The 105,018-nt window shown below is 39.4% G+C and overlaps 1 protein-coding gene and 1 non-coding gene across 2 annotated transcripts; one reads left to right on the top strand and one right to left on the bottom strand.

Annotated features, from left to right (window-relative positions):
• Window positions 1-13,955: 13,955 nt before the first annotated feature.
• On the bottom strand, window positions 13,956-14,027 carry trnat-ugu. Its single transcript has one exon. It is a non-coding gene; the product is annotated as a tRNA-Thr (tRNA).
• A 20,485-nt stretch (window positions 14,028-34,512) lies between these two features.
• Window positions 34,513-82,098, top strand: mrps9 (mitochondrial ribosomal protein S9). The gene is made up of 11 exons (XM_007885143.2): window positions 34,513-34,660; window positions 43,736-43,912; window positions 52,332-52,394; window positions 52,485-52,515; window positions 56,478-56,557; window positions 67,353-67,438; window positions 73,233-73,308; window positions 75,783-75,951; window positions 80,081-80,189; window positions 80,879-81,048; window positions 81,790-82,098. Exons 1-11 carry the CDS (start codon window positions 34,514-34,516, stop codon window positions 81,879-81,881), a joined length of 1,200 nt encoding a protein of 399 aa, XP_007883334.1. The 5' UTR covers window position 34,513; the 3' UTR covers window positions 81,882-82,098.
• The last annotated feature ends 22,920 nt before the right edge of the window (window positions 82,099-105,018 follow it).

Consider the following 105,018-nt stretch of genomic DNA (forward strand, 5'->3'; position numbering starts at 1 on the left):
GCTGCAATCATTTATTAGCCTTTATATTTGTTAGGGTTTAGGGGTTGTTTTCTTTGTTAAAATTTGTAAATACAATATAAATTCAAGGGCTGTGTGCTACAGGGGACTTGCACACTGTTCTCTGACCTCAGATCTGGGTTCAAATCCAAACCAGATTGATGGAATAAAAGGCTCTTCTTTCTGCCAGCTGTATGGGAGCTACTTAAAAGGTGGACAGTCTTAGTTTGTTTCATCATTGATGTTAAACCAAACCACAGCCAAGTCACAAAGATAGCACATATTGGAAATGGCACCCACAATAAGTAGAGGATGCTCTGCTGAGACTGGGGACACAGTAGGAAAAAATCAGAAAGAGCTTTATTCTGTATCTATACTTCACAAAGATTTCAGGTCCAAAAATAGGAAAATGTTCCACTGGCATCCTTTTCCATAATCTGTACAAAATTTATCTGTCAACAAAAAAGAGTAAATACTATAAAAACCTGAAGGTCTGAGCTGCAATGTCTGATATACACCTACTAGAAGTAAGAATACCTGACCATGGATAAAAGAGTGAGAACATCTGGATATGGTTTATATACTGTAAATATTTATTGTGTTTTTATGTGTCAATTCTATATTAAAATGCTGTAGTGCAGAATCAATGCTAAAAATTCAGGGGGGAAAAATTCCATCTGGGTCCAAATTTACTCTATTTTATTAGTATTTCAGAGCATCCAGAATTCGACAAATTCTTAAAAAATAAATTTTCTCTAAGTTCTATCAAGAAGTACAGAAATCAACTTCGAAGTTAAGACTGAATTCAACAATTTGCCATTCTGCACACCCTGAAATGCCAAGATAATAATAAGAGTAAATCTAGATCCAGGTGTAATTTCTTCCCTCAGTCTGTTTCCAGCGCCTTGCGATGTCTTCCAGACCTGAAAGGGGCTATATAAATGCAATTTGTTGTTGTTGTTTCTGATTTACAACCTAAATCACTTTGCTGTCCACCTACTGATAGCACTTTGTCAAGGTGGTTTTGCTAGGGTATTGATTCACACCACTGTGGTATAAATAGATGGTCCGAATTGATTCAGTCTCTGTTCAAAGTAGTTCTTGTGTGGTCCATTCAACTTTAAGGTGTTATCTTTAATGTTATCAAGGAGCTGTCCACATTCTTACGGTTTTAATAACATTTAAAACCTAAACGGTCTTCAGTGACATGCGCAAATGGTATTTTAGACCAAGAAATATAAATCTTGTTTCTTCCTGCTAATCATTCGACCACTGAAGCATGAGTAAACTGAGACAATGGGATCTACAAAAACTACAACAACTTAACTTATATTGTGCCTTTCATGTCAGGAGGATGTCCCAGATTGCATCACAGAGCTTCAGCTGTGCAGAGGATAGAGTGCGGGAGCTGAGAAGGGTAGGGGAGGGAAAAAATGACCAAAAGTCTGGTCAAAAAGATAGGTCTTAAGGCAGGTGAAGCAGAGGGATTCCAAGACGGTGTTCCAGAGAGCAAGAGCAGGATAGCTAAAATCTTAGTAAAAAATCTCTAAGAAATATCATAAATTATTAATTATACATTCCATATTAAGGGATCTGTTAAGAAATATAATAATAATCCTTGCAATTGACATAACGTCTATAACCTCAAACATTTCAAGTATTACTGTTAAGAGTGACTGTTGATTTCTATGCAAATGCAATAGCCAATACACAGCCAGGAAATTAATGGGAGTTGACCAAAGTGCTGGGAGAAATTCCCTTCTCTTTTCAAATAGTGTCATGGGATTTTTAATGTCCACCTGATCAGGCAGATAATATTTCAGTTTAACATCTCACATGAAGGACAGCAGCTCTAATAATGCAGCACAGTGTCAATCTAGACTTTGCAAATTAGACCCCAATAGCAGCGGTCCACATCAGTTCACCGAGAAAATCATGAATAAAGTAGTTACAAATATAAGGTCCTTACTGATTTTGTATTCAATCTCCTTACTATGCAAATAAAAATCTAACTATTCCCAAGCTGGTTGGTCCATCGTATATTTCCATTAATTGATTCTATGTAATTCTATGTAATTTAATTGGCTTCTACTCAATCACTGAACCAATTTTTGCACTGGACTTACATCCTATGGGTAATCAGCCGAGATTCCCAAATGATTCTCTTCTTACTCTGTACTGGAACAAATCTAGAGCTTCTCTGGAAATGTGCAGTGATGAAGAGTACAAGTTTAGATATGAGCAGAAGAGTCTCAGATTTATTCTGAGTAAAACAAACAGGTGCAACTGAAAGGCAGTCCAATAACAAAAGCAACACAACATTCTTCACGGCTTGAGTCTGAATTATGGTTTAGCACACGTTCAGTCCTTACTACATGAGTCAATCAGAGTTTTTCTTTTGTTTTGTGAATGAACTACATAAATGAGTTTGAATGGTCAGCAAAAGGATAAATATTGTGAACTCAATGGTGGACCTCTGGTCATGCTTGACTTTCCTGGTCAATATTATCCACCCAAAACTTCTATCGTTTTAATATTCTTATATTGAAAGTTGGTTTTATATTTACTTTAGAATATAAATATTTTTAGAAACTCTTTTAAAAATGATTTTCTTCCATTTGATTATGGTCCCCCACCATGCAAACCAAAACTGTCCAGTCCAGAAAGAAAGTAGATTAGCTATGCTTGACCTCTATAAGTGGCAGTTTTACTTTGATCACATGCAAGAGCTTGAAGGGTTAACTTACCTCCCAATCTTTTTAGTTCCTTCTTCCCTCTGGGGAAGCACCTTCCTTGGATAGCCTGACTAACTTTGGAAACTTAAGAAGATTTGTAAAAATCTGCAGGGGAAGCCATGTCATGCCATTCTGTGATGCACCACCACATCACAAAAGCAATATACTTTTAATTCGACCTAGTTATGCCACCACAACAATTTGGATTTATATAGAGCCTTCATACAGCTGGCATCTTAAGAATGCTTTCCTTCCAAATCTTACAAATAGTAAAAGTCCAGTGCATGTATACGAGATCATATACAGGGAGTAGAGTTCAACTGTCTCTTTGTACTACTGTTGTATTTTCTGCAAATGGTTAAGAGCTGACAACACAAAAACAAAAATCATACGAGCCTGGAGACAGTCTTGCTCAAGTCAAAAGAGCTGGTGTAAGATTGCATTTTACATGCTGAACTGAGGAAAATCATGACGCAAATTAGACTAAAAATGTGGTAAACAACAATATTAGTGATTCTAAGAGATTTCATTTAAGAGATTATAAATAATGTATAAACAAGTTTCAAAATATTTCTCTACTGAATTTAAGGGATCTTTAATGATCAATTTTAGTTAAAAAAATGTTTATTTAGCAGCAATTTAAGCAAATGCAAAAACTTGTGGCGTTGGTAAATGCCTTAATGGTATTTATATAAAAGATAAATTTAAACCATGGACTACCAACTCAACCTGTGGAGTTATTACTATTTATTTGTTATTAAATATAACAGATGTGAAAGGTGCTGTAAATGTAATTTTGTTGCTGTTGTATCTTATTGTAATTTTTGTTTGTTGCTTCTGTTAGGAACACATTCAATTAAATATTAATTTGTAAAATTAGTACAGTCATTTACCACACAAAACAATACAGATTTACATTTATACAGCACCCTTCACATTGGGAGGATGTCCCAAGGCGTTTAACAATCTTGACTTGGCACCCGATCTTGGTGGGGAGGGGAAAAGTGACCGAAAGCATACGCAAAGAGGTAGGTCTTGAGATGGACCTTGAACAAGGGAAGGGAGGGAGCAAGTCAGAGACACTCCAGGATAGAGTTCCAGAGAGTGGGGCCAGAAAGGCTGAAGAACATGGCCGCACTTTTATTTTTAGCAAAAACAAGTCTATGCTTTAAAAAAATCATAATGTACTGTAATTGTATTAAGATGTGTAACTCATCCTAAAACAAATGGATTTTGAGTGCAAAGGTAGGGATAATTAAAAATTGCTTGGAATATGACTTGTGCTCACTGTAGGGAGCACACCTTCTGACCTACAAAACACAAACTTAAGAAATACTAACCTACAAAAGCAAATCTCGATCTTTCCATAAATACTGTCTATCTTGCAGGCAATAGGAAGGACTTCCATTGTGTGTTGCCGAGAGAGGCCTATCATTATCAAAATACCTTCTGCATTGAGCTGCGGTAATATATTTCACAATGTTAACAGCTATATTCAGTAACTTTCTTTTTCTCATTTTCCAAAACACACGTTTTAAAAAATGGCAGTCTTCGGCATGAGTAATTCTCCCTGAATAAACATTGTGTTTACCTAGCACTGCTTGTAGTAGTTCAAAAAACAATTCTTAGATAACCCTAATTCTGTATTTGATATATAGAATAAGCTTGTTTGATATCAAGCACATTTTGGGGGGAAAAATAATTAAAAGAAATAAACAACAACATTCGGTAAATAAGCTATTTTATCAGCATCATATTCAGCATTAGAGTAGGGGACAGAGCTTCAGTTGCCTAATTCAATTGGTCAGAAATCTTGCACATTCAATATAGACTGGATGTGGGAAGAGCTCACTAATCTCAAAGCCTTTCTTAATCCTTCCACCTTCCACTTTTGCTTTCTTGACATTTTGTCTACTTTGGAATTAATCTTATCAGCAGTGTCAGCATATTTAGCTCAGCTCCAGGTTACGTAACAGTTCCATTCAGATTTACGGTGGGGTTCAGGAAATTGACCGTTTAAGAAGCTGACTGAAACATTTCACGATGAGATGATGAAGCCAGTGAGCTCTTTTCTCCTTTCCACCCGCTTCTGTTTCCGAAATGTAAAAAGGAAAGTATTCTGATTCTGGTTTAAAGCAAAGAACAAAATAAATAGCTATATGTTGCAAACCTACAGTGGAATATAGAATGTGAATTCCTGTTGGTAAAGATACAATGATGTATTCTATTGATTCATTCATTCATCTGCTTCTGAATGATTGTCTAAAATCTAATTGTGTGACACACACATAAAAATGTTAAACATAGATTTGAGTGGTAATAAGATGTAAGTTTAAACTATTTTCAAAACTGTTCCTATTGCGGGCCAACATTTTCTCTTGCACTTCCTACATGAGACTGCTTCCATTCCCACCTGATTAGAATTAGAATGCCACGCTGAGCCCATCAAAGCAGATGCTGTCACCCTCTGCCTCAGGACACAGTGAGTAAAGAGAAATGCTGACACGTGCAGGATGAGGAGAGCTTCCCTAGGACATAACCTTTAACCCTATGTTCGAACTATCAGCATCACATTAAACATGATGTCAGAAACCATGGTTGCATTGGCACCTGAAGGATGCGACGCTTTAAATGCAGTACAATAATCTCAACACTCTCTACCTACTACAGTACTGCTTGCTTTAAAATAATATTTTTAGATGAAGGATGAAACATTTCTAAGACAAATAGGACACCACGTTTTTGTAAATGTCTTGATGCATTTTTTTTAACAATCTTTAGAAATCATATAAAATAGCTAATGAAATTCAACCCAACTATATGCAGATTCGTGGCTGATAAGGAAATTATAAAATACTCAGGATACTTCATGATTTTTAACAACTTAAGCCAGTCTTCAAATCCTTCTAGTAATTTTGACTACTCCTTGCTTGTCTGCCTCCCCAACTCCTCCCGCATAAGCACCAGATCATCCAGAACTCTGCAGCCCGTGTCCTCGCCCGCACCAGGCTCCGTGACCCTATCATCCATCCTCGCCTGACTCCACTGCCTTCCCATCACACAGAGGATACAGTTCAAGATCCTGGTCCTCACCTTCAACGTCGTCCATGGCCTCGCTCCCCCCTACCTCTGCGACCTCCTAACCCCCCTATCATCCTACCTGCTCTCTCCGCTCAAGGGGTTTGGCCTGTTTCACGTCCCCCGCCTCGCTTGCCCCACCATTGGCGGGCTGGCCTTCTGCCACTCTGCCCCCACCCTCTGGAACTCCATCCTGTAGTCCCTCTGCCTCGCTCCCTCCCTTGCCTCCTTCAAGACCCTCTAAAGACCCTCCTCTTCGACCGTGCTTTCGATCACTCTCCTTCCCCCCCGGCTCTCCACTCTCCCCGATCCTGACCATCAGCTCGCATCCAAAGCACTGACTGTCCAGCGCTTTGGGTCGTCCTCCCGACGTGGAAGGTGCTATACAGATGTCATTTTGTTGTTGTTGTTGTTGATTATCTGTGAGGATATGCTTTTATTCACCCGCTGTTAATTTTCTCTCAAAACAAACTAAGTTAGCCGTAATAGGTGACATTTGATATTAGTATATATTTTACTTTTATATACAAATATATATTGATTTTTGAATGAATCTTTGCATATGCAAGCAAATGCATTTCTGTTTTAAATTATCATTAAGAAAAAATTCAGAATGCCTAACATTAGGAATAAATTCATGGGTAACTCTTGATTATATTCCTGTTGCAGACATGGGTTACTATATTGTGGTAAATATAGCAACAGGAAAATGACATTTGTATAGTGCCTTTCACGTCGGAAGGATGTCCCAAAGTGCTGGATAGTCAGTGTTTCGGACCCAAGCTGGGGATCGGGATTGAGGAAGGTGTAGGGCAGGGGGGAAGCAAAATGATCGAAAGCACGGTCGAAGAGGAGGGTCTTGAGATGGGCCTTGAAGGAGGCAAGTGAGGGCACGAGATGGAGGGACTGCGGGATGGAGTTCCAGAGGGTGGGGGCAGAGTGGCCGAAGGCACGCCCACCAATAGTGAAGGCGGACAATGCAGAGGATGTGAAGCAGGCCAGAGCCCGCTGAGCGGAGGGAGCGGGCAGGTTGGTAGGGAGTTAGGAGGTCGCAGAGGTAGGGGTGAGCGGAGCCATGGAGGGCTTGAAGATGAGGACCAAGATCTTGAACTGTAGATCCTGGTCCTATAGAACTGTAGATAGATTTAAAAAATAGTAGATTGAACACAAACACTTTCCAAATCATAGACGTTAATTCTAAGTATTAATTTGTAGCCTTCAACAAAATAAGTAATACTTAATACACTTAAGACTTAAAATATTCTGCCCTCACGTTATGAATGTGAATTTGAATGTGTATTTCTAATAGATTCACAATTGACTCCTGGATACCTGCATTGCTCTCAGAACGACTGACGTTGGTATTTCAATGTCACATGACAACCTTAAGATTAATGATAAATATTGCTGTTTGGTCAACACTGTTGAAGTGACAAACATTATTTCACAGAATAAATCAATCTTTTAACTTTGGATAAATATTCAACGCTACTACTGTAGAAGAATTCAGGCAATATTTGCTCTGAAGTACTTGTATACTATAATAGCATTATATATTATAACCGAAAACATAAGTTTCAAACTGGTTGATGTACGTTTTTAACTTATTTCTTCTTTTTCCTATGACTTTTCTCTGTCTTTTTTTCTTTTCTCTGTTCTCTTGTCTTGTTCTCTTACTTGCATTTTGCGAGCTATGCCCTGTTGTTTTTTTCAATACCAGCTGCTTAAACATATCATTCCTATTTGACTGCACCACCTGCCCCCACACCCCATAGCTGTAACCTTCACTTGAGAAACAGCAGCTTAAAGCTTGCTAACAATTGACAAACCTCAGGGAAGGTCAATGGAGCCACACAAGCAGCTCAGACCTCAGACATTATGAATGGCCTAAAAGATATAGTTCGAATGGTAGTGGAAAATCCAATTTCTAAATTCCAAAATGGACCGAAAGCTAAAGCAGTTTTGTGCTGTGGCTTTGCTTCTGCTGAAAGTGGATTAAGGCTGCTCAAAGAAATTTCAGCAAAGGCCTTGAAAAGGATGGCTGTTGGTGAGGAGAGATTTTAAGCCCGTCTGTCAACAATCGATTTAAACCTCCATCACAAAGGAGTAGTTTCTTCTTTAACATTTTTTAAAAAAGTATTATATATTTGACTGTAAAATATTTTTAAACAGTTCGAGCTTCAGAAGTTGGTAACATATTACATATGCAATTCAGATTACATTATATGTATCGACACATACAGCAAGGAAACTTGGATGCTGTTTCTCATTGAATGATGTGAAGAGTCGATCTTCACTCAGCAGTGGACTGAGATAGAGCAGGAGGGTGGGTCCAAGGAAAAGGGGCACAAATGTATGGAGTTTGGGTACATTACAGCTGCTGTGAGTATTTGGGTGTTGAGTACTGCATAGATTATGCTTAGAAATGGCAAAATAGAAGGTGTTATAAGATCCTTACCTTAGACCCACCCTTTACAGCCTTTCCTAACCTTCCTCTCTTCTCCCCAAACCCCCACCCCCTCCCAAACCTTATGCACCCTGGATTAATCACTCACTTATAATATCTCAAAGGAGTGTTGTATCATTCCATGTTCACAGAACATTTCAAATGCAGCCACTGCCCGCTGTAAGTGAGTCAGTGACAAAATGTGCTCCGAAAGAGTTTCAAAATTCAACAAAAATCAAGCATTTTATTTTTAATAAACAAAGTGACACTACATGGAGAGATTTTAGGGAATCTGAGCAATTCCTTACCCAATGTATTTTTTTTTGTCTAAGCAACTAACACTTGTGGTAATCTGTGTGGTAAGTCTTTTTTACTTGCAAATTGAATCCCTACATTTTATCAACATAACTACATTTGAGACAATCACAACGGAGATCCTAGCCCAAGGGTGTAACAAATATCCAGTACAGTACACTTTCAATTATCAGGCTCCCAATTATATGAACAGAGGCATTTTGTGAATCACTTTAATGTTAATCAAACAATTTAACTACAGTATTTAATTACCGACTTCTGGATAGCCAAACTCAATTACATGAACTGATTTGTTGTCCCTGAGTAGTTGGGATAACCAGATGTCTATAGCGCTTGATATGCTTCCATAGTCTTAATATTTTCCTTTTTCACCTGACCTTCCTTGAATGAAATTTAAAGTTAGTTTTGTCAAGGATACTGGCTAAAAGCCATTGAATGTCTATTGGAATTTCTCCGACCATCAAGCAAGAATATCTAAGAGCAAGGAAATCTTCTGTAAATTGTAGAAAAACTTCATACTTCTGAGAAAGTGTTTTTGATAATTGCCACAGACATGAGTTCCATTAAGCATGTTTGTTACTTAAAGCTCAAGCATTAAAACAATTACAGTTAGTTAAAGAGGACTCCCAAATAAGCACCTATGAAAGACTTTGTTCCATATAGTGTTAATTAAATAGTAATTTGGGGGCACATTGTTGGCTACTGCTGAAAGGGCAAAATGTGTCTTTGAACAGGATGGTGAAATGATCATTTCTGAAGGTTGCAATGTGTTCATTCATTTTTTATTCACATTTTTGGGATCAGCAAGGTGAATGACACGCACAGAAACCCATCACCAAGGTTAAGAGGATGCAGCCCACACTGAGAGTTCCACATATGCATGGAAATTTCCCTTTACCTGGAATGCAATCCACATTTTCTTCCAAAGGGATGCATGCTGTTTGCCTATCCCTGTAGAGTATCCCTGGAGTCCTGTAGCTCAGTGGTTAGAGCACTCGCTTTGCAGGACGAAACCTTGGGCAAGTTTCCTTACTCCACGCGCCTAATAATAATCCCTCCAAAAAAAACCAAAAACAATAATAAATTGGTCATTTTCAATCTACGACTGTTTGTGGGACATTGCTGTGCGCAATTGGCTGCCGCGTTCGCCCACAAATATACAGTCAATTCACTTTACAGTGTGTTCTGTGAAGTGCTTTGGAACGTCCTCCCGACGTGAAAAGCACTATATCAAATGCAAGGATTATTATTATTATTATTATCAGCCACAGATTGACAAACTTGAAGGCCTACCCTCACTAGGCAAGCCTCCATCCATAAATTAATTACATTCAAGGTTGTAGTCAAGGTTTAATGTATTGCTCATCCAAAGTTTCTGATGTTTTAACTGTGACAGTCGCATGTTGCAGAGCAACACTGATGATACCAGGTCATAATGATAAGGATCGACTCAAAAATTGGGTCTGTTTTCACTAGAAAACATAATAATATAATATAAATAGAATGAATAATAACTTTATTCATCTGATAAGAATTTCAAGATCTGAACGGTCTTTAGAGGATATCAATGAAAGATTACTCCCAATCTTTGGTAAATCAATAGCCAGTTGACAATAAGATCAGAATTGGCACTGGAAAAAGTTAATGTGGAAGATTAAAATAAATTTTCTCACACAAGAGAAGATAAAATGTTTTGCCACCAGCGATCAGTGACCATGAATTCATAACTCTCAAAAGGAAATTAGATTAAATATTTGAAAAGAATGTATGGGCAAAGAGCAGAACATTGGGATTAGAGTAATTAGACCCAATGGATGAACTAGCAACGTTTTAGGCTCAATAGGCCTTTTCCTATGACTTAATTTCTATGATTTAAGTAACTGTTCTCCTAACCTAAATATTGTCAGAACAAAGTGATTCAGCCACTTAATAAATTGGCCAACACTAGTGCCATAAATAAGTGGATTCAGCACCCACCCAAAGGAACATCCAGACTAATGCAAAAAGGAAATTCTTTGCTCAAAGAGTTAATGCGACTCAATGGACAGATTCAATAATTTACTTTCTCTAAGGGGGTCAGGGTAAAATATTACATCTCTTTTTTGATCCCGGTACATAATTCTAGAGCTAGTCTACAAATCTTTCTTAGCCTCCAATTTATATATGAATTTTTGCAGGAAAACTTGAAACGCCTCTGGTAAAGAAGACATTCGTCAGTATACTTTCTGAGGCCTGCATTTAAATCCATTCCAGACTCTCCTTCTGTCAACGGTAAGGTCCTAAGTGAAATAAGCTTGTGAAATAAGCTTCTGTGTTTTTAAACTACATTTTCAGTGGATACATTTCCATCGTCAGCACCAATTTATCTAAACTAGCGGAAAGAGGCTACTGTGTTGGCAATATCAACAACAACAAAAATTGTATTTGTATAGCGCCCTTCACATTGGGAAGGACGCCCCAAGTCACTGCACAGTCAAAGATTTGGAACCAAGCTGGGAGTTGGGATCAGAAAAGTTGGAGGGCAGGGTGGATAGGGGTGTAAGGTGACCAAAGGTGCGGTCGAAGAAGAGGGTCTTGAAGGAAGCAAGGTAGAGGGCAAGGCAAAGGGGCTGTGGGATGGAGTTCCAAAGGTGAGGCAGGAAGGCTGAAGGCCCGATCGCCAATGGTGGGGTGGACAGGGCCAGGGACATGGAGCAAGCCAGAGCCCACTGAACGGAGGGAGCGGACAGGTCGGTGTGGAAATAGAAACATCACAAAACCCAGGGCAAGTGCATTTCTGAGATTGGAATTAAGACATGCTTGTGTTGAAAAATCACTTGTCAAGAAAATGGCACCTTAAATGGCACTAACACCATAAAAAAATGCTTTGGAACATAAAGTGCACTTCCTGCAAGGAAACCTCATCTCTATCACACCAACTTGGAAGAACTCAAGGCCATTCCGTTTCATTGTTTTCAGAGTTTCCAATATCAAAAATGGAAATAGCAGTTGCCTTTTATTGTTCACTATCATAGACTCCACAAGCTGAGAGGTACAGATATCTGTGACAGACACTTCTCTATATCTGTCATCAATTTCATTCTACAACAGGCCACCAGGGGTCGTAAATCAAGTGAGTTGGACAACATCAGTTATTTTTCCTTGCCCTCATGGCATGTTATTTGGTGATCCAGCTAAGTGAATTACCTCAATTAAAAAGAAATCCCATTAAATCTCTATTGCTGCTTGCTTCATTTCTACATAAAAATCTTGAAATTAAACTTTGAATAGAAAATTGCAAAAATATGTTACATCCTAACAAAATCTGAAAGCACGAATGAGTTGCTAGATTTTATCTTAAAGTCGCTTGTCCATAAGTTTCCATTCAGATGAGACACATAATTACTGGAAGGGATGTGGCATTCCTAAATGCATTCTTTTCCTTAACTAATGACATTCTTTAACTAAGGAATGCTTTACCAACTGGACAGAAAGTGCAATAAAAACATATCCTCAGTGTGGTTTTTCTGCTGAGCTCATTCCTCCTGTTTTTTAAAATGGTTCATCTACTTGTGTAGACATTAATGAATGTAAAATATATAGATCACAAAAGAGATTAGGGTGAAGAAGGCCCTTTGGCCTATTTGATCTCCTTCTAGAATATCCACCACACTTTCTTCTCATCACAGCTTCAAGCTGCTTTTCAAATGAGTATAGCATCCTGGCTTCAACCACCCAGTAATCTGTTTCAGTTGTTAATTACGCTCTGGGAAAATAAATACTTCCTGGTGCCTGCCATGAAATTGCCCTTTGCAACCCTAAATCTGTGCCCTCTTCTTATGCTAATCTCAGTGTCTCCAAAAGTATTGTTCTGGGCTTACTTCCTCAAACCCATTTAAAATCTTGTGTATCTCTATAAAGACCCCCCTGAGATGTCTCCTTTCAAGACTGAAGAGATCTAGCCTGTCTGTTCATTTCTCATTCCTCTCACACAAAGCACTGAAGCAAAGGTATGGGGAACAAGCAGGAGCGTAGGCTTAGGCTAGGTGTTTCATGTAGATAAACACTAATGGGCTGAGTGAACTGTTTCTGTGCTGTAGCATTCATTCTGTGATGAACTGTTTCTGTGCTGTAATATACTCTGATTCTTCATACACAAAGCTTAGGGTGTTTTTCTCATTACAGATGAACCTCAACTATCTACCATAATGAAGGAAACTTTGTAGTAGCTAATTGAAATTGGCAGACAAATGAGTTTCCAATATCCTTCTGTGTGATCCAATCCATGTGCAGGTGCAATACTACCTGGAGTCCTGTAGCTCAGTGGTTAGAGCACTCGGCTCGCAAGCGAGAGACCTGGGTTCAATTCCCAGTAGGGCAAAAATCTTGGGCAAGTTTCCTTACTCCACATGCCTGATAATAATCCCTCAAGAAAAAAAACAATAATAAATTGGTCACTCAATCCATGACTGTTTATGAAACACTGCTGTGCGCAATTGGCTAACACGTTTCGACCAGAAGTATACAGTCAATTCACTTTATAGTATATTCTGTGAAGCACTTTGAGACGTCTAGAAGACATGAAAAGACATATATCAAATGCAAGGGTCATTATTATTATCACTTAGTGTCCCAAATGACCAACAGTTTAAGGTAGCTGAAGAAATCTGTGAAACAGATGAAATCCCCACTGTCAGCACTTGTCACTTTTATATAAATATTGTACATGACAATTGGTTTAAATCCTGTGGGATTTAGATGGTCACAAATTGTGAATTTTGTGCAGTTAAATTCAAATTCCTGCATGTGCCACAAGAATTTTTATCAGGTATTAAAATCTAACAAGATTCATTCTTAATCATGAATATGACTGGAAGGTGGCAGTTGAGTTGGGGAGGTGAGCAGATTATCCACCTTCTCAATTATGGTTGTAATTGAGGTTTCACTGAAAAGATGGGTTCTCTCCCCAGTTCATTCCAAATAAACTCATATCGCTACAAAATTTAAACTTTTATAATCATAGAAAGTCTGCAGCGTAAAAGGGAAGTGATTCAGTTCATCAAGTGTTTGCTAGTATTGGCTCCCTCACTGGAGCTATCTACTCCAATACCAATCCCCTGCTCGTTCTTCATACTTTTGAATATTTTTTTGACTCAAATATTTATAATAATAATAATCCTTGCATTTGATATAGCGCTTTTCACGTCAGGAGGACGTCCCAAAGCGCTTCACAGAACACACTGTAAAGTGAATTGACTGTATATTTGTGGGCGAACGCGGCAGCCAATTGCGCACAGCAATGTCCCACAAACAGTCGTAGATTGAAAATGACCAATTTAATTATTGTTTTTAGTTTTGGAGGGATTATTATTAGGCGTGTGGAGTAAGGAAACTTGCCCAAGGTTTCGCCCTGCCTGGAATTGAACTCAGGTCTCTCGCTTACAAAGCGAGTGCTCTAACCACTGAGCTACAGGACTCCACAATTCTCCTTTAAATGCTATTACAAACTCAACTTCAACAACAATTTTGGTTAGGAATTCCAAATTCTATCAACGTCTCTTTCCTCTGCAAATGGAGTACTTGGCTTTATGTCCAGAAGAATAGAAAATAAAAGTAGGGAACTATTGTTAAGGTTATATGAAACCTTGGTACATTTAAAGTACTGTGTACAATTCTGGATCGAATATCAGGAAAAATATTGTAACATTGGATAGAGTGCACCATAGATTTATCAGCCTGTTACCAGGGATGGGTGGATACAACTATCATGAATGATTAGACATATTGCAGCTTTTCTCCCCATTGTATGATGATTGAGAGGAGGCCCGATAGAGGTGGTTAAGATTATGAAAAGGATTTGATAAGGTGCATGTTGATTGGATGTTTCCACTTATTGGTAAGTTCAAATATAAAGAGCTTAAGATAACTTGTTGTAGACCTAATATGGAACTTAGCAGGAACTTCTTCACACAGAAGGTGGTGAGAATGTGGAATGACTGTCGAAAGCTGTGATTGAAGCAAATAGCATTAATGTATTTAAGAGAAAATGTGATGCATGAATGAGGGTGAAGGGAACAGAGGAGTAAATCTAAAAGGAATAAGAGGGGTGGGGGCTTGTGTGGAAAATAAACAGCAGAGTGAACCAGTCTGGCCAAATGTTCTGTTTCCATGCCTTCACATTCTATGTAATTTTATTCATACCTATTTGTTTATATATAATAATCCTTGCATTTGATATAGCACCTTATCACGTCTGCGAGAAGTCTCAAAGCGCTTCACAGAATATACTGTAAAGCGAATTGACTGTATATTTGTGGGCGAAACGCAGCAGCCAATTGCGCACAGCAGTGTCCCACAAACAGTCGTGGATTGAGTGACCAAATTTTTTTTATGAATTATTGTTATTGTTTCTGGTGAAAATCTTAAAATCATGCAATCTTGTTAATGAGTAAACTTCTCCAGCTGTACATTCGAGCCTATACCCTTTAATTTTCTGCCTTGGGTGTGTTATCTCCCCCACTCTTGCCCGACTCCATTGGCTCCCTTTCCTTCAGAGGATCCAGTTCAAGATCCTGGTCTTCACATACAAAGCCCTCCATGGCCTCGCCCCACCCTACTTCTGCGACCTCCTAACCCCCTACCAACCTGCCCGTTCCCTCCGCTCAGCCGGCTCTGGCCTGCTCCATGTCCCCCGACACACCCACCCCACCATTGGCAGGAGAGCCTTCAGCCACTCTGCCCCCAACCTCTGGAATTCCATCCGTCAGTCACTCCACCTCGCCCCCTCCTTAGCTTCCTTCAAGTCCCGCCTCAAGACCCTCCTCTTCGACCATGCCATCGGCCATCCCCTTCCCCTCCCCTCCCTTCCCCCCCCCAACCCCAGCTTGGGTCTGAAATGCTGTACTCTGTCAGCGCCTTGGGACGTCTTCCCAACGTGAAAGGCACTATACAAATAATCTTGTTGTTGTTGTTATTTGCTTTCTATTCCTTTTATTCAAAAATTACTTGTTCTACCCCTTCAAAATCTCTTTATAAATTCATATTTCTTAAACAATGCTTTATGTCTTTAAATCTCATATTTCTTACTCATCATAGTTGTCAAGTGTTTCTAACGCCAAGGGCAAGGAGGTGAGGCAGAGGGATTTTGCAAGCCAAAGGGCCAGAGCTAAGTGGCTGAAAGCTCACCCACTGATAGTGGAGTAGAATGAGTAGGGGCATGAAGCAGGCCAGAATAGGCAGGGTGGACAGAGTGGCTGGGGGTAAGATGAAGGATATCACTGCGATACGGTTCAGTAAAGCCATTTAAAGTAAAGGTAATTATCTTAAAGTTAATCTGCTGGGGAATAGAGAGGCAATGGAATCGGGCAAGGATGGAGGCAAAATGTTCTTGTGGACGCAGGCTTCTGGATAGTCTCGATCTTGTGGCGGGTGGAACTGGGATGCTAATGAGCAGGGTATTGGAAATGTCAAGTTTAGAGCTGATAAAGACATGAATGAGCACTTCAGCTGCATGAGCTGATGTAGTGACAAGGCTGGCAATGTTGCAGAGATGGAGAGAGTGCACTCTGTCCAAATCCAAGTGGAAAGTTTAAAGGAAAGTTGTGGGCCAAACAAAATGCTGAGGTTTTCAAAAATAAATCATCTAATGGCAAGCCAACTTAGATTGGTAAACTGCTGGAAAGCTATGTCAGTAATTATCCAGCAATAATATGTTATATATACTGAGCTTGATTTAACTACTAGTAGTAATGGAGAATGGGGCTATTACTTAAGTAATCATGATATTATAGTTGGGAATAATAGCTAATATGGACTCCCGTTCCCTTCTTACCTTTCCTCCCTTGCCAGGTTTCTTACTTTACTTTTACTTTTCACCAACGACAGGTGACAATTCTGAGACAACAAAAAAAGGTGACTAATTTGACTAATTTGAAAGAGTGAAATGCCAAATGCATATTGTATACAGTATTTTGATATGAACTATGTTTGATCCAAAATAAATTGCTTATTTAAAATGTCAAGCCATTTTAAGGTCAAATGGGATTATAAATTAAATATTGTTGTGTTAAATATTTCTTAACCTGTTTTTAATGGCAGATAACATAGAAGCTTTGTAGTGTATGATTTAAGTTATAAAATAACGTGTCGCTTGCATTATTTCTGTTGAATATTGTCATCAAATGATGGAATCAAAGCCATTTTGTGGCCTAGAAAGTTGCATGCCATGTGCTAGTATTACAAATAGTGTTATTCCAATGTAACACATGCTAATTGTTGAGAGAAGGAAAGCTGACAGAGTAAAACACACCCTGCTTTGAACAAAGCCTGCTGTTAGCTAATCATGAAATGATGCCAACAGAATCTGAAGAAAAACCCAGAGACTATTCTGCCCTGCCATCTTCACAGGTGGAAAACAACCTGTGGGGCAAGAAAAGTTCAACTCTAAAATCAAAGCTGAGAGCAGTTTATAAACATGATCTGAAACATAAAACATGATTACTACCTCGAAATCCAATGTGTTCAATATTTTTATATTGGGTTTTAATTTGTGGGTTAACAACCCATGTGGAAAATTTACCACGTAGGTTAACTATCTGTAAACATGTATGTAGAGGAAATTTCAAGCAAATTGTGTAATTAGCAACCAAAGAAAAAGAATACAATGATTATGTAATGCTTTTAATTGGTTGATGATTGCATAACTATGATCATCTGAATGCGTTTCCAAATAGGTAATTCAACCAAACATTTTGCACATGGGTTGTTAACCCAATGTGTAATGAACACATCATGTACTGTTGAATTCTTGATGGCAAACTTTCTGGTTTCAACCTGTATTATTTTGCTGGCTCTGAGGATGTCGACAGTCAGGATGCTTCATATAGTTGATGAGTAATGTTACATCTTTGTATATTTACGTGCTGTCCATAAAGATAATCAACAGACAATTTGCTGGAAATTATATATTCAGTTTTTGTTGTTTTATAATTTTAAGTAAAAAAAAGTTCTGTCTCTGACAGTCAATTCACTTTACAGTATATTCTGTGAGGCTTTTGACGGCGACGTGAGAAAGTACTGTATCAAATGCAAGGATTGTTATTATTATTATTCTAGGGGAAAATACAAAACCATGTTTATTTTTCCCTTCCTATTTATTCTAATATTGGGTCTAAATTACAACAACAACTTGCTCTTATGTGGCGCCCTTCACACAGGGTAGCGTCTCAGAGCGCTTGACAGTGGCGGAACCTGACTCCAGGTCAGGGGGAGGTGGGAGGTGGCCGTAAGCTCAGTCGAACAGGAAAGTCTTCAGGCAGGACTTGAAAGAGGGGAGAGAGGGGACAAGGCAAAGGGATTGAGGGAGAGTGTTCCAGAGTTTTGGGGCATAGTAGCTGAAAGCACGACCTCTAATGGTGGGGCGGAGGGTGCAAGGGACGAGCAGAAAATCGATGCCAGTGGAGCGGAGGTGCCGGGTGTTGGATTGGGGAGTGAGAAGATTGGAGAGGTAGGGAGTTGCCAGGGAATGAATGGATTTGAACACCAGTGTGAGAATCTCAAAGTCAATCCATTCAGTGATGGGGAGCCACTGGAGCCTGGCCAGAACTGATGAGATGTGGGTAAGGAGTTTGGTTCGGGTCAGTATGTGGGCCGCAGAGTTTTGAATGAGCTGGATCTTGGGAATGGTGAAGCTGGGGAGACCGGCGAGAAGTCCATTGGAGTAATCCAAGCGTGAGGTGACATACACATGCATGAGGGTTTCCGCTGCATTTGGAATAAGGTACGTCGGAGGCAGGCAATGTGGCGGAGGTGGAAGAAAGCGGACCTGGTCATGGACCAAATGTGGGGGAGGAAGGACAGTTGGGGGTCGAACCGGATGCCTAGGTTGCGCACTGGTTCGGTGAGTCTGAGGGAGGTTGAGGAGTTTAGATCCGCTGGAGAACTGTGATAATTCATAACAGGATTCCTTATAATAATCCTTGAATTTGATACAGTACCTTATCACATTGTTGAAATTGACAGTGCAGCTCACCTCCAACATTGTACTGAAGTGTCAGCCTATGAGCTCCAAGTCCTGACATGGGTCTTGAATCCACAACCTTCTGACTCTAAGGTGAGTGCTATCAACTGAACCAGGATGACCCTCACAATAACAACTTTTGAGATGTGTATAGCAAGTCCCTCCAATAATGGAAGTACTTTGTCTCAATCCATAATAGCTCAGGCGGTCTACTTCTGGAACAAAGTTCTCAAGAATTGACATGATGTAGTTTCAATTTCCAAAATGAGTCTCCATTCACAACTCAATCATTATTTAGATATCTCTAATACTAATTGCTGAAGTTTAGACCACATTATATAGATTATGTTCAATATAAGTATTGTTTTAAATAATCTGAATCTACATAGTTTATTCCATAAATTTCATCTATTTATGCCAATGGGAAAATATCAGAATTTCAATGCCAGTTCTTATCTATAAGGCTCCTATTCTCATACCCCAGGGAATTGAGTTCAATATCCTCGTGCTCACTTTCAAATCCCTCGATGGTCTTATCCCACTCTACGATCTTCTAAAACCCTACCAACCTGGCCATTCCCTCCACTCAGCAACCACTGGCCTGCTTCTAAAATCCTACCTACCTGGCCACTCCCTCCACTCAGCAACCACTGGCCTGCTTCTTGCCGCTAACCTGCCTGTCTCATCAGCAGTCAGGCTTTCAGGCTTTCTGCCCCAACCCTCTGGAACTTCCTCGGAGTACCTGGTCTCTTCCCTCACCTCCTTCAAGGTGCCCATGCTTTCAGTTATCTTTCCCCCACCGCTCCCTTGGCGCCCAACCCCCGAATCCAATCCCCAACCTCAACTATCCAGCACTGTGGGACGTCCTCCTGACATGAAAGGTGTTATATAAATGCATTTTGTTGTTGTACATATAATCTTGGTTTTGGAAAAAAATGACAAAGCCCAACCATTAATAAGATGCAAGGAATGATCTCAAATTAAAGGTGAGAGCAATATATCTTCATTGCTTATAAAAATGACAGCTTGTAATTAAGTGTATTAGTTTCAACACAAACTGTTAAACCTTTATATTAAAATGCTCATTGTTCTCTTTTGAGATCTTGTTAGCTAAGGGTAAGTTAGTGAATGCTCCTCAGGAAATGTGCACACATTGAGACTATTACACATAATGTTTATTAAACGAGCCTCTTAGGATGTTATTTCTAGGATAGCTCTTAAGCATTTGTAAAGAATCTTGTTTCATGTTTGAGGCCTCATGTTTCTGCCTCTTAAACGATGAGCAGCTGGAGCAAGTAACTTTGTTCTGTGTAACTTTGTAATGATTTCCTTCCGTCAGTGGCTACAGGACTCCCTGTTATTCCCTGTAACAGAGAGAAACGTTTTAATCCAAGCAAAGGCAAAAGCAAGTGCTGTTGGTTTCAGGGTAGAAACTCAATCTGCCAAATGCACTGTATTTGGACCTCAAATTAGAACCATCTGGGCTGCAATAACTCCGCAGGCTGTTTGAGGGAAAGCAAGGGAACACAGATAGATTTATTGCCTACGGCTGCTGCTCATGCACCTGCAGAAGTAATGTGGAAAAAGGCAGACTTAATCATGTGATGGGATTTAACGTAAGCAAACACCAACCACACACAAGCCCAACTACTTTCTAAGCAAGATAATTACATAATATATTGGTTTGCTGCAGGACAGAATTATTACCAATTCCAGTGTAAATGAATGAAATCCCAAATCACTAAAACCATATTATCATTTAATCATGTTTTAATTACGATTATTTTTCATATTTGACTTTCAAGTTGCATGTCTAATACAGTAGCTGGTTGTTAAAGTTGTAAATGTTTCTAATTTACTTGTAATGTATTTTAATTATTCTACATTTTAAAAATAACACCAATTCTATTTTATAAGTTCTGCATACAGTGTATTGTATTTACCGATATGTTTAATCATCTTTCATTGATGGACTATGAGGAAACAGTATGGCCAGGAAAACACTTGCATGTTTAAAAATGATAAAACAAAATAGCTTCAGCATTGTGATATCAGATAGCACAGTGTTCAGTATTTCAATATTTCATCAGTCTTTCACAATCTCTCTATGGACTACATATAATTTCAGCAACAGTAATTATATTGAGCAGACTGAAAACGACACAGAGCAATTTACAGCTCTAGAGATCATACAGAAAGAATTGTCAGTTGCTATTTCTACATAGTGTAGGTTACAACTTAAGAACTATATCATATAACTGTCACTTGAGAACACATTTAGTTGGATTATCAACTAAATCCAACCCGAGAGATTTCACCTACACCTACTTCGCGTAGTATAAAGGATTTAACATCTTCTGAGCCAACTGACTTGTCTACTCAATGTACAATAAAACAATTGCAATAATGCTCATGAAACACGCATTTTTTTTGCTTGACAGTTAATGTCAAAAGCAAGCTATCTCTTTGGATTCAAAACAGTTGTTAAAGGATGTCATAAGATAATTTTAAAGTTTGGCTTATGGAAATGCATTTTTTTAATTTTACAATGATACCAATTTTCATCTATGAAGCTTATTAGGGTCAGGTGCAGATATAAAGGGATGAACTGAAAAATTGCAATAATTAGTGCTAAAAATGTATTTTGTAGAGTTAACTTTCAAAATATAAGCAGATATATTCCAGTACCTCAATGAATCAATATGGTAGCCAGATATATCATAGCATAGAATTCATATTGCACCCTGAATGAGTGTTCTATTCCAACAGGACTTTCACAGCAAGGCTCTGAGTGTAGAAGGCTAATGTGGAGAAACTCCACCTGTATCTAGATTAACTCAATTTTCTTACCTTTTCAGAGAGTCCAGAATTTGGAATTATTTTAACTTTTTAACTCCCCCCACCAAAAATAATCCTTACAGAAAACTGGCTTCAAAGGTAAGATTGTATATTGGAGAATCTGCCACGTTATGGACTATGAAATGCCAAGTAAATAGAGTATATCTGGATACAGGTGGAACTTTGTGATCTACATGTAATCTCTAGCTGTTTACAACAACAACAACTTGCATTTCTATAGCGCCCTAAATGCTGGGTAGTGTCCAGGAGCGCTTGACTGAAGTGTTTACCCACAGAATGGGAAAGAAAACTGAATGGCAAATCATTCTGGAGCATCTTAATAGCTAATTCAAGAGTAATAAAGGTAGAAATGTGGGAGTGCAAATTTCATGTCGGAAAATACATTAATCCTCACTGGCTAAATTCTAACATGAAAAAGATAATAAATGTATATTGTTATTTTTTGAAAATAGCACTTCAGTACAAAGAATACTTCCTTATAAATTCTGCATATAGATTTTAGTATTCTAAGTACCTTGAAACTCTGCATAATGGGAAAAGTGATTGTTTTATTTAGAATAGTGATAACCAGTTAGCTTAACATCTGCTAAAATCTCCATGCATGGTGTAGTGCAATGCTGATGCTAAACTGAAAGCTGCAGCATCTTGAATATTCTTCCTGTTTTGCAGAACTACCAAACATGGTGTAATTTACCAACGTGGTAAAGACAAATGTTACATTTCCTGTCAAATAAAACTTTCATAACCTGAAACACTAAAACATTTTATTGCTGACCAGCAGAAATATCCCAATCCCACTGAATTGGCTCCAAGATGACGTATTACCAACAGTATAATTAAGTCAATCTTCTGTGGCAGTTTTGTCAGTCTGGTTCCTCAGGCAAGTGGGCTAACAGTATTCCATAGTTTGCCAATTAACTGTTTCATTAAAGTGAACAAGGGAAAACTTCCAGGTTGAGTGAGGGAGTGAGGAGTTGGAGTGAGGTATCAATTAAACATGCCTTTCAGTGGGTTATTGTTCAAGAAACATGTAGATTTGAAGGTAAACTGCAAACTGGAATGTATGGCTCCGATAAGCAACTCTGAGAGCAGAGGTGTAAAACAAAGATGGTAAATGCTTTTGGAAAAATGTTTTTGGAAATATCAAATTATTACAAATAAATGTATATTATTTTTATTGGTGCATTCTGGTAACTTTCCCCAAAACTTTTTCAATCTCTTTTCTTTGCCTTAGTCCCTCAATCTTCCTAATAGAAACACCTATGAAAAGACATCCAAATTATAAGCTTGACTTCTCTAACCCCACCTCCACTTTATACTTTCTTGTTGTTCTGGAATGTCAGTCTGGATGATAAGGTTGAGTCCTGATGTGAGGATCTGACTTTCAATTTCTCATCATCATCTTGTCACTTCTTTTCAAGAGTTTCAGTACACCTGCACAAAACTTACCTTCCTCCCACTCAGTGATGCTGAATAAGGATGACTATTTCTTCACTTTACTCATTAATGCTTTTTACAAGGTATAAGAGAAATAAGAGAAACTTGCATTTCTACAGCACTTTACTTTTAAATGTTTCAAAGCATTTTACAGTCATTACTGTCAAATGTAATGACCGTTTTTTTAGGCAATTGCAGAAGTAAGGTCCCACAAGCAGCATCATGAATCGCAAATTGATTTGAAGAAATAAATGACCATTTAATATGGAGAATTGTTGATCAGAATACTAAAGGAAATCCTCTTCTGTTTTGTGGTAGTTTTCTGGGACCTTTGACATCAAGCATACTTTAATGGCTCATCTGAAGGAGAGCATGTTTGGCATTGCAGGGCATCCCCACAGCTGCATTGTATCAGACTAAACTGATCTTAAGTCTGACATGGGTCTGAATCCAGAATGATCTGACTCATGGCAAGAGTGTTACCAACCTGCCCCTAAGTCATTAATTATATTAGGGTAAAATTTGCACTATTCCATATTTAACGCTGGCATAAGCTATTGCCACTGGGTGACCGCACAATCCTTCACATTAGCGATTGTTTCCATTCCAGATCCTGTTTGACACTTTTTGTAAAGCTGAGTCAGACAATCCTTCTTTTGTAAATTTTAGGCCCTATAACAGGCTCTATTTATTTTATTAAATATTTATTTTCCAGAGTTTGATCTTCCGAAGAAAGCTGAATTCTGCTTAGTCAAATATTAAAGTTTTATTGAACATCAAGGAGGCCTCAGAACAGCCCATCCACAAAATGTTAATGACTTTAGGAACTTCTCAATACAACAACAACAAAATTACATTTGTTTAGCGCCTTTCACATTGGGAGGATGTCCCAAGGCACTGGACAATCAGTGTTTCGGACTGGAGCTGGGAGTCAGGATCAGGAAGGGTGGAGGGCAGGGGAGAAGGAGGGTGACCAAAGGCACAGTCGAAGAGGAGGGTCTTGAGATGGGTCATGAAGAAGGCTAGGGAGGGGGCAAGGCAGACGGACTGTGGGATGGAGTTCCAGATGGTGGGGGCAGAGTGGCGGAAGGCCTATCCACCAATGGTGGGGTGGGCGAGGTGTGGGACGTGAAGTAGACCGGAGCCTGCTGAGCGGAGGAAGCGGACAGGATCGTGGGGTTTAGAAGGTCACAGAATTAGGTGGGAGCAAGGCCATGGAGAGCTTTGAAGGTAAGAACCAGGATCTTAAACTGTATCCTCTGTGTGATGGGAAGCCAGTGGATTCGGGCAAGGATGGGGGTGATAGGGTTATGCAGCCTGGTATGGGAGAGAACATAGGCTGCAGAGTTCTGGATGATCTGCAGCCTATGGAGGGAGGAGTTGGCGAAGGCCAACAAGCAGAGAGTTTGCATAGTCAAGCCTGGATGTTATGAATGCATGTATGAGGGTTTCAGCAGCCTGCGGTGTGAGACAGTGGCGGAGCCGTGCAACGTTGCAGAGGTGTGGGAAGGCAGAGCGGGTCGTGGCATAGATGTGGGGTAGGAAGGATAGTTGAAGGTCAAACAAGATGCCAAGTTTCCAGATTGGCTCAGTGAGGTGGAGTGTGTATCCTTGGAGGGTGATGCTGTCAGCGCCTGAGGTGTGGAGGTGCTAACGGGGGCCAATCAGGAGGAGCTTTGATCTTGTTGCCGTTCAACTGAAGAAAGTTAGCTCTCATTCAGGACTTCATGTCTGCCAGACATTCTGTCAGGACAGCAGTGGTCCTGGAGTCAAGGGTGGAGGAGGAGAGATAGAGTTGGGTGTCATCCACATACATGTGGAAGTTGACCCCATGTCTGCGTATGATGTCACCAAGAGGGAGCATATAGATATTGAAGACGAGGGGAACAAGGACAGAGCCCTGAAGAACACCGCAAAAGACGGTGCAGGGGCTAGAGGAGAAACCGTTTGTGGAGATGAAGTGGACATGGTGTGAGAGGTAGGATCTGAACTATTCAAGGACAGAATCATGAAGGTTCAGGTGAGAGAAGCAGTGGAGGAGGATAGAGTGATCAACAGTATCGAAGGCAGCAGAGAGGTCAAGGAGGACGAGGAGGCAGAGGGAGCTCATACAAACCAATAGTTGGCATGCTAGCCGCAAATATAAGTAGAATTTTTTTAATTTGATACATCATGTCAGACCAGATAAGCAATAGGTAACATCTTATTAGAAATCACCTCAAATGTTTTTGATTGCATTTGGTCATGTATTTCACAAACTATTTTACCTATTGGGTATTACACAGATGTCCAGAAATATGACAATCAACAGATTAAATGAGTTTTGTAGAGGTGTATCGGGGAAAGTGATGATCTTTTTATTAGAATAGCTAACTCACAATCCAATTTAGTAAAAAGTAATTATTGTTTACGTTTCCATCCGACTGCATTACAGAATGAAGACCTGTGATCTGAACACTATCTGATCTGAATACTGTATCTATAATTAATATCAATTCAATCAATATGTGTCATACCCTACCTAACCAACTTTCAAATATTGGCATAATTAGACATTTTCAGTTTAATCATAAGCAGTTATAAATGGTTAAAATGATCAGGGCTTATACATGTTATTAAATTATAATTTAATCTCTTCTTATTAAATGATTTATATAAATATTTTTTAATCATCCTTACTTCATTCAAATTAATTAAAATAAGAAATTCATGCAAAGAACACTAGTTTTTCATCTCGTCCCTAATAATTTCCTCATTTTAAAATAATAAATCTTGCCTTTAATATTGCACCTTATCATGTCATTTAAACATTTTAAAGCACTTCAAAGGATATTACTGTAAAGAGAAGTGACTGTGTATATTTAGACATTCAGAATCCACCTGGTAAATATGAATTCTGAAAATTCTATGCGTTTGCCAATTTTCAAAATCAAAGCAATGTGAGAACAACAAGAAACCACAGACAAATCTGTGCTAATAAATATAGTAAAATGGAAATATTCAAACCAGAAAGTCATATGTCAGTAATTTAACTCTGTTGGAACACAAAACGAAATACAAATATACAAATGTTTAGAATGAAATTCAGAAATCTGGCTATTTTACGTTTTTGTCAGACTTGCTTCTATTGCATTCTAATGGTTGCTCTTAAAAAACAAACTTACCATCACGCCTCATTAATTTGTGTTATGACTTTCTTATATTTGTGCCAGGAGTTGAAACAGATGTTAAAATATAGACCTTGCTGAATAATCTAGCTTAGTTTTAAGGGATTTCTGAGATAGAGATAGAGGTAGAGATTATATGAAAACAGAATTACAGAAACAGTGGAACATATCACACTTGCAAGGCTGCTTTATTAATAAATCAATCACACCTCATTTGAATACTGATTGGTTGCAATGTGTCCTTAATTTCTGATTATATGTCACACTGGAGGATTCTTCCACTCAGATGGCTCAGTTCTGTGTTGTGAATGACATTAGAATTGATCAACCAAAGCAAACAAATAGGTTATACATTCATTGGCTTTTCTGTGCCTTTCTAATATTGGCCAATGCATTGTAATTATTTCCCTATTGCAATTAATATTAATCCTAACATTTTATATTCTCAATTGCTGTCAAATTCAGTGCTTTGTTGACAAACATGGCAACTGTTTTGCAAGCAGCAACATCTGACAACAGGCGTGAAATGAATTACCAATGTTTCTAGAAGGTTGCTCAGCAAGAACACAGGAAATTCAGAGCAGAAGATCATTCAGTCCATTGAGCCAGCTCTGACACAAACCATTCAATGGCAATGTAATAATCTCCCCTAATCCCATCTCCTCGTCCTATCCTTAATGTATCCCATGTATCTACCCATCATTCTTAAATCTTTCAACTATTTTTACATAGAATTATAATAATAACTTGCATTTAGCCCTTCGCACAGAATAAAATTTCGGAGTACTTTACAATGGTGGGGCCAACAATGGAAGGAGGACATGCAGCAAGGCCAAGTTTACCTATCAGAAGGGGCGAGTAAAGGAGTTAGGTAGAAGGAGATTGGAGAGATAGGGAGAGAAAAAGGTGCTAAACTGTCAAAGGATTTGTAAGTGAGGATAAGCAACTTGAATTAAATCCTGAGAGAGACAGGGAGCCAATGGATCCTGGCAAGAATAACAACAATAACTTGCTTTTATATAGAGCCCTTCGTGCAGCGTAGCATCTTGAAGTGCTGAACAATGACATAGTTTGAGGACTTGAGTGATGGACATATGGAGTTTGTGAGAGTGAAGATTCAATGCGGGTGAAGACCAATGAGGAGTGCGTTAGAAAAATACAACCAGGAAGTTATGAAGGAGTGAATAAAGGTTGTGGTGGCACTTGGATTAAGGTAAGAATGACATAGTTTCTTCAGTACTGAAACAGACAAATCAGGCCAACTATTCTGTGCTGATATTTATACTCCATCCATCCTAATTTCCCCATCCCTAGTTCCCTCCATAACCCTCAATTTCCTTCTCTCTCAGGTATACATTGAGTTAAGCCCTCTATGTAAAGAAATTCCTCCTAAACTCTCTTTTAGATTTGTTAGTGACTGTCTTATATTTATGTCCCCTCCTTATTGACTTCCCAACAAGTGAAACAGTTTATTTATGTTCACCTTATCAGACCTCTTCATAACTTTAAAACCCTCAGGCAGGTCAGCTCTCAATTGTCCTTTCTCCAGGAAAAAAAAACTCTAACCTGACCAGACTTCTCTGATAGTTGTATCCTCCCAGCCCAGCTAACATCCTATTAATCTATCCTGCACTTTCTCCATTGCCACAATATCCTTCTTTTTTCTCTTTGACCTTGGCCTTCAGCTCCCCTCTCGACTCTCTACCCCCTCCTCGCTCCCTCCCTTCCCTCCCCTCACCCTGACCATTTCCCCCCTGCTCGGGTCCTGACCCAACTGTACAGCGCCTTGGGACGTCCTCCCGATGTGAAAGGCGCTCTATAAATGGAATCTTGTTGTTGTTGTTGTTGTTCTTTTAGTATGGTGACCAGAACCATACACAGTATTCGAAATGTGGTCCAACCACCATTCCATACTATTTTAACATTACTGCTTTTTTGTTTATTCCTCTGAATATAATAATTTTAAATTAATTTTAATTTTATACAATTTTAAACCTTAATATCGTAGAACTAATAATCCTGCCACCCAGGTGAGAAAAGTAAAATTTTCTTCATGGTTAGGTTTTAGTTAGCCTTCAGTTCTTCATGGTTAGGATTCAATTAGCCTTCAGTTCTTCATGGTTAGGATTCAGTCAGCCTTCAGTTCACAAAATCAGGACACTGGGAGAAACTCGCTTCTCTTTCAAACAGTGGAACTATAAAGTCCACCCGAACGGGCAGATAACACCTCTGAAACGGAGCACTCCCAAGCCTACACTGGAATGCCAGCTTAGACTCAGGGCTCAAGTGCTGACATGGGGTTTATCTTGAACCCAAATCTTCTGTTCAAGTGCTACCAACTGAACCAAGAAGGCTAATTGAATCCTAACCGTGCATCTATTATGTGTCTATACATAGACGGAACATATACTAAAAAGGCTCGGAGATGTAACAGTTTAGGCCATGGACTTCTGAGTCAGCTACCCTTACACAGACACAAATTTTCAGAAGGAAGTTAGGCCACTTGGGTCTGTGCCAAATGTACAGAAGATAGTGATCAATTATAGATCACAATAGGTCCTTTGACCCATTGGATCTTATTCTTCACATTTACAGTTGTTTCTTAAACTGATACATTGTAAATGTGGATCTCTTCTGCGTGTTTTTGAATTTGTTTGAAAATTTTTCAGTCTAATATTTTTCGCAGAGAACAAAGCAAACCTATTTTCATAGTATAATCATTTGTTCTTAAGATCATAGCAAATTAATGTTTTGTGGTGAAGTCAAGTTTTGGTTATGTTATTACATTTTCTTTCCATTTTTAATGATTTTCTTTCCCCTATATTCTTATCCCTATAATGCATTTATTAATCTCTGATATATTGGGGGTTCATGGATTACTGCAGCATGTTTTTTTGCTATAATATATGAATAGTTCTGCCAAATTCTGGCCCTGACCTGTAGAGCCCACCTACAGTATATGATATTCATTGCCTGAATGGGTGGCAAGGCAAGTGGATAGTTGAAAGGAGGATTTTAATAGGATAAAAAACAGATTACAATACATACCGGATGGAAACAAAAAAAGAAATCTTGTATGAACTTTTTCATCTAACAAAGCACAGAAATTAATTTTCTAGTTGATAGATTTGTTACTTTCAAGTGTTAGGCAAACTCTAGAGTAACCCTGCAAAATTTGTGTTTATTGTAATATATTTTCCCAATGAAAATAATAGTCACAGAATTTTGCCCACAAAATATACAGTCAATTCACTTTAGAGTATGTTTTGTGAAGCGCTTTGAGATGTCTCAAAGATGTGATAAGGCACTATATAAAATGCAAGGATTATTATTATTATAAGTAGAATAGAATGCTAAACAATGCCTTTCAACGTTGAAACTCATTAGCTACATAACTGTACAGTTCCTAGCTGAACTAATCTATCTCTCCTTTCATTTGACTCTCCCCCCAACCTTTGGCATTTGATTAACAAAATAATTTAAGGTAGGGTATTACCATTTGGTTTCCAGAAACATTTACCCTGGACGCTATATTAGTAGAACAATGAGTCTTTGATTCACATTCTTCATTGCCTGAAGCATTTTGTTCAATAATGTAATTCAAGAGATTGTTATATTTTGACAGCTCTTTAAACAAGATGCCAGTCATTATCAAGTATCAAGGACATTTGTTCGGCTGCATTCATTTTGGTACTAATAACAGATTAACATAAATTCCACTTTACAACTGATAAAAAATGTGTCCTGAAATTCTCCACATTGACAATTACGTTTTTTTATTGATACCAAATTGTAGATAATTTAATTAGTAGTATCCAAGTACTTTTCTAATATACATCTGCTTCCAATAACCATGGGAATATCACAAAAAGAGCACCTGTTGGATAATAGGCGGCAAAAATTCTTTATCTAAATATTCTGCTGTACATTTATACCTGACAGATTGGCGCACAGAGACGTCCCACACACAATCTACTTATTATATTTCCCGGGCGGGGAAAATGTTGAGCAACAATAAAATATTATGCTATTCTTAAATCAATTACTGGTAGCAGTAAAAAGTTACAATTTTGCATTACCTTGTACCTTACATGTTGAAGAGTGTGAAAGTGCTTCACAGGTAGCTACTGTTCTAACTTGGGAGCTTTTTGCCCTCGTAAGGTGCCACAAATCATGATGAAATTCTGGTGAATTGACTGCCAGGTCATTGGATGAATTTTTTTATACAGCTAAGCTTTCAGCCACTCTGCTCCTCTCTGGAACTCCCTCCCTAATCCCCTCCAACTCCTCCCAACCCCCATCAGCAGGAAGCACCAAATGGAATATCCAAAAATTACATTTTCCAGAAATTTGGGGCCAATGCATTAAAAAAATCTATTGGTGATTTGAGCAAGAACAGATCCTGAAATTTTGCTACTGCCTGCTTCTGGTGAAATCCTTGATCTCAACATTGATTTCAAGTGCTCCAGAATTCTACCGCGCTGAAGGGTGTTACATAAATGCAAGTTGTTGTTGATTTATGCCCAAACATGTCGAATAACAACAACAAAATTACATTTATAGAGCACCTTTCACATCGGGAGGACGTCCCAAAGGGCTAGACAGTTAGAGGTCAGGATCCGAGTATGGGGAAGGGGTGGGGTAGGGGTGAGGGAAGCAGAGAGGTTGGAGGGCGACTGAAGGCATGATCGAAGAGGAAGGTCTTGAGACCGGCCTTGAATGAGGCAAGGGAGGAAGCGAGGCAAAGGGATTATGGGATGGAGTTCCAGAGTGTGGGGGCAGAGAGGCTGAAAGCCCGGCCACTGATGGTAGGACGGGTCGGGCGAGAGACATGGAGCAGGCCGGAGCCCGCTAAACAAATGGAGCAGGCAGGTTCGTAGGGAGTCAGCAGGTCAGAGAGGTAGGAGTGGGCGGCCATGGGTGACCTTAAAGGTGAGGACGAGGATCTTGAACTCGATCCTCTGGGAATGGGGAGCCAGTGGAGTCGGGCGAGGGTGAGAGTGATGGGGTCACGGAGCCTGGTGCATGAGAGTACATGAGGTGCAGAGTTTTGGATGATCTGCAGCTTTTGAAGGGAAAAGTTGGGAAGGCTGATGAGGAGGGAGTTTCCATAATTGAGCCTTGATGTGACGAATGCGTGAGTGAGGTTTTCGGCAGCCTGAGGGGTGAGGCAGTGGCAGAGTCTGGCAATCTTGTGGAGGTGGTGGTAGGCAGTGCTGGTCATGGCGCGGATGTGGGGGAGAAAGGACAGTTCAGGGTCAAACAAGATACCCAGGTTCCTGACTGTCTTAGTGAGGTTGAGTGTGAGGCCATGGAGGCTGATGCTGCCAATGCCCAAGGTGCAGAGGTGCTGGCGCGAGCCAATCAGGAGGACCTCGGTCTTGCTGACGTTCAGTTGGATAACGTTGTCCCTCGTCCAGGACTTGATGTCGGACAGGCAGTCGGTCAGGATACCAGTCGTCCTGGAGTTGAGGGTGGAGGCAGAGAGATAGAGTTGGGTGTCATCCGCATACATGTGGAAATTTACCCCATGTCTGCGAATGATGTCACCAAGGGGGAGCATGTAGAGGGTGAAGATGAGGAGACTGAGGACAGAGCCCTGAAAATAACAATGAGCACGGCAAGGGATACTGTACATTAAGCTTCACAACTAGTATAAAGTAGAAAATTAATGAAATAAATCAATGCAGTTATTTTAGAAATTCCTATTGGATTTTCTTTGACACACAATCAGGTTAGAAATGAAACCCTACCAAATTCTTAGTTGCACACAAATAGGATAAGAGGGGAGGAATCTGCACAACCAAACAGGAAAGCTAAGATAGTACAGATGCACTACAGATGTACTGTGAGGAATGGCGTTAATTAATAAAATATGTCAGCAAAAGGACTAAGTACAACAAACTAAATGGCAGTCTAGTCTCTCCCCTTACTTTTAAATGGAAAGAATGAATCATAAACAAAAGATTTCAATGTAAAATATTGTATATGCTCCTCTAAAAACGTATTATTTCTGCCTCCCCCTTTTTTCAATAGGTTTTTTTTGCATTTCATGCCATAAATTGTATATCCTTTGCATTTTTCCACCTCCAATGTGTGTGTCCATTGTTAATTACCAACAGCCTGTTCATCTGTGAAATGCCAAACATTTTTAAGGGAAATAAATAAAATAAAAAATAACAGATGGTAGAGGAATTAATTGTAAAAATACATGGGATCTTATGTTTGTTCTCAGGTTGTACTGTATGTCACAGCATATGTATGCCTATCTCTGATTAAATCGAGACCATACAGTGGACATTTTTGTGAGAAACCACTATCAATTGCTTATTGTAACTTTGTTTTGTTTTTTCACAAATAACTTGAATGTTTTCTTTTAAAAGAATCGCTGTGTCTGTGTAGGTGAAAAGAAATTTCCAAATATATTTTCACATAATAAATGGCTATCTTTGAGTCAAAGAAATATCAAATGCAAAACTTAATAAATGTATTGATTTTAAATACTTAGCGTATCATCTTGGAATCAAACCAACTCCTAGAGCTACAATTACATTTCTATCTCCCCACACCCCACCTAAAAACATATTACATTCCAAAACAAGCAAACACAAACCTACACAGTTAAATAAATATTACGGTAAAATCTTGCAGAATTCAATAAACTAATTATCAGTTGTGAAAAGGACTTCCTCTACGTAATTTCACATTTAATAAACAGGATTCTCATTCGCAGATTAGAAAGAAGGCATAGTGCATCNTTTTTTCTAATTTTCCCTTGCCAACTTTTTAAAAATCCTTTTCGATCTTCATTGGAGTAACCCACTATCTCACTTCCACCTCTAACCAGATAAACAGGATTGTCTCATCATTCCCTCTAACCAGTTAATAATCAAAATTTACTTATTTTGGTGGTCCTACTCTGTCCATTATAAGAACATAAGAAATGCTAGACGACAAATGATCGAGATCCATCCAGTTCGTCTTCCACCTTCCTGGCGGTCGCATGCACATATGTTCCAAACTACTTATGTATTATAACATCTACTGGCACTAGATTATCTACTCCATCTAGTGGACATGCCAAAAACTAGCAACCCTCAACTAAAGGTACCTGTTCAGCTGGTGGTAAACATGGACAAACTTCAACACTATACTGATAGAGCTACCAAACTGGAGATGTTTTTCATTTTAAATATTAACAGTCCATTCGGGGCCCTTTTGTTTTATAATTTCCACAGCAACAGAGGCTTTTTTAGTATTAAGCAAAACCAAAATAGACCTGCTTTGAAAATGAAGCAATTTTGAACAAACAGATATGATTTAAGCGATGGATGTAAGCACTTAGGGAAGTCTTATGACTTAATGATCAACAACTTTCTTCAGATAGCACACCCAGTACACATATTTTTCATCTCTCAGTGTAATGGTTGGATATTAAAGGGAAGTAAGACTTTTATTCAAAGGGTTCACTAGACAAGATACTTAACTTACAAAGATTCATTCCTTTTCTACATTACTTAGGTTGGACTTGCTTCCTCTCTCTTCTCTGCTCTAGAGATGTACATTACGGCGAGGAGCTGTATGCGTCCCAAAGCAAATTCATGAAATTTTTGCGGGGAATCAGTTCAGTCTGTAATACTGTTTCCGTACATGGCCAACTCTCACATCTAGTACCCTGTTCATATACAAAATCTGAAAAGGAAACAATATTTGAATGGGCGGGATAGAATTGAAAACCCTTGTCAATGAGGGACTATAATAATAATCCTTGCATTTGATATAGCGTCTTATCACATCTTCGAGCCGCCTCCAAGCGCTTCACAGAATATACTGTAAAGTGAATTGACCGTATATTTTGCGGGCGAAATGCGGGAGCCAATGGCGCGCAATAGTGTCCCACAAACAGTTGTGGATTGAGTGACCAAATTATTATTATTACGTTTTTTTAAGTGATTACTGCCCCCCGAAAAGCGGTTCTCCGATCAACTAACAACCGGGTTCCTATTTACTGTCAGGTGTGTGGAGTAAAGAAACTCTCCCAATATTCTGCCATATTCCCTGTCGGGAATCAAACCCAGGTCTCTCCCGCTTGCGAGGGGAGTGCTCTAACCGCTGACCTACAGAACTCTACTGTGGGAAAGGTGGGAGTGAAGTATTAAAAGTCAATTGCACTATTCCCTCCGAGGAGACCCTCGACAGAAAATGTTGTAGCCCAAAGTCCACCAAACACGAGCCCCAAAGTAGCCCAATAGCACACGTCGCCTCCCATGGGGTCGCAGAGTGACCAGTTTTCGTGGGAAGTGCTTTTGAAACTGTGGAAGATCAAGAAAGGTCTTCAAAAGAAAGAGAGAGAGAGAGAAAAAAAAAAACGTTTGGCGGGTTTACGTGTTTTAAAATTTAAAAGTTAGACACCCGCCCAAAGCCGTTTGTTTCACGCCCAAAACGCCCAAATGTGTGTGCGCGCGCGGGTGACCTGCCGCCCATGCGCAGTGCTCGCTCGCTGCTCGGCGGAGACATGGCCGCGTGGAGCGGGCGGTTGGCCGGGCCGATCCGGGGAGGTTGCGGATGCGCGGCGCTGGCCTTCACCTCTCGCTTCACGCAGAGGGTGTCTCCGGGGACGACGCTACCCGTGAGTTGTTCAGTGTGTGTGTGTGTGGGGGAGAGGGGGAGAGGGGGGGCGGCATTCTTCCCGCGTGTGACCCCGGAGGGGTCATTGAGACGGTGACTGTGGGCTGGTTCCTTCCCCACTAAAAGCCCCCCCCACCCCCACCCCCTCACTCTCCCCCCACCCCCTCACTCTCCCCCCCCCCCCCCCCCCCACCCAACGGCAGGTAATAATAATAACCCTTGCGCTTGATGTAGCCCCTTATCACGTTGTTGAGACGTCTCAAAGCGCTTCACAGGATACACTGTAAAGTATATTTGGGGGTGAAGCGGGGCATCAAAATTGCGCACCCCAGTGCCCCACAAACAGTCGCGGGTCGAGTGACCAAATTCTTATCTTTTTTTAACGGAAGGAATTTTACCCCCTCTCCCCCGGGAAAGCGATCCGCCGATCGACAGCCTCGTAGAGATGTATCGTCTGTATTCCGCTCCTCGCCAGCACAGTTCACCAAGGGACGGTCATACGGCGCGAACGCTTCCAGCTTCTGATTTCTTTTACTCTGGATCCTCACCGACTCCGAGGGGTGGAGCCGGGGAGGGAGGTGTCGAGTAGGAATCTGCCCCCTATACACATGCCGCGTTCGCCCACAAATATACAGTCAATTCACTTTACAGTATATTCTGTGAAGCGCTTTGGGACGTCTAGAAGACGTGAAAAGCGCTATATCAAATGCAAGGATTATTATTATTATTATGTCAGGGGGTAGGGGATAATACAATAAAGAGGATGCTATTGAGAATAAGATTGGTAGTTGTGGCGATAGGCCAGTTACGATCAGCTGTCCATTTTTGTTGCCTTCCCATTACCTGAAGATTTCTGAAGAGAACGTATCATCAGTGCTGTGCCACATTGCAGTGCTTTTCGTGTGCCTGAAGCTTATTATGTGGAAGATGACCAACAATCTGAAAGGCGTTCTAAATGGTGGGAGATGGCGGTGTATACAACAGGGAAAGATACTGTTTACCGGAGCTCCAAGTTAGATGTGGTTTTTACTCCGATTTGACAAGATCAAAATGATGTGTATGAGGCCAGCCTGTCATCAACTGGTTCTCACCTCATTGAATGACTGGATGATGAGAGCTCAAGCAACCAGCCTTGTTTTACAGGCTTGAACTTTTGCTGGTGTTGGCTCCTTCCCTGGAAATAACTATTCAAATCCCAATTTCCCAAGGAACCAAAGAAATTTATGGCACAGAAGAATGCCATTCACCCCAATGTGTTTGTGCCGGCTCCCTTAAGAGCAATCTTTTCAGCCCAATTTACCTGCCCTTTCCCCATACCCCTGTCTTTTAACGCATCTGTCTAGTTCCCTCTTGAAGGCTAATTTGTGGAGTCCTGTAGCTCAGTGGTTAGAGCACTCGCTTTGCAAGCGAGAGACCTGAGTTCAATTCCAGGCAGGGCGAAACCTTGGGCAAGTTTCCTTACTCCACACAGAGCCTAATAATAATCCCTCCAAAAAACAAAAACAATAATAAATTGGTCATTTTCAATCTACGACTGTTTGTGGGACATTGCTGTGCGCAATTGGCTGCCGCGTTCGCCCACAAATATACAGTCAATTCACTTTACAGTGTGTTCTGTGAAGCGCTTTGGGACGTCCTCCCGACGTGAAAAGCGCTATATCAAATGCAAGGATTATTATTATTATTATTAATATGAATTTTGCCTCAATTCACGCTCTTGGCAGGACATTGACATTCCATGTCCCAACTACTCTGTGTATGAAAAAAATTATCTGAATCTCCCCATTTGCTTGTTTACTAACTATCTTAAATTGATGCCCTCTAGTTACGAACTCACCAACTAGTGGAAATTATTTTTCCCTATTGAATTTATTAAGACTCCTCATAATTTTAGAGACCCTCAATCTTTTTTGTTCCAGTGAAAACAGTCCCAGTTTCCTCCAGTCTCCACTCTTAGGTCAAACCACACACTCCAGTATCATCCTAGTAAATCTCCACTGCACCCCCTCTTATATCGCATTGACATGTTTCCTAAAGTGGGGTGACCAATTTTCAACAAAATGTTCCCTGTACCCTTTTATATTTTTTCTTTTCAAATGATTATTCAATAAATATTAAAAGATGGTAAAAAAGAGGGTGAATCCATTGACAACATACTGTGTGAGTTGTAGAGGATATGGACATAGTAGAATTATTGACTGGATATTTTGCTTCAGTTTTCACAGTGGAAAAGGAGGATGTTCAGGGATATTCAGAGTTTCAAGGAAGGCTGGTGTTTGGGGAAGAAGAGAAACTGGAAATCCTAATTATAAATCAAAAAGTAGTAATGGGCACACTAGTGGGTCTAAAATCAGACAAATCTCCAAATAGTTTCTGTCACAGGGTACTAAAAGAAATGAGGGAAGAAATTATACAGTTTTAGTTTTTATTTTCCAAAGTACAATATATCAGGATTTCATCCAGAAGTTGATAATCCTAATGTTTGATATAGTGCTTTTCTCTCTTTGATGTGCTCTGGGATGCTACTCTGCATCAGGTACACTATGTAAATGCAAGTTGTATGTTATTGATGCCCTATTAACAGAGTCCTATTAATGCTTTACAGGATACACTCTACTGTAAAGTGGAGTGACTTGTGTATTTTTCGGGCAAATGCGACAGTCAGTTTGCACAAAGCAATGTCCCACAAACAGCCAAGAAGTGAATAATTAATTTTATTTAGGGGATAGTTGACCAGGACACCTTGAGAAACTCACTCTCGTTTTGAATAGTGCCATGGAATCTTTAACATAAACCTGAACAGGCAGGTGGGACCCCAACACAACAGCACACCCCACACTCAATTGAAGTGTCAGCATAATAATAATAATAATAATAATCCTTGCATTTGATATAGCGCTTTTCACGTCGGGAGGACGTCCCAAAGCGCTTCACAGAACACACTGAAAAGTGAATTGACTGTATATTTGTGGGCGAACGCGGCAGCCAATTGCACACAGCAATGTCCCACAAACAGTCGTAGATTGAAAATGACCAATTTTTTTTTTATTATTGTTTTTTGGTTTTTTTGGAGGGATTATTATTATCTTGTTGATACTCGTCAACAAGGTGATGTCTCACCACTGGAAGAGAGACTGCAGACATGGATGCAGTGGGCATGGAGAGAAGGAATAACATGACCAAATCCAGTGGCAGCCGGTTTCATAGCCAAGACCAATAATTTATATTTTGAAATAGACTGAGAACAGGAGAACTGTCTGCAATTGTTGTAGGCCTAGAAGCTTTCTTGCTTAAAAGCAGATATTTGAATAGCGTAGGCTGAGTTTTAAATCCTGTTGTAGGGCTTGAACACCTTGTGACTCAGATGCAAGAGTACTTACTACCAACTGAGCCAGGCTGACACATTTGGAGGAGAGCAAATGTAACTATTATTCAAGAAGGAAGAAAAGGACAAAAGAGCAACTATAGGCCTAGGGGTTTAGGATCATTGGGAGACAAATCACTAGAATCTGTCATAATGGACAGAATAATGGAGCGTGTAGATAAATATGCACAGATCAGTGAGAGTCAAAATGGTTTTGTGAACAGTAGGTTATGTCTAATAAATGCAATAGAATTTTGTGGCAGAAGCGCAGAGATGATAAAGAGAGTTTGATGGATGTTCATATATATGGAATTTTCAGAGACCATTTGATAAAGCGCCACATTAAAAATTATTAGCTAAAACAAAGGCACGTGGAGTTGAGGGCAGTATTGTGTCATGGATTGCTATCTCTCTACCCTCCCTCATCCCAACACTGGGCCCCACTCTCCCTCACGCTCTGGTCCTGATCCCCAACTGTTCAGCACCTTGGGACGTCCTCCTGACGTGAAAGGCACTTTACAAATATAATGTTGCAAATTGATCAGGAGAAAGGAGGTGCAGAATTGGAATTTAAAAGTACATCTTAACCTCTGCTCTAAGGAATATTCACTGATTGATGGGCAGCAGTAAGTTATTTTGCCACTGATCAGTGAAGAAGCCACAGCTTTTTACCTTTTATATCTATGACCCACATACAGAGAGGGGACTATTCATAACTTTGCAAATGACATTAAGCCAGGAGGTTCTTTAATTGTAAAGCGGTCAGATGAAAAATCCAAAGGAACAACAATAAATTAAATTTCTATCCGTACAAAGATTAAGCCAGAACTGTGGCAGGAGCAGTTCAACAATGTAAAAGTGAGTAGTACATTTTGGATGAAAATTTTGGATAGCAGTTGAGCAAGTGTTCCATAAAGAGAAATATTAGGAGGGATAAATGAGAAGAGAAATCTAGGGATTCAAGTCTGTAGAATATTAAAATCTAATTTGCAGGTGCAGAAAGCAGTCATTAACATAAATGCGATGCTGATATTTGTTCCAAGAGGTATGAAATATAAATTAAGGAGGTGATTCACGAGATACATAGAACACTGGTCAGCCCTCATTTGTTCAATTTTGAACATGCAATCTTAGGAAGGATACAACAACAACAAAAAGAACAAGGTTACATTTGTATAGCACCTTTCACGTCGGGAGGATGTCCCAAGGCGCTGGACAGTGTACAGCATTTCAGACCCAAGCTGGGGTCGGGGGGAGAAGGGAGGGAAGGAGAAGGTGGATGACCGATGGCATGGTCGAAGAGGAGGGTTTTGAGGCAGGACTTGAAGGAAGCTAAGGAGGGGGCGAGGCAGAGTAATTGCGGGATGGAATTCCAGAGGTTGGGGGCCGAGTGGCTGAAGGCTCTCCGGGGCGGGTGGGGCGGGGGACGTGGAGCAGGCTGGAATCTTGGACACTAGTCTTGGAGGGTGTCCAGGAAGGTTCACTAGATTAATACCTGGTCTGAAGGGGCATAATTATGTTGATAGACCAGATAGACTTGGGTTATATTCCTTAGAGCAGAGGAAGTTAAGGGGTGATTTGATTGAGGTATTTAAAATAATGAAAGGATTTGACAGGTTTGAAAATGGACAACTCTTCTCTTTGGTATAGGAATCCATTACAGGGTGTAAAAGGGAACATCAGATGTAGAGGTGGAATGAATGCGGATACTTAAAAGAGTGGTACAATAACAACAACAAGATTACATTTGTATAGCGTCCATCACGTCGGGAGGACGTCCCAAAGCGCTGGACAGTGTACAGCATTTCAGACCCAAGCTGGGGTCGGGGGGAGAAGGGAGGGGAGGGGAAGGGGGGTGACCGATGGCATGGTCGAAAAGGAAGGTTTTGAGGTGGGACTTCAAGGAGGCTAAATAATACTTAAATGATAAATAAAAGAATACTTGTGTAGTAAAGGTACAACGGAGTATGATGAAAGCCCAGGGCATTGGGATTAAAAGATCTGCCAAGATCTAACAAACCAGGGTACTTTTCCCTCCTCTCTGGCCTGCTCCATGCCCCTCCCTAAACAAAGGGGCCAGGTGGTAGAGTGGGGGGGAGTAAGCAGGTCGGAGAGGTAAAGAAGTGTGAGGATCTTCAAATCAATCCGTTCTGTGATAGGGAGCCAGTGGAGCCTGGTAAGGGACTGGGTTGATTGGGGTATGGAGTTTGGTACGGCTGAGGATACAGGTGATGAAGTTTTGAATTAATTGGATATTGTGAATGGTGGAGCTGGGGAGACCATTGAAGAGGGCATTGAAATAACTGAGGAAGGACATGATGAACGGGTGGATGAGGGTTTTGGCTGCATTGCATGTGAGTTGCCCTGAGATAAGACATTTTTTAGCATGCAAAGAGATGGCTGGCGTTTTGAAGGAATTGGCTTTCTTTGTCCCAATCTAGATGTTTTGGTAAGTAAATGTTGGAGTCCAGATCCCAACTATGCTGTAAACTAACCTGTGATTTAATGATGTGTGTTACAATGGTGTTTCTACTGTACACACATTTGTTACTTTAAAGATAGATTTTTCAAATACTCTCCTTGCTGGCCTCGCTAGCTCGATTTTCTAGAAGCTTCAACTGATTCAGAATTCTGCGGCTCAAGTTTTCTACCCAAGGCTCCACACCTCAAAGGCTTGATTTCAAGATGCTTATTCTTATCTTCAATTCCATGCATGGTCTCGCCTCACCCTAATTGTGCAATCTTCTGAAGCCCAACATTGAAAAAAAACAATAACAATTTGGTCACCCAATCCATGACTGTTTGACTACCATCGGTGGTCGGGCCTTCAGCCTCTCAGCCCCCAGGCTCTGGAACTCCATCCCCCAGTGCCTTCGCCTTGCTTCCTCCCTTTCCTCCTTCAAGGCCGGTCTCAAAACCTTTCTCTTTGACCGTGCCTTCAGCTCCCCTCTCGACTCTCTTCCCCCTCCTCGCTCCCTCCCTTCCCTCCCCTCACCCTGACCACTTCCCCCCTCCTCTCTCCCTCCCTTCCCTCCCCTCACCCTGACCATTTCCCCCTTGCTCGGGTCATGACCCAACTGTGCAGCGCCTTGGGACGTCCTCCTGACGTGAAAGGCGCTCTATAAATGGAATCTTGTTGTTGTTGTTGTGGGACATTGCTGTGCACAATTGGCTGCCACGTTTCACCCACAAATATACAGTCAATTCACTTTACAGTATATTTTGTGAAGCGCCTTGAGACGTCTAGAAGACGTGAAAGCGTTGTATCTGATGCAAGGATTATTATTGTTCCTACCCTATAAGAGCTTTGGGACGCTACCCTGTGTGAGGGACACCATATGAATGCAAATTGTTGTTGTTGTACCCTCTATTCCTCCAACTCTGGTTTATTTCTCACTCCCCATTCCCTTTACTATTTGTGGCTTGCCTTACAGCTACCATGTCTTGTCCTTTGAAATTCTCGTCTGGAACCGGTTTGTCTTGAGGTTTTCAAATAGCTCTTAAAAGATTTCTTTATACATGCTTTGGTCAACATCTTTAATAATAATAATAATAATAATCCTTGCATTTGATATAGCGCTTTTCACGTCGGAAGGACATCCCAAAGCGCTTCACAGAACACACTGTAAAGTGAATTGACTGTATATTTGTGGGCGAACGCAGCAGCCAATTGCGCACAGCAATGTCCCACAAACAGTCGTGGATTGAAAATGACCAATTTATTATTGTTTTTTTTGAAGGGATTATTATTAGGCGTGTGGAGTAAGGAAACTTGCCCAAGGTTTTGCCCTGCCTGGAATTGAACTCGGGTCTCTCGCTTGCAAAGCGAGTGCACTAACCACTGAACTACAGGACTCCTGTTCTGTAAATCTATCCTGTTTAAATCTATCATTTCTTCACTCATATTTATAACATTGTCAAGCATTTTTTGTTTACACGAAAGGTGCTATAGAAATGCAAGCTGCTACTATGAAGCAGAACCATCCCAGCTGGGTTCCTTCCTCAGTAGTTGCTAAAATTAATGAATTATCATTTTGAAATTGCAAGTCTGGTTTGTCAGTGCATCGGTAAATTGCCATTATTTACCCCGTATCGTATGCTTTCCTTTCACATTGTGGCCAACTCCTTAGAAGCACCTGGCCACACTCTCATTGAGAATAGATAGGGGATCAAAAGTGCAGGTTTGAGGAGAGAAGGCTGCAAGGAGAAAAGTCCGTAAGAAATATAACAAGCTAGAACGTCTTGAGAAACAAGAAAAGTATGTTTCAAGTTTATATTTTATGGACTATAAGCATTTTGTTACCTCCCTTGTTTCAAAGTTTTGAACATTAATTGCTCCTAAGATTTAAGAGACTGATCGCAGCCCCGGGGACAAATTAGAGCTGATTGAAGCAAGAGTTGAACTGGCAATAAAGAGCTGAAGCAAAAAGAAAGTCAGCATTGAAGCTATGGTCTCTTAGAAAAGCTTTGAAGCTCCTGCTCAATAGTTTTCTTTTTCCCCAATGACAATTGTCTTTTATTAAGATCGTCTTTCATCAGACAACAAAGGATGTTCTTTAATGGTAAAGCAATGATAGTCTTGCACATCAGCATGCATGGTATAATCTAATGTACAACATCCCAGTATTCTGGGATACCACAAAGGTATGTGTCGTGCAACAAAAGCATTGATACAGTTGCTGTCTGATGCATGTACAGAATGTAATTTGTAAGCTATTCAAGAATTGAAGTGGCATTTTATCTCCAGACTTGCTTAGCTGAACCATTTATGCATGAGAAATAAGATGGAATAGAAAAGAAGCAGAGTAGATTTATTTACAATGTTACCAGGTTGAGGGGATTCAACTATAAAGAGAGACTTGAGAAATTGTTTCTTTGAAACACTGAATGTTCAGGAGTAATGTGATGGTGTTTTTCAAGGTTGTGATGAGATAAATGGTAATAGATTATTTCCACTGATCATTGAGTCCACAATGTGAGAGTATAAAGGTGGCCACAGTTGGAATTGGGAAGAGTAACAGGAATTCTTGTTGGATATTCTCCTCAGTTCTACTGTATCCAGCTATGGTGTTTCCATAGTGCAAGTGCAAAGTGCAAATAATCAACAAATAGTGCAAAGTTAGAATGAGGCAGTGGAAGATGCGTTTAATATTTCCCATTCCATTCTCAATGCTGCCCCAATCATCTTCCTTGTTATCATTATCAAATACCCAGATCTGTATTAAACTGATCCAGTTTTCAAACTGTTTTACACACATTTCCACATCCTACATTTGCCAATGCACCTGAAAATGATGTCTGTTTATCTAGGTAAGGAATATCAGTCTCTGAAATAGAACACATAGTCTCAGCATAACTATTGTGTATTAGTGTGTCTTAACTGGAGTCTCAGAAGAACAAATCTTACTGCACAAATTGTGCTGTTACCACATCCCACAGCCTATGGCCTTGCCAAGAGCAATTGACAGTTTGTACTGAACTGTGGCCCTTTTATGCTATGGACCTGTGCATATCAGCAATTCTTCAATTTGTTTTGTGTCGAACCTTTAACAATTGATCTGCATGTTTTGACAGACAAACTGGAAATCGAATTGGCAGATCTAGGTGACGCTTTCAGGTTAAAGTTGATGAATTAATTACTTGAAGACAAAATGATTGTTTCCTTATCTGATTGTTGAAATACAATTGTGTTTTTTCATTTAAAAATTCTAGATAAGATTAATCTGCAGCAGTTCCTCACTGCAAAAGAAGAATATGACTGGTACATTCCATGAGAAGTACACTGAAGAGTTTATTAAGCAACAAATTAAAGAGTTCAATATCGGGAAGAGACATTTGGCTAATATGATGGGAGAAGACCCAGAAACATTTAATCAGGAGGATATAGATGTAAGTTATTCCTTTAAACACTTTTACTACTACTACGTTTAGGGTTTATGATTTTTGGCTAAAACTGAAACCCCCAATAAAACACCCCCAATACAATTTTTTCTTTATCCAACATTCACCACAAAACCCCGTAGGTGATTACTTACCCTGATGCCTACTGTGCATATGTTACACTCTTTCTCCATATGCACAGGTGCGATGAGATGTGAGAGGAGGGAGGGAGCCTCTCTAACTTCCATTTACACAGGAGCGTCTGAAACTTCTTAAATCAAGTAAATCGGTCCCTGACCACAGGGGCCAACCTCTCCTCCCTTATTCACATCTCCACCTTCCCTGTCAATCCTCCTCTTAGCCCCCCAAATTCCGCCACCAACAGCCCCCTCCGCATTGGACTACAAAATGTCCGCTTCCTCTCCAATAAAACATTCACCATCCAAGACCTCATTGTTGACGAAAATATCAACATTCTCGCCCTCACTGAAACCTGGATCACTCCAGATGACACCTTCCCCCTGACAAAGGCCACACCCACCCAGCTACACCTTCCACCATACTCCACGACATAACTGCCATGGTGACGGTGTGGCTTTCATCTCCCATTCCCCACTCGGCCTATCTCCTTACTCAATATTGCCAGACTCCACCACTGCCTCACCCCTCAGGCTGCTGAAACCCTCACCCATGGATTTGTCACCTCAAGGCTTGATTACAGGAACTACCTCCTTACCTACTCACCTACAAGGCCATTCACGGCCTTGCTCCCTCCTACCTCTCCAACCTACTATCCCCCTACCTACCTGCCCGTACCCTCCGTTCCTCTGGCTCCGGTCTGCTCCACGTCCCCCGCCCCAACCGCCCTACTATCGGTGGTCGGGCCTTCAGCCTCTCAGCCCCCAGGCTCTGGAACTCCATCCCCCAGTGCCTTCGCCTTGCTTCCTCCCTTTCCTCCTTCAAGGCCGGTCTCAAAACCTTTCTCTTTGACCGTGCCTTCAGCTCCCCTCTCGACTCTCTTCCTCCTCCTCGCTCCCTCCTTCCTCCCCTCACCCTGACCATTTCCCCCTCCTCTCTCCCTCCCTTCCCTCCCCTCACCCTGACCATTTCTCCCCTGCTCGGGTCATGACCCAACTGTGCAGCGCCTTGGGACGTCCTCCTGACGTGAAAGGCGCTCTATAAATGGAATCTTGTTGTTGTTGTTGTTGTTGTATCGGCCTTCCCAACTCTTCCCTTCACAAGCTGCAGATCATCCAAAACTCTGCAGCTCATGTACTCTTAACGCACCAGGCTTCGTGACCCCATCACTCCCACCCTCGACTGACTCCACTGGCTCCCCATCCCCCACAGGATCGAGTTCAAGATCCTCGTCCTCACCTTTAAAGCCATCCATGGCCTTGCCCCCTCCTACCTCTCTGACCTGCTGACTCCCTACGAGCCTGCCCGCTCCCTCCGTTCATCGGGCTCCGGCCTACTCCATGTCTCCCGCCCGACCCGCCATACCATCAGTGGCCGGGCTTTCATTCTCTCTGCCCCCACCCTCTGGAACTCCATCCCACGGTCCCTTCGCATCGCTTCCTCCCTTGCCTCCTTCAAGGTTGGTCTCAAGACCTTTCTCTTCAACCATGCCTTTGGTCTCCCTCCCACCTCTCTGCCTTCCCTCACCCCTACACCATCCCTCACCCATGCCTCGGCCCCGACACCTGACTGTTCAGCACTTTGGGACATCCTCCCGACGTGAAAGGCGCTCTATTAATGTAATTTTGTTGTTGTTGTTGTTACTCTTCTGGAACCTTCCCCTCCTTTGAGCACCTTACCCTTTATCACCCCTCTAACCTTTCCCTCAAAATTCTCGTTATTTATCGCCGAGGATCCCTCTTCCCACTGCCACCCAACCCATCTCCATCTTTTACTGCCCCTGAAAAAAATCTTTCCATCCCCGCTGCCTTGGAGTTATTTGAACTCCTCTTGGCTTCCTCCCGCAATGACCTATCCTCCTTGATCACTCTTCTCCATAGCTCACTCTGCATCACTCTCATTCCCTTACTCACTTCCTGTACAGTCTCCTACTCACAAATGTCATCATGGTACACCAGCCACCTCCGCTCCCTTAAAGCACAGGTGCGTGCTGCTGAACGCACCTGGCTTAAATTGAACTTAACGGTCCATCGGCAGATCTGGCAGACCTTATCAAATCTTACCGCTCCGCCCTCACCTCCGCTAAATCGTCCTTCTACTCCAAGACAATCTTGGCGGCCAAGGCCCAGGCTTCTCTTCTCCATCACCAACCGGCTCTTCCACCCACCATCTCATGCCTCGCCCATCCTCACCTCCAATGCCAATTGCGAGGCGATGCTGGACTTCCTTGAATCCAACATCGAGTGGATCTGCTCAGCTGCCTCTGCCCTTCCGTCTACTCCACCCTCCCCATCTCACCCCACACCCCGGTTTCTACCTGTCCCTCCCTCCACACCTTCGAACCCGTCTCCCGCTCCTCTCTCATCACCACGATATTGTAATAATAATAATAATAATCCTTGCATTGGATATAGCGCATTTCACGTCTTTAGACGTCTCAAAGAGCTTCACAGAACATGCTGTAAAGTGAATTGACCGTATATTTGTGGGAAAAACGCAGCAGCCAATTGCGCACTGTAGTATCCCACAAACAGTCGTGGATTCAAAATGACCAATTTTTATTCTTGTTTTGTTTTGGAGGGATTATTATTAGGCGTGTGGAGTAAGGAAACTTGCCCAAGGTTTTGCCCTGCCTGGAATTGAACCCAGGTGTCTTGCTTGCAAGGCGAGTGCTCTAACCACTGAGCTACAGGACTCCACTATAACCCACATGAAACTGACTACCCGCTCCCTAGACCCCATCCCTACCCCTATTCTTACCTCCCAGCTCCACCTCCTTGCCCCTCTACTCACAGACAACCTAAACCTCTCTGTCGACTGGTACTGTTCCCACTCCTTTAAAAATGTCCGTCATCACTTCTGTCCTTAACATACCCACAGCACAGAAACAGCCATGGTCAAAGTGACAAATGCATTCTGTCTATCTGCAACTAAGCCTCCCTCTGCCTTCTCATCCTTCTTGACCTCTCTGCTGCCTTTGACACTGTTGATCACTCTATCCCCATCCACTGCCTCTCCTCTCAGCTCAACCTTCACGATTCTGTCCTTGAATGGTCAGATTGTACCTCTCACACCACCTCCACTTCATCTCCACAAACGGTTTCTCCTCTAGTCCCCTAACTGTTTCGTGCAGCATTCCTCAGAGTTCTGTCCTTGATCCCCTCCTCTTCAATATCTATATGCTCCCTCTTGGTGACATCATCCGCAGACATGGGGTCAACTTCCACATGTATGCGGATAACACCCAACTGTACCTCCGCCAACTCCTCCCTCCATAGGCGACAGATCATCCAGAACAGCCCGTGTCCTCTCCCGCACCAGGCTCCGTGACCCTATCACCCCCATCCTTTCCCAAATCCACTGGCTTCCCATCACACAGAGGATCCTGGTCCTCACCTTCAAAGCCCTCCATGGCCTTGCTCCACCTACCTCTGCGACCTCCTAACCCCCTTCCATCCTGCCCGCTCCCTCCGTTCAGCAGGCTCTGGCCTCCTTCACTTCCCCCGGTTTGCCAGCTCTACCATTGGTGGGTGGGCCTTCTGCCACTCGGCCCCCATCCTCTGGAACTCCATCCCACAGTCCCTCTGCCTCGCCCCCTCCTTTACCTCCTTCAAGACCCATCTCAAGACCCTGCTGTTCAACCATGCTTTCGATCACCTTGCTTCTCCCTCTGCTCTCCACCCTCCCCAATCCCAACCCCCAGCTCGGGTCCAAAACACTGACTGTCCAGCGCCTTGGGACATCCTCCCGACGTGAAAGGTGCAAAACAATGTCATTTTGTTGTGGTTGTAAATAAATGCCCTGAAAAGGCCTGTTTGTTTTTTAGAGCACCACAAAAAAAGCTGAAAATAAACCCTGAAAATTAAATCTTTTAAACCCCAAAGAAAAGAAGCCCTACCTATGTTTCACTTTCTACTTCAAGACTGAGTACATCTTCACACATCCTTTAACTGGGTGACCAGATCTTCCAAAGGTCCATCAGCATCTTTGTTGAGCTGACAGAAGGCACTCGCTAAAACAGAGGAAAACATCCACCACTTCATTGTCATTTAAAATAGAAAGAAGGGACAAGGCACCTGTTACTTCTTGAGAGAAATTCTTTTCTAACTTTACTTTTTTAAAACAGTTTTAGCAACACACTGATCCAGTTAGATCCTGAAATATAATGAACATTAAAGCATTAAATTGGGCTTATTTTATTTTTAAAACTCTTGTGTTAAAAACACCAGTACCATGAAAATCCATTTGGCCTAGTTAAACCAGTGTTAGTAACTGGCAAATGTTCAGTTCTGTCCCTGTAAGTCAGAGAATTCCAGTCTAAGGAATGATCGTGTATTTACTATAATCCACAGCAAAAGATGTATTTTTTGAAAATTTTTGCTAATATCTTGGTGCATGAAGAAATAAATTGCTTAGTTAGTTAAATATGCTAATTCAAACACCTCGAATTTGTCTTTAAATATACTGTATATGATTCTTTTCTAATTGATTTGCTCTGCCTATTTCATCCATTATACAATTATTCATGATATATTATGATTTCTACTCATTTATAATAAATAAAGTTGTTAAGACAAGCGTGTCTAAGTGAAATTGACAACTAGCATTAAGTACCAGATGTGGATTATAGAGCTCTGCGAATCTGCTGAGAAGAGTTGAAATAAATTAGCACCTGTACATTAGCTGCTCTTGCTGTTAATTTAGAAGCAAATCAGTGGAAATGACATTCGGGTGAGTCATTGAGTGAGTAAACAGCTGCATTTTCACTGCCCAGGCAGGATAACTAATTGGTAGAGATGGCCAACATGACCCCACTGCTTTTCCCAAGTCAGTAGTAGTACAGTCAAATTTAATTCTCTGTCAATGGAGAAAGTGAAATGATGCTACTTAGGCAGTGTCAACCTGGCAATGCGCCTGGAATTTGCTACCAAAGCTCAACTTTTCTTTATTGTTCAGATTTATAAATACACATGAAATTGGGGTTGTTGAATGTAATTGGACTTTCTAATAATGCGTTTATTGGTGTCCATTCTTCTCAAATAGGGTATACAATTTGTATGTCCTCTTTTTAAAAAAATCTAGTTATGTATTAGTTATTATATATTATATATTAGTTTTTTTCTTTTTCGTTCCTTCAATTTTAATTGTACTCGTTGATTGTGGGACATAGCAATCACAGATTAACTGCCACTTTTGCCTACATAACATTCTATATAAATAGAATTGTGTTATTTCTAGGTGATGATCCCATTCTCTTATTCTGTTATTAATTGAGGTTTTGTCCACCTTGTGATTCACCATGTCATTCCTATTTAAAAGAATGGAAAACAAAGAGAGTTTTTTCTTCCAGTTAGCATATCTTGTGTTCCCCATCTAATACAAATGTACTTCCAAATTCAAATTAATTAGTTATTTATTTCAATGTAGCTCATGGGACTTTGTGCATCTTACCTTTATTGTCTTGTTTATCTTTATAACAACATTCACTTCATTTCTAATTGATCATGTATTTTGTAAAGGGCTTTGAGATGTTTAGTATATGAGAAGAGCTATATAAATACAACTTATATACAATACAGTCTTTCTACAAGAAACTTGATATACATTTTTCTGGAAAGAGCAATTATTTTGATTGGTCTATTGTGTTAAAATGTCAATAGTCTTGAGACACAAAATGTATTTCATAAAAAACTATCTTTAGTATTGTAGGAAATTAATAGAAGTGCAGAATGTTTTAACCCATTTAATATTGTTAAACGAAAGCATTTCACAGGATATACTGTGAAGTGTAGTCACTGTATTTGTTTAGCCAAATGTGGCAGTCAATTTGAATATAACAATGTCCCACACACAGCCATGAAATGAATAAACAATATTTTGTTTGGGGGTTTGTTGGCCAGGACACCGGGAGAAATTCCCTTTTGTTTTTGAATTGATCTTTAACGTCCACCCGAACAAGCAGATGGGACCTCGGTTTAATGTCTCATCTGAAGGACAGCACTTCCAACAAAGCAATGCATGCTCAGCGCTGCATTGGAGTGTCAGTTTAGATGATGTGAGTTCCAATTCCCAAAGTGGGGCTTGAACCCACAACCTTCTGACTTGGAGGCGGTCAGTTGAGCCAGGAGGCTGTACTATAATTTTCTTACAAAGGCCTAATTCTTTGATTTGAAGAATAGGTTTGCAGATTATACAATGCTATTGCACTACTGAGCCTTTGTTTTGGGCAGTTGGTAATGTTTCTCGATAAATTGGCTCTAGGGTGATGTGCCTAGCAAAAGGAAACATGGAATATCTCTAAAGCTGCGTCAACTGTGGTGGCCCATCTAGGTGATCGATACCTGACCCAATTGCTGCTGACTGAGCTGCCTTCCTGGTTCACCAATGAAATTGTGGGAGTAGAAATGTTACTGAAGGAACTTTTAAGAACCATGTAACACAACAGCATAAAGACCAGAGTAGTCACAGATGAGCAACTTTAAGATTTTTATACTAGAAAGCTGTACAGTTTGGGAAATTCTAATGAATTCCTAATGCTTTGGCTTCTGTCAACTGTGTTCTCCAAGAAAAGATAAGTGTGGTCCCTTCCCCCCCCCCCTCCTCCCCGCCTCCCAGCACAGCCAAGTGGCATTATAATTTGTAGTAAAGTACCAATATTATAACATCTTTCCTGTAAAGAGAGAGTGGTTGAGAACATGTTTTTTTTTCACATGCAGTACTATAATTACCAAGTTCTTAACTCTTAAAATATGAGTTAATACTTTCCTGCAAGCTGGAATAGGTAGTTCATGATAGTAATGATGAAACTACTGTAACAAGGCTTTTCCTATTGGAAAGTTCCTGACAAACCAATTCTTTGCCCAGTGCTTCAAAACTCTTTGTTTTGAATCCCTTTGTGTTGAATGTACAAGCGTATAGTCTTCCCTCGATTAATTTTCAATGTTCATTTTGTCATCATCTAAAAGCATTCTGGGCTAATCTAATTTGTTTTAAATTTTATAGCCTATTTTTAGGTTGCAACTTAATTTTGTAAAACATTAATAAAGTTGCTACTTATTGCAAATCATTTGTAATCTGTTCTCTCACATACCACAAGGTATGGCTAGAGGGAAAGAGAAAGGGAATTTATGATTTATAATTTTTGAGTAATTGTTTTTTCTGTGCATAATAATGTTTTCCAGATTTCCAACCATTCATAAATCATTTATATTAAAATGACCACATGTTGAATTGTGCATGTGTGTATCCATTCATTCTTACCAGCTCAGTAGAATATCCTTAAAACTTCAAAATCTGTTTCAATTGTTTCATAATTGTTTGTACATCCATATTCAATATTTTTTGTTTTCGTTTACCTCTCAGTATGTGCTGTAGTGCCGTAGGTGGAAACAGCATTCTTGATACTTCACCGTGTGTGGTTGTAGTTGTGGGTGTGGGGGGGTTGCACATGCGTGCCACGCAGACTTATGTAAGGTTACATCCCTAATGTCAGCAGAATCTTCATTGGGCATCTGTAACTTTTAGATGCACCGAAATAAAACAAAAGAACGCAGATTTGGAGTTGCAAAGTGCAATTTCAGGACAGGCACCAGGAAGTACTTCTTTACTCAGAGGGTAATTAACAACTGGAACAGGTTTACCAGGAAGAGTGATTGAGGTTGGGGCTCTAGACTCCTTTTTTTTAATCAAAAGCTTGACGATGTGATCAAAGGACTGGAGGATTAGTATTCTGCATGATTAAATGAGCTCATCTGAATCCATTGTGATTACATTTGAGTCCGATCTTGTCATTGTCTAATAGCTACACAGATTCAGCAGACGCCTTTAGATAGCAAGCAGTAGAGGAATCTGGCCGACTTTCCTCTCTCTCCCCCCTCCCCAATTGGAACCTAGGGGTTTTGAGAGCAAGACCAAGGATTGAACCCGGACCTTTTGTTTATTCACTGTGCCATCGAGTGAGCCATGATGATATTTCTTTTTGGAAATGGGGTTCTTTCAAATCTGTTTTTCACTTTGGTGCTGCAACCAACCATTGCAAAAGTTTCTGTAAATTCCTTAAGAATTATGTAATTGTTGGTGCATGTGGAACTCCAATTTTTTAAATATCTAGTGTTATCATCAAGCACTGCTAGTCTGATTGTAAAAGTTCAGTGATCTGCAACACTGAGAGCAGAGTCAAAAAATGTAATCACCTGAAAAAATTCTGTCAGTTCATGCAAAACTGCCATTATTTGTACAAGGTCTTTTTCTAATATCGAAGGTATTGACTTATTTATCATCTTTGTTGCAGAAAGCTATCAGGTACCTTTTCCCATCTGGTCTGTTTGACAAGCACGCTAAGCCAATCATGAAGGTAATGAAAATGTTTTATGTCTTTAAGATTCTGCTTCATTTATTTTGTTTTGAATTTACTCAATTTAATGATGTGTTTTCTTAATTGCAGCATCCTTTAGAGGTCTTTCCGAAACAAAGAGGTAAATTTATTTTTTTTTGAAGAAAAATGAGAGAAATAAGGGAGTTTTGTCAATCTGAGCATGACTGACCATGAACTTGTAACACATGTCCTGATGTCATTTATCCATTGTTTTTAAATTACAGTCCCAATTGCCATCTGCTCACTGATGTGTTCCACTCCACATAGTCTGCTTATTACAATTCGTTCATATGCCACTTCTCCACAAAATCACTACATTTCTTCCACTGAATTATCCTTCTAATGCTAGATGTTGGAAAAGGAAGATACCTCTACATTTATCATTTCTTTGTTACTCTTTATTGCTGTGTTTATGCTATAGAAAAACTGGTCAAAGGCAGCCTGGGAACTGACGTTTTGTGCGTGCTGCCCCTGATGTGACATGAATGGAATCCGTAGTCCCAATTCACAATGATCAATAGGAGGTAGTATAAAATGTCAGCTTCCAAGGTACTTCTAACAAAAAAATTAATGCTTAAAATCCAGATAACTGAAAAAAGGGAAGAACTTGCATTTTTGGAGCACCTTATCGCATTGACACTTCTCAAAACGCTTTTTTGAAAGGCGTTAAAGGTGCCATTAACAATGATGAGATAAATAGAGTAGGATATACTTAACCTTTCTTTACAATCAATGGTCACAGATTACTGAGCCTACAATATAGCCTTGCATCGAATGAGGTTGGATGCCTGAACTCAGTTCCGAGATAGTGTGGGTCAAAGTACTAAACTGACCCTAATTCCCTCTTGCTAGCTTGCAAGAAGCTAGGTGGGCACCTTCAGTATTAGGTCCTCACTAATTTCTGTCACTGTACCAGATGCTGGGAAGTTCTTCCTGTAAATTTAATCCCTCTATGATTAGGAAGCAGAATAATACAAGGCAACCCCATTATAATGCAGTGATTTGTCACCATAAACACAGACCCAGTTATTAAATCGCCATTGACTAGCACTTCTGAGGTTATCAGGTTGTTGCTGACATCATTTTCTTTGTGAAACAACAACAGCGGTGCTTCTTGCATGCTCAGGACACAAAAAATAGCGTCAATGGAGCTTCTTGTGCACAACACACGTGTAGTGTACAGGAAGCGATGTCACTGGCACTTTCTGAACCTTCGTGTTACGCACAGGAAATGTATTGTGTTTCCAGAATAGTGCGGGTCGCTGAATCGGGGTGTGTTATAATGGGATCACAATGAGTGAGTGACCTGCTGGATGTAGTTGTGCGAACTTCTGGCTAACTATTTCAATCTCAGCTCTGGTTGATGTAATGTATTGCTGTTAACCATATTACATTCTGCTTTGTTTAACTGGAGCAAATAAACTGGATACAAGAGCACTATTGTTACTGTTGTAATCATTAGGTTGTCTTCGGCGATAACCCCTTCAGTGGTGAAGATGAGTTGGAAGGAATTATCTTTTTGATAATACTATATAAAAGGTTAAAGGTTTAACCATCAGCTACCTGCAGTAAACCGCACATTGTATCACTGTGCAGAATCTCTTCCAGACTAATTCCTCACGTTCTTTCATAGGGAAAGCTCCTGCTAGTATCGTACTGTGATCTTTGAATTTGTATTGTTGCTCGTGGATGTTGAAATGCGAATGAGGGAAAGAAAGTAGATCAAGTAACCATCTGTCATTTGTATGGTTCAATTAATGCTCATTCACCTGTTAATGAAATGTTGTATTCTGATTACACTGAGATAAAAGTGGAAAAATCTCCATCTGCTACTTTTGCTTTTTAGTATTTCTTTACAAGGGAAACTTGGATGGTTTTCATAGCATTTTTTTTTAAAAAATGCATGGCAAAGAAAATTGTCTTTTAAATTCTAGGACCTGGGCTTGAGTCAAATTCTATTTCCCTAGCTTTAAGTGTCCTGTGGTGCACATCACAGAACTGTTTACAATTCAGTGTCAAGTGGCCGTCTCGTTCTGAGAAACTTCAGTCATGGTTGGTTTTGGAAATGGGAACATTAATACCATTGCAATAGAGAGTGCTTTTGAAGTTGAAATATATTTTCGAGGTGGAGTAACAGGAGCTTTAACTTTACCTGTTGTCATGGTATACCAACTTGGGGGTACTTAATGCTGACATTGCAAAATGTTCTTTTCTCTGCCATTGATATCCGTTGCCAAATTTGGCGAAAATGAAAACCTGAAACCATTAATTGTTCTATAACTGTAACTTATATTTAAAAAATCCTAGATCACATTCTAGATTCTTCTCTGTGATCAGTGGTGATGATTTTGCAAAGTACTTTTTGAATTCTAGGAGAAAGGTTGAATCCTGACCACTCATTTAGTTACTGGAAGAAATTTTACTTTTAGTATTATTAAAAAAAGAAAAAAAGGTGGGAAAGCTTGAAGGTTTGTCAAGGGTTGTCACAAATACATTGTATTTCCTACATTCTGCTAAATATCTGGTCTCAGCTAATAGCTGTGAGGAGACTTGGTACTTCCCCACAGGCTTAGTAGTAGTGAGTAGTACACATGAGAAGCATGACAGTATATGTGAAGAGTGAACACGATCTCTTTGTATTTACACATGAAGCATGTGAAGGCTATTCCTTTGAAATTGTTGAATTTATCTTGCTTCAATCTTTTAAAATTAATAGGAAATATATGCCTGTTATTTTTAAACCAGTATGCAGTAATTTTGTTAATGGCAAGTGATGTGTAACAGGATCACAAGTGGAACCAGAGTTTAATAACCGTTACCACGCCAACCATTGTGTCGAATGCCAAGTACCAACATTAAAATGTACAAAAGTACTTTTTCCTTTTTTCCATTCTTTTGAGAATTCCTGCCCTGATCTATTTCCTTAGTTGTTGTCACTCTGTAATGCTATTTCCTAAAGCCATGGGAGTATATCCAAAACCTAACTGGATCACTGCATATGTACAAGCTAATCTCCTTCTCTGCGCTTACAACAGCTGTGTGCTACTGCATCCTTGACAGTGGAGCAATAGGTTGCATATTACCCCAGATAAATACTGAAAAGGGACCCAGTGTAAGTCATATTAGTCACAGCTGTGATTTTTTTTGCAAAAATGATCTTCCTTCTTCTCTGCCCCCATATATTTATGTACTTAAAAGCACCGTTTTTTAAGTGTGGCCATTACCAGGACTACTGTTGATTAAAGACATAAAGACAGACACGATTATATTTAAACAGCCTTTTTGTTTAGCAAAATGTCCTATCCATAGTGTTCCCCGTTTTAGTTTACAATTTTTAAAATATTTCCTGGATACTCTTCTGCAAATTTGTGTGTTGAAAATAAATTAGGAATAATTTTAACTATTAGATTTTTTTAATAACTGAAAATTTTGAAACTTGTTTATTTAGTGATTGGAAACTTAATTTGCTTTTAGAGAAGATACTCTTCTTTCTCAGCTGGATTTAAAAACCCATTGACTGTTTGGTTGTGAGATGAGTAACAGACTGGCCCTCTGAGTTCTGGAGGTAATGATTTGACGGAGTATCCATAAGCAAAGAATACTCTATAAAAATTATGTTGGAATATACTCAGCTCAATTATTTAGTCACTTAAAGCTCCATAAACCCATGATCTGCTGCGTTTAAGGAATCTACAAAATATTGTAAAGTTTTTTCTTCAATCAAAATACTATAGTGCACTAATGATGCAGTGCTCTAGGAACATCTAGTGGCAGAAATAGTGTGTACATGATGTGTTAACACTATTATACTGGATCAGTATGTTTGACTTGGGATTTTAACTGCAGCACTTTCGTGTTTTGACTAATATGCCTCAACTCCTACAATGTTAACATTCCTCCTATCTGTTTGTTCAATTAAAGATTGAAACGCCTGTTCCTTTCTTTTTGGAAAATGAGGGTGGATAAATTATGGGCAACAGAGACCAGTTGCTCATAAAAGCTATTTTAAAGTTCTAGCAATGTAGCAGTCAGATAAACAAACTTTTTTTCATATTTTCATAGCTGTTCAGTGGGGTGAAGATGGCCGTCCTTTCCATTTCCTTTTCTACACTGGAAAGCAATCCTTTTACTCACTGATGCATGTAAGTATATAAAGCAGCAATTACGATGCATAGAAAATGACTTGCAGTATTTTACAATGATAGCTGTTGCGATATGTTTTACAGTTTATATTTCTTTGCGATCATTGCAAGTGAACTTTTGAATCTACAACCACCTAGTTTTGTGTCCATCAGTCAGGCTATTGAATGACTAAAGTGATGTGTTATAGTCAACCTTACAAATGGAAATCAAACTATAAACATGGGCAAATGTTTCAATGCTTGTACTGTTCATTTTGCTCTTCTAGCTCTGAAGCGAGGTTGAAGAGTTTAGAACATTTGCTCATTTGGGGAAAGAAGGTTGAGGGGTAATATAGAGGTGTTGAAGATAACGAAAAGGTTTTGGAGGAAAAAACAAACTATTTCTCCCGCTAGGTGTTATGAGAGCATGAATTTGGAATAAGATTGAGGAATTTAGGAAGATATTTTTCTGAGGGTTATCAGAATATGGAATGAACTGCCAGGAGTTTGGACATTTAAAAGGGAATTGGACAAATTCATGCAGAGGAAGGTAATTGGTGGGTACGGGGAAGAGCATGGAATTGGGTAGATCGGAGGAGCAAATACTAATATAATAGGTCAAATAGCTTCCTACTGTGTCATAGAATTCTTTGGATCCCTTTCTCATCAAAATCAGGCCTTCCAGTTTTGCTCTTATAACAATCAAACTTAAGAGTGGTCGTTTTCAAAATGGACTTTGTAAAACGTGAATTATGTCAGAAGCATTTAGAGGGTTAATGAATGTATTTGTCTTGTGCTGACAGGCTCTGGGGTCAATAATGAATCTACTCAATTGTCAGGCTCTTTTTGCTTTTTGATAGCTAAAAACGATCAACAAAACAATCAACAATATTCAATGCAACCATGTCAAATTAACATTTATCAGGCCATTGAAAACTCGTGCAAGATTTTTTCAGTCAAAGAAAACCCATTCCAGCTGTGAAATGTAGGTAGAAAAACTAAAGCCATCATAAGAAAAGGTGTATAAATGGGCAAGCCAGCAAATGGAAACTTTCAATATATTTGTAATATAAATTGTGTATTTTACATGTTTTAGTTATTTCAAGTTTATAAATTACTCCTGCTAAAGAGGTAACTATTTCTGGATATCTACCGTTTATTTCAGCATCATTTTGTACAAGATGAGCGCTCTCAAAAGAAAACACACTCAGGAGATTGTAAACCTGTCAGCAGTCTGAGTTAATTTCTTTAGCATTGTCTCCTTCAAAATGGTAAATATTAAGGGAGAGGAAAATCATACTTTTTTAAACTACTTTTTGTTCAATAATTTTAGAGGTTAAATTTTACAAAAATGCAAATTCAAACAAGTTACAATTGCCAGATATAGCAAAGAAAAGTTTAATGCTATTTATTTTTCCTGGAATATAATGCAAGTATGAAACATTAGTCTGTTGGTACCTCTTCAGCAAGTTCCATTGATGTGGGCACCAGAATGTGTCATTGTGTCCTGTAGTTCTGTGCTTGTAGAGTAATTTGATGGGTGAGGAATTTGAACATTGAGAACAGAAACAGTAGTGGTTTTGTTGCTTTTCAGATGTTGGCACAAAACTGAAATTATTCATGTCCCAATTTCTATAGTGGAACTCCCGGGTTAGACAGTTATCCAATTAACTAATCCATCAAATGGTAACCATTCAGCAAGCTGACATATCTGGCGTACCGTCTTTCTGAGTCACTGGGTTCAGTTAAATTGTGCAGGTTGAATATGAAACAGCAGTCCCCTTCCCAGCCTTGTTAAACTGTCCTGAACTGGAAGGTGTGTGAGTTGCTGCATAGTTCAAACATGGTTGTTTTTTTAAAACAAACTTGGTTTCAACAATATGTTAATACCTATATGTATTTTCAGATTTTTTAAATATTTGCATGTGTCAATTTTCCATTGCACTATTTTTAGACTCTTTTTAACTTGGTGGATGAAGGAAATACTATTTTACTTCAAATTTGTCTTATTTATTTCGTCTACTTCCCCTGGATTTCCTGGTACTTTGTGAAGTTAATGTGCAGTTTGAAGTAGGTTTAATCTATGCACGCCACTACACAATTACCTTGCCTTGAAAGAGATTGTACATATGCATTTTTGTGTTTGGCAAAGAGTAAAATAGCTTATCAGAATGTGTATGTATTCTCTCAGGCAATTGCTGATGGGTTTCTCTATTTGTCTTATCCCCTCCCCATGAAACATCTTTCTCTAAGTGGATAATTCCAATATTAGGCCATTTGCATCCAGGTATCATCCTGGACTTGCACTCAATGTCTGTTTTTTTTCTCTGTCCTATATTATGCGACACTGCTTTAGTCTTCAAACAGAAACACAGCTAGAAGACTCATTTACATTTTTAAAAGCATAAATCCCACTATGAATTGCAAACAGCAATGTAAACTTCAAGTATGTGGGCAGACTCCGTAATTGGATTACCACTTTATAATTCACTGGGTGCTTGATTCTCGTTTAAAATAATTTCCTTGTGCTTTAATATATAAAAAAATAAGAAATCCTAATCCCAGTCAAACCTTCCACTGTGGCACTCAGGCTGCTGCCAATTTATTCCTATTTGCTTCTGTATCCGATTTCTGCATGCCCACAATGTTTGTTTTACTTAAATGTAAATACATCGGTGCTATATGTAGACACCTACCTACACATCTTGTGCCTAGGGTATAATGCTATTCTATGGTTCAAATGATGATCAGAACTATGTTCTTGAGGGTTATGATTTAGCTTGGATCTTCTTAACCTGATTTCTAGGTAGCTACTTTGTATATAATCTACATACAAGTGTCTGTTATGAAAGTTGTGTAAACCATATGTATTATTTGCCACGCGTAAACCGTGTGTACAGAGGGAATCAGGTGCCTTTAATTCTATAATTAATCAATGAAAATGTATTATAGTTAGAAAATTATTTTCATTGTTTGGGTTGTTACTTAATTAAAATCACTCAAAACTCTCTGCACTTGGTTTAAACAGAGTGCATTGTATATGTGTACTCATTATGTCCAAATGTTTGTCCATTTTGGATACAATACAGGATGGACTGTCTGTCCATTCTGTATTGGATGTCTATTCTAATTTTTAATTCAGTGTTCCTTGTGACAGTGCAGATCATCAAACACAGGAAGCATTAAATACTAATACTTTTGCAAGATGTTGGTAAAAGCTGGTATTATATGTAGCCCTTAACTTTTTATTGGCTTATGTGTGTACTTTCACCTTTGTCCCTCGCTGCTTTCATTTTAAGGATAATACTGTAGAATATTTTGTAAAGGGATGAATTTAATTAAATTAATGTGTTCAGTAATAAGTAACAACAAAATAAAATTTAGTTTTGCATCAACAATACAATAATAATAATAATATAAACAATGTGAAGTCCTGTAGCTCAGCGTTTAGACCACTCACCTTGCAAGCAAGAAACGTGGGTTCGATTTACGGCAGGGCGAAATGTTGGGTAAGTTTTCTTACTCTACAGGCCTCTGTTTACCTAGCAGAAACTAGGAACAAGGTTGTTAGTCGATTGGTAGATTGCTTTTCCGGGGGTAATAATCACTTTAAAAAAAATAATAATCATAAATTGGTCATTTGCATCCACGATCATGTGTAGGACACTACTGTGCGCAATTGGCTGCTGGTTTCTCCCACAAAATATGCAGTCAATTCACTTTACAGTATATTCTGTGAAGCGCTTTGAGATGTCTCACAGACATGATAAGGCGCTATATCAAATGCAAGAATTATTATTTACCTGGTATTATAATCTACTTCGTAAAATACTTTGAAGTATTAACTATCATCGTTTTCTATGAAAGCCTCTAAAAACTAAGTGTTCCAATACAAGCTGTTAATTAATGAAACTACACCTAAAAATCCAATCCTCATTCATTATGAAGAGTCTTAATTATAATAATAATCCTTGCATTTGATATAGCGCTTTTCACATCGGGAGGACGTCCCAAAGCGTTTCACAGAACACACTGTAAAGTGAATTGACTGTATGTTTGTGGGCGAACGCAGCAGCCAATTGCGCACAGCAATGTCCCACAAACAGTCGTAGATTGAAAATGACCAATTTATTATTGTTTTTGGTTTTGGAGGGATTATTATTAGGCTCTGTGGAGTAAGGAAACTTGCCCAAGGTTTCGCCCTGACTGGAATTGAACTCGGGTCTCTTGCTTGCAAAGCGAGTGCTCTAACTACTGAGCTACAGGACTCCACTCCATTATGTGACCCGAATAGTAATAAACACATCTTGAGTTGCCTCCTCGATGCCTAAACTATTGAATATTGAAATAATTTTATTCTGCTTGGGAGAAAATCAATACACGTGTATGAGGGGCGCTATATAAATGCAAGTTGTTGTTGTTGCTTGAGTTTCTTTTGAATAGGCCCCTGAACATAAATGGATATCAAAGTAATTGAATAATTTGGAGGGGGAATGGTAATCCTGAAGAAAATGCTAGCAATTGGGAATTCCTCAATGTTCATGGGCATACAAGATTTATGTTGGAATATAATGCTGCACTATCTAATTCAAATATTATTCAAAGGGCTGGATTAATTGGTCTATAGTGTACTTTGCCAAACCCTTTGTCAATTCAAGATGTTGACAGGTTAACCAGGACTGCTTAATTTTAGGGTGGGGTTGCATATTGATGCTTTTAAACACGTCTTGATCCATGTGCATTGTATAAGCAAACCACTGGCTAACCTAAAATAATTTATTATGCTTTTATTCTTTGTGATAACATTTCTGCACCGAAATAGTTACAGCTAAAATATTTCAAGAGTACTATAAATCGAGAATGATTTTAGCAATACTCTAGATTATTTTTCCTGAAATTTGTCAGCTTGAACTTAAAAAAAATTGTAATGTCACTATATTTTTNAAAAAAGTAGTTTGTAGTTTTAAAGGCAAAACCATTTCAAAGCGCTTAAAGATCAAATAAAGATGGGGGAGATTTATATTCCTCTCAACAGATGAATGGGTTGTTTTGTGAAGAACACTTACGTTACAAGCTACTAAACTAAAACAAACTTTACTTTGCAACCTTTAGCCAACTCAACCCTAGATTAATTTGAATTTCTGATATCAGCTGAGGACTATGTACTGTATTTTAGATCTTTAGTCTCAACATAAATAAAATTTAAGTTCATTAACTTATGTGCAGTAATGTTGTTCGGTGAAGATTGTCAAACCCTATTTAATACATTAACATTCAAAAATCGTGCAGAATGCTCTGTGAAGAATGGATTAAACACACAGATTTTGAACCTTTAGGCACAGTAGGAATTCACTTTGGGTCCTCTGTAGTTTCTGAGGAAAGCTACAAGACCAAATCTCTGCCTGTCAGGCGCATTAATTTCTTGAAACCCTTTCACTCTTCATCGACCTTGGGCAAATGAGCCCTAGCTGAAATGAAATGAATGATAAATGCAGAGAGTGCCTTTGCTGAGTAATGGGACTGCAGCGAAGGCTTTTCCGCAGAGTTTTATTCCTCTACAGCCTGAGGCAGCTCAAGGCCCCCTGCTGTTCATTTAAATAGGTATGTCAAATCTGCCTTGAAACGCTGCCTGTTTGATCTGTGGTAATATTTGTGAAGGTTCCATATGGACTTGAACCCCCTGCAGTGGCAAGAAATAATGTACAACGCTTCATAGTGCAGACACAAATTTTCTCTGAAGAGGATGCAACACCACATTTTAGCTGTCGGGAAGGATGATATAAGATGAAATGTGGCATTGTCAGCTCTTCACATGGATGGGCAGAACACTGCCTGCCTGGAAAATTATGCCGTTTAACTTTCCATTCAATCATCATTTAAACTTTCAAATTGTATCTTCAATTAGTTGTTTCCATTGCCTTCTGTATATTTTGGATTAGCAGTTTTTTTAAAAAAGAAGTATTTGCAGAACAGACTCAAAAACTGAGCATGCCAGAATTAGATTGAACCTTAAAGGTTTAGTGCACAGTTTCTGTTTCTTCAAAGGCTCTCTCCCAGAATTATTCATAGTATAAAATGGGGATCAATAAATTATTTCTGCTTAATTGTTGTAGTCCAAAGTTCATTGAATAGTTAGATTACATAAGGATAGGCTACTGTTTTCAACAACTATAAATTGGTCATCGTTTCAGAAATGGTTTCTCAATTGCAGTTTCAGAAAGAGTTCCGAAATGTGCAAACCCTTACTTTTGCAGTTGGCATGTGACTTACTAGTTGGGAAAGAGAGTACTGATTGAAACATGCAAATGAGGCACTCCTCTTAGTGGGTTTTAGATTGCATTTAAAGACAAATGGCAAAAATGGTTATTTTGTTCAAACATTTCATTAGGTGGGAAACAGCATTTCAGAATGCCTACAAATTCACTGAAGAATTCCAAGTATCTTTGGAGGGGCTGATATTTTTAATGAAGTGCATTGATAACTGAATGATATATCATAGAACTAGTGCAAGTATGTATGCTTTGATTTAATTTCCTTTTCTAGGATACTAGCGAGATGGAGAGAATGGTATCAAAAGAAGATTGACTTGGCATGCAGCCTAATTAATAGAAGTATGCAGCCCCGGTGTTTCAATTGCAAGTGGCAATCTGACATGCCTTCAATTAGAAGTCCAAATTCATAAGGTTTTCAAAATGGACCACTGAAGGGTAAAGTTTTCCAATTGGAGTCACATTTTGCTAACTGAAAAAGAGTAATATTCCTCCTCTGTAGCCTGTCTGACATGCCCTTTCAAAATCTGAGCATGTGCTAATGAATATTTTCTTCACACAATTGCAGTTTATAGCTTGCATGCTGTGGCCTTCAATTGTAAGGTTAAAAAAAGGCTACATTTTATATCAAAATCATCTAACTCAGTGGGGTCCAACTGACAGCCTACAGGCTAATTTGCTTAATATCCCACCACCAACGTCATTTTGCTCCCTCTCTCTGGAGTTCTATTCCCTGAGTCCCTCCGACTCACTCCCTCCCCTCTTTCAAGCCATGTCTCGACCTAACTTTTTGACCATGCTTACGGTTATCTTTCCGCCTCCCCATCTCACCTCTCTTGGCGCCAACTTAGGTGCCCAGCCAACAGTGTCACGCGCTTTAAAATGTCCTCCCAACATCAAAAAGTTGCTGTGTCAATGTTGTTATGTTTCTGGAAGGGAAACACAAAATACTGGTTATGCAGCCTGTGGACTTTTAATAGGGAATTCGGCCCTCGACAGCCGAAAGGTTGAACCACTCTAATCTAACTCACCAATGATTCGGTTTTAAACAAATTCTACTCTTCTATCTATATATAGATATATATATATATATATATATATACTAATAAAACAACTCTGTCTGTCTATGTGTCCGTGTATCTGACAATCTGGTTATAATCGATTGACGTAGAGACATATTTTGTACCTCATCGGAAAGGTCTTGCATCCAGCAGTGTCATGGGCATATTTTTTACGGGGTATCTCCTATCGTTGATGAGCTATATTAAAAAATACTTCAATTAAACCCCAAAAATATGAGGTATGCACCGTATTCTGCAACTGCATAGCGACAGAGGAAAGCACACATTATTCAGAGAGATGCATCCATGTTCTGCAACAAATGCATGGCACTTTTTTCTGGTTGTCATGGGAGCTGGAATCCTCCCTTATGGGATAGATGGAGAAAGCCAGAGAGAGAGAGAGAGACTGAAAGAAAATATATTATGAAGTGAGACAGAGAGATATTGACAGACAGACAGAGAAAGAGGGAGATTGAGAGAGAAAGACTGAGGGAAACAGAGAGAGGGACTGAGAAAATATATTAAAGGAGTCCTCCTACTGAGGATAGATAAAGACGAAATGTCTGTGTGTCAATTTACATTCCATATTGGATCCTTTGGTTGCAAGCGAAGCTGCAACTGGTACAATTAATAATATAATATATATATCCACTTCCATCCTCTCCTTTAGTATACTTGCTGCCCCCCCCTCCACCTTTAGCATTGTACAATAGTGACTTAAGCAGTGTCTCTTTGTGGCTGAGCTACCTCCTAGATGACATGTGTGGCAATGGAATATTGAAATTGAGTCAACCTCTTTCACAGTCTCGGTACTAGATTCCTGAGCAAGGCAGGTCTGTAATCCTCCGCAGTACTATTGATGATTGACTAACCAGATGACTGGCTCGTAAACGAGACTTGGAGATGCAGACCAATGACTGGAGCCAGGGATTATTCCTACTTGGTTCCTGTTAAACATGCAATCCTAACACCAATGAATTAGGTTGTCAGGAAGTTTGCTGATTGCAATTGCAAGCCGAGTGGCATTAGGTAAACTCCAGCAGTACTTCCAATGCACACTCTGGGATCCCCAAGTTGTGGCTCCTGCAAACCTGGACCTAATATTTTCCTAATACTGGGGGGAAGATATGCACTCCATTCCAGACAAAGCAAAAAATTCCACATAAAAAGCTCATGAGTTATTCCCCTCGTGGTCACCCATGATATAGCTCAGAGCTCCATCTCAAGTCCTCTCTTGGTCACCTACATGCTACTCCTTGTGACAGTGATATCCACAAACATGAGGTTGTCTCCATGTCTTCCCTTGATTCCAGATCCACTGATGTTCTGACTGCCTGACTGACGGTTATCAAGTTCTGGATCAGACTCAATTTTCTTCAGTATAGATGAGACTGAAGCCATCTTCCTCTGTTCCGCATCATGCCTTCATCACCTCCAGATTCACTTTTCAAATGCGACCCTCAGTGGTCTTATCATGCTCCAGCTCATCCAAAACACTGTCTCCTGCATCTTTACCTGCATGAAACTTCACATGCCTGTCACCCTATGCTCATCAGTATGCCAAATCTGTCCATAGGCATTTCACATCTAGATCTGCTAACCAATAATTTACTAACTAATAATTTACAATCCATAAACAAGTTGTTGACGAACAACTGCACATCTAGCTCGAGCACCCAAATAACATATTTCTCCATTATTTCTTTTATGCACTAATACAGTTAGTAGGGGTGCAGTTTAGTATCTGACAGCCACAAGTTCATCTCTTCACAGTGATGCACATACAGAATGCTATACTCACCCCAGTCTAATGAAAAGAGGACGATTTTGCAACTGGAAGCATTAAAGAGCCTTCTTGCTTTCAATTAATTTAAGTTGCTAACTAGAACTATTTCTAATGCTCCTATCACCCCATGTGTTGAATTAACTGAATGAAATATGAAATATGACCTTTATCCTGCAGTATCCCACTGTGTATTCTTTTCATCTTGAAACTTTTTGAAATTTAAAGTGATATCTTGCTGGGATAAAGAGAAGGAAAATATTAGTTGAATAATGTGTAATTAAACATTTTTATTATTGTTAGTGTTTGCCTATTGCTGTCTTTTTTTAAAAGTATCATGTTTGTTCTTTTGCAATTCATAAAACATGAATTCAAAGATATTTCAGTGATGTCAAATGATTCTTTTAGCAGTGATGAAACAATACCTAATTGTAATAATACAGCGGTCAGTTTCAGGCACACAGTCGTGACTTTATAAAGATCTTTCAATTTGTACTTTCCTATCCTTCTTCCCCCCCCCCCTTTTTGTTTAAAACTCCAGACAACAGCCTTTCAGATCTGTAGTAACCAGTCAACTATTAGCAGTCTAAGTGCTAACTATTTGCTGTCTGTTTTTCATTCCCACATACATATACATACTTTTTCCTCTTTTCTCTGAAATTCCAAATATTCAACTATTTCCCCTCTATGTTGAAATTTAAATTTCTGCTTAATCATTTCCAAGACTTCAAAAGTAAGTTGTCTTTCATATAATAAAAATAATCCTTGCATTTGATATAGTGCCTTATCACATCTTCAAGACATGTCAAAGCGCTTCACAGGATATACTGTAAAGTGAATTGACTATATTTTGTGGGTGAAACACGGCATCCAATTGCGCACAGCAATGTCCCACAACCAGTCATGGATTGAGTGACCACATTTTTTTTAAAAACCTGACCAAATCCCTAGTTTCTGTGAGATCTGGAATTGGTTTTATGGAGAATCTGGGCACAAACCTACCTTCTCCCCTGTTTAGCGTTGCTCAGCAGATTAGTATATCAATTAGTGCCACCTGCAAGTCTTCATATTTAAAACTAATTTGGCATCTGATGTCAGGGAGAAATGTATGTTTAGTAATCTAATTGATGTTTTACAGCACTTTATCTTTGGGATCTCCCCTGTTCAAAGTTGATCTTAAATGAATGGCATTATTATTTTGGTTTGTAATTATGTCAGCAGTGAAACAGCAGTGTGTACATGTTACTTGTGTATGTATAACTATGTTACCCAGTAGTTTGTAATTGAGATTTTGTGGCATTTCTTCAGTGTAGTATCTGTTTGTAGTGTTTGAGGCTTTCAAAAACAACCATGTATACTAAATTATATACAACTATGTATACTAAGTTGTTCAATAGACCTTTACAAGTACATGTAAATGATTTTAAAATGTGTAGCTATAGTTTCCGTTTGTTGAAACTTTGCTTCAAGCTTACAGTCTGTGCTTTGTCATATGTAATCTTTAGTTTCTTAAAATATTTAGTTTAGAAGTATTGCTAAGATAGATCAATCAATTCCTGTTCATATTTAAATATTGATGAACCTCAAATATAGAACAAGTTAGTTTTCTGTTAATTGAGATTGTGGTGCAAGACATGAAAAATTGTAACTTAAATTTAAAATTATTGCGATTCATATAAAAAAATATTCTTTCATTTCTCTAGGATACCTTTCAAAAATACCTTAACATCCAGAAATATGATGATCAGATGAGGGCCAAAGGAATATCATCTCTAGATACAAAACAAATGTAAGTTACTGTCTGCAGGAATAAACAAATTAGAGGAGTGATGGTCATTTGAGATCCAACACTGTGACAAAACTGAATGTACTAATATGATGAATATGTTTGTANTTTTTTATATGGAAAAAACGGATGCTTTGAGCAGCTGTTGTAATCTTCACAAGTTGAAAAATGCCAGTTTCAATTACCAATTTTCTTTTTCATCTCTTAAATTGGGACAGAACTGCATACAGTACACTGATTAGAATAACTAACCAATTTTGATATGTAGTAATTACTTCCCTAATAAGTCATTTGTATGTATTTGCCATGTTGTCTAAATTTTCAGTCTTGCAAAATCTTTTAAACCTAATTAACAATTTTCCAGTCTTTGTGTTTGTTCATAATGCCTTTAAAGTTTGTTAATTGTTTAATGTAGAATATGCAAGTGCGTCATTAAGCTATTTATGTTTAAGGATTGTGAGCTTCTTTAAATGTTGCTTTATTTTTTAAAGCTATTTTGCAAAGCTGCTGTATGATTAAGATTTAACCTTGATAAACTACAATAGCTCAGTAATATTTGAGTCTTTGTGCAAGGTTATGCCAGTGATGAATGTTGCACTTGAAATTTTGTTTTGTGAATCATGTATTCAATAGATTGAATATTCTACACCCAGAAATCTATAGATTAATTTAATATTCCTGAAATGTTTTTCTAAATTTATACAAAATATTATCAATGCACATCTAACAAGCCAAGGTTTATGTAGAACATCCATAATCTGGTACAATTTATCATATAATAATAATATGAATCCTTGCATTTGATATAGTGTCTTATCTTTGAGACATTTCAAAGCACTTCACAGGATATATTGTAAGGTGAATTGACTATATTTTGTGGGTGAAATAAAGGCGATATCCATTATTTTAACAAATTTCTATGGGGTGACCAAAAAGTCATGGTATCATTTATTTTAATACTAATTACTTTATTTCTTCAAAGACAGTGTTCAGTGCATTAAAAAAGAACAAAAGTACAGAATTTGCTGTTATGTTCTAATAAACTACTTCTAAAAATAATATCGTAATGATGACTACCCTGTACATCTACACATTCATGATGATGTATAATGATATTTTCCAATACTTTCCTGAGTATTTCGGCTGGAATAAACTGCACAGCGTCTCTGATATTGTCTTTCAGCGCCATTATTGATTGTGGCCGATTTTGAAAATTAGTGACTTCAAATAACCCCACAAAAAGTAATTGGGGGCAGTGAGATCTGGCGATCCAGAGGGCCATGGGGTATCACCCAAACCTGGAAATGACAAGATTAGAAAAACTTTATTTGTACTGATCTGATTATAGTCAGTTACAACCTTTAGAAGAGGTGCCCCCTACTGAAGCATGTTGGGTTTGTTTCTTAGATGGACAGACTAGTTTTTGCAAAAAAGAGTCACTATATTCAGACTGTAAAACTCCTTTTCACTTATTTAGAAAGAAGAAAAGTTCATGTTTTAGTTCTTTGTTTCCGTCAGGTTTCAATCTCAAGCTTCAGAATTGAATTAACGCCACAAGGCGCATGAACCATTTGGCCATGGTGAATCTTGTACCTCTTCATACAACATAAAAGTTCAAATTCTCTCATGTTTGTGGAGGAAAAAGTTGTTAACCTTTCTGATGTCCTTCATGGAGTTTAATGGACTCTTTCACAAGCTAGGTTGGATTTCTTATCATCTTTGTTAAAAATTAATAATGTAGTGGAGAAGTTATCTGCATTCATGATAAAAAAAATTTGGTCACTCAATCCACGACTGTTTGTTGGGCACTGCTGTGCGTAATTGGCTGCCACGTTTTGCCCACAAAATACAGTCAATTCACGTTACAGTATATTCTGTGAAGCACTTTGAGACGTCTCAACAATGTGATAAGGCACTATGTCAAATGCAAGAATTATTATTGTTATAAAAGCTGATATAATTGAGTAAATGCTAAGATATATTTTATTATTTCAAAAACAGTCGGTATTATGCCATCCATTTCCATTTTAATGGGAAAGTTTTAAAGTTGAAAATGTAACATTATCGTTGGGATTTTCTTTTCACAATGTATTCTACACCGTTTAGCTAAAGGAACAATGGGAGAAAATATTAACCTTTTTTTCATTGCTGTCAGGGAGTTCCCATTAAGAGGGTTTTCTATTGAGACTTGGAATTGGTATTGTAGAGTATGTAAGTTCCCTAAGAAACTTGGACCCTGCCATTTTACATGCTGTAGACTATCATGGTGACAAAATTTACTAACATTGTTCGAGACCTCTGTGTAATGCTGCTTAGCACTATGCAGTTAGTGCTAGTATGCCCAGTAAATCTAGTTTTGAGCATTATTTGACATATTGCATTTATTAATTATATCAAATAAAATATCAACAGTGGCGTTTATTTGCCTTATAGATCTATATTAAAACAGGTGTATTTTTAGAAGTGGGATGAAAAAATAACATTATTGAATGATTCCACATTTTGAGAAATTCCTTCCCCAAACACACATGCATGCACCAAGGCAGGGAACTGACTCTGGTGGCAATGAGATTGGGAGCCACGAAAGGTGGCTTTCATTTTTTCATGTTGTGCTAAAGGAAATTTAGTCTTGTCCAGGTTTTTTGAGGCTCATCTAGAGCTTAATGTCCGACAGGTAAGTGGAGACGACGTGTGAAATTTTACTCTTGTGTCTGCAAATAATAATATTAATCATAATCCTTGCATTTGATATAGCGCCTTATCACATCTTCGTGACATCTCAAAGTGCTTCACAGAATATACTGTAAAGTGAATTGACTGTATATTTTGTGGGCGAAACGCGGCAGCCAGTTGTGCACAGCAGTGTCCCACAAACAGTCATGGATTGAGTGACCAATTTTTTTTGAAGGAATTATTACCCCTGGAAAAACGATCCACCCAAATTTTGCCCTGTTGGGAATCAAACCCAGGTCTCTCACTTGCAGTGCTCTAACCACTGAGTTACAGGACTCCACAGTCACTAAGGGGGAACATGTAGATTAGTTGAGGGAGCATATATATTGATTCGAAATCCCAAAGACTATGGTTGCAAACTAAATGGGGTCAAATAGAGGCAATTTCTAATAGGATCATTTAACAATGAATCTTTAAGTTGGGACCTTCCAGTAACTAGATACCTGGGTGAAATAACTCTTCTCCAACACAATCTACTTTCAGAGCACAGTTCTTGCGAAAACTATGAAGTACTTCCAGTTTTCTTGTTATGGAATCCCATTTAAAAAAATACTCCATATCAGATCCCCATTACTTCTGGATAGTTCAAGTAAATCAAACCTAAAATTGTTTTTCTACTTGTGCCTTTCCTCATCTATCGTATATCATCTTTTACTATTTACTGTTATCATCACAAAAAGAACTGGATTTTAAATGTTTGTTCATGAACAGTAAATTGTCGCCCCAATAAATTTTAGTTTTCACCAGAATTGATAAATTGCTTCTCATCAGGCTCCCTTCGTAAGCAGGCGTGTTGGGAGTTCTCTCTACATCTGTTAATGTCCCTAAACGTCGATTTGTCACCACAACAACTTTAAACCACCTCCTTGGATTTTCACCAATCTTGATAAATGACTTTGTCTGCTGAGGCACTGTTCCTTTGGATAATGGGCTTACAAGGAATTATCCTACCATATGTTCATAGATTCCATCTTGGAGCACTAATTTGTAGCTTCAATAATTTAAAAGCTCAATTAGTTTTTCACCAGATATGATAAGTGACTTTGTCTCAGCAGACGCATGAGTTTTTTATGAAAATGAGTATGCTTAAAACTGCCCATAAATTTGCTTCTGGTTATAAACTGGTTTGGTACTTCAGGACTATAATGCTTTATCAGATTGTCTGGAAACGTAAAATGCAATTTTTGTTTCATTAAGCTGTGATTGTTTGTCATGTTGGGCTTGTTGAAAACTGTCCATAGGACCCCCTAAGTCTCCCTTCTCCCACGAACATTAAAAGTTGTGTTCTCGTTCATATCACCCAGGAAAATGCATTGCCTGCTGTGTCTAGTAATGAATCATTGACACTGATGTGAATGAATTTTCTACAGCTTTCCTTCTATTCCAGTCTACTATAGTCATTATATGTGTTGGTGGCTTCCTGGAGCTTGAGGTTGGTGTGCGAATGATGCCAAATGATGTGTTCAGTAGAGACTTGAAGGACATTTGCTGCACCCAGTGATGGCATGTTTATCGACTGGCTGAAGTCTGAATTCCGTATTCCAGTAATAATTTCTATGCTACAGACTTAATGCAAAATTGTAAATGACCACCTGGTTAAAAGGCTCCACCAATGGCCAAGCATTCAGTCATTATTTCCCCCCCCACCCCCAACCTCTGGAACTCCCTGCTCTATCCCTCCACTTCACCGCCTCTCTATCAATCTTTAAATCCCAATTTAAAACCTACCTCTTCCACTACGCCTGTGGTCACCTCCCCATCCCCCTTCCACCTTGCTCAAATTCCAATCCCACCCCTGTGAAGGGCTTTGAGACATTATCTTAAGTTTTTGTAAGTGAAGGGCACCACATAAATGCAAGTTGCTAAGAATATAAGACCTTGCTAGGTGAAAGAAGACCAAGGTGTATCTAGTTCACCTACTACCATCCTGCCAGTCACTTGACATGTTGTGTCCCAAACTATATACTGTATCCTGAGATATTATTTTCTAGCAGAAAAAAAAGTTGATGTTGTGACCATCAAACCTCCAGGTAAAATTGTTCATTTTATGCCATTTTTTGGGACGTTGCTGTGCACAAGTCGGTTTCTGTATTTGCCTACAATGTACAAAGTTACTACACAACAGTAAATCCTGTGAAGTGCTTTCCGATGTTTTGATGTCATGATAAAGCACTAAATCAAATGTAAGAATTATTATTCTACCAGAAGTTATTTAGCAGAGTAACAAATGTCCAATCCTTTCGGGTTTTTGATTTTTTGGGGCACCCTCAATATATCAATGTCTATCTCCAAAAGTACAACTTGGATGAAAGGCCTTCATAGTAGTTTTGCAACATAGTTGACATATTTTATTTCTGTTGGACTCTGCAAGTGTTGATTTTCCAACTGGTGCTTACACTTCTTTTTTGAGTTAATGTGACTCCATATTGAAGGTCAGAACTCTTGATTTTACAGTGAACCTGACTTGGGAGGCAATGCTAGGAACTGCAGCCAATCCAGCCTCTCATGCTTAAAATGTGAATGTTTCTGGAGTGAGAATAAAAACCAATGGAAGCTCGAAAAGCCATGAGTCCCAGTAGGGCTGTATTAATTGTTCACTATGACATCAAGAGAAAGCAATGTCTTAACACTGGCCCATGTCAAGATCACCTTGCTTCATCCATAATAATTCCTCCAAAACAAAAAACAATAATAAATTGGTCATTTTCAATCCATGACTGTTTGTGGGACATTGCTGTGCGCAATTGGCTGCCGCATTCGCCCACAAATATACAGTCAATTCACTTTACAGTATATTCTGTGAAGCGCTTTGGGACATCTAGAAGATGTGAAAAGCGCTATATCAAATGCAAGGATTAGTATTATCCAGCATGTAACAAGAAAGATTCCTCCACTTTTAAAAATCAAATTCAACTTGTGTGTAAAGGTAGAAATCTATTAATACCCATATTCAAATTAGAAAAGATTCAGTTGTATCATTGGAGTAAATATGAGCTTTTTTACATTCAGTGGCAAATCTCAGTGAGTTACTTGAATTCAGTGGATTTTGTTTTCTTTCCAATAGAAATTTAGTTGGAGGCAGGTGGTTGACAAAAGATGAGCTGGAAAAGCTGCTGCTGGAACCAATTTCTGACCATGACGTGAGTTTTTTGTTACATAGTGTATTTGAAATAGGAGTATATTGCAAAGAAATCTAGCTGAATTTAACAATTGAACTATAAAATAAAGAGTAATGTGTTAAAGAATGGATGGAAGCTGCACCAACAAGTGTAAACTTCTAAAAGAAGGAATTCAAGGAATCAGTGGATCACAACTACTTTTGATAACATAAAAATCCTGGATATATTTCGACTGAGAGTAATACAGATAGAAGTTATTAATCTTTTAGATTCTCTTAGCTCATATTAATGATAGATGAAAACCTATAGCATGCAAAAATATGGTATGTGAAAATTATATCAAGATCACAATATCAACTAATTACACGTTAGAAATTTGAGGAAACAGCACAGTAAACCCCCAGCTTACTGGCCTCTGGGTGTCCTAGCGTGAAGGGCACTTTACAAATGCAAGTTGTTGTTATCTGGAATTCATACCTAGCCCCAAAAAAATCCACGGCCCACGTGTAGACTCCCTCCAGCCCACTTTCCTAACGCACTCCCCCGCCTCACTGGCCTTGCTGACCTTTAGGGGCCAGAGATATTAATTTTGACTCGGTTTGAATCCCACGAGCAGAAGATAGTTATCCGCTATCTTATGCTCACAGGATTCAAACATTTACAATGCCAGTACCGATTATCGAGCCAGTTCAAAGCTACAAGAAGACCCCGCTTACCTCTTTCTCTCAACCCCACCTTCACCCTGAAAGAGGATAGTCAAAATTATATTTCTTAGATCTCAAAACTCTTAACTTTAACCGATTGCAGTATGTCAACTAAGATATGACTCTTCTTGAGATCTTAAGAAACCCGATGTGGAATCCAATATGAGGAGCTTTCATGTACCATTTGTTGATACTTGAGAGAAAGGTTTATAGGACATCCTCCAACATGAAAGGCACTATACAAATGTAATTTTGTTGTTGTTGTTACAGTCTGGTATATCATGGTACGTATGTGTATATATTTGGTTAATCAAATCGATCAGAAATACTACATTATAATTGGGTTAATTAAATTTTTGCACTTGCCCAGCAAGAAGGCTAATGACGAATTAAGCCCTTTTTTATTTTAATTGACTGTCACTTGTCCAGCTATTTTAGACATTGCTGGTAGATTGGTGGTCTGGAGGTTCTGTCTGCTTTAAACAAATAATTTGATCATACTAGATGACATTCTTAGTTGCTCTGTAGTGGTTGTATGTTTGTTCCCCTTCTGTTGCGTCAGGACTGATTTTTAATATCTGATTTTCTCTCTTAGCTTAATTTCATGCTCAGAATGAATATGAAAAAGTATAAGAATTAATATTTTCATAAACCATTCGGTGATCAAAGTGAGGGCTGTTAGTGCTGGGAACTGGAACACTGTGCCATTTCAGATGCCTACAACAGCATTAGGCAACATCAGGCCAACAGGTATCCAGTCTGATGCATAGAAGTCTGCACTTTACAGTAAAATTCTGTGAAGTGCTTTGAGACATCCTCCCAATGTGAAATTTTCTATAACAATTTTTTTTATTTATAAAGTGAGTGACCAAACTTAGACTATGAGATCAAAGTCCTGAAAGGGGGGCTTGAGTTTCCAACTTTCCAACTCAGAGCTGAGAGTGATACCAGCTTCGAGGCTGACATACAATGAATGCTGCGCAAGAAGCAATTTTGTTCAATGAGTGTGAAACAAGTTTTAGAAAGACTGATGATACAACAGTGGAGTTTGAATTACATTTTTTCTTATTTTTATTTTGAGGATATGAATTTTCTTCTAATTCCCTGATCCCCTTAAAAGTTTTGAAGGAAAGGAACAAGATAGCCCGATAGCTACATTGGAAAGGAAGAAGTAGGCATCTTCTTAATTAAGAATGCTTCATGGTGGGTGACAAGGTTTGACATCCACGGAAATGACTTCAGGCTAAAACATGTTTTCCACCTAACAAAGGATGTTGTGCAGCTACAGGAAGATTCCTTAGAAATTAAATTGTTTTTAAAAAATCAAGTTGATATTTTGTTTGCAAACGTTGATATTGTAACTGAATGTAAATGTCATTGTTATCCATATTTATTTGGTTCTAAAGACGTAACAGCATACCTTCCAAATAAATATAATAACTATAATTCCAAATAAATCAGGTACACAATAAAGCTTCACTTTCACTCAGGGCAGGTAATTAAAGGCAGCTTTCTGAGTTGTTCATTGTCTTGTTCTAAAATTGGTTTTGTGGTGTATTACTGAAAATTGTTGAAACTACTTTCCCAATCCAAATCTGAACAGTACATCGCCCAGTTTCCTGTTTTGGAACTACTGTTTAACAGCAAAAATGTGTTTTAAGATGTGTGGGAGAGATGATTTGTTTAATTTTAATAATTCTTGCATTTGATATTGTCCTGCTATTTATATGGTAATCAAGAGCTAATCTCTCTCTCTGGTAAAATTAGTTTTCCCTTTTCTTCTTTGAACAGTATGTGCACTTTATTCAGTTACTGGAGCGGATGCTGTCTTCTCCATACTGCAACATTGAGGAAGAATATGTGATGAAATTCCGCAGAGAGATGGAAGTTCAATCTAAGAATCAGATAATTGAGCCTTTGCAGTTTGATGAGACTGGAGTGGCCTTCAGCAAAGGAGAAGGTAACACAATAACTTGCATTTATATAATAATAATAATCCTTGCATTTGATATAGCACTTTTCACGTCTTCTAGACGTCTCAAAGCGCTTCACAGAATATGCTGTATAGAGAATTGACCGTATATTTGTGGGCAAAACGCGGCAGCCAATTGCACACAGCAGTGTCCCACAAACAGTAGTGGATTGAAAATGACCAATTTATTATTGTTTTGTTTTGGAGGGATTATTTTTAGATGTGTGGAGAAAAGAAACTTGCCCAAGGTTTTGCCCTGCCTGGAATTGAATCCAGGTGTCCTGCTTGCAAGGCGAGTGCTCTCACCACTGAGCTACAGGATTCCAATCTACTAATAAAGGGATTCCTACTTCCTGCTAGGTAAACAGAGGTGTTTGTACGTGTGTAGTAAGGAAACATACTTAAGGTTTTAATATAGTGCCATTCACGGGGGTAGCATCCCAGAAGCTTGAAAAATACACAGGTGGATTTTTTATTTCTATCCCTCATCTCTTCCTGGACCTCCTCCCCACCCGGCCACAATCTTCCACCCTCTCTGGCTTTGGTCCATCCCCCTCACTACCCTCCATGCTGTCTCCCCTAGCCCTGCCATGCCTGCTGGCTGATGATGTCCTGCTGATCGCTCTTTTCCCAGTCTCGGGTTGCGTGTTTGGTTACCGCTCAGATCCAAGCCTCCATCTCCCAAAATGCCCCCGCTCCTACTCTCCACCCTTCGTTACTCCCACTCAGTCCTTCTCTCCTAGAGTCCTTCCCGTCTTCTCTCTCTCCTGTACCCTCCCCCAGCCTCCCTCTACTCCAGCCTGGGCATCCTCCACCAGGCTCACCATGGTACTCAGCTATGGTTTTCCCAGAGCACCCACCCCGACTGCCATATCGCCCACCTCCGACAGGTAAACCCCACTTCCCTCATCCACATCCTTCCCAACTCTCCCCCCTCATACTCGACAGTCGTTTTCCCCCCCTCCATAATCTACAACGAGCTCCAAATGCTGCTCCGCCTGCACCCCCACTCACATTAGCCTCCAAAATTTTTCTCTCCCTCTCAAATAAAGCTCTTACAATCCAAGAACCTCATACTGGAAGAACAATCGATCACTTCTCCTAAACCTTCAATTCCTCTTGCCCTCTTGAAAACCAGGTCCACATCTCCAAGCCTACCCGCTCCCCCTGGTACAACAGTTTTCTCCAGTCCCTCAAATCCCAAAACTGGTTGCTCGAGCACAAATGGCACAAAACCAGCCTCACGATTCACCGCCAACTGTGGCTCAAGCATCTTCATACCTACCACCGCTCCCTCTCTCAAGCTCAAAATACTTTTTACTCACAGGTCATTCCTGATGCCAAAACCAACCCCAAAATCCTGTTCTCCAATACCCAGCACCTCCTCCGCGACCCCTCTCAAGCACCCTCGATCCTCACTTCTGATGACAAGTCCGAACGCTGATACTTTTCTTAATTTACTAACATTGAGTCTTCCATACCCTTTCAATCATACATTATTACTTTGCTGGATAAGAAGAGCTGCCTTTTTTTCAAAAAAATAACTGCACACAGATCACACATTCTAGATATAACACAAATCAGGTGGGTATGAGGATTACCTTCATAAATTGATTGAAATAAAATTCCAGAGATTTTAATAACTAACATCCACTCTTCTCCCTGCCAATATAACTATATTTTTAAGGAGAATAATGCAACGCGGTCTTCAGCTAAGTGGAAAGACAATTTTGAACTGTGTGTATGTGGGTTATTATTAGTATTGCATACTTTAAAGACATGAATGTTACTGAAGTAACTCAACAGATGGCAACTAATGCAAGAAAGATTTTGTGAGGAAGGAGTTTGGTTGCACCCCAGCTGTTTGAATGTCATGCTTCATCTCGTGCTTAAAGTTTGCCATGTTGCATGTGCTGGTGATGCATATGGTTCACAAATTCTGAACTCTTCAGTAATGTAAATGAAACCAGACTGCTTGAAATCTCACTTTTTCAATGTGATGAAAACTGAATGATAATCTCAGTTATTGGTTTCAGATCACAGCTGGATTATGAGAAGCCATGCAAGTCAGTACAAGTCTGACTGAGTGCTGATGAGCGTGTGTGATTACTACAAATAATATAACCTTCACAACAGAATTTGCCCTCGCTGTGCAAATCTGACTAAGTTTGTAAAGTGCGGTACTGGCTATCCACAAAAGTGGTTGTTCCAGCCATAGAAAAGAACTCTTCCCAAACCCACTATTCATTGATGCTGTTGCCTTTGACGTGCAGACACTAGTTTCTAACTGGTATCTCTTTGACAGCAGTGTGGATGGTTAGTACCTTATGCCACTGCTCCACTGCAGTATTTGTTGTATATAAGGAGCTCCGCCAGCAGCATCCCAATGTGGATGATTTTTACTAATGGAGAACCAATGTAACAATTTGTTATTTACTAACAGGAAAAGGTTAGTTCATTGGGCACTTAAATGAGTTTTAACTAGAAAAAAATTGCTTTGCACCAGTTGCAATTTTACCACAACCAAACCAGTCTGAGACTACCTGTTTGATGTGGTCTGAGGCAGCTCTGGTACGTCCATTCATACATAGATCAATTCTTGTCAGTTAATCGGAATGCTGTTTTTGTATTTATTTGATCCAGTTTTTGTGTCAAACCAATTCAAAATATTGGTACGATACGAACCTATCAAATAAATATACAATCAGCAGTCCAATTGATCTTGTATTCTCGTAAAATAGTCTCAGAGGTAGTCTATCCTGACGTAATTGTAAGCATACAAAGAGGGGAGCACAAGTTTTGACCGTGAAAGTCTATTAAATCTAATCTCATCTGAAGGATCTGCGCAGACTGTACAATTCTCTTCAATATAGCCAGGCAATTATAATAGAACCCTGATATAGATTATATCCTTCTATACTGCCCTGTGTGAAGGGCGCTATAAAAAGAAAGCAAGTTTATTGTTGTAATGCACGTCATTATAACGCGACTTCCCTTATGTAAGAGATTGGACACTGATATATACTTAACAAAAAATCAGAAATGTGAGCAGAAAGCTGACTGGCTCACTTCAAAATGCCTGCCATATTTCATGCACTAAAAATGTCCGACTGCCAAGTCATCAACTTGCTGTCATCGTTGTTGCCGGTCCGTATCTTAAAGCGAGCCAGCTTTCTGTGTGTGCACAGTGAGCGTGAAACGTCTGACTGACAATTGCATCCTAGTTGGAATTTCGTAACTTCTGACTGACAATTGCATCCTAGTTGGAATTTCGTTTACCCTGCTGTGTTAAACTTAATAGTCACATTATACTCTGGAGTAAAATGGCAGTCGCATCCTAATTGGAATTTTGTGGACCCAAACAACTGTGTATAGTGTATACTCTGGAGTATAATGTGGCAATTAAATCTGCTTCTTCTAATTCCTGGGAGGTCAACTATCTTGCGGCATTGTGCCCCTGAATAGCAGACCTGTCCAAAAGCTTCAGTATTTCCTTGAATTCTGGTCTGTCATCAGTTACTGAATGCATTTTTTCAGAGCCATTGGATAGACTACCTCTGAGACTAAAGTTCCTGATCATTTCAAGCTTAGGGTTAAAAGCAAAATGCTCTTGAGACTATGATGTATATCAAGATCAGAAATATCATGTGATGAGAATGATCTCATCATGGCACTGTCAGGAGGATCTGAAGGACGTAAGGATATTTTCCTTCACCTTCAACTAAGAATTGGAATCATAGAATCTTACAGCACAGAAGGAGGCCATTCGGCCCATCGTGCCTGTGCCAGCTCTTTGAAAGAACTTTCTTTCCAGGTTCCGACGAAAGATCATAGACCTGAAATGTTAACTCATTTTCTTTTCTACATAGATGCTGGACCTGTTGTGTGTTCCCAGCGACTTCTGTTTTTATTTCTTTCTAAGTTTTGTTGTAATGCTATCAAAAAATGAACCTACGTTATAGAAATGTTTAACACAGTTTGCATCATATACAATTTTGCTTTTATATAGTGCTCTTTAAGCGGGGTAGTGGCCACATGCCAATTTATTGACATTTTGCTCCTATGTACTTACATGAGAACAGTTTAAACTGTTAATGATTCCAAATTTTAATTACAGGTAGAAGAAAAAGTTCAAGAGCAACAGTAATAGTCCGAGAGCCTGGAAGTGGGAAAATAACTGTGAATGGATTAGACTATTTGCATTATTTTCCAGAGCTTCAAGAAAGGTGATGTACCTATTGGTTGTATGTAGCATGGAACAAACAGAAGCAGGGTTGGGAATGCAAATCTTCTATTGGGAAACTAAAAAAACATCTAAAGAAGAATGTGTTTAAATGTATTCATTTATTGCTTTAATATTGAATACCATGAAACCTTTCTCTGAAAAACATGGTAATGCAGCTGTACAGATTTTTTTTAAAAAGTTGCCCGAATCATTGCCCAAGTAACTATTTGGAAATCGATCAGTAACACAAGCGAGAGGACCTGGGTTTGATTCTTGGCAGGGAGAAACATTGGGCAAGTTTCCTTACTCCAAACACCTTTGTTCACCTAGCAGTAGGAACCCAGTTGTTAGTCGATTGGCGTATCACTTTTAATAATCCCTTCCCAAAAATAAATAAATAAGAAGAATTTGGTCACTGAATCCATGACTGTGTGTGCAATTGGCTGCCACGTTTCGCCCACAAAATATACAGTCAATTCACTTCACAGTATATTCTATGAAGTGCTTTGAGACGTCTCAAAAATGTGATAATATATCAAATGCAAGATTTATTATATGTGTTTGTTATATAATTTTTATCTGAAGCTTTGTTTTGAATTGTTAGTTCACTCATTCTTCAGTTATCCAATTAGATCATCAAAATAAAGTGAATACTATGGTTTGGCATTAACTTCTTTCTATGGTCTCCAGAGAACAATTGATGTTCCCAATCCAGTTCCTGGGTCGACTCGGAAAACATGACCTGGAATGTACCGTATCAGAAGGAGGGCGTTCTGGACAGGCAGGAGCTATTCGACTGGCTATTTCTCGCGCTCTGCTTAGTTTCATTAAAGAGGATGAGATTGAGCACATGAGACAAGGTAAAAAAGCCAGAATTTCAAACCCAAAGTTATTTGCAACCCGTAGCAGGTGCCACTGACCATATATGTCAGGGCAGCAATGATTGCAGCCTTTGATCAAGGGAATGTTTCTTTGCATAAAATCCCAACCCCAAATAACCATAATTGTATTTCATTGAGAAGCATTTGTGTGCTGGTTTTGAAAGCATGTGTATATTAATTTGATACAGGGAATGGAAAAATACTTGTAGTAATGAAAAAAAGCAAAAAAGTCATGTAAATTAATTTGAGCATTAAAATTCAGTGTTGAGCAGCTTTTTAGTAATTCACTGTTTTCGATGTTATTTTTTATCAAGATTAAACTTGAGTTAAAGTAGTCACCTAAACTTAGTTACAATAGAGCAAAAGTGACAGTAAATGGTTACACATGCAAAAGGCTGATGTGAAGCTCTCCTGCTCAGTTGAAGTAAAGATTCTGACAAAACTGCATCCTCCAATAAGTTATATTTTTGAGGGGGTTTCAATAAATTTGTGCAATCGTTTTTCTTAACAAAGAATGAAAAAATGAAAACCAAATTTATACTTGAGATGTTTTGATACAGAACGCAACATACTGTTCCAAGGCAGTTGTAAAATCAACATGTGTTTTTGTTTTCTTGTACATCCATTCATAAGTATAGATATTAAGATCTATAAAGTCTTCAACATGTTTTCTTCAATTCAGAGTTACTGTTTCAGTTTACTTTTAACTTCCTTCTACAGCTGGCTTGCTGACTCCTGATCCTCGTGTGAGGGAACGGAAGAAGCCTGGTCAGGAGGGAGCACGCAGGAAATTCACATGGAAGAAACGTTAATCAGCCCCCTTTCCTGTGAAGTAACCCTGAGGTGGTTTGAAATCAGAAGCAGAACTCCCAACAGAACGTGTAGTGTGGACACCTGCTTAAACATGTTTAAAGTCTCAAAATCATTACTGTCTTGCTCTTTATTTCCTACAAGTAAAAACAAATATTATCCTATGGATTTATTTATCTGCAACAGTTCTAGGATATTAAAGAAATACTTTTCTATTAATTATTTGGCTGTAAAATTTTATTTATGTATATACTGAGAACATTCCACATTAATTAATTTACTAACTTTATTTTGTAAGGAACTAAAACAGTGCTTTCATTTTAACATGTTTGATCCGAGCACATCACTAGATCCGCTGTAAAAAAAATAAGCTGTTAGGAACATTTTCTGGTACCTTTCCTGACATTCAATGGGTAAGACTACACAGATTCCTGATGCCATATGGTTTCATCCAAAACCAGCACCATTTCCTCCTCCTGGGCCCTATGAACTTCTACCCTTGGGCCCAGCTTAACTATTTTTCATTCCACAATTGGTATGTCCTGTTCTGTTTGCATAAGTGTGTGAAACAAATTTGTACTAATATTGTGTCTATTTCAACTTCCAGTTATTTTCAAGTCTAAAGGATTTTTTTTTCTTAAATGCGCTTAGTTTGTGACATTCCATAAATGAAACACAACAACCTCCAGTATTTACAGTTGTACCTCCTGTGAGAATATAATTCTTATATAGGCAGTGTCCTGCAGTGCTTCAGAGTAATATGCTTGTAAAAGCAACTTCATTGCCTGCAAAGATCTCCATAGACTATACAGATCGCTTTACTCTCCACCTATAGCTGATTGTAAATGTGTTTATCTATCCAGTGAGAACATTCTGCATGGATTAATTTACTATTTTGTTTTGTAGCTGATTGAAACCATATCTTTTATAATAATAATAATCCTTGCTTTTGATATAGTGCCTTATCACATTGTTCAGACGTCTCAAAGTGCTTCACAGAATATACTGTAATGTGAATTGACTGTATATTTTGTGGGCGAAATACGGGAGCCAATTGCCCAAAGCAGCATCCCACAAACAATTGTGGATTGAATGACCTGATTTTTTTCAATAATTTTTTTTGGATGAATTATTACCCCCAGAAAGTGATCCGCCAATTGACTAACACCCGGGTTCCTACTTAATGCTAGGTAAACAGAGGCGTGTGGAGTAAGGAAACTTGCCTATGGTTTCGCCCCGCCCCAGAAACAAATCTGATTTCTTGCTTGTGAGGCTAGTGCTCTAATCACTAGCCTACAAGACTTTTGTTAGGTGGTGCCTTTGCTTCTTGTAAATTTCAGCACTATTTTCAGGAATGAAGGTCAAAGAAAAAGCTCTTAGAGGACTGAATATTTTAAACAGCAGCTTTTTTTCTGCTCCTGTGTGATATGCCAACTTTAGGTGAATCTCTTTCACTCCAGTGTGAGTATACTGTAATGGGGTTTCGTATTCTGAAGAAGAGCTTGAAATCCAGACGGGTTTAGATATAAAGATTGAGATTTATTGTACACAGGCTTGGATACCATTGTAGAGTCCATATCCATCTAGCTGGCATGCAGCAGCCCTCCCCCCACCCATCCCCGAGAGAGAGGCCAGCTTCCTTTTCAGGTAGGCTTTTTAAATCTAGACCACCAACTATTATCCATCAACTGTTCTTTCCCAATAGGTCAGAGACAAGGACCCTTAGGGATTGGGAGTGTGTCTCCTAGCTTATGGACACTACCATGCTGGTTGGTGTCTTGCCCAATCCTCTCATTTGTGGCTGATGGATTCTGGCGCTCCCAGAATACCCTCTCAATTTTCCCACTCGCAACAACAACTTGCATTTATATAGCGTTCTCACATAACAGTGCTCCTTTTAAAGGGCACTTCCACCCCTTGATACTTGTTACAATATATATCTAATTGTACCTCCAGACGAATGACCATAATGTACAATACAAATGTCAAAACTTGAATTACCATCACAAGTCTTATAAGGGGTTAGAATGAATAAGACTATTCGATCTCGTCCTTCCAGAATGCCTATCCTACAATCCTCCCATCACAGCATCAAGCTTTTTTTTAAATGAGTCTGGGCCTAGTCTTGAATATCTTTCCTGATAACCTTTCCAGTTATTAATTACCTCCTGTTTAAAGAAATACTTGCCGGCCTGTCCTGAAATTGCCTCTTACAACCTAAAATTGAGTATCAGCCTGACTTGGTTGATAGAACTCTCACCTCTTCAGTCAGAGGGTTGTGGGTTCAAGCCCCAAGTCAGGACTTAAACTTGCATAGTCTAACCTGACACGCCCATTCAGTGCTGCATTGTTGAAAGTGGTGTCTTCAGATGAAGCATTAACTGAGGCCCTGTCTGCTTATTCAGGAGGACTTTAAATCCCATGGCACTATTTAAAAAGAGAAGCAAGAATTGTATCATTCACTTCATGGCTGTTTATGGGACATTGCTGTGCACAAAATATAGTTGCTGCATTTTACACTTTACCCTGTGAAATGCTTTGAGACAATCTCGGAACATGAAAGGCACTATATGAAATGTAAAGATTATTATTAAATCTGAATTCTCTTTTACTGTGGTGCCTCGATTAAAATGATGCTAAATTCAGAATTAAATCAGTGGGGTAGGTCAGAATAGTGGATTTGGGTTAAAGGCTACCCTAAACTGTGATGAAATTTCTGTTGTAAAAGTCCTAAATGAAATAAATGTCAATTTCAACCCAGCACCTAGTGGACATGAGCCCACTACTTCAATTAATATTAATTTGATCATTTACTAGAGAAGAAAGCACATGATAAGCTGATGTGAAAGACTATATAATGCAATGTGTTGTAAACTGGAAACTTCATGTTGGTGCAGTAGGACGTGCTCTCTGCGGTTGATATAAAGGCACAACTGTAATACATGGTCTGCCATGCAGAACTTGACCTAAGATTTTTCAGCAGTTGCCCAGCAGGGGAAATATTTTCCATTCCCAGCATTGATAATCAAAATGAAATGAAATAAAAGTAGCAGTCTGCATTGTCTAAAAAGTTTAGCATGTTTAATGTTTCCCACTAGGTGTCACTGTACACAGTCAAATTTTCTCTTGCCAAAGCACATCTATGATGTAAATCCTAAACCTTAAAACACCAAAAACATTTTTGGGTCCAGGAATTTTTAAATTTTTTATTATTCCAAATAATGATTTCAAACTGAAAATTGAGTGGTTTTAAAATTGTGATAGACAGGCAAGTAATTAATTTCTCTTTTCCTTTTGCTTCTCAGATGATAGTACAGTAATTACTAAATGTGAGCCTGCATCGTTGTAATGTTGAGAGATTAAATACCGGGGGCCTTTATGTTTATTACAGCTGCTGAAGATTGTCTTTTTATACCAGGGGAAATAGACCAGATGAAACTTGAGGCATATGTGCCAATAATTGTACAAATCAACACATCTAAAAAAAAATCTTAAGCTTTTCAGAATGTTTTTGGTTGTGATTGTCAGACACACAATTGTAATTTTACTATTAAAATACACTGCATTGATTTGAATCAAAATAAGACAATTAGGTGTTTTAGCAGGTATTTTATGCTATTTACAAATGTCTCATCTGTCACAAAACTCTTAAATTGTACAGTTAGTTATTTCCATGCTTTATTGTCTTTAGTTTTTTGTATGTACTATGGGCTGGAGAGTCCCAAAAAGTAATGCATTCAGCTGTCTTGAATTAATTTGCATGTCAATTTATATCATTTGTTCATTTACCATTATCAAGCAGTTGCTTCTGTTAGGAGACTTTATTGGAAACAAACCCACTTTTTGTGTTTTCAATTTTATTAAGTGTTTTCCATTTTCAATGTATCCTTCACATTTTTCATCTGTCAGGTACACACATCATGTAAATGGTATTTTAAATAACGCTTCATCCAAGGATAAGGGGAGGGAATGATATAATCCCTACATTTGATTCCACTACCTTTTGCATCAGAGGATGACTCAAGCCTCTTATAATAATAATAATCCTTGCATTTGATATAGCGCTTTTCACGTCTTCTAGACGTCCCAAAGCGCTTCACAGAATATACTGTAAAGTGAATTGACTGTATATTTGTGGGCGAACACGGCAGCCAATTGCGCACAGCAGTGTCCCACAAACAGTCGTGGATTGAAAATTACCAATTTATTATTGTTTTTTGTTTTGGAGGGATTATTATTAGGCGTGTGGAGTAAGGAAACTTGCCCAAGATTTTGCCCTGCCTTCACAGGATTTACAGTAAAATGATTGTGGATTTTGTAGATGAACGTGACAGACAGTCTACTTTAACAGGCAGATGAGATCTCAGTTTATCCTAAATTACTAAGGATAAACAATGCAGCACCCCCCCCAATGAGAGGCTTGGAGCCATAAACGTCTGACATTTCAATAATTACAAATGTATTTTTTTTAAACTAGAAATTTATATAAATACATCCCTTCCTTCAAATATTATTCGCATTCTCTAGAATAAACCATGATATTGTGTACAAATTTACTGCCGGGTTTAGGAGTTTTATAATGTATACTGCAGTAATAATAATAATAATCCTTAGATTTGATAAGGAGCCTTATTGAGTGATTCAGACATCTCAAAGCGTTTTGCAGAATATTCTGTAAAGTGAATTGACTGTATATTGTGGGAAAAACGCAGCAGCCAATTGTGCCAGCAGTGTCCCATAACATTTGAGTGACCAAATTCTTCTTATTTATTTATTTTGAATGGAAAGCAGTCCCCAATCGACTAATAACTGGGTTCCGACTTGCTGCTGGGTAAACAGAGGCGTATGGAGTAAGGAAACGTCCTAAGGTTTCTCCGTGCTCGGGAGTATGAAATCCACTGTACATAGAAAGTTATTTTAATGGCTGTGCTAAACGGTAAAACTCTCAAATTTAAGTGAAATGTAAACAGGTTTCTAAAATCTCTATTTACAAAGAATATGCAGCACAGAAACAGGCCATTTGGCCCCACAAGTCCATAACGGTTTTATATTCTACATGAGTTCTTTACACATTCCTAGCTGTAGTCGCTATCTTACATTTGTGTCCCTGATTACAGACTCCCCAATCAGTGGAAACAGCCTATTTATGTTAACCTTATTAAAGCCTTTTATAATCTTGAACACTTCTATTAGCTACCTTGTAAAATGTCTCTTCCCTAACAAAAAAAGGCCTAATCCAATCTATCCTGATGGCAGTAACCTTCCAACACTAGTATCATCCTTATAAACCTATTCTGTGCGCTTTCCATTGCTGCTATATCATTCTTATAATGTGGAGACCAGAATTAGACACAATAATCCAAATATGGTCTAACCAAAGTTTTCTAAACATTCAACATCACCTCACTTTTAAATTCTATCCATCTGGATATAAAGCCCAAGACCCTATTGGCCTTTTTTGTAGCCTTATCTACCTGTTTGGATAAGGCTTTAATTTCATTGATAATCTGTACTGCATTAGTTAATCCAACATAATTGCAGGATTAAAATTTTGTGGGACTTAAAATGTGATTTTTGTAACCAGAAGTCACAAACAGTGACACTTGACAGTTACTGGATCTGTTTTATACCGGCCTACAATTTGGGGGGTTTCTTCCAAAATGTTACAATAAAATGTGATTAAAATTGTACTGCCACTTTATGGAAAGAAAGGAAATCTGGGGCAGTGTACTATTGAATGGGAGGAAATATAAAACACAATACAAATGTTACTATTATATTGTGGCTTTTATGTCAGAAGGACAGCCCAAGGTGATGCATTTAGCCCACAAATAGACAGTCAATTCACTTAACAGTATATTCTGTGAAGCGCTTTGAATTGTGTAGAAGACGTAAAAAGCGATATATCAAATGCAAGGATTATTATTATTGAGACCGCTGCAAGTCGAATCTACTCTGGGATGTAGTTCCATAGAGTTGAACAGATAGGCTGAAAGCCCAAGCATCAATGGTGGGGCGGGTAGGACGGGGGATATGAAGTAGGCCGGTGGCAGCTGAGTAAAAGGAGCGGCTGGGTTGGTATGCTTTGAGGAGGCCGCAAAGGTAGAATGGGACAAGATCTTGAACTCCATCCGCTGGCTTTATATGGGCTTCATTTTACACTGTACCTACCAACAGTGGACCAAAATTATTTCAATAATAGTAATCCTTGCATTTGATATAGCACCTTATCAATAATAATAATAATCCTTGCATTTAATATAGCGCTTTTCACGTCTTCTGGACGTCCCAAAGCGCTTCACAGAATATACTGTAAATTGAATTGACTATATTTTGTGGGTGGAAAGTGGAAGCCAATTGCACAAAGCAGTGTCCCACACATAGTCGTGGATTGAGTGACCAAATTTTTTTTAAAAAGGATTATTACCCTTGGAAAGCAATCCACCAACCAGGTTCCTAAATACTGCTAGTTAAACAAAGGTGCGTGGAGTAAGGAAACTCGCCTAACATTTCACCCTGATCAGGAATCAAATCCAGGTCCTCTCGCTTACGAGGCAAGTGCGTTAACTAATACGCTACAAGACTCCACAAATACATTATACTTGAATTTTTAAAACAGTCAGTGGAATTATTTTCAGATTTCAAAACATAAATATGGACACCGCACATCAATAGCTCGTACCAAACCACAAAATAATATTGTGGCATCTTTCTTAATATCTTCAATTTCACTGGAACAATTGAAGCACAAAATAAACTGACTCATTAATTATTAGGTAAGTGCAAATTTATACCCGATGGATCTTTGTGATGTACAGAATATACAGAACCTAACAAGTTAAACCACAACTACTTTTAAAAAAGGAGACTTTCAAAGTGGAATTTGAATAAGGAATAAATAAATTGGAAAGTTTCATGGGACCTTATTTTCTTTTCAAGCAGAAAAGACAGATTCATTCAAAATATTATATAATGAAATGCAAAATCATTGACTTATCTTGTTTGAAGCTCTGGGGATACTTTGATTAAACAATGAGAACAACAGATGTATACCAATTATTGAAACAACATGATTTCAATATTGGGAGGAATATAATCAAATTTTTGGAGCAATTGAGGGAATCATTAAAATGGAGATATTCTGTGTAAAAACAAGTTTCAATATTACAGGGACTTTTAGCAACTATTCTTGATTTCTATATTTTTTTTAGCTTGGTGCTACGGGTATCATGATTCTTTCTTTCCCGCCCTCATTATTATGATCCACAACAACTTGCACTTATATAGCGCCCTCCACGCAGGGTAGCGTCTCAGAGCGCTTAACAGTGGCGGAGCCTGACTCCGAGCTGGGGGGAGGGGGAGGTGTCCGTAAGCACAGTCAAAGAGGAACTTTTTCAGCCAGGACTTGAAAGAGGAGAGAGAGGGCGCAAGGTGGAGGTATTGAGGGAGAATTGAGGGATCTAGCCTGCTATAATAATAATAATCCTTGCATTTGATATAGCGCTTTTCACGTTGGGAGGACGTCCCAAAGTGCTTCACAGAACACACTGTAAAGTGAATTGACTGTATATTTGTGGGCGAATGCGGCAGCCAATTGCGCACAGCAATGTCCCAGTTACTATCTAGTTACTATCTTGGCTCACACATGACAAAGGCTAGTCATGGAAGTATATTGTAGCGTAAGCCTCATGAGTATCATGAAAAGAGAATTCAAAATTCAAAAACAAGTATCAAGATTATTTTTTATGTGAACATGGAGGATGGTAGCAAAAATGGGCACTCATTTATTTCTTATTCAAATTCCACTTTGGTAATGCATTTTAGGAGGAAGAATGAGGAGAGGTAATATAAACTAGATGGTACAGTTTTAAAGGGAATTCGGGAATAGGTTTCACATACACAGGTCTTTGAAGGTCGCAGGACAGGTTGATAGAGCTGTTAAAAAAGCATATGGGTTCCTTGGCTTTATAAATAGAAGCATAGAGTACAAAAGCAAAGAAGTTCTACTAAACCTTTACCTTTACTGGTTAGTCCTTAGCTAGAGTATTGCATCCAATTCTGGCCACCACACCATAGGAAGTATATCAAGGCCTAGGAGAAGGTATAGCAGAGATTTACCAGAATGGTACCAGGGATGAGGGACTTTAGTTATGTGGAGAGACTAGAGAAGCTGGGATTGTTCTGCTTAGAGCAGAGAAGGTTAGTGGAGATTTAGTAGAGGGTTATGGTGGGTTTTGATAGAGTAGATAAGGAGAAACTGTTTCCACTGGTAGGTGGGTCGGTAACCAGAGGACATCAATTTAAGATAATTGGTAAAAGAATCCAAGGGGAGATGATGAGAATTTGTTTTACACAGAATGGTTACAGTCTGGAATACATTGACTGAAAGGGTGGAAACAGATTCAATAACAACTTTCAAGACAGAATTGGATAGGTACATAAAAAGGAAAAATTTGCAAGGATATGGGAAAGAGCGGGAGAGTGGGACTAGTTGGATAGCTTCCAAAGAGCCAGCACAAGTACGATGGGCCGAATGGCTTCCTTCTTTGCTGTAATTTTCTATGATTATATAATTTATCTTTTGACTTTTTGTTATGTCATTCATCAAACCAGATTTAACTAGTTTCCTTCAATGCCCTAATATGATGGTACGATTAGCTCCTTCTACCCACACACCCTCATTTTACCCACCTTTTTTAATAGCTCAGGAGCGCTAATTCAACAGTAAAGCTTGAAATTCCACTGAGACTTTTAATGTGAAAATATCTTGTTTTAAATTTCAAGATCACGCAGAAATGTGGAATTTCGTAACTTCAGCTTTAATTGGAATATTTTAAGAATTTTGAGCAGATTCTTTATAAGAAGTGGAGAAAGCTGACTTTCAAATTAAGCTTATAGTTTAAGAACTTTTCACTATTCTACGCAATATTAAACTTTAAGGCAAAATAGCCTTACAGACTAAGGCGAGGTACAATTTCCCCACAATTACAGCAGAACTTTTTATTGGTGCTTTACGTTATGCATGTGTAGCTGTTACTTGTGCTTTGTACCGCTCGCAACACGTGTGGCCTAACGTCAATGATACCCAAAGCACTGCACCCACTGAAAACATGGACTGTCAGCCACTAATCCTGCGTTCAATTAGACGAACCGCTCTGTTTCATCATTACCAGGTCGCAAAGAAGAGTATTATTTTACCCACGTGTCTATCATTGCCGTGTTTAAGAGATTTTTCTGTCTCTGGCAGAAAATCTATTTGCATGAATTTCAGTAGTTTTCACTACAAAGAGTGTTGGATAACAGCCTTATACATGCTGCATGCTAAGTGGACTGAGCACCAATATGACAAAGAATTCTGGCTACATGCCACCCATGACCACGTAATGGGCAGATATCAGGGTACCATCACACTTCGAGTGAAGTGAGAACTCACATTTAAATCACAGTGTTAAGAATTGTACGTTGAGAGAAAACATGTTTTACACAAGTAAAAGTGCTGATCTTTCCAATCAGCTTTTGTTGTTTCGAGGGTGTACTTTGTGCATATCAGCGTGAATACCACATTTGTGCAAGAGGTGCAACTTCAAGTGCATGTAAAAGTCAACATTTTTCACTTGACTTATGTAGTCTGCACCTGTTCATTATATGAATGAATAGCGTATAATTAATTCTGAAGTGCTGAAAACAATGTGCTTTGATCAACTGTAGTCCCTTCTTGTGTTTGAGAAGACTGTAAGCTCAAGTCGCAACATGGAGCTTGAATTCAAAACATCTCATCTAAGCGACAGATAAAAAATGAGGAAAACTGACAAATTATGGGTGGCAGCACATTAGTGAGTATGACCATTATGTGGAGTTGCTCCTGTGCCCAGAGTTCTTCTCCAGGTCCTTCTCCAACCATGCTTTGTCCTATCGGTCTCAAATTAACCTGTCTGATCCTATTGTTGATCTCTCTCTATCATACACACGCATACACACCCACACCTATCTGTTTCTTCTCACGATAAGATTCAGTATTTTTTTAAATGAGTGTATTACATTTTTCTAATTTTCTTCCTGCTGACACATGCTCCTCTCTGCTCCTGGTCTGGCCTCCTCTTGCTGGTGTCTCGTCAAATGAACTGATTGCCCTTGGTTACCCTGCTCAAGTGGCCACTGTTCATGGATGAGCCTTGGTAGTGAGTGTTGACAGGCCAGTCAACTGTAGAGGATGTCACAACCCCTGCTGTCACTTTGTTTCAGCCACTACGCCCCAAAACTCTGGATCTCGATCCCTCCGCCTTGCCCCTCCCTCCCCACCTTCAAATCTATCAAATGCAAGGATTATTATTATTATCTTGCCTAAAGATCTTATTTTTGATCGTGCTTACGGTCACCTCCTCTCTCTCCACTTAGCTCGTTGTCAGACTCTGCCACTGTGAAGCGTTCCGAGATACTACCCCACGTGAAGGGTGGTATATAAATGCAAGTTGTTGAAGAGGGTGCTGGAAAGGCCCTGGGGCAGGAACCTCAACAGCCTGCCCCTCCCTAATTCTGGGAAGGCTGAAGCCAATTCAGTTTCCCCACACAACCCTGACAAAAACAAGCAAATTCAAGTTATTCAATATTATCAAATCAGCATTAACTACTACTTGCATTTATATATAGTGCGTGAGAGTACACGAGCTGCCGAGTTTTGGATGATCTGCAGCTTGTGAAGGGAAGAGTTGGGAAAGCCGATTAGGAGGGAGTTCCCGTAATCGACTCTTGAATTGACGAATGGGTGAGCAGCCTCAGCAGCCTCCTACAACCCTACAGCCCCATACCTCCCTCTGCTCAGCAATCATCAGCCTCCTGCGTATCCCCTACTAATCCGCCATATTGGTGGAGGGTCATCTTTCAGCCATTCTGCCCCTGCTCTTCGGAACTGCGTCACAGAAACCCACTGCTTCACACCCCTCTCTCCCTACTTGCCTTTTAACGACCCCTTAAGACCTTTCTTTCTTGCTTCCACCAACACCCCGATTTCAGCGGACAGGAGAGACTGGCACCATCCCAACTCCAGCAACATTTCTTAAATCTTGCTGCAAGAGTGAGGTAAAACAAAAGTTACAAAGGCAAATTGGGTGAGAGGGACAACCAGCTAAGTCAGGCTAACATGAAGGTTGTTTTGGTCAGTTGAGTGTCTGACCCATGACAACAAGCGTAAGAGTCTACAAAATCAAATTATTGAGAGTTCCACATAATAAACAATAATAATCCTTGCATTTGATATAGCACCCTATCACGTCTTTGAGACGTCTCAAAGTGCTTCACAGATTATATTGTAAAGTGAATTGACTGTATATGTGTATGATTTCTGTTTGTCTGGTATGGAGTGCAGGGGCATATCATGTTTACCGTATCCTGGAGAATAAAGCACATGTTGGTTTGAATTTTTGCTAGTTTAACCAACTAAAATCTTTGTGGAAAAAAGTAAGCTTTCCTGATGCTTGTCAGCTAGCACCACCCTAACCATTCAGGCTTTGGCTCACAAATTTAACAGGAACTGACTGGGAAGGTCCTCTGCTTCCAGTGACTGATTTACTCCTTCAAGTTCTTCCAATGAGTCCGAGTGGCTGAGTGTTCCTCCTCCCCGAAGGAGGATAGGAATGGGAAGTGGACTGACTGGGGTTCAAACACAGAATCTTGCAGGTGCAAGGCCATGAAGAGCAAAGGATGAGCTCCTTATAAGGAAATGACATGAGAAAGGAATATAAAAAGTGAAGGGAGGGGGAATTGGTGCTAGATATATGAAATAAACCTCTAAGTTTAGATACTTGAAGAATATGTAGCAGAGACTTGGGGACGAAAGAAAGAAAAGGGAAAGAAAGGGTTTAATAAACAACAAAGGAAAAAACTGAAACGGAAGAAACAAACAGGAAAAAATAAGAAACAGAAAGGTAAAACAAGGAGGAGAAGGAAAGATATATTCTTAACTGCTGTGCGCAATTGGCTGCCACATTTCGCCCACAAAATGTACAGTGAATTCCCTTTGAGTTATATTCTGTGAAGTGCTTTGAGACATCTCAATGATGTGATAAAGCGCTACAATCAAATGAAAGGATTTTTACTATTATTATTAACAATAATAATTTAGGTTGTTGAAAAGCTTTGAAGGTAGATTACCCCTTTGGATTAAAATCTGGAGCACGTTTCATCACACTTCAAAAACGTTGGATAATTCAGGATCTGCTTCTTTTTACATATATTAAACACAAGGACTGCAGAAAGAGTGACCATATTTCCCTGTGCAACTTGTTCGAATTCCCTGCGATGGGAGTGTTGGAAGGGCTATGGGCAGTTGGGGAGTTCTCAGAGCAGCAGTTTGACTTGTCTGAGGAATCAGGATCATCAGCAAATGTTCTTCCCTTCCCCACCCCCTTTCCCCACCAAAAAAAAAACACAAAAGCCCACCAGAAGCTTCCTCCAGCCCAACAGACACAGCATTCATTGCCTGCTGTGTGCTTCCCTCACAAAGCAGGACATGAGATGCAGACTGTGTGCTCAGTGGTTGGGTGCATTAACGGATGCATTAGTTGCAGACAGCCTCCCTCCATCTCCCTCCCTCCCTGTGCGACCTTCTCCCACACCAAGTGAGTTGAGATCTAACGTTAGCGTCACTCTGATCCGCATCGAGGAACCATTTGCACTCAGATCAGATGTGGGGCGGTGTGGTTTCCATTCCAGAGGCTCAGCTCTCTCTCTCCTCTCTCTCTCTCTCTCTCTCTCTCAACGTGGTAAGTATTCTGTGCTAACAATAACAGTAGTGCACGATCCCTGTGTGAATCTGTGGTTGGAAGCTTTTGCAGAGTCGAGCATTTTGATCCTTTCCTCTCCAGTTTTGATTCCATCCAGTTGTGTTGGGGTTTTGTTTTTGGGGGGGGGGAAGAAAAAAAAACATGAATGTTATTAGCCCAAGCCATGGTGTGGCTTGTGGGAATACTCCTCCCCTGCTGCGGTGATGGTGACACAGGCAAAGAGGATCCAAGACATTTGGATTTCTTTTACAAATCGCGCTGTTAAATTCCGATGGAAGGCGATCGCTTTTGTTTGCTTGACTCTCCGCTGTGGCTAATCTTTCTCTCTTGTCTGCCTGGTCGGTAATGAGCTTTTTGCTTTATTGATTCCTCCCCCCCCCCCAAGAATCACACTTTTCTGTTGTGCCAGGGAAGGAATTGGTCAGCCGGGTGTCTGACACATGTGGAAACCCATCACCATGCTTAAGAGTATCCAAACTAATTTGAGCCATCCCACCTACACTCGGGAATCCCAGATTGTTGGAATGGAATGCGCACTCTCCTCCCTGGAGGGACGTGTCCTGCTTACCTAATTCCAGAAAGTATCAGGCACACGTTGGCAAGACCCCAGAGTGTGCGTTGGGGTTCTGCTGCAGTCTAACCAGCTAAAACCACATAGCTTGACATTGATATAGCTGTCTGGTAAGCTTTCCCGTTGCTTGTCCAGCTAGGACCGCTCTACCCGTTAGGTCTCTGGTTTACAGGGTTAACAGGGGCTGAGTGGGATGACTCCCTGCCCCCAGTGACTGGTCTGCTCTTCCAAGTCTGGCTTTTAATCATATTTCTAGGGGTGTGACCAGGGCCTTTCCAAAGATCAGCCCCCCACCCCCACCCATAAACAATGGGCCGAGTGAGAGGAGGGGTGCAGCTTCCCATCATCAATAATTAATTGCACTAAATAGCACTTTTCATGTCGGGAGGACACCTCAAGGCACTGGGTTTGCACCTGAGCTGGGGATTGTATTCAAGAGGGATGGAGGATAAGGGGGGTGGAGGTGGGAAGATGACCAAAGGCACGGTCAAAGAGGAAGGTCTTGAGACGGACCTTGAAGGAGGCAAGGGATGCGGTGAGGCAAACTGACTCAGAAATTGAGTTCCAGAGGGTGGGTGCAGAAATACTGAAGGCTCAACTGCTGATGGTAGAGTGGGCAGGGCGGGAAACCTGGAGTAGGACAATGCCTGCCAAGCGAAGGGTGAGGACAGGTTGGTAACGTTTTAGAAGTTCATTAGATTTACCTGTTAGAGAGTCGGTGCAGCTCTATCAAATCGAATATTTAGAACATGTTTAGAACAAAACCTCTTTCCAATCCCCCTCCCCGCTGCCCTACAGTTTAAAGTAGGAGAAAACCTTATTAGATACCAGAAATAGATCTAATAAAGAGTTTAAGAAGGAATATCTTCACGCAGAAAGTAGTGAGAATGTGGAACTCGCTGTCAGAAGTTGTGTTTGAACCAAATAGAATCACTGTATTTAAGAGTAAACTTGAGGCATACATGAGGGAGAAGGGAATAGATGGGTATAGGAAAGGGGGATAGGAAGGGTGGGGGCTAGCGTGGAGTGTTTACACTGCCACGGACTGATTGAGCTGAATGATCTGTTTCCATGGTTTGTGCAACTTTGTATTATTAGTTCATCCAATCTAACTATATTGTTTCCCCCACAATGGGGGAATTCACTTTACAGTATATTCTGTGAAGCGCTTTCAGACGTCGTGAAGACGTGATGCAAGGGTGATCCTATGCAAATGCAAGGATTATTAACTATCTGACTTTTCATAAGATTTATTTGAAACATCGATTTCATAATTTCATATGGAGTCCTGTAGGTTAGTGGTTAGAACACTCATCTCGCAAGCGTGAGTGCCTTGGTTTGATTCTTGACAGGACGAAACATTGGGCAAGTTTCCTTACTCCGCATGGCTCTGTTCACCTAGCAGTAAGTAAGAACCTGTTTGTAAGTCGATTGACGGATCGCTTTTCCAGGGGTAATAATTTCTTCAAAATAAATACAAATAATTTGGTCGCTCAATCTACAACTGTTTGTGGGACCCTGCTGTGCGCAATTGGTTGCCTCGTTTCGTCCACAAAATGTACAGTCAATTCACTTTACGGTATATTCTGTGAAGCACTTTCAGACGTCTCGGAGGCATGGTAAGGCGCTATGTCAAATGCAAGGATTATTGTTATCATCTCATAAATCTTAACGCATTTCACAATTTGCATTTATGTAACACCTTTTACATAAAATAAAGTTGAAAGACAGAATTGTTGTTTATAGTTTTAAAATGGAACATCATACCCGTTTGTGGGGGAGGGCAGATTAAAAGTGATGTAGATTATGTCGTAACAAAATTCATATTGTCAATCATGTTTTTGTACATTGGATATTGGGAATCCTGCTAATGTCCCTGCTAATGTCACCTCACAAGTACTGTGTTATGAGCTCACCAGCACTTTCAGAGGTGGCCATTGCTGGTGGCTTCAGAGTCTGAGTCTGCCTGGAAATTCTCCAGGCTGTTGACACTGCTCCTTCAAAGGAACACTGTCATATGCATCAAGTGGTTCGCAAGCCATTTGACGATGATAGTGTGCATTGCCTAGCAACGGGTAGACGTTATACATCTAACTCAAAAGTCTGCATGTCTCCCTTTGGGTGACTACCAGAACAGCATTGTTCTGAGCTCGAGCTCCGAGACGCCGTCCGGCATGAAGGGCGCTATATACATGCAAGTTGTTTTTGTTGTTGTAGTATTGTGGTTATAGCTATGGATGAGTCTGCAGCATTAATATGCCTCAATCCGTCCGTCTTGCCCCCTTCTCTGCCCTTTCTCAAGTCCTGCCTGAAAACCTTCCTTTTCGACCGTGCTTGCAGTCACCTCCACTCCCCAGCTTGGGGTCGGGCTCCGCCACTGTTAAGCGCTCTGAGGCTCTACCCTGTGTGGAGGGCGCTATATAAGTACAAGTTGTTGTTGTTGTTGTTTCTACCCCCTACCCATCTCCCCCTCACACTCTGGCCCCTATCCTCTCTCCCTCCACACCTTCGAACCTGTCTCCCCCTCCTCTCTCACTGCCAATACAACCCATAACGTGGAGTCCTGCAATTCAGTGATTAGAGCACTCACCTCGCAAGTAAGAGACCTGGGTTTGATTCCCGGCGGGACGAAACGGTGGGCAAGTTTCCTTACTCCACATGCCTCTGTTTACCTAGCAGGAAGTCAGAACGTGGTTGTTAGTCGATTGCGCATCGTTTTTCCGGGGGTAATAATTACTTGAAAAAAAATTGGTCACTCAATCCACGACTGTTTGTGGGACACTGCTGTGTGCAATTGGCTGCCACTTTTCACTCACAAAATTTACAGTCAATTCACTTTACAGTATATTCTGTGAAGCACTTTGAGGCGTCTCAAAGACATGATAAGGCGCAATATCAAATGCAGGGATCATTATTATTATTATCACGTCCTTGAGACACTCATTTAAAAAATGTCTGGATGTTGTGATGGGAAATGGTAGGATGAGTTTTCTGGAAGGATGAGATCAACTGGACCAAAGGGCCTTCTGGAGCCAAATCAATCTTGTAAAAAGATCTCATGAAATATTTTAATTACAATTTGGGAATGATCTTTGCAAAGCAACTTTCTGACTAGTGACACCAGTCTTTTATCCCATGGTTTTTATCTTGTTTAGTAATGTCTTTAATTCTATTAGACCTCCTCTTTGGCTTTTTTTAAATAATAGTCCTGTAGCTCAGTGGTTAGAGCACTCGCTTTGCAAGTGAGAGACCTGAGTTCAATTCCAGGCAGGGCGAAACCTTGGGCAAGTTTCCTTACTCCACACGCCTAATAATAATCCCTCCAAAAACCAAAACCAATAATAAAATTGGCATTTTCAATCTACGACTGTTTGTGGGACATTGCTGTGCGCAATTGGCTGCCGCGTTCGCCCACAAATTTACAGTCAATTCACTTTACAGTGTGTTCTGTGAAGCGCTTTGGGACGTCCTTCCGACGTGAAAAGCGCTATATCAAATGCAAGGATTATTATTATTATTATTATAAAAATAATCCTTGCATTTGATGTAGTGCCTTATCACGTTGTTAAGCTGTCTCAAGCGCTTCACAGAATATACTGTAAAGTGAATTGACTGGATTTTGTGGGAGTATATGAATGTTGTAAATGCAGTCCTCCTTGTTTGCTGCTTTAATTCTCATTCAATAAACAAACCTGGATAAAAGGGAATATCTTTTCTACCTAGAATGGTAGCAAGTATTGCGTTAAAACAACACTCATGCCATCCCACCAGATATACTATTTTGTGTGGGTGGACAGAGCAGACTGGTTGCATGCAACTTGGCCCATTGCATTTTTTTTTAGTAATTAGTTATCCTAATGTCAAAGGCGTTAAATAATTACAGGTTATTGTTACAATTGTAACCACAGTTCTTCTGCATTAATATCATGATCTCTTTTATAACCATGCCCAAATGTTGTAGCTAAATTAGTGTCTGTGACATTGTTCTCCTTCAGTAAAGAGTAAAACTTCAAACATCTTATTCACTTTTGTGATCCTGCTGAGCAGCATAGCTAAAGTGGAGTACTTTATGCTAAATTGAAATATAAAAGTAAGGTAAATAACTGACTTCACAGCTGTTGTTCTGTGCAAATTGGCTGCCGTATTCTCCTCACTTTACAGTGAAATCCTGTGAAGCCCTTTGAGATGTTTCAATGACATGATAAGGCTCTACATTAAATGCAAGGATTATTATTATCTTTTTGCTGCATTTTATAATACAGCCGTTTAGCGCCTTGGGGCGTCCTCCTGTAAATGGCGCGATATAAGTGTAAATTTGTATTGTATTGTAAAATGGGAATTTGTATGATAGATCCCATTGCCTGAAGATTGATAGTGATGCGTATACGATGATGGAGTCTTGTAGCATATTGGTTAGAGCACTTGTCTCATAAGCGAGAGGAGCCGAGTTCAAGTTTCCTTACTCCGCAGGCCTCCGTTTACCTAGCAGTAAGTTGGAACCCAGTTGTTAGTCAATTGGTGGATTGTACAATTTGTTGCTGCGTTTCGCCCACAAAATATAGTCAATTCACTTTACAATATATTCTGTGAAATGCTTTGAGAAGTCTCAACAACACAAAATCTATTCATCGTCTAAATGAATTCCACACCACAGGATTGAAATTCTATCTTGCCTTTTGTCTCAGGTGAAATAGATAATGACAATACTGATTGTGAAATCTTTAGCCTTTTAGAGAAATTTCTGACTAGGTTCCTCATGAAAGATGTCTAATTAGACTAAATTTCAGAGTGAATAAGAAACTGGTTCTAAAGTAGGCAGCAGAAGGGTGAAAATTATGACTTGTGATATTAATTAACACCAATCCTGTAATTAAGGCAAAAAGCGACTGGTTGATGTGTTAATTATGGACTGGTTTAACCATGCCACTTACTGAACTTCCGTCTTGTAGAATGGATTACCAATTAACAGATTCGCAGCTTCGCTAAACATGAAAGTCAGAATTAAGACGGTAACCTAGAAATCAGCAGTTCAATGCCATCATCTGCAACGTGGCAGTTCAATGTAATGTTGGCTTTGGAGTGCAAACATTGTGACCAGAGTGTCGGGGATGTGGGAGGGGTCTACCTCAATCACCCACAGGCCTGTCAATAATAAACACATTGATTGGTCTCAATTTTCAATGATAAGTTACTATCAGCACCATCAGGTAATCTGTGAAATCCTCAATACAACATTTAATAAAATAAACTTTACAGCCTTCTGCTTTGTCCCAACTGTCAGAAAAATAATAGAAAAAATAATAGAAACCCAGACAGTTTACCTGAGGGTGTATTAGTGAGAGACTGCTTTGCATATTTATTATTTCTATTCAACAAAATTGGTTTGTTATTGAAACAAACTGAAATCTGATTATATGCTGAAATGATACAGAAATAATGCAGTTTGATCAGTAAAGACACAGTCAATCTACTTTACACAGTACACTGTGAAGCGCTTTGAGATGTCTCGATGACATGATGAGGTTCTATATTGAATGCAAAGATTATTATTATTATCTACACTGTAGATATTATTGGCCATTAGGTTTTCAGTAAGATAATGGTGCAGGTGTTTGAACTTGAAAAACAACCAGGAATACAATCATTGACGTTGTCCTTTTACATTTCTGTCAGTTTTTGAATGCATACCAGCATACCACTGTTGATAATAGCGGTAATGGGTTTGCGAGGCAGATTTGAGCCATGGCATCTCTATCAGTGAGATCCTAGTCTCAGCACAATGGGAGGTGGAGCGGCTGAAGTGCTCAAGTCACTCTTGTAATAATGATACAATAATTCCTGTAATAGTAATCCTTGCGTTTCATACAGCATCGTTAATATTGTAACATCTCAAAGTGCTCCACTTGCTGTCAAGTAAAATGACTATGTGCTTTTACGCAAATATGGCAATTTGCATGCAGCAAAATACAACAAACAGTGCCTCCCCATAAGATGGTTTCTTTATCATACCAATTCAGTTATCACACAGTTGCACCCTATTCACTGTGCGCACCAGCCAGCTCCAGCACCAGAGCAACCAATTTTTAGGTTATCAGGGTGCTGCTGAAGTCAATTCCTGCTTTGATCCAGCGCAACACACATTAAATGATGTCAGCGGTGGCCTAATGAGCCTAAAGTCAGACATTTACTTTGCCGTGAGAACAGCTAGCATGTATGATGCACAGTGAAACGGACTATCATAATAATAATCCTTGTATTTGATATTGTGCCTTGCCATACTGGAATGACATCTCAAAGGTTTTTACTTTGGAAGATGGACCTCTAATATTCCCGTGTAACAACTGAATGTGAAATCACAGCCTGATGTAAACACTCTCCAGTGAGATATGAAACATGTCTGCTCAATGATCTGAGTCACTGCTTACTATATATAAAGCTTGTACTGGAAATGTGGACACAGTTTGCCAGCAAATCTTACTACTGTATGACAAGGGTTGTAGCGAAAACTATAATACAATAGGTACAGTGTGTTAGCCTGGCTCAGTTAAGCACTGACTCAGAATTTTGTGGGTTCAACCCAATAGGGGCTTGAGGTGACACTCCAGTGCAGTGCTGGTGTGTGCTTCATTATCAGAGGTCCATTCCTTCGGATAAGGTGTTAAACCAAGATTCTGCGTACCTATCCATTTGGATGTTAAAATCTCATGGCAATATTCAAAAAAGAGAAGGGTTTTTCCTGATGTCCTGACCGATCACCCCCCAAATAAAATTGCTTATTCACTTCATTGCTGTTTGTGGGATAATGCTGTGTGCTCCGATCGCGGACAATATAAACAGTCATGACACACTTTATAGTACATCAATCATCAGGAACATCTCATCATGAGATCTTCTCCCAGTGTGAAAGGTCCTATATCAAATGTAAGAATTATTATTATTATTAAAACAAGGCTTATGCAATATTCAATTTATTCCTCAAATTATTTTCTCATAAATTAAATCTATCTGATGATAGCAATTGCAAATCTTTCCTTTCCAGACAATCTTTGAACTTCTTTCTTTACCATTCAGTTCAATCAGTCACCATGATGAGCTTTGCCTTGAATGGGGAAACTGATGGGAATTAACAAAAATCTCAATGCACTGAGCAGATCCCAGCACTTAGGAAGTGTTTTTTTTAAAGTGCCTTGAGTTAAATCATTTTTACAAAAACAATTTAGCTCATTGACCTAACCCACTTCTCGGGTTCTCACATGCAGCCCTGCACAATCAATCCTGACATTCAAATCTTGTTGAATTAGATCTGAGAAACAGTTCATCTTAAGTCACAGCTTTAGTTTCCATGGAAATGTAAAATACCCCTGCAGATATTCAACTGACTCGCACAAATGTCCTTTTTAATCTGATAAATAATTTAAGCATTTTCAAAAGTTTAAAAATATGAAGCAAAATGCCCACATCTCTGCCTCCATGCCAGCCAGTACCTTTAACTTAAATTGTAGTGTTAGATAAGGAGCACTAAATGAATGAAAACTGTAGAGAACAGTACCAACAAGACATTCTATCACCTTTCAGTACCTTGGGACGTCCTTCCAACGTGAAGAGTGTTATATAAATGTCAATTTGTTGTTCTTCTTCAGAGTTGGCTGTGAAATGAGAAAGAACATTTCCTTCTACTTTTAAATCCCTTTAAAATTGGAATGTTGTCAATTAAGCAAAACCCAAAGGAATTTAAAGACACAATGACAGCAGTTTATTATGTGGTATTGTGTTTTAAAGAATATGACACATTTACAGTTGTGGAGGAAGTCACTGCCATCACATTGCCATACGTGTAGCGGTTAGAATACCGCTTGCTCTGTAAGGCAGGAGCAGGTTGATTCTGGTTCATTACATTTGATAAAGTACCTTCACACACTGAGCTACTTTGTATTGTAGTGGCTGTTGTTATGCAGTTACGTTGCTTGGCTCGGTTGGTACCACTCTCACCTCTGAGTCAGAAGGTTGTGGATTCAAGTTCCGCATCAAGACTTTGAACTCATATGGTCTACGCTGACACTCTAAGCTACTGACTCGGAAGTAGGAGTGCTACCAACTGAGCCTCGCTAACACCATGGAAGATGGGTGGAGGAGCATTGAGAGATGGATAGGAGGCAAGTGACTGATGGCACAGTCAAAGAGGTAGGTTTTTAAAAGGGCTTTGAAAGCAGAGGAGACAGGGAATTCAAGAGAGTGGGGACTGAAAGCTCATCGGGCAATGGTGGTGCAGAAGGGCTGGGACAATGAAGCAGGTCTGAGTTAGCAGAGCAAAGGGAGTGGGTAGGGGAGTGAGATTGCTGGAGATCACAAAGATAAGGTGGGCAAGATCTTGGAGGCATTTGAAAGAGTGAAGATTTTCAATTCAATCTGCCGGGGAATAGGGAGCCAGTGAAATAGTTGAGGATGGGAGTGATGGAATCTTGGAGTCTGGTTCAGGAAAGGAGATAGGCTGGAATGACTGTGTGTTTTGACTGCATTGTTAAGTTGTACAACCCAAAGTTTGAGAATAACTATGATAAGACATATGTATACATAAAGATCACTTCAAGATCTCTAATACTGTAATTTGTTTATTACAATGTGATGAGTCATCATTAAGTTATAAATGATTCAGCAAAAATATGGCTTTGCTTTAATAAGGCTGAGAGGGGCAGCAGCTGTAAGATACTGTACTATAAATCCAAAGGTAATTGGCTTTGCACACTTGGTGGCACTCTCACATCTGGGACAGAAGATTGTGAGTTCAAGCATCATATTTGGCTTGGGCTCCTGGCTTTGTATTGTTGTATTGGGGGAGTGCTGCATTGTCAAAGGTTTAGGCATTTCACCCACAAAATATACAGAATTTCAAGGCTGAGACTGATAGATTTTTAAACAAATAGAGGGATTAGGGGATATGGGGATAGGGCAGATAATTAGAGTTAGGTCTGAAGATCAGCCATGATCTTATCGAATGGCAGGGCAAGCTCAAGGGGCCGAATGGCCTACTCCTGCTCCTAATTCTTATGTTCTTATGTTCTTAATTCACTTTACAGTATATTCTATAAAGGTCTTTGAGACGTCTTGAAAACATGCTAAGCCACTATATCAGATGCAAGGATTATAATTATTATTATTATTATTAAATTGGGGAACCAACTGTTTAGGTGAAAGGTGAACAAAAGTTCAAAACATTTTTTTAAAAAATAATTAAAAGTTTAAAAAGGTGTTTTTTAAAAGAGTCTCTGTGAATAATAAAGCAACAGAACATCATTAATAGCATCAAAAAATATTGTGAACACTTTACAATATATTCTGTGAAGCGCTTTGAGATGTCTCAACGACGTGATAAGATACTATATCAAATGCAAGGTGCTATTGGAGGTGCTATTGGAGAAAGGAAGTTTCTCAAAGTATCTTGCCAACAATTCTCCACATAAAATCAATCTGCACCTACTGGCTGGCTGGTTGTGGAACTTTCCTGAGTGCAAAATTGCTGCTGCATTTCCTACAAAACCATTACTACACTTGACAGCAATTGTCATAAACGACTTTGAGATGGTCGACAATGTAAGGTGCTATAAACATGCAAATTCCTCCTTTTTATTCAGAAATTATTGACGTACAGCCTAACATGTACTCAATAGAGGATGCCACAAAAAGGTGGGATGTGTGAGACAAAAGAGCCAACCTGGAGCATAATAGAGGAATGAGTCAGCACTTTCTTAGTCCATTTTAATAATGAATCCAATACTTGATACATTTAAAGCA

Source organism: Callorhinchus milii, unplaced genomic scaffold (genome assembly GCF_018977255.1).
Source record: "Callorhinchus milii isolate IMCB2004 unplaced genomic scaffold, IMCB_Cmil_1.0 Scaffold4, whole genome shotgun sequence".
Lineage (NCBI taxonomy): Eukaryota > Metazoa > Chordata > Chondrichthyes > Chimaeriformes > Callorhinchidae > Callorhinchus > Callorhinchus milii.

Coding starts and splice junctions, on each gene's coding strand:
- mrps9 (XM_007885143.2), top strand. CDS start 34,514: ATGCGCAGTGCTCGCTCGCTGCTCGGCGGAGACATGGCCGCGTGGAGC. Junction 56,558..67,352: donor CCTTTTACTCACTGATGCAT/GTAAGTATATAA, acceptor TCATTTCTCTAG/GATACCTTTCAAAAATACCT. Junction 80,190..80,878: donor TTTCCAGAGCTTCAAGAAAG/GTGATGTACCTA, acceptor TATGGTCTCCAG/AGAACAATTGATGTTCCCAA.